We start from the raw sequence: 129772 nt of genomic DNA on the forward strand, positions 1-129772 counted from the left end.
CAATATAACACATCTGTTGGGGTTAATAGAACGTTGTCCTCGTTTATTCTACAGAAAGTAGCATGTTCAGGTAACTATAAAATTTGAACAGAAACAAATACAACGTTGATGAAAAATTGGATTTCTTTATCGATTGGAAGTTTTATTCCTATGTTTTCTCAATTTTCACATTGAATTTGAATTAATGTGATTCTTTTTATCATCAAAATATTATAGTTTGTCAAAAAGAATATGAATTAAAACATGAACAATAGATTCGAGTGTATGCATATAAGTAACCTAAACAGTTTGTTCTTTTCACAAATCTGAAAAATTATAGATTCCAAACAATAACATTATTTATATTTATAATTAAGTAACTACAATATATGAAAAAACGAATAGAGCTGATTTGATGATTGTATTCGGTGGAAATATTTTTTACACAACTGGTTTATATGAACAACACTGAAGAAGGAAGACATTAAAAAAAATACCAGTGATAAAAATATAAAGAAAGTAATTACAAAAACTTGCTTAACATTATTGGTACAAATTAGTTATTGCCTTTCTTACTTTTTTTTCATATGTGTGTTTTCTAGAAATATTATAGTAGGATATACATTATCGAGCACATAACTCTATATTTTTACAATATTTCTTATTAATGTTACGGTGAGAAACTATATTTTTCTCCTGACAAATGATGTTTCTTAGAATTTCTTGTTTAGCAATGAACATAAACTACTTTGCACAGTGTTACTCTATAGTTTATGTATTTACCTATGATGAAAATTCATTAGAGGAAAGATGAACATATTATACGTATTTAAGGTTCCAAGAGTTTTAATCATTATATTTAAACAATAAATAAGCAGAATACGAAAATATCGTTTGTATTTAGAATTTAAGAATAAAGAGGGAGAGATATTTTAAAAATTAATTGTTTTCGGTCTAACTTCTATTTCAGCTTACACAACAATTATTACATATATCGGAATAAATTTGTCTACCTTAGTGCGCGACCTTTGTGCCAAAATATTATATATATCAGATTAAATTCATTCATTTTAGTACAGGGTTCACCTTTGGGTTAGAAAATATTACATATGTCAGATTAAATCTGTTTGCTTTAGTGCAGGTTGATTAATGCAAGAAAATATTACATATATTAAATTAAATCTGTTCACCTTAGTATGAGGTTGACTTTCGTGCAAGAAAATATTAAATATATCGAATTAAGTTTGTTTGTTTCGTGTTAGAAAATATTACATTAATATCAGATTAAATTTATTTGCTTTAGTGTAGGTTTAGCCTACGTGCCAACAAATTTACATATATCGACTTAAATTTTTGCGCCCCACTGCGAAGTTCACCTTCATGCCAGGAATTATTACATATATTGAGTTAAATATATTTGGCTTAGTGCAGGGTTAGCTTTCATGCTAGAAATTATTACATATACGTGATTAAATTTATTCGTCTTAGTGTAAGGTTGGCCTTAGTGCCAAGAAATATTACATATATCAGATTAAATTCGTTCATCATAGTGCGAAATATTACATATATCAAATTAAATTTGGTCACCTTAGTACATGATTAGTCTTCATGCCAAAAATTATTTTATATATTGGTTTAAATTTGTTCACTTTAGTGTGAGATTGACATTCGTGACAGAAATATATTGGATTAAATTCATTGGCGTTAGTGTGGGGTTGACCTTTGTGCAAGAAAATATTACATATATAGGATAAAGCATGTTCGTCTTAGTGAAAAGTTAGCCTTAGTGTTAGGAATTATTACATATATAAGATAAAATTCATTGATCGGGGTTGACTGTTGTGTTAAAAGTTATTATAATATCAAACTAAATTTTTTAGATTCAGTGCAGGATTAACCTTTACGGGTAATATTTTGAATTAATTCTGTTTGCCTAATTGTGAGATTGACCTTCGTGTAAGGACTAAATACATATATAAGATGAAATTTGACCGCCTTAGTGCGAAGTTGGCCTTGGTGCTAGAAAGTATTATATATATCGAATTGTATCCGTTTGTTTTAGAGTGGGATTGACTTTCAAGAAATATTCTATGTATCGTATTAAATTTATTCACTATAGTGCGGGATTGATCTTTGTGCTATAAAATATATATCAGATTAAATTTATTCTGTGAGTATGAGGTTGGTCTGTAATAAGAATTATTACACATATTAGATTAAATCTATTTGCTTAATGCGTGATTGGTCTTTATGCCAAGAAATATTATATATATTAGATTGAATTAATTTGTTTTAGTAGAGTTGGTCTTCATGTTAGAAATTATTACATATATTAAACTAAATCTATTTGCTTTTGAATAGGGTTCGACTCTTCGTAACAAGAGTTATTACATATATCAAATTAAATTTATTTGTCTTAATTCAGAGTTAATCTTTGTGCCAAAAATTATTAAATATATCAAATTACATCATTCACCTTAATGTGAGGTTGAACTTTGTTTCAAGAATTATTACAAAATTAAATTTGTTCAGCTTATTGAAAGAATGATTCTTATGCAAAAAATTATCATATATATATATATATATATAATATTTGATCATATTATATAAATTATATAATTTTTTATTAAACATAATCATTTTCAATTTTTACCTTGTCTAAGTGGGACTCCAAGAGAAGGTTTGGTGTGTACACGGTTTATTTGGGGCGCGTGATTGTGCATAGTACTGTTTGCGCTTGTAGGGACCACTGAATCCCTATCCTGGTTGGGCAGTGTTGTGGTCTTAAGTCACTGGCAAGTTGTACCTCTCTCTCTTTATCTTATGCTTCAGCTTTATCTTTCTCTGACCATTTTATGGCGTTAGCTATCTATGTACATGACATGACACACATTCATACTCATATCATACCACCACCAAATTGCACCATAATAATAACAATAACACTTTATTTTGCATATCATGAGTTTGAGAAACCATGGACTCTGCAAACTACCACCCTGCAACTACGAGAGTATATATTTTGAAGTTTGAACCCACTTCCAAAGTGCCGCATTTCATTTTCTTTTCATTTTCTATTTAAGATTCTTTTCCATTTTTTTTATATTTTTCTCTACTTTCAAAATTAACAATGAAATTACTTTTTAATAATCATATAACCACCCAAAAGGAACATATTTGAATGATTTCTAATGTTCTTGGATATTTAATAATAAATGGTACATTTCCATCACTTTTCTGCTGCATGCCCTTTCAACAATTTATTCCATTTCCATCACCACCCAACTGTAGTAATATCTGCTTATTCCCCATAGTAGATATCAAGTGTCATCATCAACTTGACCAAACTTATTCAATGTTTCAATAGATTTTTAAAAAAATAGCATTATTCATATATAGATATTGTAAAGAATGTTGATTTACATTAGTGCAAATAGTTCCAACTTAAAAAAGTTTAAACCCTAATGTTCAGCCACTATAAACTAACATTAGAATTAAGATGGCACACTCATGTCGTATTTTAGTTTAAGAGATCTGATTAAAATACTAGTTCAAATAATTTGGTTTCTATAAAAAACTTAAATATGATATTTTCACACTTTAATTTTACAAGCACTTTGCGCTCTATAATAGAAAATTGAATAAACTATTTTATGTGTGTTTCTTTTCTGACTTTTTTCACATGACATATGATACACATATATCATATATCTTGATTTTGTTTATGTCTATTATACATTTGTTTTTTTCTTTCTATCTCTCCATTCTTATCACATCACATAATTTATAAAGTTATCAATTTTGTTCTTCTTCTAAGTATATATTAAGTGTTAAAGTAACTTTTTTGTGCGTCCATAAATCATTTTTGCTAGTGTATGATAGTTTAAGAAAAAAAATTGTGGAAGATTTTTTTTTTTGAATTCTGATGATAATTAGGCTTTCTCAAAGTACTATTTATTTCTTAGTTTTTCATCAATACTGAAATTTAATTATGATATTAACATTCTTTTGAATATATTTGTTTCTACATCATGGATCTAGAATTTATGATCTGATACAACATGTTTTCCATCAAAGTTTCTATACATATGTGGTTGTTTGTAAGATCCATCTGTATATTGTATAAACATCATTAAACCTAGTCCTGGTAATTCAAAGAACAAATGAGCAAGTTAGATTCTTAGGTAATATTTGTAACAATAAGTTTGCCTCTAATATAACTTTTGTGTGACAAAGCTTTCTGTCCACGGTCATGTACATCATACGATAATATCTTCTTATGTTATATGCAAAATCATAAAACATGTCCTCTGTCGGCCTTAGCACCAGCTAGGCCACTACCTCAAAAGTAATTTAAAATTAGTACGAGATAAGCCCACACTATAGTATTGCATCTAGAGACAACTAACTTCACGTTATAACATCTATGTATGGTTGACTCTATAACGTCTATATATGGTCAACTATACAGTATCTACGTATGAGTAACTCTATAGCATTTACATAGCGTCTACAAATGACTGACTCTATAGTGTCCTTGAGTTTTGCACCGTAGTCTGTTTGGACGCTTAAACAATACTATAGAGTCTATTTTTTACTTTTAGAATCTACTTCTTGCATACTCTAATTTATTGTTTTCTTGCGATGCCTATTTATACATGAATATTGTTATAAAATATTTGAGTTGTTGAATGAGAAAACAATTCACATTTACTTTGATTTTAACAAAAAAAAAATGATTTTGATATTAATTTAAAGATTAGAGTTTATTAATGCAGTATGACTGACCTATGGAACATATTTGATTAAAACTAGGTTGATCTAATCGCAGATTCACTTAAAATTTTGAAGATTAAATATTATCATAAGGAATTCGTAGAAAAAAAAAATCTTTTTTTTCAATAATATATTATTGAAGAATAATTTGACAACACACTATCATCAGTATATCGCAAATAAATTAAAAAACTTATTGAGGAAATAATTTGAATTGTACTTTTGGAAGTTGGATACACATTGGTGGTGGCTGTTTACTCAACGATACTGAATCCCAGAGTCTGATGTTGTCCCCAAACAATGGGAAAATAAGTACAACCTTAATGTCTGTTTCTGTTCATAATTAAATTCCTCAAAACTATGATCATTTCTCCAACTCCTACGTGGGTGCTTCTCCGTTTCTCACACTTCTTGCTTACTCCTTCAAAAACACGTTGTCCACCATGGATCAAAAATTATAAAAATGAACACATTTTTGTCCAGCTACCAAAAACAACACACAGACACATTATCCTAATGTGTCCCTTACAGGGAATCCTTGCCCATAAAATCAGCAACAGTAACTTGATGGGCTTTATTTCGCACAAACCATCACAACACGGGCTTTACACTCATTGGCCCGACATATCATAATAAATGTTAAATTAATTTATATTGTAGCCAATATTGTATATTACAACAATTATCTGCTCATATATAACAGGATAATTTTTCTTTTCCTTATTTCATCTTAATATATTTCTTTTTTATTAACCACGACCCAAACACAATAGAAGTACATAATTGCTGAAGAAAATAGCCATTCATTAAAACAATCCGAAATTATAATTTAAGTGTTTTTTCAATGCCAAGAATAAGTATATAACCAACTATTAATCGCATGATTTATCATTTATAAAACATAATAAAAGGTTATTGCGCGTACAAACTTCTAACATTGATATGTATAAAACTTTTTAGCACTTGATAGTATACGTATTTGGAGAAATTAATTTTTCACCAATTGAGTGAAGGGACATTTTAAAGTAAAAATATAAAAAACTAATATTGATGTGTGTAATTTTTTTCTAAAAATAGATGAACGGATTAAGGGACTTTAATTAAAATACAATTTAACAATATTAATATAAACAATATTAACTAATTAGACATATAGATGAATGAATAAAAGTATTATAAATGAATAGTAAAATACATATTAAGTTATAATAATATAGGGCCATATATGATGAAAAGTTGGCCCTTGGAAAAGAAAATATGTATTATATATAAAGAAAATTCTTACAACACTAGTTAAAAAATCAAAGTTTCAAAAATGATAATATATATCTCTTGTTAGGAATTCAAGTGTGAGTCTAAGTCCCACATTGACTAGAAATGAGAAAGTAGAGCACTATATAAGAATAAAGACCAATAAACTCATTGCTTTAAGAGTGATGTCAATACCTTATGTGATTAGGTTCAGTCTCATTGGTGTTGTATCTCTCCAATGAAACCCCCTTTATAAACCTACCATCTCTAATGTGAGTTTGGGTCTCATTATGATTTCTAAGCCATGTTTTTTTTATAATTTTTTTTATTACCTGTTCTTTGACATGAATGAATGGTGAGAGCATCATTATATGATAAAAAAAAACGTCATCTGAAGAACAAGAATGATTATAATATTCAAGTAAAAAAAAAAAAAAGGAGAATAATAATGATTGGTAGTGCCTTCAATATTCTTGAATCAATGGGGTGGAAATCACATACCGGCAAAAAATTCTAATTCACCATCGCTTAAGGGGACACACCGGAAAATGGTTGGCCCATTAATTCAAAACCAGAAGACATGCATGCGCATTAATTCTGCATCTACCACTTTGTCCACTTCCTACGAACAACCTTTCACAAACGAAAACCAAACACATAGGAAAAAACAAAACAAACACAATTAATGAACAAAATGTATTGTTATCTACACATTGCTTAATTCAACTTCACAAAAACGCATAAAAATCCCGAATTCTCCGTCCACGTCTCACACCCTGGTACATACATCAGTGGAGCCAAATATTACAAATCCATCACATCAAATTACAGAGAAAAAAAAGGGGGGGAAGAGAATTGGAACAAAGAAAATAAAGAAGATGGAACTAGTATTTTTAATGTTGTTACATGACATGACAGTGATCGAAACTACAAGGCAATAAAAAACTATCAGTGAGGGTTTTGATTAACAGGTGTCGGTGGCAGCCTTTTTCTTAATGAACTCGATGCAATCTGCTACGGCTTCACTGTGGTGAGGGTCATGGGGGCTGCAACGGCGGTGCTGGCGTTCGCCGTCGCCGGAGCCACGGTGGTTGGTGTTGGCCTTTGAAAGTGCAGATAGCATCATTAAGCGGAACACTGCTTCTCTGAAACGCTCTAATAAGGTCATTGGAGATGGTGCTTTGTTCTTGCAGGAGTTGCTTTTCAAACGGGGCATGCATTGACCCTTCATCATCTTTTTCTTTCCTCTCTTCAATGCTCTTAATCTCTGGATCTGTTAGAAGGAGATAAGTATATATATACACACACATATATAATATAAGTATAATAATACATGTGTTACTTTTGTTCGTATATTTTTATTATGTTATTATGTGAATGTTAATTATAAAAAAAAATACATTTTTTTAATTTATTCAAAGATTTGCTTAATAAATTCATTAATACGTTAAAAGGAAAATCCAAAACAGAAGATAAAAGTTCAATATAATAAAAAAAAGTGAGAAAACACCCAAAAAAAGAGAGAAAAATTGTGAAAGAATGAAAAAATAAATAAAAATTAGCTGAATGTTGACATTAAATTTAGAGAAAATCTTCTTTGAAAAGAAAATAAAAGAGAATACACGGTTAATTTGTATAAAATTAATTAAAAAATTTATTGTTATCGCACTTTCTTTTATATAGAGAGAGAGAATCTATTGCTTGGAACAATGGTTTATAAATATATGTTTGCATAGTTGTTTTATTGGGGATTCATGTGCGTGAGCCTTTCTTTGGCTGGTGTGGATGGCTACTCTTGTTTGTGTCGTTTAATCATGTTATAAGAGAATTTAGTTGAATAGTGTGTGACTTATTGCAAATTATTTGTGTTCAATTTCTCAGTATATAAAAAAATCAATAACTTTTAAACTAATTGATTGAATACTAATAATAAATTAAAAGAAAATTCTTTTTATGCTACGTGGGGCTCCTGTATATATTTTTTTAAAGTAATATAAAAGAAAGTGGAAGGAAATAATAAACATAGGAGTGAATAATAAACTCTGTAATAATTATTTAATAATATAGTTAAGAGCGAAAATTTCCAACAGAAGATATATCTGGGAGGTATAGGAGAAATTTTTTTCCTCACAAATTTTAGTTAAGAAATCTCATTTAGAAAATAAAGAAGAAGAAAAATGAAGCAATTTGATTTGAATCGAGAATAATGACAGAATTTATACAGTTCACTATTTAGTTTATTTTTTATATGGAATCTAGTTGGTGTTGTTACTTTGGCATTACAACTAAGAAAGTTTGACTATTATGTTGAGTGTGCATGGAAACTATACGATTGTTGAACGTAATCTTTTTTGTTATAAGGTTTTGTTAATTAAAGAAATATGTTCCGATTATGATTCAAGTTTGTCCCACAGTCATCATTAGGAATAATGATTGTGTTTTTGAGATATTGTTTGTTTTGGAACGTTTCAGATCCGTCATGATTTTGTTTTTAAAAAGTATTTTAGAGAGTGTACGGAGGAAGGAATATTTAAACTATGCTTGACATCAATTCCTAAACGATGTAAGATTTATTGAGTGTACAGAAGAATCAGAACTATAACACAGAATTAGAATATAAATAATGAGTGAGAGTATATATATTTATTGAGCCAATAAGCAATTGGTGATTATGGTCACGGAAAGTAGAAAAACGAGCCATGGTCATGACTCATGTTACTCTTTGTATTCTGATTTTGTCTTTCACTGGAAGGCCTCACATGGTTACATGTGCCCATTTACGTTAAACATTGCACCCATCTCTTTAATTACTCTCAAATCCTATGGTTTCATGTATCATCCATTTCTATGCATTATGTTTAATTTTCCATGGACTTTAACATATTTTCTAAACCTATTAACACCTAATATTTTAAAATAATGATTAGTTTTACATTAATAACTAAACAGAGATTTGTATTTCGAATCCATGATGTCATCCGTTAGCTTTCTGTCGCAATGTTATATGTTGATTGGTGGAATATTGCTGGGTTTCATTTTACTATGATAGCTACTTTAACTTCTTTTTTTATGTTGATGAATAGTTTCAAATTGATTGATTATAATGTTTTAATGTTTATTTTTTATATACTGATTAATATTTTTGATTGCTAATAAAATAACAAAAAAAGTATTTTAATTTTGTCCAATGATAAATATTGTTGTTTTGAAATATTTGGTAATATATTTATTCTAATTAAGAAAAATAATAATAACTCTACTGCTGTATTTAATTTTTTATTTTTCAACACTTGGTTCCGATCAAACAAAGAAAGAGAACGACGTAGATTGTAGTGAGAAGTTGTCTCATTTCTTATCTATTTTCGGAAAAAGAAAATGGTAATCACAGAAGAAAAAATTGTCATGTTTTTCAACGAGGACAAGCGCAATTACTTTTCTAATCATTACACTAAAATCAAATAATTACATTATTAAATTAATAAATAAAAAAGTAGAATTACTTCTAATAATTTGATATTCTTTTTATGTAGTTAAGTAACCTTACTTTTCACTTTTTTTTTTCTTTTTCACTTTTCATTCTATACTTGAACAAATTAAATTATGTTATAATTGTACCAAATATAATTTTGTTGACTTAAATATTATATTTCTTGCAAATAAACCGTACATTTTTTTATAGTAAACCCTAACTATTTTGCCAATTATTTGGGTGTCTATTATTAAAAAAATATCCATAAGCATCATCTTTAAATTTTGTCACTACAAAATAATAACTGAAGAACTGACAAACAAATAAAATTATGTCATGCATAATTTTTTAATTACACTTATAATTTGTGGCACATGAACTAATATATTATAAATATTTGTTAAGAACTATAATAGAATTATAAATATTTTTTTCAGAACTATAATATACTATAAATATTTGTTAAGAACTAATATATTATTACTACACTTTTATTTCCCTCATCAAAATTACCCTCATCCGTAATATACTTTGGTAGATAATAATAATTTACCTACAAATTTTATTCTGTGGATATTTATTTTTGAAAAATTTAGCATTTTTTTTTAGCAGATATAGACTTAACACAATCTTAAAAATTGATTTATAAGATGGATTTACATTTGAATATATATTTTATGCATGACTAGTCCACGACTTTGATAACCTATACTTTAAAATTGATTTATAAAATAAAATTTTAATTCACTTATATATTTAGTAAGTTAATCTTACTTCTCTATGGAACTTTCATCAATCTTTGTTTATATCTTATGAAGATAACTTTAAAATCTCTTTTTTTCAAAATATATATATATATATATATATATATATATATTTTGTATGTATATATAGAAATGACTATTGTTTATGTTTGTAAGTGATCAATATATCAGAAATTGGACATAATATACTATAATAAAATCCCTAAATAATAATTAATTTTAATAACAAAAAATAATTAGTCATTATAACAACCAATTTAGATATTAATTTATAAATTTAAAATTATTGGTAACTAAAATAGTTTATAAATTGACTATTAATATTAGTTACCACGATTTTAACTATACAAAAAGAATTACTACCTAAAGTGGTCATTATTAGAAACCAATTTAATTGATAGTGGACAAAACCTTGATAACTAATATTAGTGACTAATTTAAAAATCAATTCATCACAGTGGACAAATTATAAACTATTTTAATTTTTAATAATTTTTAATTTATAAATTAGTATTTAAATTAGTTATTATAATGATTAATTATTTTTTGTTATTAAAACTGATTATTATTTAAGATTTTTTTTCCGATAATATTAGTACGTGCTTAGATTAAATACGAAAAACTATTTTAATAGTGATGATATTGAAAATTGATTATTATGATATCAAATTTAACGCTCTATGGATATATTAACTAAAAACGTATAATTAAAAAATGTTTTGTTTTTATAATTAAACTTTTTGACTTCTTTTATGATTAAATTAGATGACGTGACAGTGGATATTTTTTTGGCGAAGTTTACATAAAGACTTAATAATGGGAATATCCCTCACGGTTAAATTTTGAAGTGTGTACTTTGAGCATTAAAAACAAGAGGTTGTAAAGCAATATTCAGTGTTTGTGCGACCTTAACGTCTTCCCTAATTTGTCTTATTACAGAAGTTTAGGAGACAAAAGTAACATGCCTTCACATGTTTATCATTTCATTGGGTCGCCATTAATCAAAACACCCAATACCTTCTTCTCATTATTATAGTATCTCTACCACAACATTTTTATTTATGATTCTTATATTAATTTTTGGTTTGGAGCAGATGATGGAAAACGGAAAGGTTGATGAAGAAAAAGAACGAGAAGGGATTATGATTCTTATAATCCATAGTACTGCAAAATTCAGGAAAAAATTCTTTTTTTGTGTGATTATATCGTGGGTGTATTTCTTTTATAATTTTTTATCTTCTTATTGTAATTATTAAAAAAAATAAGAATAATGTTAATAAATAAAAATATTAATAACAAATAAAATTGTTATTTTTTATTCATTTCTTTTCCTCTAAATAATATTTTTTTTTTACTTCTTTTTTGCTTATCGGTTAAAAATGTCTACTCTTTTAAACACGTCGAACCTTATAGTTTCACGTGATGATATTTTTATTTTTCTATCTTCCGTTTTATAGGTATCAACGGAGAAAGAAAATAAAAGAATTTATTGCATCAAGAGATATATGTTTACACATAAAAGATAATTGTATATAATAGTAATGTACTAACAAACTGAAAAAAAAAAACAAAAATAGTGATTATATATATTATATTTTATTTTAATATCTTTTCAAATTAGATAATAGATGTTTATAATTATGAACTTTGTGAAACATTTGGAAACAACTAATAGGGAAGTTCAGTTTTGACATAAAAGGGACGCACACCATTCTATTTTTATTCTTTTATTTAATAGATAAAATGAGATCGGAGCTTCGTCTTTCGTACTAAATTACGAATAAAATAACAATCAGTATTTATATATTTAGATCTCTCGTGATGGGAACAGATGCAAGGTACATGCCACACATTTGTTGTCATAAAAGAGCAAAATTGTGGTAATTTTCAATATATTTGGGTAATTGATTGTCCAAGCCACTTCATTTGCATTGACGATAAAACGTAATATTTTAATTTTAACAAAAATTTGGACGCAATATCTTATTTGAGATTTCACATAAAACAAGTTTACATTATATTAGTATACGTAAACCTCATCCTATAATAGAGATGTCAAAGTGAGCTCGGACCCGTGGGCCAACCCGGCTCACCACGGGTTCGAGCCGGGTCGGGTTGGAAAAATATTTTTTTTTGCGATTATGGGTCAAAACGGATTGGGCTCACTTAACCCACGGGCTATGCGGGTTCGAGCCGGGTTACAGTGAGCTGACCCACCAACCCACCTATATTAAAAAAAAACCTAATAAAATAAATTATGTTAACTTTAATTATTCAGAAAAATATGCAATCCCTAATCCCTCTTTTCATTTTCATTTTCGTGTATGTCCGTCACACACACTCGCGGTTCCCTTCTTTGCTCTGATTCGTGTTCCATTGTTCGTGCTAGACATGTCAAAGTGAGCCAACCCGGCTCACACGGGTTGGCTCACCACGGGCCGGGTCAAAAAACTAGTGAGCCCAACCCGGATCACTTCAAGGTGAGCCAGATTTTTTGTAACCCGGCTCAACCCACCACGGGTTGGTGGGTTAAGTGGGTTGGCTCACCAACCCACCTAAAAAATTGATTTTTTTTTCAAGTATTCAAATATTTCTAGTAATTTCCCGAGAACCATAGTATTCATAGCTTGAACTACCATATACAGACAAACAAGCACTTTAAACTAACTAACTAAACATGTTCAAAAGAGGGATTAGGGATTAGGGATCACGGGTTCGATCCCTAATCCCTAATCCCTCTTTTCATCTCTAGGTGGTGCCCATCGGTGGTGGTCGTTCGATCTGAGGCGCGGTGGTCGACGGTGGTCGTTCGGTGGTGCCCATTCGAGGGTCGTCGTGCAGCGGTGCCCATTCGAGGGTCGTCGTGAGGTGGTGCCCATACGGTGGTCGTGCTCTCCTTGGTCGTTCGGTGGTGTGGTGGCCATTCGGTGGTGGTCGTTCAGTCGTCTCCGGCAACAGTGGTGGCCGTTCAGTCATCTCCGGCAACAGTGGTGGTCGTTCAGTCGTCTTCGCCAACGCTGGTACAATTCTCTCGAACTTTCAAATCGTCAAAAATTTCATCTGTTTTTGCACCCTATTGTGATGTAGTGCTCAAGTATTTTATCCTTACTAATGTTTTGTAAAAAAATTAAATTTAACGCTTGGCATTGTCGTTAGGGGTATCCATATTCAAGTGCTGTCATTTTCATCACATGACAGATTCTTCATCACACCTGCTTGCAACTCACAACACTCCTCAATGATTTCCTTCGACTGAACATGTTTCCTCATAGAGTTCTGCCTTCCTTTCTTTTCTCTATCAACCTCTGCACCATTGTTGTTGTTCATTTTGGAGCCATGTTTGTCGAGTCCTCTGTCTGCACCCTTTTTCTGCTCTAAAATTTTTTCCTTTGTGGACAAGTTACTGTATCTTCTCAAGTTAACAGACCTTTTTGCATGAAGAAATGTTTCAATATCAACACCTAACTTGTCTACAATTGATGAATCTATCTCTGGGAGATCATGGCCATCTTGAACTAAACTCATTTGCTTGCGCTCATCAAGCCAAGCATCTGACAGATGCAAGCCAAAATGTGAATGTAACTGGCAAGTCTGAATTGGATTTGTATCTGACTGAAACACCACTTGGGCCAAAGTATTTTCCAAAGTTGGATATTTTGAGCTATTGGAAGGATCGACAAGAACGCTATCCAAACCTATGTAGATTAGCATGTGAGGTGTTAAGTATTCCAATAACAACTGTTGCCAGTGAGTCTGCATTTAGCATCGGTGGTAAAGTGCTTAGCAAGTATCGATCTAATCTTCTTCCTGACAATGTTCAAGCTCTAATTTTAACTCAAAATTGGTTACATGGATTTGAAAATATTGGTAATTTAATTTATATTACTTTTCAAACTTTTACAGCATACTTCTTATTCTAATAAATTATATGATTTGTTAATAATCTGTTTTTAATTTTCAAGATGAAGATAATGAAGATTGTCAAAAAGAGGAGGAAATTGTTCTAGACTTTTCAATCCATGACTCCAATGTATCTGTGTAGTAATTTGAGGTAAGCATATGTTTCTGCAGAGTTCAACTTGTCTTGGTTATTGCTGCAATATCTTGAGTTTGTTTGCTTAGATAAGACAAATGTATAAAAGACATCTTGATTTTTGCAGTACAGGATGAACAAAAATTCATAACACGGGATATGTCTTTGAACCACAATTTATCTTCTTATATGATGGTTACATTTTACTTGCTGCTTCATGTCCAATTGCTGTAATAAAAGGAAATACACGTGGTTGATGTATGTAATGAGAAGAGGTTGAGTATTATTATTGGTACTGTCTATTATTGGTACTGAAATACACGGGATATGTCTATTATTGTTGTCTATTATTCTGCTGTTGTTGTTTTAAGTATATGCAAAATTGTATGCTTTTGAGTTGGAGTATATGTGTATAGGTGATTTGATTCAAGGTCATTTGATTCAACCCCTTCATTATCTATGCAGGTCATTGTAGCATTGGATTCACTCTGTTATGGTGTTGCATATGCAGGCTAAGAAATTTTTGGAGGCTAAATGAACTATCAACTTTTGAACATGTTTAGTTAGTTAGTTTAAAGTGCTTGTTTGTCTGTATATGGTAGTTCAAGCTATGAATACTATGGTTCTCGGGAAATGACATCTTTGCTTTTATCAAATCTGATGTTGGAAATATTGTTATGATTACTAGAAATATTTGAATACTTGAAAAAAAATCAATTTTTTAGGTGGGTTGGTGAGCCAACCCACTTAACCCACCAACCCGTGGTGGGTTGAGCCGGGTTACAAAAAATCTGGCTCACCTTGAAGTGAGCCGGGTTGGGCTCACTAGTTTTTTGACCCGGCCCGTGGTGAGCCAACCCGTGTGAGCCGGGTTGGCTCACTTTGACATGTCTACCTATAAATATATTTTGTAAGATTGAGTTAGAAGATTTTTTAAAATGATATCATAATCATCCAAATTCTTTCAAAGTGAAATTTATTATTAGTAGGATCTATCATTTCACTTACTCTCAGACCAACTATTAATATCGTTTCACGTTCGTTGTGTGTATGTATATATGTGTGTATTTCGAGGTGATATGGAATAAAACGAATTTATAATAATATATATATATATATATATATATATATATATATATATATATAGATAGATAGATAGATAGATAGTGTAAATGTAATTTTACAAATTGATTTTGTAGAGTTAAATTAAATTTAGGTTATTTTAAAAAAATGTATAATTTATATTTATTTATCATTCAAAAATTTTTATTTAAAATTATATAAAAAATAAGTATAACTAAAATAAAAAAATATTAAATACTAAATATGTTAGAAGTGAGTTTTAAACTTAATTCCACAAAATTAACTTGTAAATACACGATGTACTATGAAATTGTCTTATCTATAGTAGATGTAAGACTTCCAACAAAACAATGATTAATTAAATAACATGAATAATTAATTGAGATGAAATTTTAGACATTCACACAATTAAAGTTATAAATGAAAAAATAATCACTCATTTTACTTATATAAAATTTTGTTGTACTTTATTCCAATTTCTCCATTTCCGTAAATCCTATTTATATGCGGAATTTATCGTGATTACATTTGATGAGATTTCAATTTGACTTTTTATCCTCACCAACTTATTTTGATTTCTTTTTCTAATTGATAACTATGGGCAAGGATAAGGTCGTCTGTGGGCTTATCCTTCTATCAGATTCGTCTACTTTAATGTTTTTATATTGTCATTATACATGAAAATAAATTTAATAAAATAATGTTATACCATTCCTCTCAAGCCAATGTGCATGTCTTCTTTAACTACTAATGAAATAGGTCCTATGGTTGAACCATTGAAAGTGTTGACTTATCGTCATGGCAAAAAACAAAGGTTTGAGAAAAGGATTTAAAGATAAAATTGGAAATTGTTCTTTCATGTTTATGACATAACGCTGATATCATGTTAGAGATAGGTTTTAAGATTAATTCAAACTCATAAAATCAATCTGTAAGATGAAATTTACATTCTTCTTATATACTATAAAATGATCTTACCTTTAATATATAAAAAAAAAATATTTTTTTATTAATATTAAATATGTATTTTTTAATATCGAAAAGATATGTAGTATAAGACGATAGATAATTATGATTAGACTTTGGCATAAAAAGATTATATTCCTTGTTTGAATAATTTTCCTGAAAAACAAATTGATAATTATGATTGTTGAAAAAAATTAACATGACTTAATTATTTTAAAATTTGACAAATGTTAATTTCAAACCATTAAATGAAAATTATATATTAACATTCAAGCGCATGTTTTTCATTCGAAAGTGAGAGATTTGATTTTCCAACTTCTATATTATTAGATAGATGAATACAATTTTCTATAATTTTTTTTGTGTCATTTATAATTATAAATTTAATACTTTAATAATAAAAATATTTTTTCATTTTAAAAATAAATAATCACACAATCTCTAATAAAAAAATTACATAATTTTCTTACTAAAAAATTATTTAGAGTGGTAATATACATACTAACCATTTTTATCGAATATCCTATAGTACTATGTACGTGATATTGTTTCTTTTATCTTTCTTTTTTTAGTTATTCATGACTTAGAACAAAAGATAATTAAATAGAGAAATTGAATGGGCAAGGGGCAAGGGGCAAGGGGAGGGTGATATATGTTCATTTGACCCTTTTTAAAATTGTAATCACCTTTAGTCATTACAACATTTTTAAATAATGTATACATATATTTATAGTACTAGAAAGAAAAAGTGGTAAAATAAAATGTAATAAATTTATTATTAATTTTAAATCCCGCAGAAATAACTTTAGAAAACATATAAAAAGAAACCGAAAAAGTATTTAATTGAAATAACAATAATATTAGAAAAAAGAAAAAAAAATGGTTAGGTATTTTTGAAATAAAATAAATGTTTATATTTCATTGTATTTAATTCCTCTGGCACACAGAAAAAGTAGTAGAATACAAAAATTAATTTAAGTTTCCGTGATGATATGTTGACTGAGAAACATAATGTGAAATTTTAGTAATATTTAGTTATTGACGAGCTTCATAGATGGAACATGTTTTTGTCTTCTTCGTTCAGACCTTTACTTTTGTTGCAGGGTTTATGAAATGGTTGTTTCAATCCTTTGTTAACATAAGAAGAAAAAAAAGGTAATATCTAATCACTGCCCATTATAAAGCTTCGTAACACATTCTCGTTAGGCCAATTTGAAGGGACTTTGACAATAACGGCCTACCAACAAACATACGTTTTAATCACAATTGACTTCAACAGTCTATTGATTCAGACTCCTTTCGTCTTTTATGTACAAAATTATTTTTTATTTTTATTGTCTCAAGTATACAACATAAATACTTTATCCATAAAAAGATATAATTGCATAAATGGTTCGGTTTGATTAAATTTAAGATATAATCTAACTCAGTATCAGATCGATTGAGTGGGATTTAGTGATTGAGTTAACGTATTTGAATGAAGATATATACAAAATTTATATATGAACACTTGAAAAAGTTTATAGGTACATGAACATTTAGAAAAAAAGTTATATAAATTTTTACGGAAATTACTTTTACACACACACACACACACACACACATATATATATATATATATATATATATATATATATATATATATATATATATATATATATATATAACAATTAATACTAATAATAAAATTTGTAATAAAAATAAATTTAAAATTTCGAAAGAGTTAACGAATGAATTTAGGAGTGATTCATTGAACTATATTTTCACCCCTCCTATTAAGTGATAAATATTTTTAATTTATTAAATACCAAAATCACATTTGTATAACACAAAAATTAAGCAAACTAAAATAAAATGAACTGACAAACTAAGGAAATTATTATTAGTATATCATTATAAAAATTGATAACTTTATTTATGCAATAAGTATTTTTACCCGCATTCTATATGCAATCCGGTATAATTAAAAAAAAATTATTATAAGTGTGAGTTCATTACTTTCAATATAAATTTTTTTATTTATAAAGTTCAAATTTTAATATTGTATTTAATGGTTTCATATTTAATTTTTTTGAATTAATTTAGTTATTATATTTTAATTCAGTAATTGTAATAGCTTATAAGATTAAATTCTAATTTTTTAAGAGTGGTCATATCTAATTACTAATAACACAATGCTCAACAAAAGGATACAAATATTTAATATTTTAATTGAATTTTTTTCTTATTGTATTACTCTTTTTCATTGCTTAAGCTTATAAATTTTTTCTCCATTTTTTTTTTATAAGAAGACTTGTTTATGTTTTGTGTGTCTCTGTAATGACGTACGTATTGTTTTTTGAAATTATTTTATTTCATTTCATTTCATTTGATATTATTATTAATTAGAAAATAAAAAATAATGTATGCAATGAAAATTCTAATATGTTTTTAGGTTGGTTCGATGATTAATTAAGCTTATCATCTTTTATAAAAGGGATTTTTGTTATACTATACTTTTAAACAGATCATATATAAACTTAAAACTTGTATATGTAACAATTAAACAGGTCAAACTCAGACCCATCAAAACCTAGCTTTGTTTATTTCCCTTCTCTTTAAAAGGTATTATGGTGATGTTTTGTTTTGTGATTTGAGGTTCTTGTGGAATTTGATTTTACACGGAAGAATCTTTGATAAGATTAAAAATTACAGGAAAATTTAAAACCAAATTTTTCGATGCATATACAAGAGTCATGTAAGAAAATATATGTGATCGTTGATATGAGATTGGATTAAAAGTCAATAACTAAAAAAGTTAGACAAGATGATGCATTATTCAGTTATTCATTTAAATGAAAATTTTATGTAAGAACATACCGACTAATGCCTCAATCTTTCAAGACCTAATTTTTATTTGATATTTGAGGCTTTTAGTATTTATTCTGGTATACGTAAGTGTGTGTGGAACTCGTAATTAATTTAGGGTGTCTTCTTTTGGAGTAATGGATTCCTGAGAAAGAGTGTCAAGATGAATTTGTGTGGATTTGAGTAGATAAATTTGTTTTTATTTGAATGAATTTAGAGGGTAAAGTGAGTGGATTTAGATATAAGTTTTATGAAAGTTAGCGAAAAATTTCATTGATGTAATAGATAAAATAAATTATAAAAATAGATAGAATTAAAAAGTTACCAAAATATCCTTGATAGAAAAAAAAGAATGATTTTATAATTTGATGTTATAAAAATAATTATAAATAATTAATACGAATTAAAAAAATATTGAAATTATATGAAATTTTAAAATAAAAAATTTAAATTTTTAAAATGTAAAAAAAAAATTATACAATTAAATTAAAAAAAAGTTATACAATTAAATTTTAAATAAAAGTTATACAAAAATAGTTAAAAAAAAAGTTAAAAAAAAAACAACACACACATTGATACCGGTTACGTAATCGGTGTCACTCTCCTCTTTGCAAAGACATGGGTTACGTAACCGGTGACATACACACACAATACACTACATCGATTATGTAACCGGTGCACATACTCTAAATGCACCACCATTCCTCCACCACATGTACGAGCCTCATCCCCACCATAGCCTACCACCTCCTTCATTTTCCTCTCCCACCACATCCCAGCAGACACCTACATGGGAAATGAGCAATTATGTGTATAAAACTAGAGATAATTTAATAATGTTAAACGAAATATACGCGAATCACCTTACTTTTGGGTGGATGGATTAAACCCTCCATCCTCCAAATCTGCCATCTTATTTCACTACAAATCATAGTAAGGGAACATGCTCTTTGCATGAAATCCATACTCACAAATTCGCTTGAACAGTACAAACCATTCAAAAGAACACTACGTTAGTGAATCCAATCGTGCCCATTTATTAAGTAAAGTAAAGTTGAAGATATTTTTTATCAACCCAATTCAGTTCATAACCTATAAGTAAACTCCTACAACAAATGCTGTTGATAAAATTAACTTTAACATGGATATTTCTCGCGATTTCCTCCTTCTAAGTGAAACGTGCATGTGTTTAAGTACCAGTCTCGTCTTAAATAGAGACTGCTTCTGTTCTATTATAACAAAGTACATGGTTCAGAATAGCAGTATTTGGTAGCGTGATTGTACATGATTACTTCAAAATAGTAAAAAATAACACTACAGGGACGAGGAACCCAAAATGGCAATACCATTGAATGCTCTGTTAAATGGTTTTAAGCTCTCATTCAATCTGAAAACGATTTTCGCCTTATATGTGTTTGCGACACGCCTAATTAACTGATTAGTTCTGAAAGTGACAATTTGGTAATTAACTGATACCAAAACGAAAATACCATGTTTGAAGCATAAAATCTAGCCAGTTTAATATTGCTTTTCGCCGTTTTTACTATGTTTGAGACTCTATTTGTGGTAATTAACACAGTTGAATTGAATCAGATTACAAACAAAAGAAGGAGCAGCTATATTTTGGCACTAGCCCTTTATGATTACTTGGCGAAAATGCTGAGTTTGCAGCATCCAGCAGGAGCAAGAAAAGATGGAAAACTGAATGTGTGCAAGTGAAAAATTCCGACATGATAATAGGATGAGTGAATGGAGACAAAGTGATGGAAAAATTTTGAGTTAAGAGGAAAAGTGGACCACGTTGTCTATTGGGGAAGGAGCAGGCAAACAAACGTTCACTGGTGTTGGAACTTGCGTTCCCTCATAAACAAGTTTAGCCTAAAACACTTTGGTCTGCTACCAGTCCCCACACCCACATGACTTTGGTTCTTTCTTCCACTGTGCTATCTCACCATAAATACCCCTCCACTCTACCCCATAATCCACACTTCCCAAACCCTCTCAGACACAAAAAATTCTACTTTGAAGGTGCAAGAGCAACATAATGGCCATCAAAAAATCCAATAAACTACCACAAGCTGTTGTTCTAAAGCAAATTGTGAAAAGGTGCTCAAGTTTTGGCAAGAAGCAGACTTTCAATGAAGAGGGTCTTCCTGATGATGTACCAAAAGGCCATTTTGCAGTGTATGTTGGGGAGAACAGGACCAGATACATTATCCCAATCTCATGGCTGGCTTATCCACAGTTTCAAAGTCTGCTCCAAAGAGCTGAGGAGGAGTTTGGCTTCAACCATGACATGGGACTTACCATACCCTGTGATGAAGTTGCATTTGAGTCCTTAACCTCCATGATGAGATAAGAAAGGAGGAACTACACATTTCAGAAGCCAGGATTATAGTCACATACATCCCTTGTCAAGTGGTGATTTACTAGTTAAGAAATCCCTTTGTCAAGTGGTGGTTATGACTAGGTCACTACTGTTAACATTTTACTTTGGTGTTGCTATATTGTATATAGTATAGATATATAGATTGATGTCCAAGCATATTTGTTCCTTGGCAATGTCATTTTTATCTTTGGTGAGTGGTGATTTAAGTGAAGCAATGTTGTTCATGGGGGGTGTTACCCTGTTAAATATTTTGATATCCTCTTTGCTTTAATTTGCATTTCTCTGCTTGGCTTATTGTTTGACATTCAAAACTTTCGATGAGAAAAAGAAGCAACCTCCAGAAAAAAGAAACCCTTTCAGAATTTAAGCAATGTAAATAACAGTGGTTTTGGTCATTCATTCAAAGGTGTTAGGAGGAAAAGGGAATAAGTAAATGAAAATTTGGGTTCAGTTCTTGTCTTTTCAAGCTCCATTTCCTCAAATCCAAAACAAAATTTGAGTTTTCATCAGTTACTTACCAGAGTTCTGATATTCTTGAAAGATGAAAGTGAAGTTGTGTATGAATAGTTGAAAGATGGAGATAGACAGGTTGTAACACAATACTAAAACTGCAAAGTTTATTAGCATTACGAAAAGCAATATAAAACTGCAATGCACATACTTGTGACTAATCATGCATGATACATAATGGATCATTATGTCACATCCCTTTCGGATATGATGCGGGGTACGCTACATTCTCTCTCTCTTTCTCTGAATAGAAAGAATTTCATTGACCAAAAGAATAATCACTGCAAATAGGACAAGCAGAGAGAGAAGTAGCAGAAACATGTTAAGCCTTGCAAGTTGCATGGGAAAAGTTTGCTTAGCCATCACTAGGCTTGAACTTCTTTCATGCATTGTCGTCTTTCTATCTCATCTAACGTGACCTCAAATCCAACTAACCAAAACTGGACATGCTTAAAATCCTCGTCACAGACCATGATTAAGGTTTGTTTGTGTTTTTCTTTCGTAAAGATCAAAGTATTTTAAAATTAATATTTACCCTTAAGTTATATAATTATTTCTTACAATCAAAGAAATCTTTTTCATTTCATATACAATACACAGTTTATCCAATGAGAAGGGTAATATGAAAATGGACATATTCTCAATAATGTATGTTTTCATTTACTCTTACAGCCGACACAAGGGACAACGACTATACCTGTCCTTACAATTTCAAGTACTGAGATATTTTTCCTTCTAAATTACCTGAAAATTCTAGTACATGCATGGACCCCATATTAGTATATACTCAGCAAACGTGTAAATTCCATATTTCACCATAATTAAAAATCATACAAATGTCTTCTTAATCTGTCTGCAACCTTGCACATGTCATGGTCCATCAAATGGGGTCCCCTCAGCAATTAAACACACAGTCCTTTTGTCCCTTCCTTCATTAACAAATGACAAAACCTAATTATCTTAAGCCACAGAAATAAATCAGCTTGTTTTCTTTGATATTGTTAATCTGCTATACGATTTGGACAAGTGTGTCACAGAGAGTCACAACTCCGGTCAGAGTCCAACCTTTTTATTTGATTCATTTTAAACTCAGAGGTTTACATTAATTAGGTTGCTAGTCACCAAATAATGTCCATCGGGTGTCTGCTTATATATATAGAGGACAAAAAATTAGGGATCGATTAATCACTGTATAATTGTCTTTGCCAGAACATTAATTATCGCAACAAATGGTATTCGTGGTAATACTTATTTGCCCGAAAGGAAAAGGACGAAATTTTAAAATAATAATAGCAACACTTTCCGATGAGGAAAAGGAAAATATATTGACAACTTAACCACTAAAGTTCTCATGTGAAAGTACTATTGTACAAGACATGAACTCTTTATGTTGTCGACCTATTCAATCATAATTATGAAGGTAAGCATGGATCGTTCTGTTCCGTTATATTTTAGATGAACTTTTCATCATCTTCTAGTAAATATTCACTGCTTCAAATTATTATGATTACCATTGGAACATGTTTCTCTTTTATTGAAATACGGGATTTTTTTTTTCAGTTATGGGTCATTTTTGAACGGTAAATTATAAAACGGGATTGCGAGGTAATTACAAATTAGGGTCATGTTAAATCGAGTATCGATGATTTTGCAGGTGAAGTCATTAATGAAAACGATTTTTTGACAAATCAAAAGAAGCAAAATTTGTAGGAATTCTTGTCATTTCTTTTCTTGTGTCCAAAAGAAGTCGTCATGAATTCTAGCTACATTCGATTGAAGTTGGTAAGAGTCTTCACGACTTCCTCTTTATCAAATCATAAAAGTCAACATGATGCAGTCGTCATGATGTATGATGATTTTACTTTTTCACAGAAATCGATATCATTTCCGATGATTTTTTTCGATGTCGTTTTAGATTCAGTGGAGTTCACCCAATTTTATAATTGACCCACATCTAAAAATTAACCGAAATACTGAAATTCTTTATGTAAATTGATAAGCCTTAATCAGTAAACTTCATCCCAAAAGCTTTAGAAAATCATTGAAGCCAAAACTAATAAATGCAAATGGAAAAGTAGAACTAATCATAACGTTGAAGTTTATGAATTTGAAAAGCATCCAAAGTTGAACAAAATAATAAATGTCAAATATTGACTTGTATATGGAGATGTACTTTATATATAGACAAGACTTGCTTTTATACGCTGTTTTCCAAATCTAAAACCCTGGTTTCGATTATTTAAAGAAGGACATAAGGTAGGTTCGGTTGCTGAAGAAGTAGTAGGGCAGACATGTCAGGTTCATGAACACAAGCAAAGCCACGTACCCATTTTTTCTGTATTTTCAATGTACGAAATTATAATAAAATTGGTATTTCAAGTATATATGTCTCCCAAAATTCAAACTTCATGTTCAACTATGACATGATTTAACGCAGACAAAGCAATGGCTTCCTCTTCTTTGGGTGCTTTTGCTTCCATCCAAACGTGGATTCCAGGTGCATCCTAAAATATTGTCCGTCACAGTTTCGACGATGGATTTCAATTTTAATTCAGTTTCCACGTGAAATGTTTTCAATTTTTTCATTTTTCAACACAAAAATGAGTGTACATGCTTAGCTTTTCTTCCTTTTTTTAATTTGCTGATTTTCCATTTCATTCGACCTTATCAACACACGTGTTGGGTCCACGTTTTTCGTGGACAAACCATAAAAAATTTCCCAAGTTGTTCAACTTCTAATAAAGGCTTTCTAATAAAAAAATATTTCCCAAGTCTAACTCTATTCTAATATTATAATTGGTAAAGGAAAAAAGTTTCTACACATGAAATTGAAATAATGTTTAGTTTTGACCTTTTCTATAAAGTCATATGTACCAATATTTTCCATCCTATCTACATAGTGATATGTTTATTTTTTATTTTGACCTAGTTTCATTTGGAGAAAATTAATACCAATAAACTATTTTGGATTGGACCCTCCATCATTATAACTTAACTTATGGTGCCCACTTTTTGGAGTTAGGAATATTGTTAAAAATAATATCCCTCCTCGTCATTATCTTTAATTTGGGCTTAATCGTAAATTTGTTATCTATATTTTATCAAATCCGTACTTTTGACTTCCAACTTTTGTTTCCATCACTTTAGTTCCTCAATTTTAATTATTATGTATAGATTTGTTTTTTATTTTGTTTGCATAATTTTGACTCTTTAGTTATTCATAAATTCGTTCAATTTTAAGTTTAGTTATATGTAAATTTTTTTCTCAATTTGAGTATTATGTAGTAGGTTAAGGAAAAACACGTAACGTCGAACTTCCGGCTTTTTAATAAAATTGGAAGCAATATTTGATACAGGATTGAGGAAAATGACGTTTTTAAAACTGAAAAATTGAGCAAGGTCGTGGATGATTAAAAATTAAGAGATTAAAATTGTATTCAAAATAAAAAATTACGGATAATTAAAAATTAGAGTTCAAATTGTAAGAAAAATAGAAATCAAAATTATAATTTTTATGAAATGTGTAAACTAAAATTTGTACTGTTTAAAATAGGTTAAAATTCTAGTTTTGAACAAATTTTTTGATGCAATTTTTTTTCTCAATAGGTTAAAATAATTTAATTCACTCGAATAAAGACTATTTGCGATTAGAAAACATCGACTATAAAAAGTAAGTTAATATGATTTATAAGTTATGATTCATTGTAAAGTGAGTTAAAACGAATTAACTAAATTTGACTCACTTTATAATAAATTATAAATTTTATAATTTGTTTTTATTTACTATGGATCGGTAGATTAAATGAATTAACTCATTTAAACCTACTTTGTTTTCTCAACTATTCCACTTAACATTAACCACAAGTAAGAAATAAAAGTCAAAATATTAACTTATATAATTCAAATATCATTAAATAGTATTCAAGTTTAAAAAAAATTAACTCACTTCCAATTCAAACCTATTTAATCTTCAAGTGAATTTAATTTAATTTGACCAAGCCAATCCAATTGAAATCCATAATCAATTGAATTGTCTTAGTTTTATGTCCGTTTTTATAGTCCAAATACACCATTAGTTTTTAAGATTACGAAGTTATATATTTGTTCTTTGAATTTGAGGTGAAAGATGTAAATAAATATCTTTAAAATTTAAATGATATATTTAATCTATTTTGAGTTAGTTATTTTATGTGCAAATAAGTGAACATTGTAAGAGCATACATGACAAGTTATAATATTAAATATCTTCTTATTTAGATTTGGAATTGCCTTTTGAGATACTTAAACGTGATTATCAATTTTATTTATTGATAAACCTTTTAATGGTTTTCGGGCCAGCCATATAATATAGCCCATAGTTTTGTGATCATTTCTTCCTGTACCTTTTTTTCTTCTTACGAGTGCTTAAAAGGATGGATGGAAAATGGTGATGATGAAAGGATCAAAATGGAATGCTAATCCAGATAAAGAATACTTGATCCATTTTTCATTCTTTCCTCCGGTATTTAAAAATAATTTCTCAAATACGGGTATAATAAATATATTTTAGATCGAGTATTTTTTTTATAGTATTTTCATTTCTAAAAAGACATTTCAAAATATTTAATTTTTTTAATTTGTATTTTGAATTATATAATATAAAAAAAATTGAATTTGGAAATATTTTTTAAAATAAAATACGTGTATATGAAATTGTATATTTTGGAAGATATTCTAAAATTTATTTCTTTTTGTTAAAAGAAGGAGTTGCATGAATAAGTTTTACATTTTTATAAGGATAATTTGAGAATTATAATTTTTTTGGGGTGCATGGAGAAAAAAAGGAGGTTCGCGAAGAAAAAGTCAAACTGGATGCATGCTAAAAATGAAGTCCATTAAAACTGGTGTTAAATTGATGGATTAATTTCACTTCAATCTTGTGTGAGTCTGTCTAAAACTAACATACTAATCCTTTTATCCAACTATAGCACTACTACTACCCTCATCCCAATTTATCCACAATTCATCCTAATTAAATATTACAAAACTAAATTAATTTCAGGTTAAAATAAATCTTTTTTTGTCTATTTTTTACTTGAAATAAAAAATAAAAAATCAGTAAAAATATCAGTAATTACCAATAATATAAGTTTTTAAACAATGCTATATAAATTTCAAATTATATGCTAAATTTGTGAGTCTTAATTAAATATTACAAAACTAAATTAATTTCAGGTTAAAATAAATCTTTTTTTTGTCCATTTTTAAAAACTATTCAATTTGATCCTTTATTATTTTCTAATTCAATTAATTTAAATATTTAAATGATTCAATTATGTATTTTTATTATAATAGTATACATGCGTTAACGCTTTGTACCTCACAGACTTACATGGAAAAATATAATTAAATTATTTAAAAAATATTGGGAATTAATTAAAATTAAATACATATAATTTTTTTTCGAGATTAAATTGGATTATAAAACCGTTTCCACCCCCCTTGTCAACCCTATGCTATTTTGAGTTTATATTTGTTCTCCTAAGATTCGTTGTGAATTATTTGGAGTTGTTTTCATTTAAGTTGTTATATTGTTTTGATATGAAAATATTTACAAAAGAAAAAAAGTGTAGAATATGAGTATTTATTTGCTGTTCTTCATGTACTACAGTGAGCTAATATTATACTTTTTCATTGTATTATAAATGTTGATATGTGTTTTAAATTAATGATAATTTGATGCTGGTAATTTGTTTAATATAATTTTTTGCATTTGATTATTATCATTTGGTTCAAGCGACAACAAAATTCATGTTATAAGAAAAATCAATCATTTGTCTCATGATATATTGTAAGTGTCCACCATGCTGTTTGAAATTCTTTATTTTAGACTTAGGTTTCGATGTTATTCAATATTTTTAAAGAATAAGTAATTCTATGCACTTTAATGTTATGTGAATTAGATTTAGATATTGTAGTAATAAACTACAGAGGACAAAATAAATTCTTTAGTATTAAGGAAATTAATCAAATAAGTAAAATTTGTTGATACAATTCAAAGATAAATAAGTGGATTGTTAATCTAACTTAATTCTAAAAAATTTAAATTATAATATGACATTCATATTTGTCTATATAATGCAAAAGGGTTTCAGTTTTACTTTATATAGTTCGCCGGTTCTAGTTGCAACTTTTTTTTATGTAAAGAATAAACTTTATTCATACAAGTTTAACCAGTAATTTGAATCTATTCACTTTGTTTTTATTTAAATGCCTATTCAGTTTCTATTTTGGTTGAGTTTATTTAGTTTAGTTTTAATGTTTATTTTCGTCTGTTTTTAATTTTTGTTAATTTTATTTAATTTAGTCATTGTTTTAACATTATTTAGATAAATAATAGATAATGAATAATGTGTGTTATAACTTATATGTCAATTTAATTTTATTTATTTATTCATTATTTATTTTGTTTAATTTTTTAATTTTTTCTTCATTTTAAAAATATGTCTAATGTCAAATCAGTACATAGTAACTTGTATTCGATTTCGATCCTTCCTATATTGTTACTATTATTCAATTTAATGCCAAATCTCTTTAAAAGATAATTTTGTTAATTTCTAAATTAAAATCAAATTTAATTTGTATATAAATGTTATATTGATATTTTTATTAAAAATTTATATTTTTATTAAATATTTTAAATTTAGAAATAGAGTTGATTTAAAATTATAATGAGAATTTAAAAAACGGAAACTAACACCGTTGATTTAAATTTTAAAAGTTAAAAATCACATACACTATTAAATAAAAACATCAGGCAACATTCGATTATAAAATAAAATTGTCAAATTTAAATGTATATCTTTTTTACTTTTGTAAAAGTAACTACTTTTAGATTTTTTTTATCCCAATAATAATTAGAGTGGTTTATTGTAATATTGTAAAATGTGTTAATTTTAATGTTAATTTAATAATTTATGTGATTTTTAGTGTTAGCCCTTACTTTACAATTTTTATTCTAATTTTAAATAAAGTTTATCCCTAAATAAAAAATATTTAATAAAAATTTAAATTTTAACATAAATATGAGTATAATACTTATATAAATATTAAATTTAATTTCACTTGAGATTAGAAGTAATAAATAATTATAATAAAAAATATCATAAAAAGTAGTAAATAAATAAATAAAGTATTGTTATTGGTGGTGGATTATAGGTGAATCTATATTCAACTTGACTCAAATTTGTTTAACCTGTGAGTTAAGTGAATAATTTTTAATTCAAACTACTTTAAAAAATATTGAAAATTTCTTAACCCAACCTAACTCAAATCATAAAAAATAATTTGCGAGTTAGGACTAATCTTCACCTTTGTATTTCTAGGAAAATTATCTTTTGACAATTTTTATTAGAAACTTGACAAAGTTTCATAAATAAAATTAAAGTAGATTAATTTTTAATTTTTTAATCCAAATAAAATAATGAAGTAGTACCTTTTACTTAAATAAATAATTTGTCAAAGTTTATAGAACAAAATTTTCTTAACATGTCGTTTCCCCTATTTCTAATACATATCTCATACTCATCATGCTTAAAGTCTTAAATAAGACCTTCGAGAATAAAAAATATATATTTTTCATTAAAAGTAAGTCATGTGAAAAATATTTCACAATAACAAATACAAAATAATTTACAATAACTAATAATAAGAACAGGATCAAAATTTGTAGACCCATAAAAAAGAAATTAAAATTTATGACCTATACGAAAGATGCTCTACGTACCATGTAGTATGATGCAAATGAGCTGTAGCCTGTACCTTAAATATATACATAATATACTTTTGGCTTTTGAAATTTTGTTGTTGGTATTTGCACGTATTATATATCAACATAACAAAGAAAGAAATGAACTCAGTAAATTTTACCGATCATCGATATTTTTCTTGTAAAAATTTGTAATGTCAAATATGAATTAAAATTAAGATGTTTTAAAAAACATGATAAAATAAAATAAAAAAATTTAAATAATTATATTTTTTCTAAATGTGTAATTCTTTATCTTGTAAAAGAAGAGAAAGGAAACGCACATCAAGCATTAATTGTCTGGACAAAACAAAACAGCAACCATCAGATATTAGCATGTATATTTCAAATTCACGCAGACACTGCAAAGGTGCAATTGGACAAAAAACTCTATTCGTTGAAGTGGATGTGGGAATTCGCACCTCCCAATGCCAAGCTTTGTTTGGGCCACATAAACGACAACAGTAAAGGTAGAAAAAGACACACAAAACGACAACAGAAATACCTAAAAAACTTTCCATCGTTCAAATACGTATTATTATCCGCTCAAAGGAAAATCGTAAAAACCCAACTAGGTAGTTCTTTCGTCACCTTCTCATTTTATACAACTATTTTTCAAATTACTCTTTTATTTTATCGAGGTGGAGCCGAGGAGCGTTTAAACAGTGACCGCATACGCGCACATTTGGCCATTACTTCATCACCTTAACCCCGCTCCTCTTCTTTTTCTGTCTCTCTTTCACATTCCAAGTCAAACACTTATTAACTCACTCTTTCAGGACCTTCAGAAGCCAACACACCCATTCAAATCCAATCCTCATTGTCCTTCTGCTTCTTTTATTTTCCATCACTCTAACTAAAGATATCTCATTCTTCTTTCTTCTTTCGGGGTAAGTTTTTTTTTTCTCTATCTGTTTCTTGCTCCATGGTGTGTTTTGTATCAGTGTGTCAACTTATGTGTTCTGTATCTGAAGTAGTAGTAGTTAGTACATTCTACTTTGTTACTGCTGTTTCATTCCGTAGTTCTTCTGTTTGATTTTGAAGTTCATGAGGTAGTTGATTTTGTTTTAAACTAAATTTAAATGAGAGTATATTCACAGTCCCAATATAGTACTCTAATCCTTTTCCCATTCAAATATTTCATGTTAGGCCGTTTAGCAGACTATATAAATTACAATAACTTCTTAGGCAATGGTAATGCTGATAAAGAGTACACAGAACAGATAATAACAGTACTATATATACATGTTTTTTACCTGACAATCGAATGATGTGAGCAGGGTAGAATTTTGAGATGGATCGCCGGGGTTGGCTCTGGAAGAAAAAGTCATCTGATAAAAGCATAAAGGTTGAGGATGAGAAACCTGTCTCTTATGAATCTGTTGTTCCAACCTTGTCTTCTGTGGCACATGTAGATAAGGTATTTTGTTCTTTCTAGAGGTTCAGGAGGGAAAACGTTTTTACATGAAGTCACTTGGTAAATTTCTCACTGGCCTTGTTTTTTTGTTTGTCTTTTTCAGCAAGACAACAGCAAAAATAAGAACTATGTTCAGATATCCATGGAGTCGTATACTCGTATGTCTGGGTTGGAAGATCAAGTTGTAAACTTGGAGGATCAATTAAAAGCTTTGGAAGCAAAGCTATCTTCAGTTTATACAGAATTAAATAACAAGGATAATCTAGTTAAACAGCATGCAAAAGTTGCAGAGGAAGCAGTGTCAGGTAATTCTCATATACACAAATGTACATAACTCCACGTAACTATTTTTCTGAAAAATACTCAGCTACAACATTTTCAAATGACTTGATCATTCTTCAATGTCTATATTGCACTTGTTTGGTGTTGGTTAATTAAGCTTCATATGCATTTTAGGTTGGGAGAAAGCTGATGCAGAAGTTGTTTCCCTGAGATGTCAACTTGAATCGGTATCTCTCTCTAAGCTTACCGTTGATGAGAAAGCAGCTCACCTAGATGACGCCCTAAAAGAGTGCATGAAGCAGATAAGAATTGTAAAGGAAGAAAGTGAGCATAAACTGCAGGAGGTGATTCTTATGAAATCTCATCAATGGGAGAAAAGCAAGTTAGAACTTGAAGCTCAAATAGACAATTTGGATGAAGGACTACGAGAGTTAGCCGGTGAAAATGCTGCCCTTCTAAGATCACTTCAAGAAAGTTCAAACAAAATAGTGAAACTAAAAGAAGAAAAGTCTGAAGTCGAGGGAGAGGTGGAGCTTCTAACGAAGAATGTTCAGTCAAAAGAGAAAGAAATATCTTCTTTGAAGTATGAGCTGCATGTAATTTCTAAGGAGCTGGATATCCGTAACGAAGAGAAGAATATGGTTATGAGATCTGCAGAAGTGGCAAACAAGCAGCACACAGAGGATGTCAAGAACATTGCCAAGCTAGAGAATGAGTGCCAACGACTTCGTGGTCTGTTGAGAAAGAAGTTACCTGGGGCTGCTGCATTAGCACAAATGAAGCTAGAAGTTGAGAGTTCACATCATGTCATTAGTGCATTCCATCCAAGAAAAACTACTTCAAAAAGTGATAACCTGCAAGAATCTGAGTTTCTTTCCAAAAGGTTACAGGTGTTGGAAGAAGAAACAAGGACATTGAAAGAAGCATTGGCCTCAAGTAATGCTGAACTACAGGCTTCTAAAAACTTGTATGCTAAAACAGTTGGCAGACTTAAGCACTTGGAAGCAGAGAGGCATCAAGAAAGAAGCACCCACAAAGCAATTTTGGCAAACAATTATGAAAACTCCTTTAGAAGAATTTACAGCTACTCACCGAGCATTACTTCTATCTCTGATAATGGGCATGAGGATCCCGAAAGTCCTGTTGAGTCCTGTGCAACATCAATTCTTGACCACTCTGATATAAATAGAATTGGAAGTGTAGGTAAATTTGAGAATCATAGGAGTGAAACTGTCTCAGAACTGATGGATGACTTTTTGGAAGTGGAGAAGATGGCATGTTTATCAGACAATGGTGGTGTACCTCTTGGCATCATTAGTAAAACTAGTGATACCGCCGAAGATAAAAAGGAGACTAGTTGTTTATCTTCAAATCAAAATTGTTTTGACCCGACGAATAAGGCAGCTGAACATGATGTGCATATGCAAGATCTTGAAGAAAAAAAGCTGATGTTACAGGAAAACATGCAACTTCTAGAAGAACTGAAAGCACAATTGGCGTCTTCCCACAAATCATGTAGTTTAACTGAAATTCAGCTGAAATGTATGACTGAGTCTTACAAGTCTCTTCAAAATCGTGTAGAGGAGTTAGAAACTGAAAATAAGTATTTAAAGGAAAAGATGGATGAGCTAAAGAATGATCTTGCTACAGAAAAACTAAGTCATCACGATGCTTTAGTGAGATACAAAGAAATTGAAGAGAAAATGCAAAGGTACTGTATAGTTTTTAAACTGTTTGTTTCTTCAACTTCATGTGATCCTTTCTAAAGTTTTGGTGTGTTTGGCACTTGAAGGGACCCGTGCTCGGTGTGTGCATCGAATTCAACAGCAAATTCCAGGAAGGTACGTACAATTCTAAATAAAACTCTTGTCATATGTTTGTCTTTGGTAAAATAAAGATCTTTTGTTTAACGTAAAAGAAGCAATTATGTCCTTTTTCTGCTCAGTGTTTTCTAATCTCTTCATGACAACAGGATAAAGAGCTAGCAGCTGCAGAGAAAAAGCTAGCAGAATGCCAAGAGACTCTTTCTATACTTGGTAGACAGTTGCAAGAGATGTGCCCCCAGATAGGAGTAACCACGACTCATCATAGTAAAAGGCTTCAAGTGAATGAAAAGTTAGCCAAACCATCTTATGGCTGGTCTAATTCTTACGGATCATGTAATTCAAATGAAATTGACCATGCTGAGGCATGTAGCGTAGTGTCTGATAGTCAAGGAGTGGCTGAAGAGTTTTCATCTCATAACTCTGGTGCCACATCATGCCTTTCAGACACCGAAGGCAACTTTTGGTTAAACTCTTAAGTTATGTGCTTTCTGAATCGAATTCTTCTGTCTCTGCTGCATGGAAGAATCAAGAAATTCTCGTAGTTAGCAGAGAGAAGTAGTCACTAACATTGTTACTTTCATTGTCTTGTATCGTTGGGACCTCCCCAATGATGTTGTACATAGGCTATATGGTAAAATATTCTGGAGGCTCATGTGTGTCTGTAATTCTCTTCAACATTTTGAATCCATCCTTGCATTGTTGCACTACGTCACGCTACTACTATATCATGGAAAAACAACTATATTACCTTCGAACCTTTTTATTTTAAGTTCAACTAAGCTAATATTTACATGCCTTAATACCTTTTTTCCTTAAAATCCCTTTTTACACCCTTCATCTTCATTATTGTTTATACTTTTTTTTAACATATTTTTGATTCATGGAACCTTATTTTTGCTTCAAATTAAAAAAATTAAAAGGACAAAAAAGTGAAAAATTGAGTTTTGAAGAATAAAGAAGAGGAATGTGAATTTTAAATTACAATGAGAAGTTTAAAAATGGCAAAAGGAACCAAGAAACAAAAATTAAACTAAAAACACAAATAAAGAGGAATCACCATAAAATGAGGAGAGGAAGGTGGTGTTGGAAAGAAGAACTTGGGGTGAGTAGAAAGGTAGTATATATTTTGTAACACTTTTTGGTGGGACAAGGGAATAATTTGAAAACGAGAATAAAATAAGAAGTGCATTTAGGAAAGCGAAAGGTATATTCAGTAACAGGGGCGCATAAGTATCAATCTTCTAAAGCCCATTTACGCACTTATTGGGTTCTAATGATCCGGACCCAATCTTAAAATTTACTAAATTGCAATCTACGTCAAACACAAAACGGTGTCGCGTCCACTATATATTACCTGCAACAAAACCAAAACCCTAGCTTCCGATCTATCCGTCTTCCATCGCCGCGGCGCGCACAAACACACTCTGGTGAATCGGAATGGGAAGGGTAATTCGCGCACAGCGTAAGGGTGCGGGCTCCGTTTTCAAGTCCCACACCCACCACCGCAAGGGTCCGGCGAGGTTCCGCAGCCTCGACTTTGGCGAACGCAACGGCTACCTGAAGGGAGTGGTTACCGATATCATCCACGACCCCGGTCGCGGTGCCCCTCTCGCCAAGGTCACTTTCCGCCACCCCTTCCGCTACAAGAAGCAAACAGAACTATTCGTTGCGGCCGAAGGTTTATATACTGGGCAGTTCCTCTACTGCGGCAAGAAGGCAACCCTCGTAGTTGGCAACGTATTGCCCCTCCGATCCATCCCCGAGGGTGCCGTCATATGCAACGTCGAACACCACGTCGGTGATCGCGGTGTCTTCGCCAGAGCATCCGGTGACTACGCCATTGTTATCAGCCACAACCCCGATAATGACACCTCTAGGTTCCTACTCCCGCCTTTATATTTTGACTCAGGATTATTCTGTTTTGATTGTTTTGTTTGCTTTTGAGATTTAAAATCCGTGTTTGAGAAGGGGCTCTATTGCATTCAGCAATGGCGGTATTTTATTTTATTTTACTGTTAGCGAAGGTTAGTGATGCAATTCCATTTTTTTATTTATTAAAAAAAATACAAAACTGAATTATAATCTGTTATACTTTACAGGAAAGTGAAAGCTTGGTATTTTAGTTAAGTTCTGGAAGAATAATGTTGAGAGTAAAGTGAGATAACCTTGTCTTGATTGGATGAATTCCATCGACTGTATTTATAACAGAAAATAGAAGAAAATTAAAAAAGCTTATCCATTAGTTTTGGTTAGCTTATTGACGAGTTAAACAATTAGTGTTTAGAGAAGTTAAAATTGTTGAACTTGCACAAATTAGCTAATAGAAAACTATTTTTTTGTCTTATTTTTTTCTTTTAAAGTGGTGCATAGCGGCCTCTCAGGTTCTTGACAAAGCAAGTTATATTTTCGATGCCAAATTAGGAGTTGATAGTCTGACAGATATATGAACAATTCTGTATGTTTATGTAATGTCTATGGTTTTGATCATTTTGGAGGAAATTTATTTTGTAAAGTGGATGTTTGTTCTATGGAAAACTGTGCAAGTGTTTGAATGCATCTTTGTACTCTGTTTGCAGGATCAAGCTTCCTTCTGGAGCGAAGAAGATTGTGCCGAGTGCGTGTAGGGCAATGATTGGGCAAGTTGCAGGGGGAGGGAGAACTGAGAAGCCTCTTCTTAAGGCCGGTAATGCTTACCATAAGTTTAGAGTGAAGAGGAACTGCTGGCCTAAGGTGCGTGGTGTGGCTATGAATCCAGTTGAGCATCCTCACGGAGGAGGTAACCACCAGCACATTGGTCATGCTAGTACTGTCAGGCGTGATGCTCCTCCTGGCCAGAAGGTTGGTCTCATTGCTGCCAGAAGGACTGGTCGTCTTAGAGGGCAAGCTGCTGCCACCGCTGCTAAAGCTGACAAGACCACTTAAGGAGATTGTTAGAGATATGGTTAATTACAAATTTTCAAATTTTGTTTCTTTGATAGTTTGTTTTCATCTGTTTGGGTACTATTTTGAGCACCATATCCACTATAAATATGAAGCTTGTAATGTGCGGTGTTTTATATGATTAAGATCTGTTCAATCATGCTGTTTGTCAATCATTTGGTGATTTCATCTAGTTGAAACTGCGAACTCTCTAGTATGGTTTCTTTCCTTTTGTAGACCATTATTTCATTGATCAACTCGGTGTTTTGCCTGTATTGTAGCTCAGATTTTCTATCGGCAGTTTTCTATTTTAGGAGTTCTGCTCAACTGTTATTCAGACTGGTGTAGCTGAACTGTTTTGGGTGCTCGATTTTGGAAAGGAATGTTGCTTGAATGCTAGAAGTGAAACCTTTTTTGTTTTTGTGCAATAAATCATTTAAATATAGCAGGCAAAGGTTGTTATATGCTTCAGGGCGCAAGTGGAATATTTGGATAAGTTGTGGACATTTTTATAATATTAAATTTCTGAAATCTAAAGTCATAACTATGAGAACCGGAATTCGGTAGATCTGGCAGATAAATGCATATGAAGATGATTTGATTTGGAACCTGTAACTTGGAAGGATGATTCAATATGAGAAAGGAAGATTTGTTATTTTGAATTGTGAAAGTCAGGAGCATTGATCAATTCTCCATAGCATAATTATTGTTTTTTATTCGACGTGAATTTTTTATTTTTTAATTGATTTTAGAAATTAAACATGTACTAATTTTATGTTAAAAAATCAATTCTGACGTAAAATCAAACACATAATCCAAACAATTTTTTCATTTCTAACATCTTTTGATCTTTTCACAAATTTTAATGAATAAATATTAATTACCCTTTTGAAATTTGGTAAATAAATATGAAATCTATTTTCTAATTAAAATATATCGGATTTCAAAATTTGCTACTCAATTTTTTGAAAATACTAAATTTTTTAAATTAAAATACACTAGAACTAGAATGCGGTTGATGTATTCAATTTTTAAAAATTATCGGATTTTGAAATTTATTAGTTTATTAGTTAATTCTTTTTAAAAATTGTTTAACAATTATGTTTAAGTTAACTAAATAATTATATTTATTAGTTAATTAAAAGAAAAAAAATAATTTAAAATAATATTAGTTAATAATTTTTTATTTTATTTTTATCATTGTTAGTTTTTATATATTTTTTAAATGTTAATAGTTTCTTAATTTTACTAATTTTTTAAAATATTTTACAAAAATAAAAATTAAAAAAATTAATATATTTACACTCATAAACCCAATCACTAATAAACTATGATGCGGTGATAAAAAATAATTACACTATATAGTAACCAAATTGACAACTAAAATAGTTTCAAAAAATTATAATTAGTCTCTAAATTGATAATTAAAATAATTTCAATTATGAATTGGTTTTTAAATTGGTTACTAACATTAGCTAGTAAGTTTTGACTACCAAAATAATGTCTCTAATTAGAAATTTTGGATTCACACATTAACAATCATATATTTATTATATTTGTAAGAATTATTGTATATTTTTCAATATTCATATATCGCGTATCTATCACAATCGTATCCTATTATTTTAAAAATAAACGTATCAATGTATCTGATACGTATCGTATACGATACACGTATGGTATATGTGCATCATAACTAATAAGTTTCAATAACACTCAAAATTTAATAAAAAGAAATAATACACAAAAATGCAACATTTTCTATTCTACAATCTAAATTTGCTTTCATCATGTCCATAGTCGTAGAAAATTTGAGCTTGAATTTTAGTGTTTTTTGACAACCATATAAAGGTATACAACAATTATAATTTTTTAAAATATTTGATATTGAAAAACTAGAAAACGTTATTTTATAATATCATATTTTTCTTGTTGTGATTTTTTATTATACTATAAAAATAATCAATTACTTAATTGAAATTAAAACAACAAAAAATATGAAAATCTCATATTATACACATATAGAATGGTGGAGATGGGGACGAATGTTCTCTTTTAGAATAAGAATGGAACAATAAAACATATCCCTTATCATCCTAAACACAACTCATTAAACTCACGAATCTAAATTGCTATCATAAAATTAAATAAAATAAAAAAACTAAAATTAGAAATAGCTCATTGTTCTCTGAGTATGCCATTAGGCTAACATAATTATATCACCACCTATTTGTCAAGCTAAAAAGTATTTCACTATTGAATTTAATTTTGTATATACATCACAACAAAATTTCTTATTAGTGACCAATTTTAGTGACAAAAAATAATTAGTCATTATAGTGACTAATTTATATATCAATTTATAAACTAAAATTATTGGTATCTAAAACAGTTTCCAAATTGGTACAGTGAATTGGTCATTATAGAGAATTGATCTCTAAATTTGTCACTAACACATTTGCTACCCAGGCATTAGTTGCAAGAAAAAAATTGTGTCTAAATTGCACACAAATAGGACAAATTTAGAAACTATTTTTTCTTAGTAGTAAAAAACTTGGTAGTTATTATTAGTAACCAATTTAGAGACTAATCCATTGTAGTGACTAATTTAAAATTTATTTTAGTTATCAATAATTTATAGTCTATAAATTAATATTTAAATTGATCACTATAATGACTAATTATTTTTTATCCCTAAAATTAATCAATAATAAGAGATTTTCTTGTATTGATAACACTTTTCTAGATAATGGAGCCCATCATTAGTCTTATATTGAAAAGGCTTCAAAGTTAAACCTATATGCTAGAGTCATGGGAACGTGCATGTCGGGATGTGATGCCAAAAATAAGAGTGAGATAGAGGCTAATTTGGAAGATGGGTTAAGAACGGAAAATGATATTTTGACAAAGTTTGGTTTGACAAATTGTGATAAACAATCATTTTTGGTAAAAAATATTATAAAATTTTAGGAAAATGATTTTTTAACAACTAAATTTTGACAACTTTTTCTTACAACCTAACTTTAGGAAAATGTCATCTCGAATATAAGAGAAAGTTGTCAAATTATCATTGTCCAAAATTTTATTACTTTAGTTTTGTAACTTCCATAAAAAAATAAAAAATTACTCTATTTAATAATTTTATAAATTTTGTAAGAAACATTTTTGTCAAAGTTTCATTTCCGATAAGAAAATGGTTCAAGCTTCTTTTTTCTATTCATTATCTAGCATGACTAGGGTAGGATCTCTTATAATGTCTCCTTATTATCTGACACTCTTGTTCTTAACCTTTTGACCTTGCTTTATTTGACAATATTATATTATCAACATCTGTAGACGTTTTCGATCTCTCAGCAGTAATAATCAATCGGTTTTTACTTGTAAAAAATGTTTTCATTTCATTATTATTTTTATTTAAAATATTTAGTTATGCATTTTTTTCAGAAAGAAATGAACTTTCTGATGGAAAAAATATATATGGTTTGACTCTACAAAATAATTTAGTTTCGTCGGCAAATGTTAATATTGGGAAACGTAGCTATTAACTACGCTTCTTGATATTTAGATTTGCTTGTAAAACTAAATTATTACCATAAATATTCTTATCATCATCATCAAAGAGTTCATTTCATTCCAAAACATGTAAAACTAAATCTTTTAAACAAAAAATAAACAGAATGGAATAGAAAAACATTTTTTATAAGTAAAAGCTATATGATTGTTATGCAAAGAGATTTAAAAGTGCGAAGATAATAATATCTATGATATAGAATTATGCATGCTACGGGCAGATACCTGGACACAGTACCAGCTTCTAACCTCAGCATGATTTTATGTCAGAAAGCTAGGCCAAAAGATCAAACAAAAGAACCTGTGATAATAACAACAAAAAAGAAAGGGCAAATAATCACAAAACCTACCCTAATCAATGCCAAATAGTGACTAAAACAAAGAAGCTTCAACCACTGGTAAACACCCTCCAAAAATTAATCCCAATCTCTAGTTTTACCACCTGATGCGTCTAGCTTCAAAATCTGCATATTCTGTGACAGCATCATGTTTGATGGACTCTGAAAATTTTGCTCTCTACTTTCTTCACCCGCTGCTGCACTCCTCTTAAAATTCAAAGTAATAAGTTTATGAATATGAGAAAATAACATAAAACCAAAACAAGGATATCAAAATATAGAAGAAATGTTGTGAGTGTTAACGTGAAAAGAAAATTAAAAGATGCAGAAATAACGAAAATCAAAAGGTGTTCTTTTAAAAATCTCTTACATCTCATTACCGAAAGAGGGCATTTCCATAGAATTCAGCCTTTGATCGATTCAGAAAATTATTTATTTCCTTGAAAACCAGATGGTAAATCATCACATTCCTCCGCAGTTGAAGGTCATATCATTTAAGTAAAATACAGCTAGTACGAAAAGGGATTTGAAAGAGATCCGAGCCATAAAGAAACGAAAAGATATAGATAAATGTAACGTTTGTACCTGGCTGAGATTTGACATAGGAGCTTCTGAAAGCTTGTTCATTTCCCCTGATAGGTTCATACTGAATCTAAGAGATGAATTTGAGAAGCAATGGGAGTGGATCTGAGAGATAAAAATGCTCACGCACTCTCTCTGCTTCACTTTGCAAAACAACCACGGGAAAAGAGTTTATATAGAGATATTGAAAACCCTAGAAGTACTGACAGCGGTGAATGGTGGTGAGAGTTCAATCACATAAGGAAAGTTGCAAAAGAAACCAAAGAAACGAAACGGTGTCGGATTCCAATGAAAACAAATAAGTGGCCCTATATCTCTCCCAAGACGCGTAACGAAAACAGGTGGCCCTATTTTATCGTTACAAGGTATTACATTTTAAGAAAATATTTTTTAATAATTAAATTTTGATAAATTTTCTTTTAATATAATATTATAAATAATTTATATTTTTTATTTATATTTTTAATACTTAAAGGATTTTTTTTTCAAAACAAAAAATTGTTAAAATTTAGTTGTCAAAATTATTATTGTCCTATATTTCAAAAGTGGTCTTAATTATTTTATGTGGATTTTAACTTTTATTATATCAATTTTAGGATGTTTTCTCATCTTATTATAAGATTATCTTCGTCAACGGTTATTATATGAAGTTTGAATTTATTCTGCATGAATGTAAATATGATATAATATTCTTGGGATCATTTTGTAATTTTTATTTTAATATAAGAGTTTTATAAAATATATGTTCTATTTAATGTTTTATTTCGTTAGTGATAAACAACATGTTTCCAAAAATACATTTTTACTTTCATGGCTTAGTTTTAATTTTGATGTTATGATTAACATATTTTAATGGAAAAGTTTTACAAGATCTAGATCTTAAATTAGGGAAGGTAATGCTAGTTAGTTTGTTTCGATTTGATCTGCTCCAAATTGATTTGGAAAAAATGGACCGAACTTAAGTTGATTGAGTCGAAGGTTTGTAGGTCGATCCATATAAGTAAGATCTTAAAAATATTTATACAAATATTATAACAATAATCTTATTTCAATGTTTCAATTCTCTATCCACATGTTTACAGCTGAAAATAAAATTAAAATAAACTAAATAAACATAAAGTTATGATCGACAACCAATAAATAAGTCAAAGTCAAATCTTTTATAAACAATGAAGCATATAGTTACCGTCTAAGTTACCAAAATTGATCAATGTTAAATGCAGATAAGAAAACAGATCCAAGAATTTAAGGATGAATTGAAGGAATAAAACCATGAGTAGTATGCAATCCTTGTTAGGAAGACTTTCAATACAGGAACTAGTACTCATTTAACTTTTAACCATCGATTTTAATAACATTTGTTAGGTTTATAGAGAGAATTTCACTAGGGAGACATAACACCAATGAGACTTAAGTCCAACCACATAAGACATTTGACACCACTCTCAACCCAACATTTCAAGATAATGGATTTATGAGTCTTTATTCTTATATAGTGCTCTATTTTTTCATTTCTAACCAATGTGAATCTTAAATTCACACTTGAATTCATAACAAACTGGTGATAATTTGTATTAATAATAATTGGAATACTATTTAGAAATTTAATAAACTTAATTTTTTTATCTAAGCAAAGACATTTCAATTTTAAATAATTTGAAATGTAATAAATTTAAATTCAATGCATTTATTTTTTAAAATATATTAAATTCTCTATCGTTTTAATTAAATTACTTTGGTTAACCCCACGATAAAAAAAAAATATAGTAAATGAATCTTTAATGATTTGTCTTTATCAGAGTCTTAAATTTAAAAAAGTCACGTCTATAAAATGTGTCACCATAAGAATCATAAATTTAAGATTTAAATTTTGAATAAAATTATGGGTCTTGAGATTACTTTTTTAAGTTATTAAATATTAGAATACAAATTAAAAATATTAAAATGTAAGTTATATGACCTCATCAGAGTAAAATTAAAAAAAATCATTCAAAATAATATGACGTGATAAAATTCATTTAAAATAAAATAAAACTTCATAAAAACATTATTATAAGCTTAGTGATGCTCTATAAAAAAAAAGAAAAAAATTAATCACCCTGTATTTTGCATACAAAATAATGACCAACTCATTGAGGATTTCAGGTTTATATTAGAAGCTTAACAGCCAGTGAGTGGGTGATTTACTTTTGCCTTTAAAAGGTTCCCATTATGTTCCAAATGATTATTTTTTATCACAAATTTAATATGAAATCAGCAATTATTAATTTGTCTTCCATATTTAATTAATATTCATTAATCTATTAACTCTTATTATAATAGAATATTCAAAATAGGTAGATGATTGACTAGTAATTAATTATCTGGAATTTGATTCAAATATAAACTTTACTAGTTAATTATATTTTGAAATGATTTATTGGACTATTCTTATTAATTTTCATAACCATAAACAATATATAATCCATAGCGTATAAAAGTTTTTAAGGAAATTTTTAAGTAAACGTATTTTAATAATAGACAAATAAATTATTTAACTTTCAATAATTTTTCAATAACAATAAAAGTTTTTTTCATATATCATTCAAAATGTTCGCAATTAAAGACAAATGGTAAAATCATTGCATAATACTGTGTTATTATCTTTTTTGGAATATTCATCAAGTGATTTCGCTTTTATATTTTTGGTAATCTAGAATTCTTTTAATATACATAAGTCTCGAGTTTTTATTTGATAGGTGTTTACATAGTTACATATTTATTTTCTTACAGATTTTCAAGCAATTTAAAAATATTATTCATGTCTTATAATTTGTCGATGAAGAGGGAGAATTTTAAAAAGAAATAAATGCTGAAAGTAAATAAAAAAAAAGTTTCAGCAGAATAAATATTATGTTTTATTTGAACTTTTGGCTTTGTTATATAATTTTTTTTTCATTATCTCTATAATTGATTCAACATGAAGTTAAGAATACAATTAGCTTCAATATACAAGTTAGGATTTTAGTGGAAGCATATATATATATATATATATATATATATATATATATATATATATATATATATATATATATATATATATATATATAGAAAATAAGTAGAAGTTGTTGATCCACAATAACTTGATATATATTTGTAATTTTTATCATCCTAAATACAAATTTAAAAGAAAAAGATTCACAATGGATACAAATATATTGTTGTTTAGTTATATATTGACTTGATAAATTAAGTCATGGCAAAATCATTTATAAAATATAAAAATAACAATATAAGTAGTTGATGGTATTGAAATTCATGTATTTCACTCTTATATTCTCCTAAAATTATTGATATATAATTTTTACCGTTCAATGTTATTGAATCTTAAAAATCAGTCTAAGTTACTTCCTTGCATTTAGAAATTATAAAGATTATTTAAAGTCAATAATTGATTCATTAACGTATAAAATGAACAAAGTTTAGTTTAATTGCAAGCAATGTATTATAAACAAAGGAATCTCTCAGGTAAACATGGGAAGTTGCTTCATATAGCATCTCCATTAACTACTTTTTACATGATGGCAATATATTTAAATACAATAAACATTTTTATGCATTTGAATACATTTTCTTCAAAATCTCATTATATTAGTATAGACATACTTAACGGTAAAGCTTGTAATAAAAAAAAAAAGACTTTCATGCTGGTCTTTGTATAGATATTATATGTAGTCAATCTCGTTTCAAAGAATTTGTTAGAGTTGATAGAGTTTTATTTTTCAAGACCTAATAAAATTTAGAAAAATTATTTATGTACACTAGAAAAAAATCATCAACACTTTATATATATATATATATATATATATATATATATATATATATATATATATATATATATATAACTTCTGTCATTATTACATCACATTAGATTTGTCAACTCTTTTAAAGAGTCGTAATCAAACAACTTAACTAAATATTTCATTGAAAATATTGATCAAGAAAAAAACATAAGAAATAAGAAAGATAAAGTAAAAATAAAAAAACAAAATTAAGGATTAAATATAAATACTCCCTTGATTCATCTATATTACACATTATGGTAGAGTTTAGTTCCAAAACATACAAATATATACATATTTCCTTAATTTAACTTAATTAATTTTTTGGACGTGTGAAACAATATTTTTAAACTAATATTTAAAATCTATATTTATTTACTTTTAAAATTTAAAGAACGAAATATATTAAAATTTGAGATAATAACAAAATTCAATTTTATGATCGAATAAAATAAAGGACAGCAAAATATTTCACTCTAAAATTAAAATTAAATTATTTATCAAATATTCCTACTTTGAATAAAGTCTTATAAAAACTTCATAAGAATAATAATTAATATAAGATATTAAAGGTAAAATATCATGATAAAATATGAAAAAAAAAGTAAATTAAGATCCTAATAATAATCTCTGAAAAAAATGTTATAAATTTCACTATTAAGTTCAAGTAATTATTAATTATTCAGTTATTAAATTATCAGCCTATTCAAGTTTTATTTTATTAAAGTATTAATTTATTTATCTATTAGTTTAATAACTTTAATATTTATTAATATAACAACTTATTAGCTTAAATATTTTATTAATTCAATTAAATTGAAAGAGTCACTTATTAACTTAATTAAGTATTAATTTTTAAACTTAATTAACTTAATTAATTAGTTTTTAAGAAAATTAAACTTTTCTAAAAAAGAAAAGCCGGTCAAAAGTTTTCATACCTTCATTTTAAAGAAAGGGTTAATAATAAACTGTTATTTGTATTTGGATTTCCCAATCCCAATGTGCCCTATACAACGAAGTCAAGATCAGTGTAAATTATATACTAAAATGGTCATTTGTGTATTGAAAAATGTAAAACAAAAAAAAAAAGAAAAGAAAACCCGTATCTTGCTGCATACGCTACGTTTATAACCCTCACCGACACGGAACACAGCCCCAATATTTATTACTTTTAAGGAACACAGCCCCAATATTTATTACTTTTAATTTCTTAAGACTTTGATGTAGTGTTTACTTTTTTTATAAACATAATAAAATTTTAATTTTATTATAGATGATTTTTTTTTTATTTTGTAAATAATATTTTGTTTAATTTTTTGATAAATAAATTTTAAAAAATAAATTAAAAAAAATAATTATAAGATAAAATTTATAAAAATTATTTTTAAAAAGATAAAATTGAAAAAAAAAGAAATATAATGTATATATATATAAAAGTGATTTTTTATATAATCAATTGGTATTATTGAAATAAAAAAAAATTATTATTCTATCTTAATTCTTAACATGTTCAGGTGTATTTTGAGGTATTTTTTTTAAATATTTAAGAAAATCATTAATTGGAATTAGTTTATTTATAGTAAATATATATTTTTATTTTTTTATGATAATAAAAAATAATAAAATTATTACTATTTATTATAATTATGAAATTAAGTATAAATATCTTTTATAACTTTATTTATTTAATAGGTGGTTTTATAATTAAAAAATAATTAAATTTAGATTATAATAAAATTGGAAAAATGGATAAATTCAATAAAATGATAAAATTAAGAAAATAAATATTTAATTTAAAAAAATAACTTTTATTTGTGTGATAAATTTAAAATACAAATGGGGCTATTAGAAAAAGAAAACCCTTTCTTTATACATAGGTATGAGTATAGATTTGAAAATTTTCAAATTATACTAAACATCTTTTAAAATTATTTTAAACTTGAGAATGAAATAATTTAACCCAATAGAAAGTAATTTTAATTAATAAAATTAAATCTGTTTCTTTTTTTTCTTGTTAGAAAAAACTCAGTTATGTGTGTAATCTATCTACTCAAAAGATTGAGAGTGGTAAATAAAGGAAACGGGTAGAAAAGAGTCATAAAATGAAATGAAAAAGTATGTGGAAGGGGAAGATATTGAAAAGTAGAAGAGAGTAAATGGAATAGAATAGAGAAATAGGATAGGGGCAGGGGCAGTGAGAAATCTTGAATCCCAGTTACAGGATTTGTGTTGTGAGCTCTATAAATTCAGACACAGAGGCCTCTGTTTTTTCATTCCTTCATTCATTCATCACTTCTCTGTTTCCCTCATACTGAAATTGCAATGGAGAACGCCAACGCCGTCGGATCTGGATCTGCCACCAACGGGGAGGTGCCTCCGCCGCGGAAGGTGGCATTGATCACCGGAATCACGGGACAGGACGGCTCCTACCTCACAGAATTCCTTCTCAACAAGGGCTACGAGGTGCACGGCCTGATCCGTCGCTCCTCCAACTTCAACACGCAGCGAATCGATCACATATACGTAGATCCCCACAACGCCCACAAGGCGCGCATGAAGCTCCACTACGCAGATCTCTCCGACGCCTCCTCGCTCCGCCGCTGGCTCGACACCATCCTTCCCGACGAGGTCTACAACCTCGCCGCCCAGTCTCACGTTGCCGTCTCCTTCGAGATCCCTGACTACACCGCGGACGTCGTCGCCACCGGCGCCCTCCGCCTCCTCGAGGCCGTCCGCTCCCACATCGCCGCCTCCGGCCGCTCCCACATCCGCTACTACCAGGCCGGGTCCTCCGAGATGTTTGGCTCCACCCCGCCGCCGCAGTCCGAAACCACCCCCTTCCACCCACGCTCCCCCTACGCCGCCTCCAAATGCGCTGCGCACTGGTACACTGTGAACTACCGTGAGGCCTATGGACTCTACGCCTGCAATGGCATTCTTTTCAATCACGAGTCCCCTCGCCGCGGTGAGAATTTCGTGACGCGCAAGATCACTCGGGCCGTGGGCCGGATCAAGGTGGGGCTCCAAAACAAGCTCTTTTTGGGGAACCTACAGGCCTCCAGGGATTGGGGCTTCGCTGGGGACTATGTTGAAGCCATGTGGCTGATGCTGCAGCAGGAGAAGCCCGATGACTATGTTGTCGCCACCGAAGAGTCCCACACCGTTGAGGAGTTTTTGGAAGTGGCATTCGGCTATGTGGGACTGAATTGGAGGGATCATGTGGTGATTGACAAGAGGTACTTCCGTCCTACTGAGGTTGACAACCTCAAAGGGGACGCCTCTAAGGCGAAGAAGGTGCTTGGTTGGAAACCTAAAGTGGGGTTTGAGCAACTCGTTAAGATGATGGTTGATCAGGACATTGAGAGAGCTCAGAAGGAGAAGGTTCTTGTTGATGCTGGCTACATTGATGCTCAGCAACAGCCTTGAATCTTCGTCTTCCAATTTCTCATGTTTACATTTCTCGGAGAGGGGGTAATCTGTTTTAATTATAAAGTATAATGTTGTTCTTTTAAATCACTCATCATAGCGGACACAGTTTAATTTATGAGCAAATTATGTTTTCCTGTTGCAATTTGTATTTCATAGTTGTGATTTTTAGTTTTCTTTTGTAAGCCAGCTGAATCATTCAATCAAAGCTTTATACATCTATATCCATTCAATTTTTCTGTTTTTTTCACTATTCTTCCTTTGTTTGTATATCCCACTGCTGAGATTGCTGAGATACATGAGATAGATTATTCGTTACAGATCATGATTCTGCATCCTTTGTATAAAGTGTTTAACAAGAGGGTTATATTGTTTTTATGATTTCCAGTATGTCTGCAAACAAGGTATTATAGGGTGACCATGGGTAAGGAGAGTGATACTATCTTTTCTTTTGTTACTTTAGGGCTTGTTTTCAAATTGCACAAGGTTCTGGACCTGGTGTTCAAGAATTTGTTGAGGATTTCCTTAATGGATGGTGTCTTGAAGATGCAAAATATTGTGAAGTCAGATAGACGAATGTAGACCAAGGAAGTATTGTGTATAATCAATCCCATTAGATGGGGGGAAGTGTTGGCGTAATTTGTCCTAAAACTGTGTACATCTTGCCGTGGTCAACTAGTTGTTATTTCAATACAAAAATTTCTACCATAGATACTGTACAAAATTAAAGACGCAGTTAAAAAAATAACAATTTACCAAATAAATTTACTACTGATTTTTTTTCAAAAGGGCTTGATTTGGATGGAGACTTTGACTGTTACGCCTTCACCAGTAAATTATGGCATGCAAGTTGGTTTAATTAAGCTATTGAAGTGGTCATCTTACATGCAAATACCAAAATACAAACACAATTAAAATTATAATATTTTGAGTTGGGTGACAAATAAATTCGACTTTTTCGAGGAAGAGATAAAAAAATTCAACTTTTTCAAGTAGAGATGGAGATTGAGATGCCTTGTTCCTTCTTATAATACTTATTATTAACTTTTGTTTCATTTGTTTTTTTTTTTTCGTTAAAATAATTTTCATTATCTCTTAGTCATCGATTAAGTTAATATTTGAAAAGTTTTGGTTAAATCATTCCGTTAGTCATCATTTTTTTCAGAAAAATCTCAAATCGTTTTTTTTTTCTCGATTTAGTTTTTATTTTGGAAAGTTTGTTGTAATTCGGCCATTTCTGTTAGTAGCGTGTGTACCGTTAACATACGTGTTAATTCATGTTTTTTTGTTTTTTGTTTAATTTTTTTTACTTCTTATAATTTAAAAAAATGAAAAATTGACACGTGTCATGCTGATGTTGTGCCATGTGACAATAACATCACATATTACTATCATACTTAGTGTCATTGTCTTAGTCTCAATTTGGTCTTGTATTTATATATTGTCTCAACTCAATCCCAATTTTTTTAAAAATTAAACACGTTTTTTTAGATTAAAACTAAATTTAATTTTAAACAAATTCTTAACAATGTAAAGCAAGAAAAATTATAATTTGAAAACAATTTTAAATAAAGTTCAGTGTTAAATATAAATATAAATAAACTTAATTATGTTAAAAATATTTAACAAAAATATCAATTTTAATAAAAATATTTGTATAACATGCATACAACAACTAAATTTGGATAAGGACAAAATTAATTTAAAAGTAAATTGGAGTCAATTGAGGTAAAATAAAAATACAAGAATCAAAATTGAGACTAAGGAATAACATTTGGTGTGACAATGACACGTGGCAATGTCACTACCACATCACACTCTCACTGTCATGTGGCACAACGTTGACACGTGACAATTTTGTTTTTATTTTTTTTAAAGATTTTAAAAAAATTATAAAAAAACACACACACGAAACGACACGTGACACCTCTTGAACATTGTTACTATACGAAATTACGAACCAAATTGAGACACATTAAAAAAAAAGGAATTGATTTGATATTTCCCTACAAAAAATTGAGACCAATGAAATGATTTAACCAAAAGTTTTTTTAGTTCTCCAAGGTATTTTTCATCTTATCATACCCTTAATTATACATTTGTTTTCCTTTGTGGGATTTCAACGTCAAATTGTTTTTAAAACACAAATTTGATAATTTTTTTAATATTTTGATTTGTTGTTCATTTTTTTCATGTTGAATACTATTTTGAAATTTTTCATATAATTATTTCTATCTTCTAACTTATTATCATACATGTAATTTTATCATTTATAATTTTGTAAATAAATTTTATTTACTACAATATAATAATTTAGTGTAATCGTCATGAATTTTTTTATCACTATCCAACATATATTGAAGTTCAAAAGATGAAAGATCTATGTTAAAATTCTATTATTATTAGTTTAATCTTTATTTTTTGTGTGATATTGATCAAATGATGTATTATAATTTTTTAGTGTATAAAAAAATATTTCATTATAATTTAAAAAATTGAAGTAATTTTATATTATTTTAAAAATAATTTTAAATTTGATCAACTAGATTCATTAATATTTACGAATTTAATAAATATTTTATTTCTTATCAAATTTTATTTGATATTTTAATTTGAAAAATATACAATTTTATTTATTTTTCTTAATATTTAATATTGAAGTTGGTTCAGTGGGCATGCCCCCTAAATTAAAAAAATAAATAAGTAAGTAATATATATTATATTAGTGAAAACTAAATTTGGTAAATTTTTATTTTTTTATAAAATATTATATTTAGTGTTAATAAATAAAAAAACATAAAATTAAATACAATCGAAAATAAATAAATTGGTTGAGATATTTTCTATGTTTTCCAAAATTAGACACGAATCAATGTTCTTTATTTTTATTTCTCATATATATTTTTTTATTATTGAATATAAAAAGTAGTTCTTTTTATCTCACCTAATAATAAAATATTAGTTTAATAAATAATATTTTTCATTTTATGAACTTTTTTATATTTATTATTTTATAAAAATAAAAATAAAAATTATATACTATATGCTTTTTTTCTTATAACCGTTTTTTTAATTGTATATTTTTCCCCAATATTGAAGCTAAGAAGTAATCGTGTTTTGTCTTGTAAAACATTAGTTTAATAAATAACATTTATTTTTTATATCATGAGTTCTTTTTATATTTGTTATAAAAGAATTATATACTATATATTTGTTTGTAACCATTCTTTTAACTGTGATTTAATTATCATAAAAATTTTTTCTTAAATAATTAAATAAATATGTAGATAATTAATAAAAAAATTGATTCATTTTTTTTAAATAATAGAAGAAAGATACTCATAAACATCTTTACATATTTTGAATTCTTCACATATTTTAATAATAATAAAAATACCATCGATAAATTAGAAGAATCTTTGTAAAATATATGGGATATATAACTTGTTGAGGAAGTTATTGCTCATCCTGAAAGAAGCAAGAGAAATGATCTGAGATGGTCAGTTTCTGTCACGGTCACCCTAGCCAATAACTAAATCCATTTTCTTGCACGGGCCAATGGGAGTGTGTGGATGGATAATAACAAAACCGATAAAAAAAACCCAGTGGGTTAGTTTGCTTTGCAATGTGCTGAATTTTGTACTTTTCTCCGAAATCATAATAAATTGATTCGTTCCATTGCATTCTTCAGTCGAGTTTTTCTTGAAAGATCCAAATCTGCTAAATTTGTTACTTTTGCATGAAATCATAATAAATTGATTCGTTTCATTGCATTTCTCGGTCGAGTTTTTCTTGAAAGTTCAATCTGTGGAATGTTTGATATTTGTACCAAATAAAGTTGGTTAGATCAATCAATTGTACTGATCCATACCATAATGTTAATGTCATTGGCATATCGCTCGCCGATCTAAACCCAAAAATATATAGATTGAAATTGAGATATGAATGAAAACTAAAAGGATGGGAAGATAGAGTGAAAACAAAAAAGGTTTTTTTTTCGGTTTTCTGACACTGACATGTGGATAATTCACATGTACTTCTTATTGGATGTATTTGAATCAATTTTATATGAAGTTAAATTAAATTTTGGTAAAATTGATTTAACAGTGCAATTAAAAAGTATCAAATCGGTTATATTTACAAATTACAAAAATACGCATCGCCTAATGTATGGGGACTTTCATTAATACTTGTGTACTGTAACAAAAGGATTTTAACATCTCTATTTGACATCTGACATAATTTGCACATGACAATATATATTTGTTTGACATCAATAAAGACGTTGGCAAGATGTCGCACAATTACACGATCACGTGCTTAATTTATACTGAAATTCTCACCGTTGTCGAAAAGTCGAAACAACGATGTTAAGAGACCCAACCAAAAATGACAAATGTTATCACTTTAGATCCGATCACATTTGTTATCTCGTCCTTTCAATTATTTGCCTCCAATTAGCAACCAAAGCAAATATGTGCGTGTCGGTGACGGACATCATTGCTCCCATAGAAGCATCAAAACGTGGCTGGGTTGCTCTGTGGTTGCCATGATTTGGTCCCAATCAAAGCGAAGTTTCATGCCCTCCAAAACATGGCCCCATAAAAAATTAGTCTATCATGTGAATGTGATCCAACCGTTCTTCAGAATCTCGAGCACCTCAAATTCGATAAGAATGTAGGAAGCTTCTCAAACTATGAGCAAAAATCAAACTTGGTAATCAAACTATTCTTCGGCAGAAGGTGGATGATTTATTTTTGAAACTGTCTGCAAATTAGAAGAACTTGAGCCGGTTTTTTGGTCAGCCGTAGCAATAGAAAAAGGTTTGATAGATGACCGGAGAGATTCTGAGCCCTCTGTTTCAATCCTCTTGCACAATGCATCGCAATTACTGATCACTTCAGTCAATCTTCCTTTGAACTCTCCAATTTCCACCTGCAATGCATGGACTGCATGCACGTTCCAACATATAGAGTTTTAACAATGTTCACAAGCAAATGAATTAAGATTTTATGATTTCATGATCCTTTTAAAGGATGAAAGAGGGAATTTCCCTTTCAATTCAGCAGATTATGAAAACAAGTCAAACAGTATCAGTCTCTCCCTATAATATGAGAATCCTAGTGTTCCAAATATTGTTCAAATTGTGTCAGATAATTACCTCCGGATAGATGCTGCGAAGCACTCTTCATTGTAGATTTTGAATGATTATATCGCTGAAGAAGTTTGATTGCCAAAGCATCTGCAACTTCAATTTTGTTTTCTATATCCTCCTGCAAAAATTGCAACCATCTTCATGGCATGTACAGAAATACAAGAGACAGCAATGTTCACCCATCAATGCTAATATTGGTACTATCTAATAAAATAATATAAATAAACTACCAATATTATTGAAGGGGTCATCATGATAGGAACTATTCTCGTATTGAATTCCTTGAGGCCACTAAATGGCTTTTTTTATTTTCTTTTATTATTTTAGAAATAGAGTAAACAGTTTATCACCAAATACGGAAGTTCCAGCTTTCCTGTGTACAATCAATTAATTAAAATAATAATGAAATTAGCTTCACGATTCCAAATCTTCCCCTGAAAAATTAAATTAATAGTTTGATGAATATCTTTCTTACAATCACTCAATACCAACATTTACATTCTGAAATAGTCAGAAGATTCCAAAATCAACTTTCGAAGCATGGAAGGGGGAAATAGACCAGCTTAATTGTGATCCATAAGGTACAAAGTATATATTTGAAGGCAACTCTTCTCGTCTCACCATTTGTTTAACAAATACTCACCATTCACAAATTGAAAAGAGAATGACAGAACGTGCCAAATTTCACTAAAATTGTTGTCGTAATTTTTCACAAATCATCATTACTATTATATAGCAAATAATTGTATGGCTGAAATGTGCTGCCAACACATTAAAATGAAATTCCTTGTACTGAACTTTGTTAACACTACAAGTATTCTGTATTTATTGACATACAAATCTGCCAACTGAACATAAATTCAAGAATATGCGACATACAACTCCCCTCCATTAAATTTTTCATTGAATTTCACATTCTAAATAGCAATTTTAAGTTAATTTCTTGTTACCAGTCAGCTCAATGGTGATAACACAACTACTAAAGACAAATGTCTTCTCCGTGTGGTGGTTATAACTGGTGCCACAACACTGCTTATTCTAATTAGCAAATACAATTCATTTTGTCATATCTAATAAGTATTGGTCAACTATATATTATATTTAAGTACAAATCAACTATATTTTTTTTATTTAACAAATAAAAAACCAGCTATGTTTATCATCTATATCAAAATTTTAACTGAAACCATTGAGAGTATTTTAGCCATTTCATGATAAACTTAACACGCATATCCTTCTATTAACAGAATATACATGTTTGAGGTCTTGAAATGGAAGGGATAAAAGGGTGGGTGGGCTTGAGTATGTGTAAAGGAAGTGTGTGTCATTCACATGAAATTGAATTATACATATGAAAGGAAAAAGTTTCCTCTTGTGTAGAAGAGGGGAATGGTGGGTTTGTGTATTGGTAGAGGGTGTGTATGTAATTCACTTGAAATTGAATTATACATATACAAGGAAAAAGTTTCCTCTAGTGGAAAAAGGGGGAAGGGTGGGTTTTTGTAAGATTTGTATGCATGAATTACCAGATGAATACAATGAAATATTCTTTTATTAAGCAGACCTGTCTTTTGGTTATCTCTTGGGCCTTTTTCTCCTGCCAGTCACGGTACATTGAGAAGAGCTCCAGTAGAACCTTGGGATTCACTGTAGCTGTTTCAATGATGAAAAAAAAAAACAGAAACTAAGCAATTGGCCACAACAAAACTACTAGTATTAAATGCAGCTGCTATCATACAACAAAGTGATTTATGCTCTCAACTCTTGTTTGAGAACTATATGATAGGGGAATGTAAAGTAAAACCTTTAACAGAAAAAAGAGATTCCGTGAACTCTCAAACATATGCAGATGTAGATTTCACACATTGGTGAAGTAAGAATAATAAAAGTACCCTTGCTAATATTATAGGTCAATGGGTTGAGTATAACATGCCAATAACCAAACCCACGACGAACAGCTAAACAAGAGCACGGAAGCTTTATGTGGGAAGAGATGTGACGCCTAAATGAATCATCATGACTTTTGGGACAATTGAGCTGGCTGGCTGTTAGGGAATACTTGCACAGGCACAGCAATGCTGCGTTCTATAATAGATGTCACAGGGTATGGTCAGAGCATTAAGGGTTTTTTTGTCATTTCGGCAATTAGGATCTTGTTGCTGTAAGCAGGAGGCTAATTCCTACGGTTATGATGCCTTCTTACAGTGGTAACCCAGGAAATCCTTCTGTTGGAGGGGATTTGATCTTAATGCTACAAACAAAACCAACTTAGTTTAAAATCAGAAACCTTTTGCCAATGTCAAAGACATTACCCATGTAATCCCTAACTAACTAATAGCTTGAATTAGGAGAAAAAGTTCATAAAAAGTGCAAATAAGCTAATTTACTTTTAAGAACAAATCAGTTACAAGAGAAGCTATCCAGCATGTGTTGAAATCACAACCAATTAAAGCATAAACTGGGGACCGGATAGAACTCTGCATTTTCATTTTTATTTAAAAATATGCACAAATAATAAGTCTTCTATCGTAAACTAAAGATGGCTTGAGCCAGGCAGGGCAATGACATCTTAGTAATCACAATCTTAGATGCATAAAATAGATTCTTTCGGTCAACAACCCCTCTACTCAGTTCTATTGGGAATATAAGAAACAAAAGAATCATTATCCATTAAACCTTAGAGATCATCACCTGATAACGAAGACGATGAAGGCTTCCTCACCAAAATATCAGTTAAAGTACCCTCTGTTGGGGGAGAGGTCAATATCGGTGGTGTCTGCACCAAACCAATTAAGGGAATCATAACCAAATGAAACAATCAACAACAAAAACCCTCACAACAAGGACTTGTTTCCTTATATTAAAGAAAATTACATACAATTTTGAGAGATTTAAGGCGCTCCAAAATAGGGTCAGAAGCTTCCGATCGCTCCGTTATGGTGGTGATTCCGTCACCAGGCGTCTATGGCAATAACAAATCGATAGTGTTCAGTGAACAAGGAGACAGCTAACAGTTTCATTTATTTTGAAGCCAAAAGAAAAAAAGAAAACGAGGAATTGAAACCTGTTCGCTTGAGAAAGTAGATTCTGAAGCGCCCATGTATGGCAATGCGGTGCGGAACCGTAGCTCAAAAATTAATCTCAAATCGAAACTCTCACTCGCGTAGCGAATTTGGGGAAGGAAAACACTTCTCTAACGAATTCGCGTCCAACGAACACGTTCAATGACAACAACCACCTTTGATGGTATCGGTTGCACGTTACCGTAAGCTTAAGTTCTGGAGATAAAAGTAGAAAATTAAAATGCTTTTCCACAAGGGTAATGTTGTCTATATCTTAAATTAAATTAAAAAAAAAAAATTGTTTCCTTAGTTAATTTTGTGTTTTTTTTTTAATTCCCGTTTTCATTCAACTTGCTACAAAAATACGATAAAATTATGTCAAAAATTAATTTAAAATAAAATAAAAGACAAGAAATTCGAAGAATCTATCAAAAATGAAAATGAGATATTACAAAGATAACAAATTTAAAAAATATGTTCAATAAAATATATATTTTTTATTGTTGTTTTTAAATATTTATTAATTTTATTGATTAGTGTACATATAGACTATGCAAGTATTAATTATTTAATTAAATTTTTTCTATAATTTATCACTTATCATATATCATAATATTTTATAGGCTGATATTTACCTATTAATCTTTTGTCTTATTTTGTTTTTACTTTCTCTATCACAGGTTTAAAAGTTATAGATACACAATAATGTATTTTTTATTTTCTTATACAATGATTTTATTCGATTCGTTGTTAGAAAATCTTTTATAATTTCATTTTTTTTTTTACTTTTAAGAAACAAATTATCTTCCAAAATTGAGAAGACTAAACTCAACGAAGTGACTAAACTCAAACAATAAAAAATATATATTTTATTAAACATATTTTTTAAATTTGTTATCCTTTTAATATCTCATTTTTATTTTTGATAAATTCTTCAAATATTTTGTCTTTTTATTTTATTTTAAATTAATTCTTAACATAATTTTATCATATTTTAACTAAATACTTTGGCGATAACCTTTAGAATGATTTCATGTACTTCACTGAGAAAAACGGGTAATTAACAAAATTTCGCTTCAATAAATTTTTTTACCAAATAATCTAAAATAATTAAAAACCATACAAAATTAATGGATTAAATATATATTTAGTTATTGAATTTAATCATGGAAGTTGAATTCGAAAATATTTAAAATTTTGATAGAATTTATTTCTCAAATTGAATATAATCATTCTAGCTCAATTAAATTATTTTATTTTACGACGTTTTGGATTCACATTTAAGTTGTTTATATTATCAAACATAACTCAATTATTATTCAAAAAGATTATTTGACATGTAAGAAAAAAAATAACACAATCAAATTAAAAGGAGTATATTAATTTATTTTTAAAGTTTGACCAAAAAATTATAAAACAATTGAATATAAACAAAATTCACTTTTACTTTCATGGACTAAAATCATATTTCACTCTCATAAAAAAGGGTTAAGTATGTTTTTAGTCCCTGAATTTTGATTTAAAATTGGAATTTGTCCCTGATCGAAACTTTGATAAATTCTGGTCCCTAAACTTTAAAAGTGAATGAATTTTTTCTTAGGTTTCGAACGCATTTCTCAGTAAATATTGAGCCGAGAATGTGTCAAACGGCGTAAACAACTTCAATATTTACTGAGAGATGTGTTCCAAACCTAAAAAAAAGTTAACAAAATTGGGTTAAAAGGACTATATTTATTTATTTTTTAAGTTTAGGGATTAAAATTTATCAAAGTTTCGACCAGGGACGAATTCTAATTTTGGGCTAAAGTGCAGAGACTAAAAACATATTTAACCCCATAAAAATAATAAAGTGTTATTATTTTTATCAAAGTATATTTAATGACAGTAATTGAAACAATTCATTAGAAGTATCAACGGATAATTAAAACAATACACAATATTCATGATAGCATTCAATAATGTTAGTTTATTGAAATCTCAGATAAACTTAATAAAATTTAATTGAAATAACTAAATTTACATATTTTTAGAGTTAAGAAATTAAATTGATCCAAATTTAAAAAAAAAGCCTAATTTTAATTTTTGAAAAAAAAATTATTCCTTATTAGAATTAGTCAAATTCTAAAGTTATTCAAATATGTTCCGTAAAAACTCATTTTATCCTAAAATAACTAAAACTTTTTTTTTATGTCAAATAAATAATTTTGATATTATTTTAATTTTATATGTTCAAGTAATTTATTTAAAAAAAAATATTATTATAAACAAAATGCCTATCTTCAATTTGTAATAAAATAATACGAGATATATTGTCTCCTTTATTTATTTAAAAATAATTATTTTTTAAATAATTTGTTTGAATAAAAGAATTAAAATATTTTACATTTCAATTTTTTGTTTGGATAAAATAATTGAATTTTTTGTAAGATAAAATTTTATTTTAGACTTAATTATGTTTTTAATTTATAGAAAATTTAGAAAGGGACTCAACAATCCATATGAATTGAACTAGATCTGATGGACTAGATTCGATCGACTCGAGTATTCATACAAAATTAAAAATATGAAAGTGGTGGTGAATATCTTTAAAAGTTAAAAAGTTGTGATTATCATTTTTGAAACTAACTTAACAAGAGATAAATACATATTTTAAAATTAAAGTGCGAGTAATTTTAGCATCTAGGAACACAGGGTAAATTTCTCTTATCTATTTCCATCCAAATTTACGTGAGACTGTCTTTATTTTATTTTTCTTTATTATCTTCGTTTCATATTTTTTTTCGTTTCCTTTTTTATTTTATTTTACTTCATCTCATTACTAATAACAAGTATAATAAAGCCTTTACTTTTTAAATATGTAACAAGTTTTTAATCTAATTGGAAATAAAACCAGTAACAAAATTAAATATGGATAGTTTTAATTGATATATAATATAACTTATAAAACTAATAATTTGATTGAATATTGTTGAATTTTTGAAATATTTTGTTAGTAAAAGAATTAAGTTGAAAATAAATAAATAATAGAAAAAGGGGATTATTGATTTATTTTTAGTTTTTCAATGTTTTTTATATGATATTAAAAACCACTTACACCTGTTTCACTACCATTTTCAACTATCTAGAGTACAAAAGACAACAAGGAAAAATAGAGGCTTTTGCTTAGCATGATTAGAAAAATGGATTTGGATGTTGAGTGATTTAGTTTGGTACTAAATAGCCACCATTTAACCTATTTTCACCCACATTGTAATCTACTCTATATTGTGATCAACCCTGCAAAAGAAAATTGGGTGATAACAAAATAAGAGGATGAAAATGGAAGAACAAAACCCGCAAGAAAACACACCCTTTATTAGTTCTCCATTTGGTTTGAGGAACAAAATGTCAGTTACAAATACAAAAAACTGTTGGCATTCCAATCCACAGTCTCAGCCACTTCATAGTCTTTTTTGAGGTCTTCAAACAACGCTCTAAATATACGCCACGTGTACGTTCTAGATATCTCTCTGCCACGCTGGCGATCCTCATGCCACACTCTCCACCAATAGCACGCAACATTATATCCAGCAGATATTGCCCCTTCGCTATTTATAACACGATGTCTACAATCCCGTCATCATCACTATCAAAACCATCGGTGTTATTCACTATCTGAATATCTGATCGGAGATGTCTGACGTTGCCGGAGAAGCTCCCGTACCCGCTCCCGCCGTGGAAAAGCCACTGGAGGAGGTGAAGGCGGCGAAGGAGAAGAAAACTAAGGCTCCGAAAGAGAAGAAGCCGAAGCAGGCTAAAACTGCTGCGCATCCTCCTTATTTTCAGGTATTTATGCGTTGATATAGTTTTATTTTCAATCCCTAATTATGTGTTTGATTTTAGGTTTTGTTTGTTTATTGAATTTTGTTTATTGGATGGTTCTGTATAGATGATTAAGGAGGCTCTGGTGGCGCTGAACGAGAAAGGAGGATCGAGCCCTTATGCTATAGCGAAGTACATGGAGGAGAAGCACAAGGCGGTGCTCCCCGCGAATTTCAAGAAGATTCTAGGTCTGCAATTGAAGAACCAAGCCGCGAGAGGAAAACTCGTGAAGATCAAGGCCTCGTACAAGCTATCCGAAACCGCAAAGAAAGAGAAGAAGGAGACTAAGGTGAACGCTGAGAAGAAAGAATCGCGTCCGAAACGTAGCAGAAGGGCAACCACCGCTGCTCCGACGAGCAAAAAAACTGAGGCGGTTAAAAAGGCCGGAAAGAAGGTTGGGCCGAAGAAGAGTAAGAAGGTGACGACTCCGGCGAAGCCCAAACAGCCCAGGTCCATTAGGTCTCCGGCCAAGAGGGCCCGGAAGGCTACCGTTACTGGCGCTTGATATTTTTCTTTTGTTAGTGAAAGTCTGTAACTGCATATATAGTAGATAAAAGGAGTTGTGTGGCTGGAAGAGAGTTGTGTAAGTATAGAATGGTTTAAGGGTTATGTAGTGTTCTCTGTGATCAAATGAGGATCAGTTTACTGTTTTCAATTATTCTTTCTATCTGCTGCATGTCTTTCGATTTTGTTTTGAGCGAATTCTCTGGAACCCTGAAATTTAGTGTGTATGAGTTTTTTTTTTTTTTTTCCACTGGGCTGTCTACGTGGCTTTATTATCGGTTGTTTGTGACTGGGCCGAAAATAGTTGCCGACTCAACCATTAGGATCAAGTGAGGTGTGATTTGATGCTCTGCACATAGCTTTAAAAGTTTCCATATTTGTGTGGTGGAGAAATTTTTAAATGAATCTTCAACGAATCTATATATAATATCTTAATTAGGTTTTGAAAAACACTGTGCATGTATCTAATTAAAAGAGGTATAAATTCAGTATTTTATTTATTATTATTATTATTTCACTTAATAGTATTTAAGTTATTCATAATCGAGAATTTGTTTATTTCTCACTTTTCATCTTTACTTATTGAATAAAAGTGATATCAAAATTATATTTTGAATTTATTCACCACTTTATGATAAATGATATTTTAGTAATTAATAATGATATTTATAATTTGTATTTAAAGGTAATATTTTAGTATTATAAATGATATTTAAATAAGATAATATTATCTATTTTCATTTGAATGCTATTAGAAATATTAAAAATATTTTATTATTATATTTAAAATCAAATGATTAAGTGATTTATAGTGAGAGAGTAATTCCACCTTGAATAGCTACTTATATATTACTTAGGAAATAATTTCATTTTTGTTTCCTCGTTAATTATTCACATAATGGTTATGAGACACATCAACCAGTTTTAGCTATGGATTATTTCACCCTAAATGTGCTATTTTATTAAAAAAAATTGTTCTTTTTATCGCTTTTTCTTCAGTCCTACTTTGTTGTTTATTTTAAATTGATTTCAAATAATACAAAAATTATACAAGTTAATAAATTAAGAAGTTTCTTAAATTTAAATGTACCATTATCTATGGCTATTCATAATCATATAATTTTTTATTTATTTAAAACAAAATAAAGTATAACATTTTTGTTAATATTTTTATTTATTTTTACATATATATGATACCATTCATCCGAAATTTTTTTATGTTTTAAAAGGTCTCAATAAGCAAAGAATAAAATATAATTTGTTTTAATGTTTTTATTTTAATTAAGTGCGTAAGTTTGATAAATAAAATTATTATGCAATATTTTCTAATCATCTATATGTCTAATATAAACGCACTTAGTGAATAAATAATAAAGTGATAAATAAAATTATCCAATGTAATGTCAAGTGAATTTGCCTGGCTTAATTGTTGCTACTTGATACCCTTCTTTGTACGTCTCATTATGTAGTGATTGAATTGCCACTAGAAGCAAAATCCTTCTTCTATGCAATTTTTTTTCTAACCTTCAGATATTTACAGAAAAACACAATTGTTATAATTTTTTTAAATAACTACAAAACTACTCTAAGTTCTATCATTTGTACGATATTTTGTTGTTAATTTAACTCCTTACACTGGTTTAATGAATTGAAAAGATTAACCAATTAATTAAAATTAAAGAGCTATCGGACTCTTAAAGACACACATAATTTGTTTACCTTAATCTTGACAATGTATGATAAAAATCAGAACTTAATATTTTTTCTTTTTTTCTTTTTTCCCAGGTTTCTCACTTTGCAAAAGTTCTTCTTAACCATTTCTGAAAACCCAGTCCATTAAGCCTCAAAAGGTAGGGTAATTGCTTCCTGTACCCCATAAATTTCTTCCTGCACCCCATCAATTTTCCTAAATCACTATTTTACTTTTATAAAAGTGACTTTTCCAGATTATTAATTCTGGAACATGCTTTCCTGAACAGGATTTTCAAAATTTGCAAAATAAAATTCTGAAATATATTTTTCAAAACGAGATTTTTGAAACAAAATTTCCAAAACACGTATTTTGAAATATGTTTTTCAGAACAGATTTCTAGAACAAACTTTCTGGAACGCATAATTCGAAATAATTTTTTCAGAACATTACTACATAAAATGTGTTCCGGAACCAGAAAAAAGCTTTCCGAACACGTAAAATATTTTTTGGAAAAAACCTTTTTGAATAAGTTTGTTTAGCATCATCTCTCTTGTTTTTCCTTTGCAGTAACATCAGCGATAGCAACAGTGACAATAATAAAGGATATTTGAGTATTTTCCTTGTATTTTGGGTGCAAGAAGAAATATGATGGAGTACAGGAAGAATTTCCAAAAGGTAGTAATCTGAGGCCCAACCTTTGTTTGTCCCTGAAGCGTACAATTTGTGTAGAGTTGATATAGTTAGGGGTTGCCTTCCCTTTCATTGATTAAATTTTATAAATGACAGTAAGAAAACATCATAATGATGTACGAGGAAAGTTTATGGTTAAGGTTGCCTTCTTTTTGGACAACATATGTAAGAAAAAGTAAATTGCGACGAATTAGAATGAAGTGATAGGGAAGGGAAAGGAAGGTGAAGGACCATGTGATCCTAAAACGTGGAACTCATGAATTTGTTCTAAGAGAAAGGAAATGTTGTATATATGTGTCTGTAATTAGAGTAAGTAAAGTACCTTAACGTAGTGTAGGGTATATATATATGAAAGGTACGCACATGCAATTACTTTTGATTTTGTGTGTGATATCAGATGAAGACAATGTTGGAATAATTTGATTAAGAGGTGAATAGGACCATTTGGTCCACCTAATATATAGGATGCCACCAACTGTGAAAATCAAATGGATAAACATTATTCTGTTCGGAATCCGAGAGAATTATTTTGTTATAGTGTAGAAGTGATAGGTTATATATTTTTTCATATGGGTTATGGTTATACTTATCGAGAGATTGTGGTTCTATATGTTTATATGACATTAGTCTTACACATAAGAGACCTTAGACACTATTTTTACACAAAAACCTCAAGGCAATGTTGTTATGAGTCTTTATTCTTATATAGTGTTTAACTTTGTTTTTTCTATCCAATGTGGGACTTTTTGACTCACATTTGGACTATTTCCAACAAGAAGAGATAGTGTAGGAGAAAATTAGGAATAAAGAAAAGAAAGTTTTGAAGGTAGAAAGGTAAAAAGAAAAAAAGAAGTTGCATGAGGTTTGTGCAGCGTAAGACAAAGCATGCTGAACAGGAGAAATGGTGAGTAACGCATGCTAGACAACATACGGACCCACCAAAACTCTCCATGCTCATCAATCCTATTTATGCTTTTCTAGTTTCAAATGTCTTTCCATCTTCATTTCTTCACTTCAAGTTTAACTTTTCTCTCACAATCATTCCTTTACTTTCCTTTCTCTCCTTTCCTTTACCCTTCTCCAGTTATCACATATATTATTCCACTAAGATTTAACCTTGTAATGCTACACGATAATATCAAATACTATGATTTCTTATTGTCATTTGGAGTATTTGAAGTAAGAGGAATAGGTGTAAGTTTCAAGATAAGGCCTTTAATGGAATAAGGTGCCTCAAGAGATTAAATTTCATTACTAGACTTGGAATAATAGTATAAATGTTAGGGACCATCGTTCTCCCTATCAGATTGTATTAGTTGCTTTTGTTGTTTATTATGTTATGAGTTTTAGTGGGTATTAAATTGATGTGGAGAACTCTTATTTTCGTAGGTCAATAGAATATGAAAGAATGAACGATAATCGTTTAGATATATATAAATGTATTTTCTGAATAACTATATTAAATTATATATTAATTTTTATCTAAAAAGTTACAAAAATGTTAAATATATAAATTTAATGTATATTATATTGGTTTCTCAAAAATTTTAGTCACGATCCCTCACTGATCATGTTAGAAATTAATTAGGTCATAATTTATTAATAGCAACTCTTTATAATTATTTTCAATATATTTATTTATTACTTTTTGTTATGTACGTTAAAGCTTTGATTTTTTCTTTTTAAGTTTACGATGTAGTTCAATATTATTTATATGTTTTGAATACTATATTTATTTGTTTGTCCAATTATATGAGTTAACAGGTTATTTTTTATTTTTTATTTTTATAATATCATTTTCTAATTATGGTTAATATTTAATAAAATAGATTGACACCTTGACTCTTTTGTTATGGACAGATGAGTCAACCACTCTAATGCAGTAAATTTGTATAAATAGTACTTATCAAAATTTAATAATCTATCAAATCCAAAACATATGGTACGAACTTTAGGTCTGTGAAAATATTAGTATCCATCCAACTTCGCTAATGTAATGTAAGTACGAGAGCGGAAGAACTTTGCATGAAAAAGGAAGTGGCCAACTGTTTTGTCAAGTACATCGATCATTAAAGATCAACTGTATGCACTAAAAGTTTTCTGCGTGAATCTTATGCATTCAAATTATACTTGATTAAACAAATCCGTTAGTAACACATCATTAATTATTTCCTGGAATAGAAGAGTTTTAGCATACGTTATAAGAGCTTCGAAGTTGTCACTTATGCTATATATATATATATGTCAAGAAAGTGACGACCATTATTTAATCATAACCTTTCTATATACACATTTTGTGCTTTACGTGTGTTAACCACAATCAATAATCCAGAGACTTAATTAAAGTTATTAACCAAATTTGCATCTATAGAAATAATACATTAATTGATTCTTTTCCACCAGTGAATAGTGATGAACTTAGCAGGTACACACCATGACAGTAAACAGCTATATGCACGTGACATATACAGATAAATTTCAGAAGATTGCACAGAATGCTTAAAGAGAAGAGCAGAGAGGAAGGTTTTTGATGTAATGAGAGAAATTAAAGAATGCAGGCAATAAAAATAACAGAAGGATTGTGAAGGATCACAACATATGCTGTCACACCTGCCATCTTAGGCATGAGAGCCAGAGCCTAGGTAAAGGACTCGTTTTATGGCAAGGCTATTAATAACATCATAACTTAATAAAATATAAAACTACCTAAATTCTAGAGCCACTTGGACGCATGCATCTCAATTTCTGCACTCACGCACAGTTTCATTCTTCTCATCCACACATATTTTTTATACAAAAATATAGCATGTCCCCAGCATCCATAGAACAATTCACATATATATGGTACTAAAAATAATTAAAAATCGTTTCCATGCACTTGTTTCTTTCTTTCCTCTCTCATTTTTCAAATACGCATATCCCAATATCACAGTCTGAGCTTGTGTTTAGAAAAGGGCTTAGCCTGTTCCCTTCATCCCTACTGCTCTGCAGTAACAGCAGTGCCATGTCGTGGCTATCATGGCCTTCAAAGCCTGAGAGACCATTGGTTTCAAGCGTGTCTTCTTGACTCAGTTGAGACGCTACAAACTTGTCAAGAGCCCTCCAATCAGTCACTTTCTTTGTGTTGTTGTTGTTGTTGTTGTTGGATAACCTGTTTTGAATAATGTCCTCGTCTTCGTTGTTGTCTGATACCAATGACACTGTGCTTGGCCTCTTCACTAATGGCAAAGACGGGCTTTCTAGCTGAGGAAGTTGTACAAATGGATCTTGGAGCATGCAACTCAAGTTATCGGCTTCTATCTCTTGCTTACACAAGAAATTTTGAGATAAAAAGCTCTGAGACTGCCTTGAAATGAGATCGATTGGATCAACCACAGTGCTCACACCACTTCCCTCCTCAAAGAAGTAGCTTGAGTCCCATCCTTCAATGCTCTTTGTCTGTGCAGTGGTTTTTTTCTTGAAGGCTCTGCAAACCACCCATCCTTCCTCCTGCATGAAGACAATATTTGAGTTCCAAAGTTGAGATGAAAACTCTCTGTTACTTTTTGAGTTTACCAGACTTGCTACACGTTAGGGGAAGAAAAAGTGAAAAGTTTATTGTTGTTGCTCCTTTAAAGCTTTCGAGGCTTTGCTTTATTGAAAAAAATTCCATCTGTTTGGTGTGAGGTTGTATGCAGTCAAATAATTAATTACGTTTTGACAATCAAAATGGTAAGAAAAGTGTGCAGTATAGAAAGGGAAGGGAAAGAAACAAATTTAATTATTCGCTGCTGAAAGCAGTGACTTTTGACTTCTTGTTGGTGAAAGTTATGTTGCGAGAAAGCGTGTACGTGACTTGGTGAATATTCAGAAGTTAGTGGTGCACTTAAAAAGTGGAGAAAGTGAGATTAGAGAAACCAACCAGTTACATCATTTGATATAAGTCAAATAATAGCCACAAACAACGAAGTCTTTTCATAAGATGAAGCAATAACTAGTCAGTATGTAAGGCACATATCAAAATTCAAAATAGTGTAGCCAGAGAGAGGAAAGAGAGAGTATAATCTACTTTGTTGCTCTAAATTGATATTATGGAAAAAGTTCATGGCAAAGTTGTTCAAATAAAGACGGGGAATGGAATAGTTTTAAAGTTGAAAAACCTTTGACGTCATTAAGAAAGCTACAGAAGATAGAAACAGTGCTTGATCTCCAGCTTATATTTATTGTAGTTTTTTGAGTATGTGTGTGAAAGAGGAAAAGATTAAGGAATGTGCCATAATTAACGGGGCCATCTAAGGCAAAGTTTGAACGTAAAACATCAAACTCAACCACTCAAGTGGAACAGTAGTAGAAGCGCAGAAGATAAAATGGTACTTATTTATGCACCAGAGATTAATAGTATGTACTTACTTGTGGAGGTCCATTCTCGTCCGATTCAAGTCTATACTCGTGCATGATCCAATCAGATTTTTGTCCATTAGGGGCTCTTCCTTTGTAGAAAACAAGGGTTTTTCTCATCCCAATTAGTTTTGTCTTGTCATACACTGCTTTGTCTCTTCCTGTAGCCTTCCAAAACCCCGCCATGGTAGCTCTATTAGTTCTTGTCCCTGTTGGATACTTCTTATCTTTGTGGCTGAAGAAATACCACTCATTCTGCTCTTCATACCCGATCCTGCATCTATCTGCAATATCATTCACATCAGACAAAAACCAAAACTAACACAGATCTATGCTGCTAATATTTGATAAAATGAGTTAATACGTCAGATCAAATATTAAACATTCAAAACCCTAAAGTAGTTTAACATAAGTATTGTATGTAAACTATGTTCGTCCATATACCTTGGAGATCCCACGGTTCAATACGATATAGATCGATCTCTCTGATAACGTCAAGGTCAATCTTTTGAGAAGCCACCTTCTTCCTGAGATAGTAACCAACAAGCTCTTCATCTGTTGGGTGGAACCGAAACCCGGGTGGGACACATGACTCCATCGACTCCATCATAGCAAATACTGGTACTGCATCAAATTCACCACCACTGTTAATACCTACCACACTTCACTTTCTTCATCATGTTTGAATTATAACCAACCAACATTTGATGTGAGTGTTAATCAATACTGCTTAATGGGTGTATATATAAGAGAGAAGTGAAGCCGAGGGATGATACTATTACTATATAGTAAGAGTAACACCATAAGTAATAAAAAAAAAAAAATAGAAAAGGCAAGCCCCAATAAAATGAAATATTTAAATGATATAATATAAAGCCTTTTAGTGAAAAGGTGACAAGTTTTATCAGAGATAATCATAAGCTCATTTGGTGGTGAGCAACACTCACCAAATTCCATAGGGAATAAATATAAGCGCGTGTTATAAACAAAACCCCATGATTTCAGAAACAATGATTTTCTTCCCTGGGCCGGGTTAAAAAAATAGATAAGGAAATGGGGAAAGAGAGAGAGAAGAAAGCTAATAATGAGAGTTTAGTTTTCATTAAAAAAAAAAACAAAACAAGGAGTTGAAACTTGGCATAAGCCCTGTGTTTGGCAAGGGTGAGAAACGGACAAGTAGAGGCTGTGCTAATGATGTTGTCTTGTGTTAGTGAATGGTGAGAATGATTCATCACAGAACGGGGTTCCCCATTCCGCATTACCATTAATAATTATGTATATTCTCAAATAATTAGACACATAAGTTAAGCTCAACAAAAACACAACATGACACGGATAAAACAAACAAAAGCAACTTTTAAGGAAACCATTTTATTAATACTTCTGAACCAGCGGCACAGAACGGAATGTTCATGCTTAAATCTGACAGAAGAAAAATACTAATGCAAGATTAGCATGCGCTAGCCAGGAGCTGAAGTGGCCAATTATATGAACACATGTACTAATCGAAATGGAAAACAATGAACAAAGTACTGCATTAAGAACTAAAATAACTGAGATTAAGGAATAAAGAAAGGGCATGGTAATTGGGAGTGACGTGATCACAAATTGGGCACGCGTTTCTCGAAAGAGAAAAAGAGTTGGGAAGCAAAAAGAGAGGCACCGTTGTATTGGATCAAGACGATGTCACAGATGAGAAAAAAAAGAGAGCAAAGGTTGAGAAAAAGTGGGAGAGGAAAAGTTATAGTAGAAAGCACTTATACTAGTGTTGTGGCATTGCGAGTGAGAGAGTCATGGATCGTCTAATTCAGGAAACTGGGGTTCTGACTTTGCTGTCTCTTTGTCGAGAATTTTCATGGCACATCTGACCTCTTTCCTTGACGAACTTTGAGGAAATATGCTGACCCCAAAACCACTACACTTTTATGAGCTACACTACAGTCATTCCCTATAGCCTATTCAACTTTCTTTCTCATGACTTTTCGTTTCGACTACAACCACTGATCACAAGTGATCAGGTTAATCAAAATTAACAAAAGCTTTCATCATCAGAATGATCGTGTGTGTGACAAGCAATGAGAATATCGTAAACTGAAGTTTCGAAATATAGTCCTTGTTTTGGAGATCGTAAATGATGAAGTTCAAGGGCAAACAGAAGATGACATTAATAAAATGCTACCATGGTTGCTGTTTAAGACTGGTGTGGTTGTTTGCGAAACTTGGCTGAATAAAAAGAAAAAATGTATGGAAAAGGTTTGAAGAAAAAACATGCATGGGTTTTGGTTTGGTATATGATGAAAGCTTACCTGATGAGATAGTTGTTTAAAGGAATTGAAGAGGAAGAAGGTAGAAGGTAGAAGAGAAGAAGATGATGATTGATGAGAGAGAGAGAGAAGTGAGAAAAAAATCGTTAGGAGTGAGTGAGGGATTTGTGAAGAAGAATATAAAAGAAGAGAGGGAGGACCGCTGAAATGCGCATGGGTTCATGGGTGTCCCCCAGTAGCTGACGTCATTGCCTAACCTTCCTACACTATTCATTACCTTTTCCTTTTTCCTTTCTGCAATTTTCTTTTTTTTCCTAATTACTCACTTTAATTCAAATTTCTTTTTTGCTATTCTTATTATTTTGTATTTAAGTTTTGAGTATGTTGAGTAAAGATGAACACAGCCAAACACCACATATACTGATTTATTTACATTGTTTTTGCACTCATTACTTTGTACTTCCCTGTCTTTACATCCTTTACTTTTCATCTCATCAAATTTCATTTCGGCTTTTCAGTTCCTGAGTTAAATTTCATTAGTCAATACTTTAATTAACTTATTATAGCTTATAAGTTTTCATTTTTTCTTCCCTGTTTGTTATTGTTATAAATTTTTGGTTCACATTCTTCCTTATCATCATTCTTAGGCTAATTTTATATTGTAATTCGTTCGTTTTTCCTATTTATGTATACATTACCTGCATAAAAAAAATTTCAATCAGCAATAAATGTTATAAAAGTACTAACTTGTAGTTAGCTTATCCCACGTGTTAGTTTAATTATGAAGGTTTGTTTAATGGTATAATTGTAACAGAAAAGGAAAATCATATTTTGACAATGTAGCACTACTTCATGAAGAGAGAATACCAAAGTAACTTTTTTTTTTTTTTCAATTCAAATATTACAATTATAAAGTAATTTTGGGTGCTCATACATAAGCGTCTAATAAAAATTGGGTTTTCTGTCATTAAACGAATCGAATATTAGTTTAGGGTTACGAAATATTGAATTGATATTTAAAATCAAATCAAAGTTAATTAAAAACTAAATCATTTTAATAAAAATTCGAATTGAACCACTTTATAAAGTGTTTTTTTTTATTATGAAAAGAAAACTAAATCATATAAGTATTGAAGTGATTTGCATAGCCCTTATGTAAGTCATGTAAACACATTTATTTTCCGAAAATTCTCACAACATATACTTCTCTTAATACCCGACCACGTGTTCTTCCAAGCAAAACAAAATCATACATTCATTTATTTCTTTATTTAATTAGTTACCTTTAAACTTCTATAGAAGATAAATAATTATATAGTAAATCTTCTAAGTATAAAACCAAATTGGTTCACCACAATCTTCTGTCTTTTATCAAAATACATACTAAAATACTTCTCTTTCACCTGTTTAACTTCTGTTTATATTTTAAAATCCGACTTAGATAATAATGCCTTATTTTCTTATACATTTCTGAACGTCAAAAAATTATCATTAAGATCCCTTCCTTCCTCCCTCTCTTTATATAATATTATATTACAAGTAACACTGAATAGAAATATCTTAACACTATCCATACATTCAAATTAAATACATATGAGCATATATTTTAATAATATCAGTTAGTTTAACAATTAATTTTAACACTATATATCCATACATTTTAATTGAATTATACAATGTCTTTCTTTTTGTACAGTAGAATTTTGAGGATTCTTTTTTAACCGGCAAAGATGTTCTGACAAAGTTTTAGTGATTATTTACATTTATAATTAACTTTTGAAATTATACAAATTGAAGTGTGAAAAGGCCATTGTGTAAGACATAGGTCCTACACTTTTTTTGGGCACAGTGGTTTCAGTCTATGGACAACATGCCACGTTAGCCCAAACAAAATGACCTCTCAAGTGTTCAGTGCTTAAAAATCTTACACTATTATTTAATTAATTTTTAAATATAAAAAATACATTTTCAGTCTGGGCGTTTAATAAAAAGAACGTGTTTTAGTTTTTCGTCAAAGAATGAAATCATAAATATATCTTTTTTATTTTATAAGGATTAAAATAATTTTTTTTTCAGAAATAAAGCCTAAATTGATCATGTTTTTAAAGACTAAAATCATGGGTGAACGCTTTTTACATATATTGGAGAATAATATATACCGCACTTTTTAATAATAATAAACTCAGTTAATTTTCTTTATATATTCCTTATTCTGTGGTTGGCTTCACATGCATATGGTAGGGAAATCCTCGGTTAAGCTCTATCCTAAGATTAAAGAATAGATGAATTAACTTAGAAGCTTTCCCTTATTAATTAGTTTAGTATTATATTAATAACAACTGAACACTCAATCATTACTATAAATATTATTTTAATTTTTTAAAAGTATTATTTCAACATTTTAAGATTAGCTTCTGAAAAATTATTATTTCGATTTTTTAAAAGTATTTATAAAAAATAAAATTATCTACACATACTCTTTTCAAGTATAACTTTCATCTCGGTGTGCTTTGATCTTATTGTCCAATTCAACTAAGAGCATACCGAAATTAAGAATTTTGATTGAAATTAATGCCTAAAAATGTAATCTTATTTTACTCTAAAAATTTACTATGCGGACTCCAAAGTTAGAACATTTGAAAAAAAGGTAATCCTTATTATTTTTTTAAGATTTATTTACAAGAGACGTGATAATTTAATACCTCCTAATTGTTTGGTATTCCCTCTTCTAGTTTTCAGATCTTACATACAATTTAATTATTTAAAGATTATAAAATTAGGTAGGTCGGACTCTCCTAATTCTTATCTAGGATCTACAATATAATTTATAATAGAAAATTGGTTCTGTATTTTCGTTCTTAGAGAAGTACTTTTTTACAAATATTAGGTTTAGAAAGATCGATTTTGAAGGCCAAGAAATTTGTTATAAATAATTAAACATATCAAATTCTATTCAACTACCACACAAGTTAGACTACTTTTTGAGAATACATAATCCCCTAATATTATGGGAACTAAAAAGAAAAAGAAAAAGACTAATATTATGATAATTGAATCACCCAAATCCAATTATCCCTAAAAGTATAACCATTAGTGAATAAAATTTTAGCTGAGAATAAAATTATAATATCAAAGACAATATATAAATCATTATCATTATCAAGAAATTTTAACTAAACTCGCACAAATATAAGAATTGTCATTTTAAAAACATTACGTATATATATACGTAATGTTAACATTTTGGTGGCCTTTATTGATTTCAAAATATATATATATATATATATATATATATATATATATATATATATATATATATATATATATATATATTATTTTCTTTGCAGTTGGGACTTGAGAATGTCCTTTATTAATAAAATCGCTTTATCGTGTGCAGCTTGATAACTTCACGATGAAGATATAACATTGTGATTTGTGAGTATTTTAGTTTTCACGTGAGCGATAGAATTGTTTATGCTTCGTCGTAATTTCTTCCTTATCTTCATCTGCCAAAACAGACAAATATTGTTAATTAATCTTAGAGTTGTCTGTGTCGTTAGGATAATATATTTCGCTAATTAAATGTTACAAACAAGTTTATCGTTATGGTTTTGGTTATTTAAATAACCAAAAAAAATCTGTTTTTCTTTCGTGGTCTTCTTTTTTTCTGAAGCGCACAGTGTCCATTATAAGGTACAAATTACGGTGTTCGAATGATTTCTCGACAAGTATTTCGGAGAAGAAAGAATGGAAAAGAAGAGAAGACGTAAACAGTATGATTAATCAACGTGTAAGTCACGGGTTGGTGAATTTGTGTTCCAACTTTACGTAGAAGATAAACAAAGAAAAGACAAAAAAATAACCAAACATTCCTCCTATAAGGCCATGCCTTTGATTACTCGGGAACCCCACACTTTCTTTGGTCCTCCAACAGAGTTATAGTTCAAATCAAATTCTTTTCCAAGGGTTATAGCATCTCTCTTCAAATCACAACAGATATGATTCCTTTCCATACCAATTAATTCCATTATCCACCATTGTTGCTGCAGGATACTTCATCAATAAGCTTCACCAATTTAAAACAATTCTTCTAATATATAATATATCTATATATATAAATTTCTTCACACCACAGAATATATGAGTTGATGAAGTGTGACTCCTCCTGCTACTTTAACAATTGAAGAAAACAAACACATGGACTTAAAGGATGGGAGATTGAGGAATCTTATGACATTTTGTTTTTATATACATCATTGTGCTATAGATATTGGATCAGTAACTATCAAGCATAATATATAAATATATATATATATACTCACAGAAACAGAAGAGGAACATTAAATGTCGGCAATGGCATGTAAACGTTAGTGGTTCTTTTATAAGCACAAGTGTTAACAGGTGAATAGTTGATTCTTTTTGAGATTGGGAACGTTGTGTGGACCATTTGGGGCAGTGGTGAAAGAACAAGATTTTTTTATCGCGGCCTGTTTCATGGTCTTTTTTATCGAGTAGGGGGAGGGGTGTTCATAGCTTGGGATATAATTAATTAATTTTGCAATAATTACTGCACTTTTCATTGCATTTATATATATATAATTAAAATGTTGCAGTTTCCTTCCAGAGGATTAAGAGAAAGAGACGTAGAAGTAGTGGGGAATTTATTCAAAGTGGTCTCCACCATGCCATCTTGAAGAAGATCTCACATCTTCATGACTATTATTATGTTTGGCAAAAACCCTTGTCAATGTAAGTAGCAGGATTAATCACTTGCTAGTTATAACAAATTCTTAGTCTTACCTTATTCAAACCACTTTTGAGTTTGTCACAAGTTAGGAATTTCGGATATAATGTTTTGTCGATGCTCTGCTTATGATTACTTCTACTTCACATAGCAACTTATTCACTAATTACTTAATAATTCAAGAATTAAATAACTACATAATTATAGTTTATTTCATTCTCAAAATATCAATATCTATTTCTGCAATATTTGATCAAGAAAACAAGACGATTAAATAGTCAACTTTGAGTGTCAAAACATGAATATTTGTGAGATTAGGTATTCAAACTACTTTTGTGAGAATGATTGTGATAAGATAGAAGTGTGTTTTTGAAAAGTTATCCCTCCAAAATTAAGTCATATATATTTTATTGTCTGAGTTATGTTATACTTAAACCAATTCAATCCATCATATATCAAGAGTATTCCTATTATTTCATTTGAGACATCTAATTGAAAACATTCGAATTAGGGTACATTTACTCTTCAATAGAGAAAAACAAATTGTTAATAACTTATCATTTAGTGTTGGAATCTAAGCATATAGAAGTTTAGTGAAAAAGTAAGTGTCCTTAAATTACGTATTCCAATTTTGTTTAATAGGCACATGCATGAGAAATGGTGTTAACAGTGGGGATAGAATGTTGTGTTTTGTGGTGGTCCTCCCTGTAAAATACGTGGCCTAATTGGTGACGAAAGAGAAGCAAATTAGGCGTCACCGGCAATAGATGTTAAGTGCATTTTTCACCAATTTATGTTGGTAAAAAGAACCATATCTTTTACGCAAAATCATTACTCATAAGTAGTAATTTTGGGATCATAATATATGGAACACTGTCAATCTCTTAACCTTGTTCTAAAACTATTTTACACGCCCATCCATTGTGCTAATCGGTATAAGTAAAATATTATTATCTTTATGTAAATGTTGCGTAAAAAAATATAAATTATATTTATAATAATTAATTCCATAGGTAATTTTAAATTCCACGTTCTTTACAAAAATTTCTAACATATGTAATAGAAAAATAATTTTAGAAGATTAGATAGATGCCAACAAATGAAATAAAATAAAGTATTTATGCATTTTTTTTATGAGAGACACCGTGTCAAATTTTTAATTTATTTTTATCCAACTTGAGTCTTTCAACACATTTTAAATTATGATGAGTACGGTAAAAATATGTACTTTGTATAGTCTCACATATGGTAGGATAAATAAAAGAGTGAGTGATTATCTATAATAATATATAAAAATCATTCTCTATTTTGTGTCTATATTTTAAAATACCAATTTTACCTTTTAAAATATAATTATTTATTAAATTTTTGAAAATTGACTGTTATTTTTATAAACTTTTTTATAAAATTGTTTATCTCTGCTTTTTTTTCTTCTCTATTTATCAACAGTTATTCTCTCATATTTTCTTATATATTTCACTTTATTTTTAATAAATACAATATAATATAATTTTATATATTAACTTAATAACATTATATTATTATCACTTACTAATATAATATCACATACATTTAAAAAGTGAGTACATTAGTAATTATATAATGGATTCTAAATTCATAATTTTAATTTTTTCAAGTCAAAGACATTTTGAACTTTGAACAAATATTTTACTTTTCTTATACTTTTGTAAATAGAGTGTCATGTGTAGTTAATATTAAAATGACACTTTTAATTCAAAAACTTATAGATCATTATTCTAATATATTAATAGATATATTTAATATTACTTATACAAGTTATTGTTGCCTTAAATTTGTAAAGTTGATAGTATGTTAAAAGAAAGTGAAAAGAGTGGTTTGGCTGGAGTAAAGAAAAGTAAGTTAGATGTCTTAGACAATGATGTGGACGGGCATAGTCCACGTAGGACGGTGATGGTGGTCGGCGGTGGGTCTCCAATCATGGGGCAGAATGCATCATTGAACTCTTATAAAGACTTATCCTTGCCTCCACCATCAACATTCTTTCTCTCTCACTTATGCCAACAACCAACATCAATTTACCTCTCTCTAACATCTCTATTTTACTGTCTTCACATTATTTATATTTATTTATTATTATATATTATAATAATAAGGTATAATTACTGATTTTGTACCCCAAATTTTTCGTTAAGTTCAATTTGATATCTAAATTTTTGGTTTGTTTAATTTAGTATCCAAATTTTTTAAAGAAATTCAATTTGGTCATCTCCGTTAAATTGGAGTTAACACCGTATTCTTACAGGACACGTGTCAAGCCATGAAATTTTTATTTTTTTATAAAAAAAAATATTTTTTTTTCAAAAAAATTTGAAACTGCCACGTGTCAGTTTATCATCGTGCCACGTGGCAGCTTACAATCATGACACATGACAGTGGTAAAAGTTATTTTTAATTTAGTACCCCAATTTAAATTTTTGGTTCAATTTAGTACCCAATTTTTTTAAATGATCAAATTTCGTCTTTTCCAATTTGAAACCAAATTAGTAACTAAGTTTAATTATAACTTATATATACATGTTCAAATAATTGTTTTGAATTTATACATCAAATCATTATACCTAAATATTCAAATTATTTTATTTTTTACAAGTGTAAAAAATTACAAAGGTTAAAATGTAAAAAATAAAATAATTTAAGTATTTAGGTGAAATGATTTGATGTATATATTAGAAAAAGTTATTGTAACATGTATATATAGGTTGTAATTAAGTTTATTTACTAATTTTGTCTCAAATGGGAAATGACGAAATTGAATCATTTTAAAAAATTGGGTACTAAATTGAACCAAAAATTTAAATTTGGGTACTAAATTGAAAATAACTATTACACTGCCACGTGTCATGATGGTAAGCTGCCACGATGATAAACTGACACGTGGCAGTTTTTAAATATTTTGAAAGAAGAAATTTAAAAAAAAATTAAAAATTAAAATTTCATGGCTTGACACGTGTCCGCAGGACACGGTGTTAACTCCAACTTAACGGAAATGACCAAATTGAATCTTTTTAAAAAATTGAGATAGCAAATTGAACAAACGAAAAATTTAAGTATCAAATTGAACTTAATGAAAAAGTTGAGGTACCAATATGAAATTATACCTAATAATAATAATATTCTTGGTATAATATTAAGAAGTATATGCGAGAGAAAACAAGGGTTAGCGTAACCAGCTAAAGGTGGAGATCCTTGCGGGGTCCTATAAGGATCTTAGCCCCTTTTGACACGGACTCTGCTCCAAACCTCTTCCTCTTTCTATTAATTACATCTTACCCTTCCATATTTTTTTATGTTATGTAGTTTTAGTTTATGTTATGTTGGCGGCAGTTGGTGAACAAATATCACCATACTCAATTGAAACAAAGATAAATAAATAAATAAATGAAATGAAATGGGGTTTGCCAAAAGTCTTCAGCTACACTCCCTGTTTGCATCTAGGTGTGAATATCAAGCTTCTTTCAAGGGGGACATCAACCATGATTGCACCCTTATAGCTCTTTGTTTTTCCATTTCACTCAAACACCAATAACAATATTTATCTTCACTTTCTACAGCATTTCAATACACCATCATTCATGCCCGTTTTCAGAACACCCTCCATCAAGCATTTACAGAAGTATCGTATAATATTTCTATATCGTTAACAAGTCGAAATCAAAATCAGTTTAAATATTTTTCTCTTCTTCTACTTTTTGAGATATTTTTTAATGATAAAATTGTGATGAAGTTTCAGATTCTAAAGTGGGACATCAAGTCATATGTAACGAAGATTAATGTTATGATGAATTTGAAAGATATTGGGAATTCAAGTGTGAGTTTAAGTTCTACATCGAATAAAATTAAGAAAGTTGACCATTATATAAAGATAAATGACCATAAACTCATCGCCTTACGATTTTGAATTAAAAGTGATGTGAATTTTTTATGTGTGAATTAAACTCATATTTTATTAATATTATATCTCTCCGATTATCCTCATTCGAAAGAAACAACAAAAAAAGAGATTTGGCATCGCCTTGTGTTGAGTGGAGGATGCAATTGAAATCGATAAGAACGCGTTAGGAATTGACCTGTAACATCTCTCGTTGCTTGTGTTACAGAGACATTCTCTTCATTTTGCTTTGCGCTAGTTTGTCAAAAAGGCATGATTCTCCTTGCATTACCTTTTTCTTACTTTCTCTATCAGCATTTTGCAGTCAATGAACTTCCTTACCCAGTCTTTGATTAAGACTTAATGAAAGATATTTCCTACTTTTACAACACTCCTAATTTACACATAAATTCTATCTATTTCTCGAATAAGCTATTGTTTTCAAAAGTAATTATTTAAAAATATTTATTTTGAGAAGCAGTAACAGATATTTATTATTGAACTCAACAGAACCATATTTAGTGGAAAGGCATCACAAATACTTGTAAAAAAGTTACTTTGTGAATCATGCGCGGAACGCGTAATGCATACCAAAGAGGCAAAATATTATCTAAGTATTTTTCGCACTATCATCTCTTAGGAGGTGCAAATTTAAAAAAAGAAAAAGTTAAGTAGTTAAAATTATTCTAGATTAAATTCCATCCATTTATTTTACGATATATGATACTTTATTTTTTTTCACAAGTCTCATTAAATTTTTTTTACCGAAATGCAGTACCATATATCGAAGAGAAAAAAGCATTGCATCACTCTCTCATGCTCAAATATAAACTTGTTTTCCTTCATATAAATATACATATATCACGGTTTGCTTTATTTTTAAATAATCTTACGACTAAAATATCTTTTACAAATTACACTTTTCTTCCTTGAGTGATTTAAATATAATTTCCATTGTATTATTTAAATTATAAACTTCCTCTTTTATATAATAAATGAAAAAATCGAATATTTTTTACTAAGAACATTTTTTTTCCACAAAAAAAAAATCATAATTTTTGTACATTTTTTTATTTGTGTACGTACGGAGAGAAAACATGTTTGGTTTAATATTTTGGGAATGTTAGGATAGAACAAAAAAAAAATGTAGTTTCTTTATAACTTGAGAGAGTTCGTTTCCAAGTATGATTTATATTTTAAAATATAATATTTTCGGAAATGAAATTTACTTATATTCTATGAGAAAATTTGTTTCAGAGAGAATTTGATTATTCTCTGTTAATGAACTAATACAACTTTGTGATGGTAATTATGATTAATGAACTAAATATTAACTAAAGTAGTAAAACTGGAGTGACGTACGAACAAAAGTTGGTAAAGAAATAATGAAATTTTAAGTATAAGTAAAAGTATTCTATTGGGTCTCAAAAAGAGAACCGTCACTGTAATCCTAAACTGAAAGTAGTACTGAACTAACCACAGTTTACTCAAGGGACATGCTTTATATGAGTATAATATTATTTATTTTCATGCATAACAAATCCTTTGTCATTTTTCACTCATGAAAAATGAAAAATTACTTTCTTTAACTTAATTAAGTCTATACCATCTGTTAATATGTTATAAAAAATCAATTTGAAAATATATAGGGTTTCAAATTTATTAAATAAAAAATTTCATTAGTAACTGATTTATAATTTACTTTTGATTTATATATTTTTTAGTTTTAATATTTTTAAATAGAATCAATTTGATTTATTTTATTAATTTGATGTTTCAAATTATAGTACCAAATATGTCATGTATCAAATTGTTTAAAAAGTGTTACAAGTAAAATATTTTGGAATTGTGTCATGAAACATGTCACGTGTCAACTTAAATGAATTAATTTAACAGAATGAACAAAATTAATTTTATTTAAAATATAATAAAAATTAATTAATTAAAAAAATATAAAAATCAAAATAAATCATATGATTAAATATAAACACCAACTTACTAATGGATAACATATTATTCGATTTCGATCTATGCAAAACTTCTAAACTTCCCACAACACTTCTCGTCTCAATTAAACAATTAATGTAAAAAAATAAAAATAAAAAGGGTTAATTATGTTTTTTGTTCCTCAGGTATTGTGCGATTTTGTTTTTAGTCCCCTAACTAACGTTTGCTCTAATTTGGTCCCTCATGTTTTGAAACGATCGGAAATGTTCCTCATTTTTGGACGCCGTTAGTTGTGTTTGACACCTAACAAATGGACTGTCACGTTTGGATCCCATTTTAAGTTGTGTAATAAATTTTATGTTTTGTGCACGTGTTAATTAAAGATGAAGATAATGAAATAAAAGAGGGATTGAGAAAAGTTTGAAACCCTAAAATTTAAATTTCAGAATTGGGGCTTCGTGGTGGTAAGTTGAAACACAATCTTCTTCTTATCAATCAACTCGAAGCGACAAACATCTCCAAGCTTTAATTCGCCTCCTCTGATAAAAACACACCCACCACATGAGAATCTACGGTGAGAATCTATCTTCACCTTCCATGTTCTCTCCCTAACTTGTAGGATCACTTCATTTGAATGATGAATATCATGGTGGTTGAAGAAAATCCTTGGAAGATTTTGCATAATGCACAGAAAAAGTTTGCATTTCTAAAATTTGATTCTAATTAATTCTACCATAGTATGTAAATCCGTGAGTTTGATGCAAACACTGAAGTAATTCTCTAACTCCCTCTCATTGCATTCGGGAATTGAATGATCTAAAACAACAACAAAAAACAGATCAAAAGGGGAAGTAATATGAAGAAACATAGCATGTTACAGTTGTAACTAGTAAGCACTATTTCAGAAATGTCAATAACCTGAAAACTCAGGAGAACTTGATTCTTCTGTGTCTCTAAAAATTATAACTTTGAATGAAAGTCTCGGTTTCTTGATTTTCTCAAAAACACATACATCTCGTAGTTCCAAGTTATTATCTTCTACAAGACTCTTCCACCCAGTAGTAAGATTTATTTGGTTACTGCTATTATTCCGAGAAAAATGAACACACCAAGGTCCGCTTTCAGAAGTCCGAAGAGTAACACAATATGCTTTCAAATTGGGACACTTCCTCACCACCAGGAAGCCCCAATTTTGAATTTTAAATTTTAGGGTTTCAAACTTCTTTCAACCCCTCTTTTATTTTATTCTCTTCATCTTTAATTAACACGTGCACCAAACATAAAATTTATTACACAGCTTAAAACGGGATCCAGACGTGGCAGTTTGTTTGTCAGGTGTCAAACACAACTAACAGCGTCAAAAAATGAGGACCATTTCCGATCGTTTCAAAACATGCGGGACCAAATTAAAACAAACGTTAATTGGGAGACTAAAAACAAAATTACATATTACTTGAGGGACAAAAAACATAATTAACCCAAATAAAAATATCAATGATGACCTCTTTATTTTACTCCGTGCCTTTTATTACTGGACAAGCATACATTAAATTCCACTTTCATTAACGGGTCCAATGATAATCTTAGTGTTACCATACGTACGAAACACACTCTTCATCTTTATTACCAAACTACAATTGACTTTGTTCTACCTTTGTTTTGGTAGGTGCAAGTTGCAACTTTACCATGTAATGTTCATTTAGATGGATGGTGACGACAAAAATAATAATGATGACGCATTTAAATTTAAGTCAAGCAATCCGTGTGCAAATCATAATGGGTCTACATTCAAAATTTCTTCTCGACAATAAGATGGAATGCAAGAAAATTTTCATGCTCTAAAAGAATTGCGAATGATGATGAAGCATTAGTATGAATCCGAAGTAAATGTTACAATTTGCTACCGAAATTGGACAACTCAAGAAAGTGATACGAAAGCCTAGAGAATAATTACACCTCCATATCAAAGTCTTATAATAATTTCAGTCATGTTTTCATTGGACTTTTATCATACATCTTTCAGGCCCCATAGGGACATACCATATCCGAAATGAACGTGTGGCGGAAACTGCTTCTTCACTGTGAAGGCCCGGAAAATGTGGTAACATTTCCAGTGGAAATAATTAGAACTTGTCCAATCATAACAGTTTTGATTTTATTTTTCTATTTTGCCCTTGTTGTAAAGGATTAAATTGATAGCAAAACAGGTTTAGATAAATTCAATGATGAAAGCTTAGCTTAGCATGGCTCGAAAAAACAAAATTAATCATGAAAAAGCGAGAGTTTAATGTTCATTGTTAATCCCATTAGCTAAACCAAGCTGCATTATTACGTGTTAAACATTGAAACGCATGGTGTCTGTAGTTCATTTGGTTAGTTGTTAAGTGTTCTTGAGTGCTAATTAATTCTCATTATTGAACTAATGTCAGTCATAATATTACATGTCATTATTCATGGAGATAACCTCAGCTCAGCACCCCCATTCATCACTTGAAGTACATGAAAAAAGTGATTGATACTTAATCGTGTTTTAAGGGAGATCTAATTTTATGGTTTTTTTTTTTAGTTTGATTATAAGTTTAGATTGTGTATTAATTTAATTAAAAATAATTTTAATTGGAGAATTTTTTTAGCAAATCAACTTTGATCACATGTTACAAGTAATTACCACACGCCTGAATTTAATACATATAGAGATGGCAAATAAACCTGTCCCCGTGGGTATTGTCCGAACCCGTCCCCGTTTTGACGGGGAATCCCCGCATTGACTGGGTATGGGTATGGGTATGGGTAATCCCCGATTTTTTTGATTGGGTATGGGGATGGGGATGGGGATGAATATATCCCCGCCATAATACCCGTCCCCGCCATATCTCCATCCTCATTTAAATTATTAAAATATTCACAATTAATTAAGTAATCCTATATATATATATATATATATATATATATTGTCTCTATTTTTTATTTCTTCTAAATATTTGGTTTGTCATGAAACTCATTTGCATCTCTAATATATTTTTTATCTTATCATAATTTTTATGTAATTATGTTAAAATGATGTATGTCAATTAAAAAAATTTTATGTCTAACATTTGAATATTTCTATTATTTTTTAATATTTTTATTTATTGTATATTTTCCTTTCACATTCACATGAGAATGTTTAATACTCTCAATTTAAGTGTTTAATAAGATAAACATTTCATTTACTAAATAATATAAAAAAAGTTCTTTACTTATTATTATTAATTTTTGTTTCATTTGAAGAACTCTTTTATTTCGCTAAAATATTTTTTGTTATTTCTCAACCATTGAGTATATATATGTTGATATTTGAAAAGTTTCCTTAGATCTCTAAGATATTTTTCGTCTTATCATACCCTTAATTATACATTTGTTTTTCTTTGTGCAATTCCTTCCAATAGTCTCCAAATTTTTTATAAGACACACATTTGTTAATTTTTTATTTTTTTTATTTTCATCATGTAGAATATTATTTCGATAAATTTTATCTAATTATTTTTTATTTTCTAACTCATTACAATCATACTTTAATTTTTTTCACTATAATTGTATAAATAATTTTTATTTACTACAATATAAAAATTTAATGTAATTGCCATGAATATTTTTTTATCACCATCCAACATATATTGGAGTTTAAAAGATATAAGATCTATGATAAAATTTTATTATGTGTATTATTTATTTTTTGCGTCATTTTTTTATCAACCATTGAGTATATATGTTGATATTTGAAAAGTCTTTTTAGATTTCTAAGATATTTTTCATCTTGTCATACCATTAATTATATATTTATTTTCCTTTGTGTGATTCATTCCAATAGTCTCCAAATTGTTTATAAAACACACATTTGTTAATTTTTTAATATTTTTATTTTTTGTTTATTTTCATCATGTAGAATACTATTTTGATAAATTTTATCTAATTATTTTTTATTTTCTTACTCATTACAATCATACTTTAATTTTTTCACTATAGTTGTACAAATAATTTTTATTTACTACAATATAAAAATTTAATGTAATTGTCATGAATATCTTTTTACCACCAACCAACATATATTGTGGTTCAAAAGATACAAGATCTATGTTAAAATTTTATTGTTATGTTTATTATTTGTTCATTGCATCATTTTGATTAAGAGATGTATTATAACTTTTATTAGTGTATAAAAAATAGATTCATTATAATTTAAAAAATTGAAGTAAACAAACATTTAAAATATATTTTAATTTAAGTATTTTTTTCCTTTTATATTTTTTTAAAAATATTTTTAAAATTTATCAACTAGGTTTCATTAATGTTTGCAAATTTAATAAATGTTTTGGTTTTCATCAAATTTTATTTGGTATTATAATCTAAAATGTAAACAATTATAATTTATTTCAAAGCATTTGATATTGAAGAAACAACCATACTCCTAATATTGAATATTTAATAATATTATGTTTCCTTTACCGTAATTTTTTATAAAAATTAATTAAAATTAATATTAAAGTAGTAAGAAAACGGGTATGGGTACGAGATTACACCCGTTACCCGGTGGGTATGGGGATGAGTCAAAAGTTTGATACCCGTTGGGTTTGGGTATGGGGATAGGGATGAATTTTTTTTACGGGAATGGGTATGGGATAGTGAAACCCGTCCCCGCCCCGCCCCGTTGCCATCCCTAATATACATAGGTTAAAACTATAGTTTCCTTGTTCTTACGATAGTTTAGTAGTGGCTTTTATAGTTACATCATGGGCCGCGACTATTACTACAAACATTTCTATATGGCCCTGAAGAGTTTTTTTGGGTATGGGCCTCCCTTACCTGCTATTTACAGTTCCCGGTTTCCTAATTTCACTTCGATGTTAATAAAATATAAAAAAAAAAACGTTCTTAAGAGAGTAAAAGGTAAGTGGAATGATATAAAAGGGATTATTTAGGTTGTTACTAAAATAATATAGCTTGATTACATGTGGCGTGAGTGATAATGACAGAGGTGGAAGAGAGGGTGGGTTCAAGAAACTTCGCAGAGGGAAGAAGAGAAGGCGAAAAAACAATAATAACAGTAATAGCAACAGATCTAAGTGTCGTTTGGCCGAAGCCAAAATCCAGAGAAAGAAAGAAAGAATGGTTGATTTCAGCGGCGATGAAACGGCTCCCTTCTTCGGCTTCCTGGGTGCCGCGGCGGCTCTCGTTTTCTCCTGCATGGGGGCGGCGTACGGCACGGCGAAGAGCGGTGTCGGTGTTGCATCGATGGGCGTGATGAGGCCGGAGCTGGTGATGAAATCGATTGTGCCGGTTGTCATGGCGGGAGTGCTGGGCATCTACGGCTTGATCATCGCGGTGATCATCAGCACGGGAATTAACCCTAAGGCCAAATCGTACTATCTCTTCGACGGCTACGCTCATCTCTCTTCTGGTCTCGCTTGCGGTCTCGCTGGTCTCTCCGCTGGCATGGCCATTGGCATCGTTGGCGACGCCGGTGTTAGGTATGCTATTTTCGTTCTCCACTCTCGTTTCGTTACTTGTTCAATTTCTTAGGTATTCACTTCTATTGTTGTCCACACTTAGTTCACTTTGGTTGTTTCGTGAGTTTTGTACTTGTTTTGAATTTATGTCAATTTCAATGGTCGATGACCTTCTGTGTGCCGAATTGAATTGCAAAATTATAATTTATTCAGGAATTGGGCAGAGTATGTGTGTTGACATGTAATTTGGATGCTTGTGCGGGGTACTTTGTGTATTTGATTTTGGTTCATTGTGAGTTTGAAGTAATGTCTGGGAACTTGTTTTTTTATCTTAAGAGCAAGTTTGTTGGAGAAGGCTTAGGTTTTTCGTTTTTGTATGTTTGCAGCTTAATTGGGCCTATCTGATGATGACACGAGCATTTGTTAAGTGTTTGAGAGTTTGTGAAAATAGGTTTTGATCTTTTTTTGTTCGTGTGTTGCTTTTTTCTTATTTTAATCGGCTGTGCAAGATAGCTTATGAAAACAGCTTACAACTTGCATCAAAATTGTTTAGCCCAATGTTTTTTGATAATGGAAACAACTTAAACGTATATGTAAACACTGATTTATAGTACTTAATGAAGTTATTTATCAAAGGCATCAATTTCTCAACCCAATGGAAAAACTACTTTTGGTTCTATTTTTTTTTTTTCTTGTAGTGTAACATGCATTTTGGAGCATAATAAATTTTAATCAATTAAAAATGAAAAAGATCTTTACTGTGTGGTAATGTATCTGTTCTTAAACATGGTTGTGTTGTGAGTCCTTCAGACTTGTATCCGAACATGCTGGTAGTTAGATTTGGGCTACAGCAGCAGACTTCTTTATAGATGAAATTGATTTTCAATGTGTTCTGTGTAGTCTACAATGAAGAAACAGCTATTATGGCATGATGCAAGGCACAATTTGGAATATACATCAGTACTTGTTGTCTATTGTTGATTGAATTTGAAGTCCAAAAATTATCTAATGCTAGTATCACCATTGCTGCTAGTGCTTTCAATGTTTTTTGACTGCATGTTGTTCACTGAGATTGTTTCACTCCTACCGGAGAAATTCGTATGATCTCTATTGCAATTTATTGAATTTGCCATGCTGAAAATGGACTGTTCTTTGTAGAGCAAATGCCCAACAGCCAAAGCTTTTTGTTGGTATGATTCTGATTCTCATCTTTGCTGAGGCATTGGCGTTGTATGGTCTCATTGTTGGCATCATCCTCTCTTCCCGCGCTGGCCAATCCAGGGCTGATTAGGACGGAATCTCACGCTGCTTAGAGCGTATAGAACCATGGATTTGGATGGCGAATGTCGTGAAGATCTAGGTATTGGTAAGATTGTTGCTTTGTGATGCTCTTCATTCAGGTTATTCAGAAATAAAACGTCCAAACGATTTTCTTTGGCCATTTATTGTATTTAATTATGCTATCCAGACTAAATTAGAGATCTCTGAAATAAAACATGTTTGAGTTTATTTTGAAAACGGTGAGTATTGTGTCGTGTGCCATTCGACACTTCAGCTCTCTCCACAAGCCCCAAAACCTCATTTTATGGCTGTAATGAGATATTAAATGTCAACCTTATTTCTTTTATAATGATCTTGAAAATTACGGACATGTCTTACCATGATGACTATCCTAATAATTCGACTAATTAATGGATAAAGCTGCTAATGAGTAATGCTGTTTGTGACCTTGGATAATAGGGTGGTTGGCTAAGGAAAATACGTTCAGGGGTGATCCTACATTAGGTTGGATCGGATTTGAAGAAAAAGAAAATGATTGTTTGAGTGAGAATACCAATATTTTCAGCTAGTTTAACTTGAAGAAATCCAATCAGAATCGGGTTGGACCAGGTTACAATTATAAAAGTAGAATCACATTTTGAAATGTAAAATCTCAATTTTTATAAACACATCTTACATATGGTATAGTAGGTACGTTAGGCGTTTTCCAAATAGATTTGGACTTTTATCTAGGCGTTTTCCAAATAGATTTGGACTTTTACCAAGATAAAACTCTAAAAGTGATTGTAGGACGGGTAAAATTTTTTTTTTTTCCTTTCCTTTCATGAAAAGTGAAAATTGTTTGTGGCTTAGAATTGTTTATATTGCACAACTTGAAAATGTATTTTGAAATGCATAATTTTGAAATATGCTTATAAATTAAAAAATATATTATATATTATATAACTTATAATATATCTTTAGATTGTGTAATTTAAAATATATTTTTAAATTCTTAATTGCATAGTCTTTAATACATTTCTGAATAATCTAATTATATAATTTAAAGTATATTTTTTAATTATACAATCCAAAATACTTGTACTCATGAATAATTTGAGCCTTTTTTCACTCATGTGAAGATAGAGAAAGAAGGGTGCTAAAAGAAGGAGTCATCATTAATATGATCCATTTGGCCCACAAGGGATTAATTGGATTGACAGCTGGTTCGGTAAACGAGAATACAGTAGCCATTTTACACAAGCCTGGTACGGGTATATGGACTAATTTGATTCACATGCCTGGTACGGGTATATGGGCTAATTTGATTCACATAAGAAAATATATGAAAATATATGGGTCGAGTTGGTCCACATAATAAATGAATTAGTAAAATAGCATTATACTATCTCGTAGGCTATTCGGCACGTCTAAATAAACATATGAAGAATTAGATAAAATTAAAAGAAAATTATTGACAGAATATAATAAAATAATAGTTAACAATGGGTTATTTGAACAGTAGTGAACTAAAAAAAATTCATTAAAAGTAATTAATCAAGTTCTTCGACCGAGATTGATCATTCTTCTCTCTATAAAAGTAACAACCACAATAGCTTTAAGAAATTACAAAGGAAGACTGATTGTGGTATGAGTACCTGATTTTTTTGTTTAAGAGCTTCAATTTATAAAAGGTTACATACGAAAACCCTCACAATTTAGAAGCATTGAATGCCAATTTGTTTCCTTCCTTTCACTTAATGGTTTCTATACAGCAGCTCCTACTAACATTTGTGTTCAGCTAAACACATTTTTCCTTTTGTGACCACACTGCATTTTTCCTTGTGACCACACTGAATCGTGCTCCCAAACTAAATATTGACTTCTTACGAAATTTTATTATCTCTTTTTACACATAAACACCTTATTTTCAATACCATTTCAATTAATCGTTAAGATTTACAAATGCCGCAAGCAAGTACTTTCCTATTTGAATTAGGGTTACATTATTTCATCGATTTATTTATTTTACATTTCAATTATTTCTATAAAAAAACATTTTAAAAATTAAAACATAAAGTTTTGAATGAATAAAACAAATACAGGTTTTTAAATGTTAATTTTTTTCTAAATTTACATTGTTATTTATATTTTAATATATGAAAAAATGAATTGTAGAAAAAGAAGAAAATATCAATGAAAGAACAATGTGTAAAAGGGATATATTTGAAGGATTAACTAGGACAAGGATATCTATAAAAATAATCATTATAATTTATTCAGTTAATTAAATTGTTCCACGTGGCCTATGTTACCCTAAAAGACAAACAATACAAGATAAAAGGAAGGTGTGTTGAAAAACTTCATGAGATCTATCGATGCATACATGTAATCTCCATTTAACTTAAAGTGGTGCCAACTTGATTTTTTAATAGAAAAAGAATAACAACAACATTATGAGCTGTTTACAAAAATAGTCAAGTAAGTTAAGACAAAATTGAAATTTATATACAGCTCATCTTTTAATCTCCATCCTAAAAAACATTTTTCTAATTTTTGGTCTTCCGAATCATTCAAAAGATTATAAAATTTGAAAGGACCCTAACGGTCAGTAGACAGTATTAGGAGTTGTGCTGTGTTCCCTCACTCTCTCTTCAGTGTCAGTCAAATTGTATTTTTTTCGTTACAGATCCTTGTGATGAGTACTTAGCATTATTGATTATTGCACTACATATTTTATAAAAATGTTGTACTACGATTTGTTTATCAATTTTTATGACAGTACCGCCTGTGGAGAATATTGGGGTCTTGATCCACTACCACATATATACTGCTAAATAGGTAGCACAGATGAAAAAAATAAATAAAGAAGATTTAGAAGAAAGTTGGACTCACATAAGTTACTCCCCACATAACCAGATCCAATCAGAAAGAGGAAGGTTCTTTAATGGCAAAAGATATCCTCTCCTTTCCTCTCTTCTCTTGAATCTCCCAAATAGATGCCAAGTGCCCCCTGAAAAGTCCTTAAAGCAAAAAAATGGTAACCAGGCAGAATCCAATTCAAAGAAAAAGTGGCGGATATGATGATGATGACCCACAAAAAAAGGTTCAAGAGTTGTTGAGCCGTGGGCCAAATGGCCAATCATAATGTAGTCTTCCCTCACGACTTTTCTCTATTCCCTTCTTTCCACTAACAAAAAATAAATAAACAAGTCCTAAAATGAAGACAAATAATAAACTAAAATTGTTTAGGGCACCAGAAAAATACACGTGGCGCACCAAGGGGAATACTGAATTCTACATGTCTTTCAAGCTGCATGAGCAGATGGGTTACACCAAAAAACAATGCACTACTACTCTTGGGAACAACGTGTACCTCGGACCCCACAATCTTAACGGCTACATCATTCAACTCCGTTGCCGGAACCTGCGCCAAGACCACATGACGATGTCAGAAAAACCAGGTTCGTTTCGTGGACGGGAACAATACCAATTATGTGCCGTTATTTTGGCGGGAAACGCCGCGCGGGACCCACTTCCTTGTCCTCACTCTCTTCCTCGGTATAGCAAACCACTCTGTATTTGTCATAGACGTTGACTAACTTAGAACTCGAGAAAGTGAGAGAGATAACACGCCTCATCATGGGGTTCCCACCTCTCCTTCATCTACGAGTCCGGCACCACTTTCAAACAAACCGTGAAAATAGCCACCAAAAATGGAAAAAAGTGGCGACAATGTTACCTTTTCCTGTTTTTTTCTTCTTCAAGGGGAAAAGAATTCGGCAGAAAGAAAACAAGTTAATAACCAAGAACAGGGGAGAAAGAGAAGTTTTTTTTTTTTTTAATAATCAAAACAACTAAATGTTAAAGTTGATGATGAAAATTTGAGGATTTGGGTTAGGCCGGAGAAGGTTGGGAGGTGGGATCCGCGGAGGATGGGATATCAGGACCGACTCGACAGCCTTCAAGCATGAAAACAATGTCAGACATGGTTGGTCGATCAAGAGGGTCAGGTGCTGTGCATAGTAACCCAACTTTTACACCCAGTAAAAACTCTTCCCACTCTGATGATTCTGGATCCAACTCAAGCAAACCCGGTTCTAATAGCTCTGTTATTTGACCCCTCTGTAATTGTTTTTTTACCCACTTCACTATGTCTTCGTCCTGGGTGAACATGACGGGTCGTTTTCCAGTCAGCAGTTCCAACAACACAATGCCAAAGCTGTAAACATCACTCTCCTTCGTGGCTTCCCCGGTTAAGACTGCTTCTGGAGAAACGTAACCTAACGTGCCAACGGATGCTGAAGTTGAGGCTTCGCCTGGGGTGGTGGCCACTGTTAACTTTTCTAACCCGAAATCTGATAAATGGGCTTCGAAATCTGCATCGAATAGGACATTTTGTGGTTTCACGTTGCCGTGGACCATTGAGGATTGATGTAGGAAGCCTAATCCACGGGCAATGCCCAGTGCAATGAGGTGTCGCATTGGCCAATTTAGAACGTGGCCATCTTGGTGAGAAGCTTCTTGGAGGAGGGTTGCGAGGTTTCCATTGGGCATGTAATCGTAGACTAGGAGTCTCATGTCAGGTGGCCCAGCATAGTAACCTCTGAGAACTGTTAAATTTCGGTGCTTCACTTTGCCTAGTGATTCTGCTTCTTTTCTAAACATGTTTTCATCCAATGATCCATCTTGGAGCCTGCGAATGGAGAGGACCATTCCATCGTTGTAACAGGCTTTGAACACTAATCCATACCTTGTTCTGCTCAGCACGTTCTCTTCGTCGAATTGTCTTGTTGCTTCGATGGTCTCGGCTAGTGTAACTTTAGTGTTAAACATCACTAGTTTTGGTCCCCCACTCTCAGTGCTGCTACGACCTCCACTTGTTCCAGAACTGGCTCTAGCGGGACTCTTCTTCTTTTCACCCGAAACACCCCGTTTCAGTCTTTTACGCCATCTCAATAGACTGAACACGTAGAAGCAGCAAAACAAAACCAGTACAAAAGCTCCACAAGCAACGACAACCACAAGCACAATCATCCTCTTTCTGTCCTTGCCATTATTTATATCTTCGCATTTCGTATCCAATGGCTTCCCACATAAACCTGGATTATCCACGAATACATCGGGGTTACTGAACCGAGATCCCAATGTTGGTGGTATCTCACCGTCCAAGTTATTTCCCGAGACATTTAAGAACACTAAACCCGGAATCATAGAAAGATTGCTTGGAATTTTCCCACTCAAGTTGTTAGCAGAGAGATCTAGCGTTGTCAGGTTTGCTAGATTCCACAAGGATCCCGGTATATCCCCGGAAAGATGGTTGTGATCCACCAGCAAAGTGGTTAGCCCCGAGCATTTGGAGATTTCCTCAGGCAAATCCCCAGTTAAATTGTTTCCACTCAAATCAAGCACTCTCAAAAAGGTGAGACGAGAGAAATCAGAAGGAATGCGACCTACCAGAGAGTTTGATCCAAGCTCAAGAGTTTCGATACCAGAGCAGTTTCCAATTTCCGAAGGGATTGCTCCTGTAATGTCATTACCAGACAACGAAAGAACAAGCAAGGAACGAAGAAATCCATAATTTTCAGGAATGGACCCGGAAAAGGCATTAGAACTGAGATTAACATACTGCAAACTCGTCAAACTACTAAAGCCTTCAGGCACGTCACCAGATAACTTGTTTTCCTGCAGTGCAACAACTTGCAAACTGGGCAATCCTGAGAGCTCAAGCGGTAACTCTCCAGAAAGATTCTGTTTGCTCAAGTCAAGCGTAGTTAGCTTGAAAAGATTCCCCAAACTGGAAGGAATTTTTCCAGAGAAGCCATTGCCACTAAGATTGAGAACCGTCAACTTATTCAAATTCCCAATACTCGCATAAAGTTCACCCGTAAATTTGTTTCCACTAAGGTCAAGTATCGTCAAATTGTTCAAACTCATTATCATCTCAGGCATACTTCCAGTCAACCTGTTACCCCTCAAACTCAACATTTCAAGATATGAAAGGTTTCCAAAACTCACCGGAACCGAACCAGAGAAGTGGTTCCCACCGAGAGATAGCACCTTCAGCCCCGTCACATCACCCAAAAACGAAGGAACTTCTCCGCCAAACTCGTTGCCTTCAAAATCAACGACACTTAGGAACCCACATTTCTTCAGTTCCACCGGAATGGTCCCGGTGAAGGAATTATTAGCCATCTTCAACACCTCCAACTTAAAAAGGTTTCCTATTTGAGGCGGAACCTCCCCAAAAAGTGCATTATTGGACACATCAAGCACGGTCAACGTGGTCACGTTGGTCAACCACAACGGAAACGTGCCTCGTATCCGATTGTGCTGAATATCCAAAACCTGAAGAACACTAATACACGTGCTCATCTCAGGCCCCACGAAATCCATGAAACCGTTGAAACTGAGGTGAACAATCCGCAACGACGGCGCGTGGACGGAACCGTTGCAGAAAACGGAAGCTGGAATGGAGCCGGTGAAGTTGTTCTGAGACAGTGACATCACCTGAAGTCTCGGAAGCGCCGAAATCGCCGACGGAATCACGCCGGTAAGCGCGTTTCCATCCACGCTCAGATGCAGAAGCGCGGAGCAATTTGCGAGCGCAGAAGGAAGCGTTCCTCCGAGGAGATTGTGGTCCAGCCAGAGGTACTGCAGCTGCTGAAGCTCCCCGAGGCTCGCCGGAATCTCGCCGGATAACTGGTTATACGACAGGTTTATCAACTGAAGCTGAAAGAGGTTCGCCAAGGAGCTTGGAATCTCGCCGGAGAAGGCGTTCGACGAGAGGTCGAGGGCTTTGAGGCCGAGAGGGAGAAGGCCGGGGATACTGCCGGAGAGGCGGTTTAGCGCGACATTGAAAATCTGAAGCCCGGTGAGGTTCGCGATCTCCGTCGGAAGGTTTCCGGTAAACGAATTCTCCTGCAGGAACAAGGACCGTAAGAGCGTGCATTTGGAGAGCGACGAAGGAATGGTTCCGTTTAAGTTGTTTGAACGAAGGCTTATCTTGCGTAGCATGCGCAACTCGGAGAGACGGTCACTGAGTCTGCCACCGAGTTGAAGGCGAGGCAGGCGCAACTCCGTGACTCGGCCGTTCATGCATGCGACTCCGCGCCAGTCACACGGTGCCGCCGGCGACGTGGGATCCCAACCGTCGAGAGCTCCGACGGGGTCGTGGAGGTTGAGCTTGAAGGACGTCAAGGCTTGGATCTCCACAACAGTAACGGCGCTGCGGTCGGCGCACGTTAAGAGCGGTGCGCACAACACCAGGAGTAGAAGAAGAACAGGCATGAGAATGCGTAAGGATGGTTGTTGATTTGTGGTTAATGGTAACCGTTGCAGAAGCAACGAGAGTGAAGAAGCTATGAATAATAATAATAGGGATCAGGAGTTGGAGCAGGGTTTTATTATTGGGTGTTTAGGTTAGCAGGGTGTGCAGTTGTTGCGTACATTAGCACACTGCACTCACAGAAACTAATAAGCAGAAGAGTGTATTTTCCAGATTCCGCAAAAACATCTCTCCGTTCTTATTTGCTATTTCTCTGTCTCATACATGAAAACGCAGTTTTCATTACATAACGCCATAACAGTTCTCCTTTCTGTCTTTTTTGGTTTCTGTTTCTTCTTATTCAATAATTTATTTTATTTATTTATTTATGTTCCCTCTCTCCTCTCCAACAACCATAACCATTTGAACTCACCCTTTTTTGAAAACGCCACTGTGTGTGTGCTGGTCTGAGTTCTGCTGGGTCCCTCGCCTCTACAAACCTTTTTAACCTCATGTGATGTGATATGGTTTGAATCATTCACCCTTCTTTTTCCTCTTTATGCTCCTTTTTAAATTATTAATCAATATTCGTATTAAATACATTTAATAGGTATTATAATACCAGAAACAGTTAAAAGATTTTAAATTTTTTTTTTAAATTATTGGATATTTTATTCCTCGTTAGTTTTAGATTTAGATCACGATGTGGTGTACGTGAAGATTGTCTGTTTTCTCTTGGGACCATTCGGATGAAAATGAATTTTGGGTTTTCAGGTTGGGACGGCTTGGACATATTTGTTTTTCTGTTTCGCACTTTATAGTTTCAGTTTTGTTTAAAAAGTGTAAAAAGGGTGTGGATGGTTGGTCAAGTTTTGCACTGTTACTTAGGCTTTTGAATCTACTTAGCCATAAAGTTATGGTGAGAAAGTACAAGGAAAGGCTAATCCGGGACAGTAAATTGAATTAAGGTGAATCAATAATTGGGTGGACCACAAAAAAATGCCATAGTCTGAAGTTGAAAAGTTTGACAATGTAAAGACAAGGCGTGGCAATAATTTAAAATGAATGCAGTGTCTTTAGACATTGGATTACAACTATTTTAGTAATTAAGAGAGAAAGAAAAAGGGTGCTATTGAATGCTCCATTGAGCTACAACAGGCCTTATGCCAACCAAAAAAGGTTTCACTTTAACAACATGATCCTCCATTTATAATTATGCAGTAATTGTACAGTGGTCCACCCTGAAATAAGTGCAAGAAATTTATGACAGGCATAGGGTAAAATGGGTGAGAATTAGAATTTGGAGAAGCCTGAAATGGAAGCTTTTCGTTGTTGTTGTGGTATTAAGAAATAGAGGTTAGGCACAATCTTAGCAACCATCAAGGGCATTCAATTTTGGCTATGTTTGTGACTGAATTTATCAACTATAAATTACACTGGACCAATTTGGTTATGTGTTTGTTGATACTCTGGAAGAGTAAACAGAGGAAGCTCACATGGACCAAATTGGCGCGTCTGCATTATGTAGCCTGTGAAAGAATCCCATCTTTTCCCCCACTTTCTCATCATTTAACCACAACCACTGCACTGTATAGTAAAGGTTTTTTTTTTTTTTTTTTTTTTTTAACTTTCCCTCAAAATGTTGCCTTTTTTTCCAACTTCCAAATCAAAATATAGTTCAGATACTTATTTGTTTATAATTGTATTATTTATTTTCTTCCACCGACAAAAAAAAATACTGATACTTTGACACGCAACAATTTCTGCAGTTCAACAAGATTCATTTAGTTTTATCAGCCTATAATAATTAAATAATATTCTAAAATATATTTATTTGTGTAAATATTTATATATTAATAATATGTAAATGATCAAGATAGAATGATTATGTTATGATATTTTTTAATGTCATATATTTACATTATATATGGGTTAATCAAATAAGACATCACATTATTAATATTATTCTACTAATTATCATGTATAGGATAAACTGTTATTTCTTGATATTATTATATATCATCTTTTATATTATTTGTTTTTATCAAAAAAATCAGATGGCTCGAAAATCCTATAAACATACATAGTATTTCATAAAGAAAAATATATACAATTCTCATATACCGCGTTTTCCTTTTCACTCAAAAAATTCAAACTTTTTTAGTAACTTGAATGTCAGATAATCTTTTGGTTGATATTTTCATAAGTTCTCACCCTTAAGTACATTTATAAGAAATTGTCAAGATCATCAAAATTTTATCACTTGTCCACATACTCATTCCAAATGCCAGATGAAAACACTCATAAATCAAGATTAAAAATATTTTATAACAATACTTTTTTTAATCTACCACGTAGCTTTATATAACCAAATCATAATAGACATACTAAATTAAAAAATGTGTAATATTTCATATATATAAGTTGAGAAGTCAAATAAAAATAGTGAAGTAAAGCCAAAAACAAAAGATATATGTATTTTTAGTTTTTAGTCAAAGATAGTAATAAGATATTTTAATCATAAATCAAATTCAATTTAATTATAATGCACTTTACCATGTAAATAGTTTTGCAATATTGTATAATTATAAATGATATTTATGTTAAGTTTTAAGAAAAAAAATTACCTCTTTAAAAGTTAAGGATATGTAAATAGTTTTTGTACTTGTCAAATATATATAGAGAGTTTAAATTAAAATTATTCAATCTACGTATGATATATTATGATAATGCAGATGTATATTTATAAACATAGACACCCATTACAATACGTCTTTTTTTTTTATTCAAGTATAGCAGGTGTTATAAAAAAGAATGAAACAAAATTAAGATTTCTTATTTTGAATGGACCTAAAGTCTACTGCAGAAACTCAAACAAATCAAATATCACACACACACACACACACACATATATATATATATATATATATATATATATATATATATATATATATACATATATATATATATATATACATATATATATATATATATATATATATACATATATATATATATATATATATATATATATATAAAAGAAAACATTTCCACAAATTTATTTGAAAGGAAAACCTTTTTTTATCAATATGTTAAGAAAAAGAAAAATTAACTACCGTGTTTTAAGAGATTAAGGGAATAAGCTCTTCCAAATAGATATATGTTAGAAAAAAACTCACTTAAAGAAACTTTACATATTAATGAATAAGTTAATTTGTATAAGTCGTCAACTGAAATTTATTTTAATTTTTAAATAAATAAATTTTTTGTTTATGAAACAATCTGTTTATTTATTTTTGTTGTCCAAATACATGTCCCGAACTGCCATTGCCATATCTTCTTTTATTTATTTGTCTATACTGTTCTTTTTGACACTTTGACACCCTTAAAAAAAGGGTATAAATGGACTTTAGCCCATTAGACGTATAGCCCAAAAAAATCATGGACTCCGGAGGGTAACACGATAAGATTAAGGCTTTTGCTTTCTAAACCACAATCATTACTACGTGCATACCATACTGACAGAGAAGTTGCTCATTGCATTACCTTATCCTGTTGTCGTTGCACCATCATCACTGCAGTGGGAAAGGAAGAGGAAAAAGTTACAGAAGAAGAAAAAGAGAGAAAAACGCATTGCTAAATAAAAAAAGTTCTGAAAATATCATTTTTAAAAACTCATTCTGAAAAATATTATATATATTCCTATTCCTCAAAAAATTGATCCCAGCTTCATGTGTTCCAGAAATTCCGGTCCTAAAAGTCTATTCTAAAGTGTTAGATTTATGTATATATATTTTCATATGGGTTTCATATGGGTTATATACAAGATATTTGACACCACTTTAACCTTTCAATCTTAAGTTTAATATCATTTTAACCCTACAACTTTAAGTTAATGATGTTATGGATTTTTATTTTTATGTAGTGTTTAACTTTTAACTCACATTTGGATTATTTTTAACAACAAAAAGTCATGTTGCATAAATTTTATATTTTTTTTCTTCAAAAAACTAATAGAACAAATAATATAAGAGTCACCTTTACGAAGGATAAAATATCAATATGAAAATTAGAGATGTCCCAAGGAATTACAAGGGTGCAGGAAGAACAAGACTAAATTCTAATCATCTTCCAGTTTGGATTTTGTTTTAAGGGTAACTTTTACCTTACAGAGCAGCATAGAACTTCGTCTGAAACAAACTGTAGAGTCAGAAACAATTTTCTGCTTAAGCAAATCCTCATTTTCTTCAAGCAATTGTTAGGAAAATTCTAGGTTTTATGATTCCAGATTTTAACTAAAGAACAAATTGCTACAATAACTCACATGCAAAACAACACATAGCATTTCTAAGAAAATCCAGGTAACAATTAGTATTGAACAATTCCTGATGTTCCAACTGGATTCAACGTAAATACAGATGAACAAATCTACCACCTTAGAATTGCACATCCTTTACAAACCACTATACAATCAATAGCAACAAGAGTTAGAAACATACAACAGAAATCAATCTGTTTCTAAGATAAGAGAAGAAAAAAAATTACCTACGTCATGCATATATTTATATATATAGAGGGGAAATTTTGACATGGCCATACCAAACTACCTAAAAAGTAATCCAAGCTCACAAAATATGCCTCACACTGGCTGTCCAGCTAAAAGATTTTCTACTGGTGGGTTGTGGGGTAAAGTTAAGTCCAAACATCTCCTTAAAAGCTTGTTCTGGCTCCACTAATCCAACCAACTTTGCAACAATTGATGCACTGTCTCTAATGTGGTCCATGTCTTTTGTGTCAGTCCACAATCTATGGGCCAACTGCAAACTCCTATTCTTTGAACTCAAACGGAGCCCCCATTTCAAGTACAGGTTCTGTCTGTCATCTTTAGACAGTCTCTTGTGCATTTGCTTGCTCAACATTTGCCTCTCTTTTCTAAGATATCTCATGCTGTTTCAGAGTCAAAGAAACCATGGTAAGTTCTATAATTATTGTAATTTTCAATCAAAGGACATAAATAAAAACACAAAAGTTTAATTGTGTTTGTTACCTTGACTCAGGTTTCAGGATTCTTCCATCTTCCACTGTCTGGTTGCCTTGGGAAAAAGCTTGCTTAAGGTATGATAGTCTTCTGAGCTCTACCTCCATGTAGAAAGAATCTGTTTGGTCCCCTTTGAATAGAAGGAAAAAGTATGTCCTGTGAACCAATGAAACATTACAAGCACCCCAGAATTCAATGATCTCTCTTTGGAGCCTCTTGAATTTTGAAGGCCAATCTGAAACACTTTCTCTATCTTGCATTGGGTCCAAGCCAACATCTTTGACATCCTGTGCAGACATCATGGGATCCAATCCTGTCTCCGGAACCTGTCATGCAAAGCAATCATTGATTGGTTCAATTCTCAATGTAACCATGTTTCTATACTGTGAATGGGATAAAAAGAGTAACAACAGAGCAATGGTCAAAATAATTATCAATTGGCTTGGACCTGTTAACTGATATTTGGCCATCATGAAACATAAAACGTATTATAGAAGCTACCTCATGGTCAGCAAGTAAATTCAACCTCTTCAGATTCTCTGTTTCCTTTCCTTCTGGAGGCAAGGGAGAATTATACTTGCTTTCCTTGTTCGTGGACGATTTCACATTCTGAACAATATCAGCAGCAGAATTTTGCTCAAAATTCCCATGGCCATTCCATGAAAGCCCCTCTGGTCTAGCATTATAATTTAATGCATAAATGTTCTTTGGGAAGCCGTTGGGTCTTCCAGGAAAGTGTTTTTCGTTCCCTATTGGAGGTGTGTTCTGAACATCGTCTTCATCTTCAAACCAATCTGATGAAAAATTCCTCATGAGACTTGCTTTACAACTTCTACTGCGGCTCAGCTTCACGGCTCTAGAAGTACCGCTTCTACTGTTTCCTGTCATGCACACAGAAATTTCTTTTGGAGAGGAAAGAACAAAATCTTGGGGCAAATGGTTCACTCTCTTGTCTTCCTTTGACCCAGATGAACTCAGAGCTACTTTTTCCCTGTCTCTATTATTATTATTACTATCAGCTACAATCAATCCTGAGATTGACGTGCTTTCTCTAGGAGACGATGCATTGGAATTAGTGTATGCATTTGATCTTGAATCTTCAGGGTTTGATTGCTTATGCGTGTTTGCACTTAGATCTTCTAACTCAATGCACCTAACTTCCTTACAATTGTCCTCTTCATGCTGATCCAAATCATTGGGTACAGAATCGTTCCTTGTGACAGGAGGACCTGGGGAAGAACTTCTCACCAGAAGATTCTTTTCAAGGTCTGGCAGTTGAAATAAGTTGTCATCAGAACTAAAACTATGTCCATCTGAATATTGAGATGCATCAAAAGACCTGACACTCTCTTCGCCGTCAAGACTTAGAACATTTGGCTCCTCTCTGTGATTTTCAATGTTCCATGAATTTCTCACATGTAAATTTTGGTATTGAGTATCCAAACTTTCCTGGGGATTTGACAGGAAAAATTGTTAGATTTAGAAAAGGTATATGAGTCGCTACTTTCACTGCTTTAGGGAGGGCATATATACTCACCACTTGGAGCATATCTATTGTTGACACAACATCTCCATCATGCACTCTCATCATCTCGTTAATTCGAGATTCTGCAAGGTCCCGTTGCAGGGTCAGCTCTTTAACCTCTTTCTTTAACTGCATGGACAGTAACAACATTCATATTAACACAGTTCTGTTACAAACTACAACCAACAAGAGAAACATGCTCAGTGTTAGGAACTTCCAACAACCTCATTACTTAGGGTTATATATCGAATGCATATTTGTTGAAGTTGTCACCTCAATTTGAGATTAAATAAAAAAGAACAAAACTTGGTTGGAAAGTAGGTGTTTCAAGGAAGGGTATTGAGATGCTTTTTCGTGTTTTATTTCTATAAAGCATGAAATGGTTTATCATTTGCTACTGGAAAGAGGTAAGAATAATATAGGTTTTAATCATGCGAAGTTTTAGCATAAGAAAAAACATTTAAGGAAACAATATAGGTGGAAAGCCTCGTAACAGAAAAGGACAGTATGATGATAAGTATTGGAGTATATAACCAAGGAGAAGAAACAATACTGAAGGTCATTATTAGATGTTGACAGAAAAACATTGCAGAATCGGTAAAGAAAACAATTGAATCAACAATCAAGTGACGATGACCTCCAAAAAAAAATAACAATCAAGTGACAATATATATTATCCTACAAATAATACATGTCAGAAACCAATCCCTAAATTTAAGGAGAATGAATCATGGTATCTAATGAGAGGATTACAGTCAACTATTCCATTTTTATTTCATTCATGTTGTTTCTGAGATTTCTAGTTAATTCTGAGAACATCCTATTCAATAGTACCTTTCTGTATTATCTATTCTTGCTCAATGAAATAATACACGGGTGAAATCATCTCTCCATACTCTGCTCATAGTACAAGGATATTATATGTAACTTCATGGCCGATATATTTCATTATTTTATATGTCTGGAATTTTAGCCTTTTTTTCCCAGATCTGTTGTTAGATACATACTACAAAGAAACCTATGATAACCATAAAAGAGAATGAATTGAATTAGTACAAAATCTTTATTATTACCATCTCAATTTGACGGTCTTTTTCTCTCAAGATTGCAGCAGCATCAGATGTAACGTGGGGTGGCCCTGAGTTTCTTAATTCATCTTCCAGCCTAGCCAACTCTTTCTGTAATTGCTTGACTAGTGCTTTATCAGACACCACTACGTTGACTTGTGCATTAGTTGTCACTTCTTTTGCACAGCTTGCAAATAAGAGGGTGTTTCTGGTTTGTTCAACATGGCTCCGTGCAGGGCTCATGGTGCAGATGATAGCAGTTCTCGCATTGCCTCCTAACGAGGACTGCAATATGCGGGTTAGCTTTGAATCTCTGAAAGGAAAATGTCCGTTCCTTCCCTTGCTGCAACCAAAACAAAACTATATAAACTATTCCTAATATGCCAAATATTGATTATACTAAATTATGGAGCAAGCTTCTAAAGAAGAAAACACTGGCCTTGAAACCACCATCTTCATAAGCTAACCTGAGTTTGCGGATAACAGTTCCTAGAGTTAATAAGCTACGATTTATGTGGCAACCCTCTTTCAATCTCGTGCCAGCTGAATTGGTTTGGGATGCTCTTTCACTTCCAGCTAGATCAACAAAATTCTGCACCCAGAAAAAGAAAAGAGGAATTATTTGAATTCCTATAGATGTTCTTCAAGACAATAAGCTTATCCTTGAAAATATTTTCCTACAAACTGAGGGATTCAATCATACCACTGAAGCGGAAAGAGAGCTAGACTTGTCATTTCCAAGGAACTCACATGAAGAACTTTCAATTGTCTGAGGAAGCACATTGTATAGGAAATGTGAGAGAAGAAATATCATAAAAGTTTCACAAAATTAGTAGCCCTTTAACAAAATTAATAACATAAATACCAGTCTTAGAATTTGATGAGATCTGGAGCTGGCTTCATTCAGTGCTGTCTCCCCTATCTGCCTTTGAGCTGAAAAAATGCAATCAATTGAAAGATAAGTAAAGAATCTTAAAGAGGGAAAATAAAAAAAAAAATGAAATATATTCTTTCAGTCTAGGTTACTCTGTTGAAGCAAGAATCATTCAAACCCTCCTTACCTTCACTGAAAGAAATAAGTTCTGTAAAATGTTCCCAATCTCTTATAGTTTCCTCTGTCAGTTTCTCAACAACTGTCCCTCTCTGTTAAATTGCAAAACTGTGAGTAAAATGCAGAGATACTAGTTCTGTAGGAAATGAAGATGTTTACCTCTGGATCATCAAGAAGTCTGAGAGGAGTGCAATCTGGACTAAGCAGGTCTCTGACAGATTCATTATAAATCTCAATTGCCGAAAACTTCAAAACGAATTCTCTTTCCGTGTGCTATGAAAAGGTAAAACCAATGAGAAAATTGTTTTTCAGAGAGCCAAGGTAAATGTTGGCATGTTCATATTTGACCTACCATCTCTATGTACTTAAAAATGTCTGCTACTGTGTATTCAGTTATGCCACTCATGGTGTATGTCTTCCCGCTGCTTGTTTGTCCATATGCAAAAATGCTTGCTGATCAATTAGACACGACGGAGAGAGATCAAAAGAAGATGTTAACACGGAAATTCCGTGGATTCTGATGATGCTGGTGAAGGAGGAAAAGCAGACAAAGGGAAGAAACTCACAGTTGATGCCACCGACAACTGAAAGAGCAACTTCCTTAGCTGCTTTTTCATACACCTGTCTTGTGGAACAATCCGATCGAAACACATTGTCTATAGCCAAAAGGAAAGAATGGAAGATCAGAAGAGGAAAGCAATTAAAGCCAAAACCAGTGGACTAACTTCATATGTAGATATCACCAGATTTGTAACATACACCAGAAAGAATGAGCGCAAAATACATACACAATGATGAAAGTAAGTTCTTACCAAAGGAATACGCTGTTGGGTAGAGTGACCTGTCAGAAGCTGAAAGGTTGCTTCTGTATATGATGGTAGTATCATTGATGCATTCCCAGTCTGAAAGATCATTTCTTGCAAGCTCCTTTTCATTGAGGGGACGAAGACGAACAGAAACAAGAATCCTCTCGTCATGCCCAGTACGCTCGTGAATTGCCTCTTCCCCTCCAAATGAACCCATTGCTCTCACTCACTCACTCTTTCTGTAGAACTAGCCTAAACTCCAATTCCAAGGTTGAGAATGATACCATACCACATGTCATTGAATTCTGAGCATTCCAAAGACCCTTTTGGTGTTCAGTTAATTATCTCTGCTTGTGTTGCATTGTTGAGTTGAGACATAGGACCACTCAAGGTTTCAGCCTCCATTCCTCCAATCATTACCTGCTGCAGGAAACTAATCACAGATTACGGAGCCATTCAACAGAAACAAAAAAGATAAATATTGTTTACAATTTTTATATTATAGTCAGAGATGGAAGTGGGAGGAAATAAATATTAAATAGTAATTGACTAATATCATATGGTCCTATTATTACGAGAACAAACTATACGGTGGTTTCGGTATTCTTGTGGAAAGCTTGGAGTTTTGTGAAATGGTCCCCATCCCAAGAAACAGACTGTCAAATTCTTCGTCACATGGAACATAGGAAAAAGTCTAGAAGTAAGAACTTTGCAAAAGGAAATTTAACCAAAGGTGATAATGACATGCGTAGTCGATTTCTCAAGGAAAATTCATCATCCGACTTTTTGCGCAGTGAATTCAGAGAGAGATGGTTTGAAAATGGAAGGGGAAAAATGAAAGGATGTGAGTGTCTCACAAAAAATCCTCTCTATTTTTCTTTTTTGGCTGTTTTACATTTCTTCTAAATTTAGTCTATGCAAAATCCAAACAAAACCCAAAAGAAAATTCTATAAATAGAACATGAATAATAAAAACAAGAATCTGCAAAATATCATCTTGAAACCAACAACTTTTTGATGTCACCGAACATATCAACTGCGACTGAATCTCACATTTTCAGCTCAGCCGACACTTCGAGCTGATTCTGGTCTTCACCATCACAAACACCGCCTTAAAAAGGAATAATTCAATGACTTTTGGCATTGGTGTGGAGAACACAATGTTGAAGTTGAATCTTCAAAGTCAACCCAAAAGAAAAAAAAAATGAAGTAAAGAAGATGACATAAAAAGAATGTGAATATTCCTTCACCTCACGCAAATGAGTTCTCAAATGGAAGGTGCAAATGCAGGGAACAAGAAATGAGAGCTTAAAAGTTAAAAGTAAAGAGAGAAAGCAGAAATAGCATTTTCTCTCTCTTTCTAAAGGGAGTGTGCATCTGTGGATATTTCAGTGCTGCTGTGACTAGGCTTCTGAAATCGGAGCAGAGGTTATGGTGTCTCCCTCAGAATTTATTTATGTGATGTGATGAATCGCATTATATAACACATTAACACCTGAAATTAGACCGTGATAATCATTAAACCCGAAATTACCAATCTACCCAGAAGTTCTTACTTCGTGAATACTGCTTCAACAAAGTCTCCAGAAGCAGCGGTGAAAATATTACTGAAAAGAAAAGTGGCATTTGAATCATGCAGTGGCATAGCATAGCCCATAATAAGTTGGGTAAAGCACGTGGTGGCTTCACCCCACTTTTCCACATCTTGCAAGTGTTATAATTACTTCCAAGTTTCAAAGGCCTCACTAGTTTCAGCACTTCGGACCTGAACCATAATGCTTTTCAAGATTCTTGCCTCTAACAACCAGATTAATCATGATGACAGGAGAATTTATGTTTTTGTTCCAAATTAATTTACTGGAAATTACGAAAACGAACAACCTTATAAGATTGTTATGGTCTAATTTAATGTAGTAGAGATGAACAAAGTTTGTTTGAGAATTACGTTGTGAGGAGAATTATTCCGAAAGGTGAGGCAATGGAAAAAGGCATAGGGTAGCTTTTGACCAAAAGAAGTGAGGGAAGTTGAACAGGCCATGTGCAGGTTTAGAACTGGAGAGAGAAATTTGATTCACTGCATCACTGGGGACTAGAGAGGCCCATAGTTGGTGTTGATGTGGAACTGTGAATGAATGTTACATAAACAACTATACAATGTACAATACAAAAAACTACTCATTTATTCATTTGGACTTTTGTGTTCTCTCACAATAGCTCTACACGTGCATGTTCCTTCTTTGAGGTACTCTTTTTTTTTTCCCTGTTCGATTCATTAGTAGCCGACACACAATTTTAAACTTACTAAAACAGTTTTTTTAAGCAACTAACACATGCTTCGCGAGAATAGGGAAATTTTATTATATGCATTTAAAGACCAACGTGGTTTCAGTTAACAAGCTTGTCTCGTGATAAACAATGTCTCTGCGTTTTATTTCTTAGACATTCTTTTTGGGAATTGTATTCTCTATATATTTAGAATTCAAACTACTTTTCATCTACACATAAAAATATATATATTTTTTAAATTTATTTATTTTGTTTTATAACATGAGCGAGAGATGACAAATCCAATTAAACCTATCATTCCATCATCGATTTGATGGGGTGAGTATATATGGAGTTTAAAATATCTAGATCTTGAAAAGTTGACTTACTAATTCCTTTGTTTTTATATTATAATTGTAAAATATTAAAATTAAATTATTAAAATATAAGTACCATTATTAAAATAATGTTCTTTGAAAGACATACTTATACAATGGCTAACAAGTAAAAAATATTAGTTAACAAGTAAATCTTACTCTGTTGGATATTTTTTCCAAACTAAAAAAAATAATACTAATTTATTTTGTCACCCATAATCTTGAGTCAACAATATCCTAGTCTTTTATGCTGAAATATTCATCACTACATTATTCCAAAGAACTGGAATTATATAATTTAAAAAGGAGTTGTGTGAGGCACTTTACTTATCAATAAATTATTTAATCATCGTATTAGTTTATTTTGAAAAAAAATAATGCCATTTACCCTATATTATCTCTTTAATCACCAATTTAACGTTGGAATTTGTAATTTACTATTTTTTATTCTTGTTAGTTTTTACTTTTTCTCTATACTATTTTTTACATTTCTTAGTTTATATAAATATATTCTGTTTATTTTATTTTAATAAAACTAATAGAATTTAAAATAAATTAAAAAATATTTAATCACGATTACCTAAATAACAAATTAACCAATGCGCCAAGATGTTACATGTCTCTCTCACTGGTTAGAAGTGTTTTCACCAGTAGTTACCATAAAAGTTTGCTTCTATAAATAAAAGTTCCATTAAGAGTACCAAAATTTATAAGGGTAATGTTTACACTTTTACACAATTACCTAATCATAAATTATTGATAATATAATTATAAAATCATTATTGTAAAAATCAATAAATTTATCATGTATGATAATTTATAATAGGCCAACAATATAAAATAATTTATAAACATAAGGCAAATAATATATATCACTAACAAAGAATAAAAACCATTAAAAATGTGGAAATGTGGACTTTAATCTCACAAAATGTTTCGAGTTGAACTCATAGTATGTATCATGTTAAAAGAATTGAACATTAAATTTAACTCAACCTCACAAATTCGGCCTATAAGGTGAAATTTGCACCTATTATATACTCTAAACTAGTCTTATCATTTGTCGACGTGGGACTTTCAATACATTCATGTCTGAATGTTAGTTTTTTTATTTTTCTAAAAATATATTTTTAAGGCTTGAAACAAGTTTGGAAATATTGAATAGTATCACAAAATTAAGAAAAAACTTGGAAAAAAGTAATTAAAATAAATTACCTGATCAATTGTTATCTCATTCAAATTTATTAAATTTTATAATAATTACTTTATCCGATAGAGTTTATGAGCAATAAGTTAATAAGATAAAAAAAAGAGGGCTTGCATCACATACCTTCATCGTTAAAAAGTAGAGAAAAGAAAGGAAGAGAATTTTAAGGATAGTCAAACATTATAATCATCCCTCCAAATTTGGATAAAAAGGAGCAGAAAAATTCCTTAATGCCACGATAATAATAATATCATTTAATTGATGGCATAGTTAAAAATATTTGTGCTAACTATATATATTAAACTCTAATTACACTTTGCCTTCTGTTCAAATATCGATTAACCAATATAGAAATACCTTTTGCAGAAAATTCGTCACTGTGTTTGATATATATATATATATATATATATATATATATATATATATATATATATATATATATATATATATTTATGTATGTATAGATGGTCCACAAATTGAAATCTAAGTATAGATTGTATGAAATTGTGAATGGTGGCCTTACCTTTCTATATTTAAGAAAAAAAAAAATTATAAATTTTGAAAGGTGTATATGATCTCTTACACGCCACAAGTCCGAGGAAGGAAAGCGGCAAATTAATTGTTGAAACAATTGGATACAACCAAACATCATATAATGTTATGAAAATGGAACTGGGAACTCTTTGGATGCTAATATTCCACACACATTACCCATTCTCAAGCTCAAACACCATATTTTATTTCAATTTCTCTATTTTTTGTAATGAATAAAAACACCTTTACTCTTATTTAATTAACTATCTCAATCATTCTAAAAAATATTAAAAAAAAATACAATATTGAATATTCTTATAATATGATGGATGGATTAGGTGAATTAAACTTATTGAACCGACAAATAAATCCAAAAGGCTTACGTAAATTAATGGGCTATTAACAGTGATTAATAGCTTAATAGCATTTATTTGGTGGATTAGGTGTTGCCAACCTCAAATCACGATCGCATGCATGCAACGCGAGATTTGGACTTTACTTAATTGCATATTCGCCAACTGGCACTTCTTCTCACCGCTAAATTATCAAATTAGAAACGTTTTATTAAAACACATATACATACAAATATAGAGTAGTGGTTTTCCTTTCTTTTGTGTTTCTCTGTAAATCAAAGTCATGAATCACTTTACAAACTGAAAGCGATTTATTTTGCAAACCTTTGTGTATTTTATTTGATGCTTAAATTATAAAAATACAAGTTATTAAAAGTAATTTTACTTTAAATGTAGGTAATATATTTAGTTTAATTTTATCCTATATTAGACCAAACAAACACTTGGTATATAAATTTAATTTGGAATTGGCTCAGGTTAGGAGAATTTGTTTATCCCTAAGAAGATGAGATAAGAAGTACTAAAATAACCAATTCCGTCCTTTGTTGTATAAATATTATTTTAAGAAACTGAAATTATTTGTATAAGTTCTTAAATGCCCCCAACAACATAGATAGAGGTAACTATTAACAGTTGAAAAGCTGAAATAAAGTGCTGACACGCTTGCCCCAATGAGTTGACAAACATTATCCAGGGAATTGGAAAAAATCACCAAAACATATTATTAATTAATCTGTTGAGACCATGAAAATAATTAATATGTTGAAAATAGGTACTGATTAGACATGGGTGGGTACGAACACACACGTAGTTTAATTATTTAAAAAATAGTTAAATTACTTTTCAATCATTGTTCTATTAAGAAGTGTTCGGTCTTCTATTTTTTTTGTCTTGGTCATAATTTTTCCAGAGTGGTTCAATTTGATTTTTATTACAAACGATATAAAATTTAAAAACATTATAAAAATGATAAAATTGAATTACTTATGAAAGAAACAAAATTAAATGATTAATTTGACACTTTTTTTTTACAAAAATAAAAAATAATAAAGGAATTTAGCCTCAAAATATATTAACAAGAAAAAAAAAAGTTATAGAAAAAGACAGTGAAACATATGATGTGCCAGAGGTTGAGTGGACACAGATATCATCCCATCAATCAAGAGTCCAACCTGCCCTCTGCCCCATTTAATGGCCGTCCAATGTGTGAGACTTCACTCTAATATTAATAACTTCACACCGTACATTACTAAGTAACTTAATTATGTTAAAAATCATATTCTCAAGTCAAATTCAATTTATTATATATTGGTAATGATAAAATAAATTTGAATATATTGTTGAAATTTAAATGTGAGTTTAAGTTTGTAAAAAAAGTTGAATATTATATAAAAAATTAAATTAAACATGTTTATAGTTTCTAAACTAAATAAATGGTTAGATTTCAATATTATAAATTAAAAGAGTACGAGGGGATCAGAAAATTTCACGGAAAATGATCAACTTTAACAAAAATTGGGCATGAGTATTCTAGTGATACTTTATACTTATAACATGAAAAAATTTTCAGTATAAAATTAAATGTGGCATATCAAACATGTTAAGGAAAATAAAATAAATAATTATTTAATAAATCAAAATTAATTTATGCATAAGCTCTTTTATATATATATATATATATATATATATATTCTGGAGAAAAAAGTCACGCACGAATGAATTTAAATTTAATAAAAAAGTATTTTATCAATTTTTATTTTAAAAGTATTTATGGAAAAATCTATATGAAAAGAGACTATAAAAACCTAGCACAAACAGAGAAAATGAGTAGGTGGGTACTTGGTGGAGATAGTATTTTGTACACGTCATTGATCCGTTTTGGGCCCACAAATGTTTAGTCTAAGATTTGAAGGGATGGTGGCATTTTCTTCCTGTATACCCGTATTTTATTGGCGCACCCGTGTAATTTTCAAAATAACCATTTTGCTTTGTAAAAGTGATTTTCAGATTACATATTTCTAAAATTTCCAGAAACTAGCTTTTAGGAATTTTAAGAACATGATTTCTGAAATAGAACTTTTAGAACAAGATTTTCAGAATACATATAATACATTCCAGAACTAGCTTTCCAAAATGAGTTTTTTATAATATATAAAACATGTTTCAGAATGAATTTTCTGGAACAAGTTTATATTCACAATTGATTCTCCTTTTCTTCTTTTTCCTTTGCAGTGTTCTTCTTCTGCAGTGCAGAGGCGACGGAGACAGCAATAGTGTGATGCAATAAGGCAGTATATTTTAACATTTTTCTGTTAATATGAGGTACAGTTAGTAATGATGGAGACGCCAGGTGCAAAAGCCCACAAGGGATTGAATAAAGCCCTGAAAGTTTATGTATTTGGGCCACAAAGAAATGAAGCCTTATTGAATTTGGGTTTTCTGATCATGTTCGCAAGGAAAGAGGGTCCGAACAAAAAACCTAAAAGAAAAGAGGAGAGGAGGAAAAATAAAGATAGCGAGAGAGAACATACAATATAATATTAATATATATATTTACAGAATATAATTATGAATCTCAAACTATTTGTTTATAAAAATAACTTCTGTATATTTAAATTCATAGATCATTTTTATATTTTACTAATTTAAAAATAAATAAATAAATAAATAAAGAGATGAACGCCTTCTGCTGAATTAGGATTTTTTTTATATACATTAATTGAAGAAACCTCGAGTTCGTTTAATTTCGGAACAAATAGTTTGAAATGTTTATACATGAATAAAAAAATATAGAAAAATTAACTGTAAACATATCTGATAAATTTATATTCAGTTATAAATTTATAATTGATTATAATTATATATATATATATATATATACATATATATATATATAACTATTTTTCTTATACTAATGGTTTTATAATCAGTTATAATATTTTGAAATGAATTTCATTCCATATCAATTATAGGAACGCTCATCCAAATCTATATAAACAGTAGCAGTGACACGTGAAAATGGAAACGTTAAAAATCGTGAAATTTGTGCTGTGAAGCATCGTAGAAATTTCTCAATATTTCTTTGTTCTATAGGGTAACTACACTATACCATACTGTCACCATTGTCGTTAACTTTTCTTCCAATTTCAACGGTTACTTGAAAAGCTAACTCTAAACATTTGCTCGAACAAAAACAAACATACAAACACAGTACAGAATGAAAAACCATGTTTCGATCACCATGAAGCCTTTAGCTGTGTTTTCCTTCGATCAAAAGAACCTTCGAGGAAGGTTCCTACTACAAGTGAAACGTTAGGAAGTTTCGGATATAGTTGTTACTCTACAAAGTTCATTCACGTTGTATATATAAGAGCATCTTAACGTAGCCAATGGCATGCATTGCAAAGTTGAGACGTGAATTCACAACAGAAAAAGCTCTTAAGGTGCGTGAATTGAGAGAGAAGAAGAGATGAAGATGGAGATCGAGGAAGTTGGCAACTGCGAAGCACAACCACTTCCCCTGCTGTCACTCAACCACGTGTCCCTCTTGTGCAGATCGGTGTGGGAGTCTATGAGGTTTTATGAGGATGTTTTGGGCTTTGTTCCCATCAAACGCCCTTCTTCTTTCAATTTCACTGGAGCCTGGTTAGCTTCAACATTCATTGTCATCACAATCTCTTCATTCCATACCCAATATCTTGTTAATTACAAAGGATGTTCATGTGCTACATCATTGTTTTTGTAGGTTTTACAATTATGGTATTGGAATACACTTGATTGAAAATCCTCACGTTGATGAATTTGATACCTGTGTCAATGAATTTAGGCCTATCAATCCCAAGGACAACCATATCTCATTCCAGGTAACAAGGCTTCTAATAAGACAGCCTTTGAGCAGTTTATAAGAAGCTCAGTTTACTTCATTATGAAAAGAGCCTATGACTTATCACCTATTTTAGTAACTTTTAACTTGTTCTGATATATATTTTAGTTTAATCACTAAATTCTAGAGTGATAAAAAATCATTATTGATATAATCTAGAATAGGTAATATATATTTTTTGTTAAGAAGTGAATTTAAGTTTTTATTTTTTGTTGATATGAGATCTTCAACACATCTATTCAAGTTGAGGTATATACATCTTGAACGTGAAACTAAATATTAATGGATGATATGATAGTGGTTCCATAATGAATGACACGAGTTCAACAAACAACAAATTTTATTAGGATAGATTCTAACTTATGACTCTGATATCATTTTCAGAAGTGAACTTTAAACCTAAGTCAACAGTTGAAAATGTAAGGTGAAATTTACACCCTATTATATACAATAAAATCTTAGGACATGCAACAATTTATTATAAACTTATTATATACGCAAGTTTCATTAATATGATAATCTGGAGAGATTATTACTCTATTTATTTTAGTTTATGTGATAAGAATTTGTTGAAACAATGTTGTTTCCATGGTAATACAAGTTAATTAAGTATAGTTTGAGTAGAAGTAATGAAATGTTGACATGGAATGTTTTTTGATTTTGGGCAGTGTACTGATGTTGAACTTGTTAAGAAGAGGTTAGAAGAGAGGGGGATGAGGTATGTGACAGCTGTGGTGGAGGAAGGAGGAGCCAAGGTGGACCAAGTGTTCTTCCATGACCCTGATGGCTACATGATTGAGCTCTGCAACTGTGAGAATATCCCAATCATTCCCATTTCTTCATGCTCTCTCAAGCCTCGTGGCCACAGCTTCAAGAAGACAGCCCCTTACAAGTGTGGATTCATGGAGAATGTGATGATGGAAAGCTTGAGCACCGACATGATCAATTTCTCCTTCTAAAACAAATAAGTGAAGAAGAACCTTATCTTGTTTCTTTTTCTTTGTAAGATAAAAAAAAAGGGGTTTGCTAGGTTGGGAGATATTAAGATAAGTCTGTCATTAATCTATGCTAAAACCTGTCTAGAAGTCTTCATTTGTAAGAGAATATGGTGGACCAAAGTAAATCTGTATTGCTATATTGTATCATGTTTTTGTTTGAAATAATAATAATAATAAGAAGAAGAAGAAGAAGAAATTGTGAGTGATTTGTCTTTATCTTTTGATTCTTTTCCACAGGAGGCGTTGTGTGATGAAATTTTCAGCCTACCAATGTTGTGCTGCCTCCACAAAAGAGCACAGAACAGAGCTGGCAATGGCCCGGGGTTAACAAATGGATGGTTCAAATTCAATGCAAAAAAGTGGAAAGAGCTTATTCATGAAATAACAGTTTTCTCCTAATAAAACCAATGTATATCATAAATAGAGTTGGTTGATGTGTAGATTCATGAAAACACAAACACAATTTTTTTTGTCTCGCAATTGTGGTCATGTGTTGTGGTCTTGTCAGAATGACTATCCCACCAAAAATAAAAGCTAGAATAATCACTACAAGCCGAAGTCACACATTTATCTATTTTTGTCTCGTAATGTGGTCATACATTTGTTCTGAACTCTTTACATTTCTTGAAGGAGACTCCTATTTAAAATGATCAGTATCTTTCAACACCTATATTTTTCATATGCAAGAATTTAGCAACTAAATCTCTAGCCACATACTTAAAAACAGTCATGTTATATCATGCTCCCTAATCAAAGCCATGGTATAACACAAACAAAAAACAAATCTGTTATGAATCACTCTTGATACAATACACAATAAGTCTTTGATTTCAATCAATCCCATTTCATATGTACATTTTTTATACCATAACCAATATTTGCTTTAAAATTGTCCCTGTTCTACACTAGTGTTTCATGCATTTGTACGCATCCCATGGTAGCACACACTAAACAAAAGCAATCCAGAACAATTCACTTTATTCTCTATGAAAAACAAAAGAAAAAAAAAGACATACAAGATGGGAAATTCCCAACTTTTAAAACAGTATTAGCTAAAATGTCAGGCTAATTTGACAGAGCTTCCGAAACATGTGATGGTATAAAGCAATAATAGAGGTGACAAGCTGTAAGCAAATCCTGAGGCCTCTTTTATTTGTGTTTGGGAAAGTTATTCCAGGAAGGAAAATTACCATTTTGATTAGTGTCTCTTGTGGTTCTAATCGTGGACTGTAAACAGTGTCAAAAGTGCTTTTTTTTTCTGCGCAACTACTCATACAATGATGTTAAAACCTGTTTGATGAATGGTCCATTTATTAATAGTATAGAAATCGACGAATCCATTGAAATCCAGCACCCCTGAAACGCAAAAAAGTTGGTCGCAGAACAAAACTTGGCAATATTATGTGTGTCTTTAAGGGGAAGTTGGGAGATAAGAGATAAGGAAGTAGATTGATTAAAAAGTGTTGTTTTTCTAAATCCAGTTAAACTCTAAAAAAGCAAAAGTGTGTATGAGAATTTGTGTAGAGTAGATGAAGAAGTTAAAGTAAGAGTGAGGAGGGAAATGGAAATGGAAGGGACAGGTAGAGAAGAAGAGGGAAGATTCGTGGGTTTGGTTGTTGTGGCTGAAAAGGAAGGAGGAGTTAGGCAGAGGGTAGGAAGGGAGAAAGAAACAAGAAACATGGGAAGGATGTGGGTCCCATGTCAGATAATTAATTGGTGGGTGAGAATGAATCGTGAGTTGCTGTCAAACCTGCATTGGCTTTCAACTTGTGGCTACGAAGTAATGTTTGAGGGCAACAGAGTTGACAAACACTCATTTATTGTGTCTTAGCAAAGTTCTGGAATCAAACCTCAAGGTCCCCCCACTCCTTCAAAATCCTTTCTTTTATCCCACACTCTAATCATAGTCCTTCCCCATCATCATCATCATCATCATCGTCGTCATCAACCACCACCTCCACCCTCTTTCACAAACAACATAACATTCACTCGAAAACAAAACTATCATACCCACATGGATTTGGTGAACACCTGTCTTCTTCTCTTTCTATGCTCATACTATAATATATATTATAGATATACACACATAGATACATATGCTGTGTTTTGTGTCTCACTTTAACTTTCTTTGTGTTTGTTGGTTGCCTGAAGCAATGAAAGTGGGAGAATCTAGCTATGCGAACGCTTTGTGATGCTTGTGAGAGTGCGGCGGCTATAGTTTTCTGCGCCGCTGACGAGGCTGCACTTTGTCGTGCCTGCGATGAGAAGGTGGGTTTTTTTTTTCTGTCAATATTTTCAGGATCTTCTTTGTGATATGTTGTGCTCATGCTCATTATCGATATTGATCTGTGTTTTGTGGTTGTGTTTTGGTGTTTCGTTTAGATCACTGACTTGAATGTTATGATCTGGTGTTAATTGAAAAGTATGACACGGTGACTATATGGTAATTTAAGAATATTGAAATCATGGGAGAAACTTGGAGAAGTAGTTCATGTATGTATGGGGTAACGAATTGAAGGGCTTGAAGGTTGACCCTCTTATGCTTGGATCCGATTTGATCTTGTTGCGGTGTTGTGTGAATTGAAAATGGGAGTTTGTGTTTTACTTTTGTTTGGTGTTGGTTTTTGTGGTGAACACCTTTGAAGCAAAGGGTATAGAAGATTAATGTTTTGGAGGTGACAGGTTCACATGTGCAATAAGCTAGCGAGTAGACATGTGAGAGTTGGTCTTGCAAGTCCAAGTGATGTGCCACGGTGTGACATATGTGAGAATGCACCTGGTAGGTAGTTTCTTCTTTCTATCCTTATGGTGTTCCTATGATGCTTATTGTTTATATGTGTTTACCCTTTCAATCTGGATGTAGCTTTCTTCTATTGTGAGACAGATGGAAGTTCCCTTTGTTTGCAGTGTGATATGATAGTTCATGTTGGAGGTAAAAGAACGCATGGAAGATATCTTCTGTTCAGGCAGAGAGTTGAGGTTAGTCACTGAACTCACCTTCATTTGTTTATTCACTAAACCCACACAATTTTGTGTTGAGATTGTAAGTGTTGCCTGTTTTGATCTCTAGCTTTACACAAAATGCTATTCATTTTAGTCCTTAATGTTGGTGAAGAAAAACTAAAGTGAACAATGTTTTACAAAAGTTAAGGATTAAAGTGGGTTTTACTCATTTGTTATCTTGATGCTTTTGGTTTTCCTTAAAAGGTGTAATAATGTCTCCTTGTTGCACAGTTTCCAGGAGACAAATCTAGTCATGCTGAAAATCCAGGTTCACAGGCATTAGAACCTGGTGAGAGTAAAAGAGGACAAAATCCACTTCCCAAGCTAAGAATGGGAGAGAAGCAGCAGAATCATGTGATGCCTCTGCTTCCAACACCAGGATCTGATGCTGATGGGCATACCAAGATGGAAACTAAAATGATTGATTTGAACATGAAGCCTAATAATAGATTACATGAACAAGCATCAAATAATCAGGTTAGAGTGCATGGGAAGTAGCTTTTGTTTTCCTGGTTACAAATTTCTTTTCAAGTAAAGCTGTGTTTCACATAAATCAGATAGTGCAAATACTTGCAGCTAAAATTTTTAACCCTTTTAGTGCAAACCCATCTCATTTAAATTGTAATTAGTGGTATTAAATCTATTCCTCGTGCTTTAAATGTAGTAAACTTGTTCAAACAGTTTTGATTGGGATATGGAACTAATTTGAAGTGTAATGTAATGTGATTTTCAAATTAATTTATCTTGTGTGATCAATTTCTGGCTTTATTTGAAGGAACATTTTAGAATTTGAATTCTCTGTTGGGTTTTCCTATGTTGTTCCTTTCTTTTGTCTTCAAAATATATTGATTGACACTGATTATTGATTGACACTGATTTTGATGTTTTAAAGTACTTACATCAGTGTATTATTAATGTTCAACTGAAAACAGCACCAAAACCGATTTTATGGTTCCCTGCATGTAATTCCCTCTTCACAGCTATAATCTGAATAGATTATAACAATGCAAGGCCAATATTGTTTGGTACTTATAATTATGAGTTTGAAAATTCTTCACATGCCAAACCAAAAGAATGTAATTTATTCTGAACTTTTACATATTGCTTCCTTCTGAAGCAGGTATTCGATAAACTGTCACAAGACTTATACCAAGTGTGGTTGAAGAGTTGATCTGAAGTAAAACTTCTGCTAATCAAATCCTGTGCAATGATTATAATTCTCACGAATGATTTCTTTCTTTCTTTCTTTGCAGCCATAAATGGTGCAACTAGGCAATGCAGTTCTTGCAGGATCCTACACCAAAAATCTAGCACTGGCAAAAGCTTCTCATGCATGCTAATCACAAGGATGACAAAGATATTCTGTTAACATCCTATTCTGGCAAATGAGGCACACAAATCTTTTGAGGAGTTTACTCGTCTATGTAGGAACTTAATTTGGTAGTTCAACACAACATATCTGTATTGCAAAGCATTGTTGATTGTATATCTATGATCGCTTCCAATGAATTGCGTGTTGCTGAATTTTGGTTTTGGGTTTCGGTTTGTATGCTACTACGTTCCCCCCACAAAATTCAACGGGGAAGATTTTTTCTTTTTTTCCAAATAAAATGAGACATATAATTATAAATCATAGAGGTGTTAGCAAATTGGATAGAATCCGTGAAGAGGAAAAAAAAAAGCTCATTTGATCTTGTTTTTAAACTTATAATCCAATTCATATGATCATCAACTTTGGATCCAATTTTAAACAGTTTTGATTATTTTTTGGTTTGTAATTTGATTCTTTTTGTTTTATACTATTAAAAGGGTTTGACCATGTGATTGATTCTTGAAATTAAGAGTGAATAATTTTTTTGGCCATGAACTTTTTTATAATCCATTATTTCCTTTGAGATTATTTGATTCAGATTTGGTTAATAGGTTTTTGCATTAACTCGATTTTATTATGAGGGTAAGTTGTTGGAATACAAACAAGTTTGCCTTTTTTTTTCTTTTGAAGTGTCTCTGAAATATTATGATAGACAATAAGTTTAATACTTTAAAATATATTTATTTTTTTAAAATATACTAACATCAAAACCAACAAATAATTTTAAATCTAATTTTGTGGTTATATTTTCTATATGTGGGTTATCGATACAGAGATATTGTGGTTCTATATGATTATATGACATTAGTTTTATACATATAAGTCATTTGACATTGTTTTTACCCCAAAAACTTTAAAACAACAGTGTTATAAACCTTTATTTTTATATAGTGTTTAACTTTATCTATTCTATTCAAGACTTTGACTTACATTTAGATTATTTCCAACATGTTTTTATCAAGTTAATTACTCAAGGATTTTCCACCTATTATCTTTTTACACCACATTTGATTGTTATCAAAGATAAGAGACTTATTTTCTTATCCCTAGGTGAAGTTTCAACAAATTTACTGTGTAAAGTAAATTATGTGTGACAAACTTTCCAAAATAGGTGATAGTTCAAAGAGCTCCTTAACTTTATTGGAGGATTATCATTTGCATCAAAGTCTTATGTCATGGTTGATGTCATTCACATCTTCAACACTCACCTTTCGTTTATTTTTTACTTTTCTTGATAAAAGAAAACATCATTACATCAACCTACAAAGTTAGAGATAATAAATAGGTCATCAAATATATGTTGATTAAATTTTCTTAAATGAGAAAAAAAAAAGTTGTTGGAATTCACAAATTTCACTTTAATGATATCATATATTAGTTCTAATTTGTGACATGGTGATTTTATTTTCAATTATAAAACATAAAGTGATAGTGGGTAATATTCAATTCCTGAAAAAGAGCGACATTTGTGATAGATGAGAAATTAAAAACTGTTTTTTTTTATATATATAAAATTGCATAGTCCTTAAGCCGAGTCAAGAAAATCAATACTCCATTTATTTAGTGGCTTTTTGTTGGAGAGCATTTTACGCGCGTGCTATGATTCCAACATTTCTAAAATCTTTCTCTATAGATTAGATATCTTTATTCATTTTGTGATGACATGTGATTGTGGTACTTTATTCAAAAATTCACTTAAACTGTTTAAAATAAGTCAACGTTTATATATATATATATATATATATATATATATATATATATATATATATATATATATATATATATATATATATATATATCGTTGAAAATAGTTCAAGTGTGAGTCAAAATTTTACATTGGATAGAAAAGACAAAGTTAAATACTATATAAAAAATAAAGATCCGTAACATTATTATCTTAAGATTTTGAAGTAAAAGCGATATCAAATGTCTTATATGTGTAAGATCAATATCATATATATATCGATCACGATCTCTCAATGACTATAACCAAAACATATTATAAAATATATTATGATAAGTGGATTCCAAACTCAATATCCAAATCTAAATATAATTGATTTCTTGTACTTAGTTTTAATATAAGAACTCGTTATTCCGATAGACATATTAAAAATACGGAAAATAAACATGTTAAAAATATGGTTTCCAAAATTTAATTTTCATCGGGGTCAGTTGGATTTATCGTTTAACAAAATACAGAAAAACTAGGTTATGCTTTATTTTCTGTTGAGTTTTACATTTAGATGAGTTATAAGAGAGAATAACGTAATAAACTATTTTTAAAGACAGTTCTTTAATGGTGATATGAAATAGGAGGTTTACTCTTGTGTAGTTTCTAAATTTTGCATAGTCAAAATGATTATATTCATAGTATAAAATTGTTTTATACAAGAATATGTTGTAGTCTTTTCTAAATGCAAATCATTGTTATGCTTTCTAAAAAATTATTATAAAAAAGAGCAAACTTATGATAATTTTTAATTACATAACCGTTTATAACTATTTTACGTTATTAGTGTATGGCATTATTTATTTATTTAACTACTTACTGTTTTATATAACCATAAACTATGACCTCTTAGAAAAATTCTAGAAATAGACATTTCAATATTGTGTAATGAAAAACATATTTAATTATATTTTAATCAATATACAAATCATTAATATGATTTTCAGGAAAATCATCGTAAAATTATCCAACCTATCATTATAATTTGTAATTTAATAGTAAACAAAAACTTTACTCATGAATACATAAACACTTTTTTTAATTAAAACTTAAAATAATTAAAGATAATCAAAATTCATGTCAAATAATTAAGATATATATTTATCAATAAAATATCTAATTATAAAACAATAATACTTTTATAATAATAATAATTTATAATTTTTATGTTAACAACATTTGACACAATTTTAATTTGTACTCACACGATATCAATAATATATTTATAATATTTTAAAAAATTATTATATATTTTTTAATATTCAAATATCTAATATTGTATCTTATTATTTTTAAAATAAACATATCAATGTATAAATATATATTATATCTTATAGTATAAAATACATGTATAATATTAGAAACCATCCTTAAGTTTAAAATAAATAGATATGTGACTTGCGTTGCCTGCTAGTTAGATGTGATATGGAGTATGACTAATAGATCATCTTCCCCCTCCACAAAATAAAAAACATTAGTTCATAGTTAAAAAGGTTTATGTTCGATGGTATAATAATCTTACTTTATATAACGGAGATTTATAAGAAATAAATATTTTAAAATTTAAATTAATTATAAAAAAAATCATAATCAATAGCTATTCTAAAACATACAAATATATTTTAGATTTATAATATATTGTTTAGGTATAGTATATACAATAACCAAAGCATAAATTGTCAGAGTTTGGCGTCCGTACATGTACGTAAGCATGCGCGTGGGGATGGTCGAAAAGAATTTGTAGCCATGAAAGTCTTTTTCTGTCTATCATTCATGCATAGTAAAGTGCTTGATTATTCAAAACCATAGCTGGAAACCTTCATTATTTCCTGTGATCCATTGGTGTGTTTATTTATTAACTTGAATTAATGTGACTAGGTGATGAGTATGGGAACATAGTAATAATGAGATCCGATTCAATTTCTTATACTTTTAATAAAAAAGTTTTGATAAGACTCTTTATGGATCTTCTATTTTTACCTATTTAAACTCACTTAGATTTCTAATCACTGAAAAATATTGAATTGCTAGGAAGTGAATGATTTTTAGGGAAAGAGGAGGGATCGGAGAATATCCGACATATTCTATTCACTAGTTTGTTATGGCAATGACACTCTTTGATGAATATGTTGTGTGAGTAGTTAGGGTTCATGTGATAAGGTGTAGCAATTATAATGATGGATGATGGTGAGATGGTGACAAGAGAAAAAATGTGGATGCTTGGTCGTTGTGGATCAGGTGTTTGGAAAGCATTGGTGAGTAAAATTTGAAGATTTGCAAGCAGGGACAAAGCTTCTTGCTCAACCATTCATCTCAACTACGAAGTTAATGGACAAATCAGGGAAGGACAGACCCATTTTGTAGAATATATCGTAATCGTTGTATGAATTGCCTTGGATCATTAAATTGTTGTAATTTCAAATGTTCGTGAATGAAGAGGTTAAAGTGATATAATCGCGAATAAGTTTTTATGTTATATAACAAAAGGAAGAAAAAGATTACTAATTATTACAATTAAAATGAAGTAAAAAAAAAACATATATAACTTAACAAAATAGTTATTAGAATTAAAATGTAGTGATAAAAAAAACAAAAATAATTTGAATAAACACGTAGTGTTAGAAAAAAGCACAAATCAACAATGTATAATAATTCTAATTAAAAAAGAACACTCTCATTTATTTTATCTCACATATCACTATAAAAGCCTATTTATACTTTGTATATCGGCTTATTTTAACACAATGTTTATAAACTAATAGATAAATACATTACGCTCAAACTTAATAATAATTACAGATTAAATCATGCAGGTCATGATTAGAATTGGAAAATAAACCATATTACATTATGTCATAAATTTGTTTTCCCCGAACAAACCATATAACTTACCAAATTAGCATTGGATATGCTTATTAAAATCCGAGTGTAAAAGCTTTCTAATTAATTTGCAGGGTTGGTTCTACCGTGAATAGATTGAGAATCCATTAAATCAAATTTAAAATCGACCAGTCTAATTCATATCAATTTTTTAGAAAGAAAAGTTGCCTCGTCTGTGCTGTTTTCTTTTCAATGATTACGCAACATCGATTTTTATAGCAATTAACTGAATCTCTTTACACTGAAAGACAAAGTAAAAGAGATATTTTACATTAGCTTTTTGGAAGATGTCAATGTTAGAAAATTACATGACACAACTTTAACATGTACAAATGTAATATAGCTGTACAATTGCCATAGATAGCACCGTGCAACGATAATGCTGATGGAAAGTTGCACCATATATAGGAAATGCCCGACCTGCAGTAATGAAAAAGGCTAAAGCGTATTTGTTTTTAATGTTTTCAAACAACCAGAACTGATTAAAAAAGACAATTTCCTACATGGTAAGATAGGAGGTAGAGAAAACAGAGTGAAAATAATAATAATAGAAACAGAAACATAGCATAAAATGAAAATTAACGGTGTTTAGTTGAAGAAAATAGAAATAAACGGAGATAAAATAAATGAAAAATGAGACAGCAGCGTTTAGCGTGACTGTAGCGTGACAAATGAAGACCATCTATTACTGGCTGCTTGGACTTGGAGTTGATTTTTAAGATTGAACTAATAGATGAGATTTAAAAAAAAAAAAAAAAAAACATCAAGGCTATATACAATAAAAGAAATGTACCATCATCATGATTGGAAGAGAGTTATTGTTGCAATATAATCATTCTTCATCACCTGTTAACATCACCAGAATATTAGTGGTCTCTTCAAAGAATTATTGCGGACTAAACTATAAAATAGCAGGACATTATCAATACAAAGGACACACCTCAAAGGCAATATTTTGATAACCATACACAAATGTAGAACCAAACGGGTTAGTTGCAGAGCCTTGGGTTTGAATGGCAGCTCGTCCACAATCCCCAAGTATTTCCTATAGAATCAATTGCAAAATATTATATGATATAAACTTTGATTAATCATTATAAGAAAACAACTTCAAATGCCAGTCACTATTCTCTTCTACAAATTGTTCATATACTTCAAGAAAAAAATCTTCCACAACTACATAAGATATAATCCAATAAAAGGGATAGAAGACCACCTTCACTTGCTCCCATTTGGTGCTAGGTGTAATAACCCTTTGTTTGCTGTTATTTACTTCCTCGAAAGATCCCCCAGCTGCTGGAAAGGTCAAAAATAGATTTTATCTCTTAATTCACAACAAAATTTTACAACCAACCGTTACATCGACCAAAACTAAACACTCCATTGCAAATAAAAAAGATTGCTTACAATCTGCTCCATAGATAACAAAGTTGCACTTAATATAAGAATTGAAATCCGCATGACCGGGGAAGTTGGAATGCAAAACAAACTTCTTGATTTTGTGGGTCTGAAAATACAACAGACATGTAGAAGTTACCATTATCGGTCGTTTCATCATGTAAAGAAACAAAAACACGATGTCAGATACAAACCTTTCCATCAAATAAGATGTCCAGACCACGAGTGAAATAATTATAGAAGTAATCTCCACATAAAGTTGTCCTAGGTCGAAGATCAGAGGCAGAATGAATACCCATCTGATCCACCTATGTATAGAGTTAGAATTAAGAATCAAACTTCATACAAACCAAAACTCATTCAGGAAGTTTACTAGCTCAAAATATTATGGAGTTTTTTGTGCTCAAGTTAGACTTCAGACCTATTTAAATAAATATATATTTAGTGAATATCAATACTTCTCCGTGAAGAGAGTAACTAACAAGATTAGAAGAAAAAATATATCAGCTGCAGATTTTCTTGACTGTTAACCCGATCTTAATAACTTCTGTTAGGACACACCCCAATACTTAGAATTTAGAACTTATCCACAGCAAAACCTTCTTCTAAAGCCTTTAGTAGAGATTAAAGACAATACTACAAAATCTCCTCGTGTCTCACATTTAATCATGCTTCTGGCTTCCATATATCACACATTATCCAACAAGCATAAGAAGTACCGTACCTATGCAGCTATGCATACAAAATTCTTGAAAGAAAAAGCAGCAAGGAAAATAGCAAAGCAGAAATTCCAATGTGTCATCTCTTTCCTCTTAACCAAATTACCAAACGAAGGCATACTCTAGAACATGAAACAATCAATTTCCTAGGTCCTCATATGACCCATTAAACAAAGTAGAAGATATAGTTAAGATTGAATTGTATACTACTTGCAGACTGACTTAGGGTGTACACCAGAATCTCAAAAACATAACTGTATAGATCTCCATAAATAAAAATCTCCTCAGTACACCAATGTAAGTACAAAAAAAGAGTCAGGTTCTGTAGACATCTATGCATCATATATCAGTTTAGTTCCACACTGAAACCTACATATTAATCATATCCCATTCAAAACGTTAGTAATTTATTGTATGAGAACCTGCTTTTGATGAATTCCACAAGGACGCCCAAGCTCCGTCCAAACATCCTGCATAAAACATTAAGCATTGCATAAACTTTCCTTAAGATAAAGAATATGAAACATGTGGAGGATGATAAAAGTAACAAAAAGCATAGGAAATTCATCCACTAAAAGCAGAATTTCAAATGGTTTCGATTGTATGTAGTAGTAGATAATGTTTACCTGAGGAGATGCACCAAACGGAATGTGTTGAGAGCCAACTGTGAAATATAATTCTTCTCGCAGCTATATTAACCAAGAAAAAACTGAATTAGAAGTCAAATCACCAAGACATTTAATCAAGGAAAAAAGGTTTCTCTAAAATGAAGCCAACTAAATGTGTCATTATAAAGAATCCAAAACCCAAACTGATATAGGGTTTAAAGGACCCAAACCTTCACATGGACCTCTTCCATATAAATGCTTCCAATCGGTAATGGTGGAGCAGAAGCCTTATCCATTAAAGACCCCACACCGACCTTCTTACCAGAGGAGCTGTCATATATAGAAACACGGCAGGTGACCGGTGTGGTTCCATCAGGAAACTCCAACGGCAATTCCACTGTCATAATCAAAAGAGAAAGTGTCAATGTAACAAAATAAGAAAACTAGGTACAACATTTCAATTTCAAGATGATATAGTAAATACCTCCACCATCATGACAGCAGTCTGTAAATTGACTTGGAATAGGAAAGGCAAAAGAAAGACCCTAAAGAGCGATCCAGAAGAAACATAAAGCAGAAAGTATTATTAACAAGAAATCGTAAACAAATAAGGCAATAGTAGACAAGCATTTGATATCCAATTTCCAAAATATGTACCGGATAGAATAGGGTGTAAATGCCTCTATCCTTGTCAAAAATTCCGGGATATGTAGGTCCAAACAGTGCATATACAGCAACAAAAGTAGCTAAAGTTGCCGGTCCCCTAGAAGTGGAAAAAATCATCATTAGTTTTAAAATAAATCTATACTAAAATTACAAGTCCAAATACTCACCCTATTAATGAAGTAGAATAGCGCATCTGAAGTCGCTTTACATCAAATATTTCAATCAGCCGCAGTCTCTAAAATAGCAATGAAATCTTTAATCATGACAGGGTCTTCTAGACATGTATAGATACCAATGTATAAAAGCACTATAAAACAGTTTAGAATGTTTGAACGCGTAAGAAATTATGCATACAACTGTGTTAGTGCTTGAGATCTTCGACAAGGAAAGAAAAAATACTATACATGCACCATTACTTTTGAACAAAGTAGCAATACCAGGCATTCATGTTAAAAACAAAAGTCAATTCTCAAGCATGGTATCATCTTGAGGTGAAGGAGCACATTAATGTAACAAAAGAAACAGAAATAGAGTAGAAAAGCCAAAAGCTTTTAACAATTCACCCCAACTAAGTTGCACAAAATATAAAGATAGCTAAATTTTAAACATGCATTATTACATTGGTTCAACAGTTTCCATTTGCACAGGCAAAGTACCTAGACATCCTTATACAATTTCATTCTCATTATTCTCTTATCAAGTTATAATATGCAAGCAGAATGAGCTTCAATGATAATACAACTAAAAACTACAGAGTCTTCTAAGATAATCCAATAACATTCAGAACTCATAACTTTTCACATGAATTCTTAACACCCTTGTTGAGTTTGCATTTCCAAATGCGTCAGACTAATTTAGTTATTCTGTTAGTCATTGTTCGTGATACCATAGAGCTCCCAAAGCATGAGTTATGGTCCATCATATCATTTCTAAACTTACAATAATAGCTAGTCAAGCATTCATGTTTCCAATTAAAGACATAATATACGAAAACTTCACTAAATAATACACAACATGTCATGCTTTCCAAATAAGGACTCTACAAAAGAGAAATAAATCAACCACTGGATCAAGACAAAGGAATAAAAAAGTTATATAGACCTGAGACCACGGGTCGAAACGAAGATGGAAGCCGTGATCGGGAAAGCTAATCACAATATCTAACTTCAGAGGTTCCTGCGTGTGCATTAGAAAAACTCAAGATAACTAAAAATTAATCTCTTACAAAATAAAAACAAGTGTCTCACAAAGGCGATGCCACCGATACTAGTCTGCCCAAAGCAGACAGTAAAATTACTCGAACAAGTTCACACAATCATAGCGAAGACAAGTGAAAGGAACTAAAGCCATAACCATTTGTGACAAACCTCATCAAAATACTTCACATGCACCACGTCATATATATTTGGCTGCTGCTCTATCTGAGCAAATGCTTCGCAAATGGGCATACCTAAACAGCATAAGGAATCGGTAACAAGCAAAGTCAGTAAACACATTAACAAAACATAAACCAAATACGAAACGCCAATAACACCTTCTTCAATAGTCGAATAAATTTAGATGCATTAAAATATTGGATAGAACCGCATAGCGTGACTTTGAATATGTATGATAACCTCGAGAGTGAAAAGACAAAAGGAAAAATTAAATTACCATGTCTTAGACCTAAATTTACACAAAGAGAAGTGAAAATCGGAAACGGATAGGATTACTGTTGAATTGAAAAAATGCGAGAGGAAAACTACCTAAAATGAAGGGTCCGATGCCGAGACCGGGTCGGAGATCGAGAACGATGGCTCCCATGGCTGTGCCCTCGCAACGGCGTCGTCTCTGCATGATGACAGGGGGTATTGGATTGGGAGATTGCTGATGAAGGAAATCCTCAGTTACTTTGTGTGAAGAAAATAATCGACAATAGGGAAGGGGTAAAATGTTTATGTAGGGTTGTGGAGGATCCGATTCGATTTCATTAGAGGGAAAAACGACCTTCTGTTTTTCCTTTTCCAACTCCCCAAAAGCAACAGATGCTCCTCTCGCACGCCACGGAAACCCACCTCACCTTGCTTTTATTTTCTTAAACGGTTAGGTGTTGTTTCGATAGATACCCACGATGTTATGTCAATCTCTTGAAAAAACACTCCTAATTCTTTTGTTTTTCAACTGTTTTATATAAATAAATAAATAAACACTTATCTTTTGCTGGGAAGACATAACAATATAACTATAGTAAATATACACATGATAAAAGAAGTAAAAAGAAAAGAGGTAAAATTTAAAATAGATTATTGTTTTCTTTAATATTCTTTCATCTCATCAAACACACCTTCATCTTCTTCTTTTTTAACTTATAATATTATATATATATATATATATATATATATATATGGTCAAAAATAGTCAAAGTATGAGTCAAAAGTCTCATATTAGATATAATTAGACAAAGTTAAACACTATATAAAAATAAATATCCATAACACCATTGCCTTAGAATTTTGGTGTAAAACTGATGTCAAATACCTTATATGTGTAAGACTAATGTCATATAACCATTAGAACCACAATCTCTCAAGCAAGATAACCATGACCATAAACCATATATATGTGAAAAAATATATAACCTAACATATATATATATATATATATATTAATCTGTATTCTATATTTTTACTAAGGGATTTCTCTTTTCATTTTATGTTGTAGTTGTAAAAACAATAAGAATTAAAATAAAACAAATTAAACTATTAATAGTAAAATCAGCTTTCATAACTTCATCTTTTTGACTTTTTGGATATTCAACTTTTATAACTTCATTTCTTTGACACATTAGATATTCTCATGTTGATGACATTTTTATATCATGTTTCAAATCATTAATATAAAATTTATCACTTGTAATTATTTGAACATTAAGACAGGCTTCTCTAATTGAATCTCTCTTATTTTCATCTTCAGGAGTGATTAGTAGATTCTCTTTTATCCCTTCTAGGGATGTCAACACCTGTTGGATAAATATTTGTCTCGTATTCATATCCATATTTGTGCGGGTACCTGCAAATATTTTAAAAAAATATTGAACAACATATTTTAACCATAATTTTAAATAAAAAATACAATGCATAACATTCATAAATTTCAAACAAATTGCAAATAACCTATTTAAATAGAGTTAATGACAGTTTACAAAAAAATTAAACATTTTTTTACACCAATTGATAAAAAATAACTCATTCAAAATCAAAGTGTTAATATTTTAATCATGTTTTTTTTTATTTTAATTTAAGTTAGAGTATAATGATACAAGTATCCACGGGTACGGATATTATGATACCCATATTCGTCCCGTTAACATGCGGGTATAAGAAATAATTGTACCCGTTACCTGCGGCTATCTATTAATATTCATTTCTAACCCGTCGAGGGTTTTATATGCGAATACCTGCGCGGGCACAAATTGTTTTGGCACTCCTGATCACCTCTAAACAATAATGTATTAGTTCATTCTTCGTCAATATAACTATTTAAAAATTAAATAAAGTTTGAGATAACTTATCATAATCTAATAAAAATTTGGGAGATCTAACTACTAAAAGAAAAATTCATGATAATCACGACACAACTAAAAGTCACCTGAAAAAACACATAAGAAGTAACTTTTCGTTTTATATTCACAGAAAATAAATATGCAAAGCTGGTGAAATAAAAACAATGAACTATTAAACTAATATTTTACTATCAAATTAAACAAGAAAATTACTTGTCTAGTTTAATAATAAGAGAAACAAATGAGGAACTTAGAGGAGATTGTATTTGACTTCTTTTTAGAAAAACAAAAAAAAATCATATAAAACAAATAAATACATGCTAAAAACACAAAAGATATAGAAGAAAAAATGAAAATATATCTTAATATTTTTTATATTAATTTTTGTATTTTTTATTTATTAAAATTAAATGTTATATGTTATGTTTTATAAAAGAAAATATCAAAATTAATTTTCATAAATTTCTAATATATACTATAGATAATTTTAAAAAA

The 129772-nt window shown here is 30.7% G+C and overlaps 12 protein-coding genes and 1 pseudogene across 21 annotated transcripts; 8 read left to right on the plus strand and 5 right to left on the minus strand.

Annotated features, from left to right (window-relative positions):
• The first annotated feature begins 21060 nt into the window (after positions 1-21060).
• On the plus strand, positions 21061-21836 carry LOC114174327 (auxin-responsive protein SAUR50-like). Its single transcript, XM_028059161.1, has one exon. It carries the CDS (start codon positions 21213-21215, stop codon positions 21525-21527), a length of 315 nt encoding a protein of 104 aa, XP_027914962.1. The 5' UTR covers positions 21061-21212; the 3' UTR covers positions 21528-21836.
• An 8718-nt stretch (positions 21837-30554) lies between these two features.
• LOC114173031 (filament-like plant protein 4) lies at positions 30555-34178 on the plus strand. Its single transcript, XM_028057225.1, has 6 exons — positions 30555-30743; positions 31134-31273; positions 31374-31575; positions 31727-33263; positions 33345-33393; positions 33525-34178. Exons 2-6 carry the CDS (start codon positions 31148-31150, stop codon positions 33852-33854), a joined length of 2244 nt encoding a protein of 747 aa, XP_027913026.1. The 5' UTR covers positions 30555-30743; positions 31134-31147; the 3' UTR covers positions 33855-34178.
• Positions 34179-34734: 556 nt separating this feature from the next.
• Positions 34735-36577, plus strand: LOC114174175 (60S ribosomal protein L8-3). Its single transcript, XM_028058957.1, has 2 exons — positions 34735-35255; positions 35955-36577. The coding sequence occupies exons 1-2, from the start codon at positions 34816-34818 to the stop codon at positions 36298-36300; spliced, it is 786 nt and encodes a 261-aa protein (XP_027914758.1). The 5' UTR covers positions 34735-34815; the 3' UTR covers positions 36301-36577.
• A 10142-nt stretch (positions 36578-46719) lies between these two features.
• Positions 46720-48755, plus strand: LOC114174149 (GDP-mannose 4,6 dehydratase 1). The gene is made up of 2 exons (XM_028058925.1): positions 46720-48079; positions 48498-48755. The coding sequence occupies exon 1, from the start codon at positions 46931-46933 to the stop codon at positions 48032-48034; it is 1104 nt and encodes a 367-aa protein (XP_027914726.1). The 5' UTR covers positions 46720-46930; the 3' UTR covers positions 48035-48079; positions 48498-48755.
• Positions 48756-52193: 3438 nt separating this feature from the next.
• Positions 52194-56459, minus strand: LOC114169845. Its single transcript, XM_028055175.1, has 6 exons — positions 56254-56459; positions 56068-56151; positions 55881-55965; positions 54754-54842; positions 53196-53307; positions 52194-52983 (listed from the first exon to the last, which is right to left on the minus strand). Exons 1-6 carry the CDS (start codon positions 56287-56289, stop codon positions 52760-52762), a joined length of 630 nt encoding a protein of 209 aa, XP_027910976.1. The 5' UTR covers positions 56290-56459; the 3' UTR covers positions 52194-52759.
• Positions 56460-59831: 3372 nt separating this feature from the next.
• On the plus strand, positions 59832-60770 carry LOC114167494 (histone H1). Its single transcript, XM_028052594.1, has 2 exons — positions 59832-60076; positions 60180-60770. Exons 1-2 carry the CDS (start codon positions 59924-59926, stop codon positions 60615-60617), a joined length of 591 nt encoding a protein of 196 aa, XP_027908395.1. The 5' UTR covers positions 59832-59923; the 3' UTR covers positions 60618-60770.
• Positions 60771-65523: 4753 nt separating this feature from the next.
• Positions 65524-69796, minus strand: LOC114173187 (NAC domain-containing protein 37-like). Of its 2 annotated transcripts, none has more exons than XM_028057443.1 (4): positions 69683-69796; positions 67821-68000; positions 67389-67660; positions 65524-66488 (listed from the first exon to the last, which is right to left on the minus strand). In XM_028057443.1, the coding sequence occupies exons 2-4, from the start codon at positions 67984-67986 to the stop codon at positions 65898-65900; spliced, it is 1029 nt and encodes a 342-aa protein (XP_027913244.1). In that variant the 5' UTR covers positions 67987-68000; positions 69683-69796; the 3' UTR covers positions 65524-65897. The 2 variants fall into 2 exon arrangements, with proteins under 2 accessions (XP_027913244.1, XP_027913243.1); XM_028057442.1 differs by lacking the exon at positions 69683-69796 and adding an exon at positions 69556-69653.
• A 15441-nt stretch (positions 69797-85237) lies between these two features.
• On the plus strand, positions 85238-87376 carry LOC114174713 (V-type proton ATPase 16 kDa proteolipid subunit-like). Its single transcript, XM_028059551.1, has 2 exons — positions 85238-85748; positions 86886-87376. Exons 1-2 carry the CDS (start codon positions 85387-85389, stop codon positions 87016-87018), a joined length of 495 nt encoding a protein of 164 aa, XP_027915352.1. The 5' UTR covers positions 85238-85386; the 3' UTR covers positions 87019-87376.
• Positions 87377-89396: 2020 nt separating this feature from the next.
• Positions 89397-94589, minus strand: LOC114173971 (annotated as a pseudogene).
• Positions 94590-98602: 4013 nt separating this feature from the next.
• Positions 98603-105177, minus strand: LOC114173875 (kinesin-like protein KIN-7F). 5 transcript variants are annotated; one of them, XM_028058530.1, is made up of 14 exons: positions 104992-105177; positions 103748-104161; positions 103502-103591; positions 103288-103388; positions 103095-103208; positions 102946-103027; positions 102750-102817; positions 102588-102653; positions 102352-102476; positions 101891-102227; positions 100830-100946; positions 99794-100741; positions 99302-99618; positions 98603-99201 (listed from the first exon to the last, which is right to left on the minus strand). In XM_028058530.1, the coding sequence occupies exons 2-14, from the start codon at positions 103956-103958 to the stop codon at positions 98880-98882; spliced, it is 2898 nt and encodes a 965-aa protein (XP_027914331.1). In that variant the 5' UTR covers positions 103959-104161; positions 104992-105177; the 3' UTR covers positions 98603-98879. The 5 variants fall into 5 exon arrangements, with proteins under 5 accessions (XP_027914331.1, XP_027914335.1, XP_027914333.1 ...); XM_028058534.1 differs by having other exon boundaries at positions 103748-104164; XM_028058532.1 differs by lacking the exon at positions 104992-105177 and adding an exon at positions 104795-104990.
• Positions 105178-111852: 6675 nt separating this feature from the next.
• On the plus strand, positions 111853-113574 carry LOC114173110. Its single transcript, XM_028057334.1, has 3 exons — positions 111853-112122; positions 112223-112340; positions 113029-113574. Exons 1-3 carry the CDS (start codon positions 111947-111949, stop codon positions 113317-113319), a joined length of 585 nt encoding a protein of 194 aa, XP_027913135.1. The 5' UTR covers positions 111853-111946; the 3' UTR covers positions 113320-113574.
• A 1522-nt stretch (positions 113575-115096) lies between these two features.
• Positions 115097-117994, plus strand: LOC114167132 (B-box zinc finger protein 18-like). Of its 3 annotated transcripts, none has more exons than XM_028052101.1 (7): positions 115097-115381; positions 115510-115626; positions 116041-116137; positions 116222-116337; positions 116593-116838; positions 117482-117538; positions 117615-117994. In XM_028052101.1, the coding sequence occupies exons 2-6, from the start codon at positions 115534-115536 to the stop codon at positions 117530-117532; spliced, it is 603 nt and encodes a 200-aa protein (XP_027907902.1). In that variant the 5' UTR covers positions 115097-115381; positions 115510-115533; the 3' UTR covers positions 117533-117538; positions 117615-117994. The 3 variants fall into 3 exon arrangements, with proteins under 3 accessions (XP_027907902.1, XP_027907911.1, XP_027907919.1); XM_028052110.1 differs by having other exon boundaries at positions 116243-116337; XM_028052118.1 differs by lacking the exon at positions 117482-117538 and having other exon boundaries at positions 117615-117992.
• Positions 117995-122526: 4532 nt separating this feature from the next.
• LOC114174178 (UPF0183 protein At3g51130) lies at positions 122527-127842 on the minus strand. Of its 3 annotated transcripts, none has more exons than XM_028058962.1 (15): positions 127482-127841; positions 127104-127186; positions 126838-126912; positions 125904-125971; positions 125728-125833; positions 125555-125615; positions 125301-125467; positions 125089-125151; positions 124885-124932; positions 123938-124051; positions 123753-123852; positions 123562-123641; positions 123286-123390; positions 123139-123191; positions 122527-122765 (listed from the first exon to the last, which is right to left on the minus strand). In XM_028058962.1, the coding sequence occupies exons 1-14, from the start codon at positions 127570-127572 to the stop codon at positions 123144-123146; spliced, it is 1209 nt and encodes a 402-aa protein (XP_027914763.1). In that variant the 5' UTR covers positions 127573-127841; the 3' UTR covers positions 122527-122765; positions 123139-123143. The 3 variants fall into 3 exon arrangements, with proteins under 3 accessions (XP_027914763.1, XP_027914765.1, XP_027914764.1); XM_028058964.1 differs by having other exon boundaries at positions 122542-122765; positions 123562-123638; positions 127482-127842; XM_028058963.1 differs by having other exon boundaries at positions 122542-122783; positions 127482-127842.
• Positions 127843-129772: the final 1930 nt, after the last annotated feature.

The sequence above is a fragment of the Vigna unguiculata genome, chromosome 2 (assembly GCF_004118075.2).
Source record: "Vigna unguiculata cultivar IT97K-499-35 chromosome 2, ASM411807v1, whole genome shotgun sequence".
NCBI classification, from domain to species: domain Eukaryota; kingdom Viridiplantae; phylum Streptophyta; class Magnoliopsida; order Fabales; family Fabaceae; genus Vigna; species Vigna unguiculata.

Excerpts from the sequence above, each read along its gene's own strand:
- LOC114174327 (XM_028059161.1), top strand. The coding sequence starts at position 21,213 with ATGGCCATCAAAAAATCCAATAAACTACCACAAGCTGTTGTTCTAAAG.
- LOC114173875 (XM_028058530.1), bottom strand. The coding sequence starts at position 103,958 with ATGGGTTCATTTGGAGGGGAAGAGGCAATTCACGAGCGTACTGGGCAT. Across the intron at positions 102,654-102,749 it reads CTCATCAAATTCTAAGACTG|ACAATTGAAAGTTCTTCATG; the intron begins GTATTTATGTTA and ends GTGCTTCCTCAG. Across the intron at positions 100,947-101,890 it reads AAGACCGTCAAATTGAGATG|TTAAAGAAAGAGGTTAAAGA; the intron begins GTAATAATAAAG and ends CTGTCCATGCAG.
- LOC114173187 (XM_028057442.1), bottom strand. The coding sequence starts at position 69,646 with ATGTTTTTTCTTCAAACCTTTTCCATACATTTTTTCTTTTTATTCAGC. Across the intron at positions 68,001-69,555 it reads AGTCTTAAACAGCAACCATG|TACCAGTATTTGCTATGATG; the intron begins GTAGCATTTTAT and ends AATTTGATGCAG. Across the intron at positions 66,489-67,388 it reads ACGAGAATGGACCTCCACAA|GAGGAAGGATGGGTGGTTTG; the intron begins GTAAGTACATAC and ends GTCTTCATGCAG.
- LOC114174178 (XM_028058962.1), bottom strand. The coding sequence starts at position 127,572 with ATGCAGAGACGACGCCGTTGCGAGGGCACAGCCATGGGAGCCATCGTT. Across the intron at positions 125,972-126,837 it reads GTTTCGACCCGTGGTCTCAG|AGACTGCGGCTGATTGAAAT; the intron begins GTCTATATAACT and ends TTGCTATTTTAG. Across the intron at positions 124,052-124,884 it reads GTGGAATTCATCAAAAGCAG|GTGGATCAGATGGGTATTCA; the intron begins GTTCTCATACAA and ends CTCTATACATAG.
- LOC114174713 (XM_028059551.1), top strand. The coding sequence starts at position 85,387 with ATGGTTGATTTCAGCGGCGATGAAACGGCTCCCTTCTTCGGCTTCCTG. Across the intron at positions 85,749-86,885 it reads GTTGGCGACGCCGGTGTTAG|AGCAAATGCCCAACAGCCAA; the intron begins GTATGCTATTTT and ends TGTTCTTTGTAG.
- LOC114174149 (XM_028058925.1), top strand. The coding sequence starts at position 46,931 with ATGGAGAACGCCAACGCCGTCGGATCTGGATCTGCCACCAACGGGGAG.
- LOC114169845 (XM_028055175.1), bottom strand. The coding sequence starts at position 56,289 with ATGGGCGCTTCAGAATCTACTTTCTCAAGCGAACAG. Across the intron at positions 56,152-56,253 it reads CTACTTTCTCAAGCGAACAG|ACGCCTGGTGACGGAATCAC; the intron begins GTTTCAATTCCT and ends TTATTGCCATAG. Across the intron at positions 55,966-56,067 it reads GCCTTAAATCTCTCAAAATT|ACACCACCGATATTGACCTC; the intron begins GTATGTAATTTT and ends GGTTTGGTGCAG.
- LOC114167132 (XM_028052101.1), top strand. The coding sequence starts at position 115,534 with ATGCGAACGCTTTGTGATGCTTGTGAGAGTGCGGCGGCTATAGTTTTC. Across the intron at positions 115,627-116,040 it reads GTCGTGCCTGCGATGAGAAG|GTTCACATGTGCAATAAGCT; the intron begins GTGGGTTTTTTT and ends TGGAGGTGACAG. Across the intron at positions 116,839-117,481 it reads AACAAGCATCAAATAATCAG|GTATTCGATAAACTGTCACA; the intron begins GTTAGAGTGCAT and ends CTTCTGAAGCAG.
- LOC114173031 (XM_028057225.1), top strand. The coding sequence starts at position 31,148 with ATGGATCGCCGGGGTTGGCTCTGGAAGAAAAAGTCATCTGATAAAAGC. Across the intron at positions 33,264-33,344 it reads ATTGAAGAGAAAATGCAAAG|GGACCCGTGCTCGGTGTGTG; the intron begins GTACTGTATAGT and ends TGGCACTTGAAG. Across the intron at positions 33,394-33,524 it reads CAACAGCAAATTCCAGGAAG|GATAAAGAGCTAGCAGCTGC; the intron begins GTACGTACAATT and ends TCATGACAACAG.
- LOC114174175 (XM_028058957.1), top strand. The coding sequence starts at position 34,816 with ATGGGAAGGGTAATTCGCGCACAGCGTAAGGGTGCGGGCTCCGTTTTC. Across the intron at positions 35,256-35,954 it reads CCCGATAATGACACCTCTAG|GATCAAGCTTCCTTCTGGAG; the intron begins GTTCCTACTCCC and ends CTCTGTTTGCAG.
- LOC114167494 (XM_028052594.1), top strand. The coding sequence starts at position 59,924 with ATGTCTGACGTTGCCGGAGAAGCTCCCGTACCCGCTCCCGCCGTGGAA. Across the intron at positions 60,077-60,179 it reads CGCATCCTCCTTATTTTCAG|ATGATTAAGGAGGCTCTGGT; the intron begins GTATTTATGCGT and ends GGTTCTGTATAG.
- LOC114173110 (XM_028057334.1), top strand. The coding sequence starts at position 111,947 with ATGAAGATGGAGATCGAGGAAGTTGGCAACTGCGAAGCACAACCACTT. Across the intron at positions 112,123-112,222 it reads TTCAATTTCACTGGAGCCTG|GTTTTACAATTATGGTATTG; the intron begins GTTAGCTTCAAC and ends TTGTTTTTGTAG. Across the intron at positions 112,341-113,028 it reads ACAACCATATCTCATTCCAG|TGTACTGATGTTGAACTTGT; the intron begins GTAACAAGGCTT and ends GATTTTGGGCAG.